Genomic DNA, 129,772 nt, shown 5'->3' on the forward strand with positions numbered 1-129,772 from the left:
GATTATAGTGAATTCCCAAGGGGTCGCTTGGGGAGTGGACGTAGGTGCTAAGGAGAGCACCGAACCACTATATATTGTTGTGTTTGTGTTGTGCTTGTGTTTACATTTATTCTTGCATTATCTTCCATCTTTGTTCTAGTTTAACTCATTCAAATAATCTAAGAAAGCAACCACCGCACTTAATTAAGAAAGCTTTTAAAACACCAAAATTGAGAAGAAACCAATTCACCCCCCCCTCTTGGATTGTCACCTTGGGCAACAAGATTATTTGGGTTTCCATTAGTATACCTGATGCCGTAATCCGTAGTTTCCTGAATAAATCTGAGAACTCTCTTAGCTGCCCCCAAATGGTGTTTTCTTGGACCATGCATGAATCTGGAAATCTTAAATGAGTTTTTGGTAGGGATGAAGATAAACCATATAATATCTTGATCTATTTTTATATCCAAATCTATCCGAATATGGATAGAAATTTGAACATCCGCTATATTTGTAAAAAAAATGGATATGGATATAGAGAGATAATTATTCAATTAGTATCTAAATATCTATTTTTATTTAAAACTCTATTTAATTTTATGTAGTATTTATATTTTTTAAAAATATATATATAACAAAACTATTAACTTCATGTACCATCGACTTAGTAATATCTTTGATTTTATGGTCATCAAGTTTAATTATCAAACTTATATTTGTATTTATTTTTATACATTCAATATTTGATTTGTATCTGTATCTATTTAAAATAAATATGGATGTGAATTTTTGCATCCGACTAATATCCATATCTGTATCAATATTCGACAAATAAAACATATATGAATATGAATATACTCCGATTTTAGTTGTCATTTTAAATTTGATATAATGTAAATATGTGAAGATTCTTTGATGGTAATTTGGCAACGATGGACATGTGCATGTGATTAATAGCACCGCAGGTGGGGTCAAGTGGGTGAAATGATTCTTATCATTTGTACTTGAATTTCTTTGCCTATGTTTATAGACGCCACCATACAAATCTGTATGTATATAATGTAATAATATCAAAATTAACTGATTTAAATATGGAAGTTATATCTACAATATGCCAGCTTTTAAACTATCTACATAGTTTATAGGCAACATCCATCGAAACAACACCAAAAGCAATGGCCAACTCTAAATGTTTGTATATTCCAAATTATAAATGTTAAATCAATAGATGCCAAGTTTAATCAAAGTCACCTTTTCTTGTGAAACATAAATCTATTATGAATCAAATAATACATAATTGAAAATAATATAGCAATTTGAGCGAGATCGAAATAACTTTTGACTGCTACTTTCTATTTGTTGACACTATATATTAAAGGAGATTAACATAAATAAATTTAACTTATGATATATACATGGAGGCATATCATTCGAAGAGATACAATGCACATAGTGTAGAGATAAATCCTCAAGCCTACGCAGAGCATCCATAATCTACAAATTTTTTTTGTAAAAAAGGTTTAGTACTATCCAAAATAAACAAGATAAGAGTTCAAAACAAATATGATATTGTTGGGGTTTTCTATTGTGTTCATAAGGACTACATGCCAATAGTAACCAACCAACCCTATCCTTTAAATAGGCAAGCCCATCTGAATGCAAATCAAGCTGAATATATAGAAAAGAGAAGATAATTATTAACTATTTGGCTGCAGCTAGGTCTAACTAACTTTACTTCTAGCCAAGTTTGTAAAGAACACTCATCTATCTTTGGTGACCCAATTTATTTAGAATGACCATGGTCTTTGAAAAGTAAAATTCAATAAAAATGCAAACTTTCTTAGCTGATCACCTCCAACTTTGCTCTCTCTTTAGACCTCAATCTCAACCAAATCTCAAGCTCTTTAAACACCTTTCAACAACAAAAATAGGTTGAAACTCCAACAAAAGAAAGAACCAGATGTTATTGTTCCTGGTCATGGATACTTGTAGCATAGAGAAAAACTAGAGAGATGGTGATACCACTAGAAATGACATCACTGGAGTGGTGAAGAAAGCTCTGATGATGCAGATTCCTCCTCCAAAATGAGAGCCCTAGTAGTGGTGTAGCTCCAACGATTTGTAGTAATAGGGTAATGGTGTCAGACAAGAGATCAACTGTTGGAAAAAGAGTGTCGAGATTTACGGTGGCAAAGGTGGAGAGAAGAAAAGGAGGTAGAGAACGAGAAGAGGAGGGTATACATGGTCAGATATCCTATATCCTTCTTTTTAGGGCAAGCTATTTCTTTTTTTATTTTTTAATCGAAGCTAAAAAAGAATTGGAAAAAAAATGGGAGGGAGTAAAAAATTTGTTTAAGATAACATTGGATAAATGTCAGTTTATTAGATGTCATTAAAATACTAATGTTCTAAGTTTTTTTCCTAAATGTTATAACAATTTGGTTTTAGGCGATGCTTTGAAATTGTCCCTATATTGAAAGTCGTTATATCTATATCTTGATAGGTTTTGTATAAATGTCAATAAAGATAATTATAGGTGTTTCTTACACCACCAAAAAATCAAATATTAGGATACTAATAAGAAATTGATTGTGATATTTGTTTACATCTTTTTTCGTAATATACTATAATGTCTAATTACATCTTCTTCCATATTGTGACATTAGGGAATTGAGGTCCCTCCTCTAGACGAACATCCATTTCATGTTTAATCCCTACTAACTAAGAATTTTATACATGGTCCTAGGTTTTGATGTCCATTTAATATTAACTCTTAGCTTGTGTGGAAGTATCTAGAAATCATGTATAGAACAAGCTTAACTTTAGTACAAAAACAAAACTAATTGTGGAGGGGCACTTACTCTAAAATCCTAATTTTGCAATCATAAAATGATACTAAAAAATACTAGATGTTCATTTTTCATATTTAATTACATCGCCTTTCCTATTGTGCTGAGATAATTAATTAAATCTTCTTTCCTAATATGTCATGGTTTTTGCTTTCTTTCCTAATATATTTAATATTTAATTGTAATTTCTTCTCTAATCTAGTTGATTCTTCAAAATCTAATTGATTCTCTTGAGATGTACGAGACTTACTTTACGTTGTCATAAAATATCCTTTAAATATACAAAAAAAAGGTACATTTATCTAGACTAGATTGCTTCAAAGTATGAAAGTTTCCAGCTAAGGTAGAAATCCTTGAACTCAAGAAAAGAAAATTAGGACCTTAGAATGCATATGCTATAGTTGTAGGGAAGGCTTTACTTGCAACATCAACTAGTTAGTAATCAACGAGTTCTAAGTAATCAACTTAGATGTTAATGAGATTTTTGTAAATGCTATCAAAGAAGTGTAGATGTTACCCTTTTTGAGAAAATATTTCTTTTCCGAAGTACAATAGTTAACACTATCTCTTTTGAATCATCAACCTTTGATAACCCTAGCATCTCTAACATCAAAGTGGTAGGTGAATCAAGAAAAGGGAAATATCCTAAAAATGTCAAGAAATATAGTAATCTTAAGAGAAGCATACAAAGGGTAGAAAGGAGAAAGGGTTAGGTGGAAGTTCTTCTTTCCTTATTAGGCATGATCCTTCCATGAAGAGCTATAGTGTTTGATTTTTAATCTCTTCCTAGTAATAAGGATTGACATTTTTCTCTCCTTTGTGGCAAGGATAGAAAGAGATAAAATACGTAAACAATAAGTGAGGTGGTTGCAAAACTGAGAATTGGATGAGAAATTTTTTTGAAAAAGACCAAATAGGCTGAACAACAATTAAGAGAAAGCTTGGGAAAGCCTCTGTTATGCACACAACTGGAGATATCAATCGGTTAATTTGTGTTCCTAAAATTTATATTGAGAGAAATATGGTTAGGCTACTAGACCCAACCCATTGATATCTTTATGAGTGGCTCTTTTGCATATCATTCATATAGTATGGTACTATATAATTATCAATGCAAACATTCTTCATTCTCATGTGCCCAATCGTACACTATCGTGTGAATGTATGAAGGGTGTGAGGTTTACTTACATATATGGCCATAAAACTTTTCATGTTCATCTATTTCAATTCCTTATTATGGCTCTACATTTTTTACTCTACATGTGACACTACAATAACTACTCTATAGCCAAAAAAAATATACATATGTGTTTAGCTTGCCACCAATGGCGAGCACTATGATGGAGATGTTGTGCCCTCTGTGTGATACATGCCCGTAGTATCCATGTATGGATGAATGCGATGAATGGTATCATGTGTGCGGGCCTTGCTTGACCTTCTATGCATGGTTCTTCTTATTATTCATGACGAGCCAAACTATTTCTAAAACTATACTCCATCAATTCAGTTCTTACTATAAGTGAGAGAAAGAAGTGAATGTATGCCTTCTAAAAGTAACAACTATGCCTTTTTGTTTAGAAAGAGGCAATGAATAAATGCATCTTCAATTAAAAATTAAGAAATCTTTATAAATAAAATTGAAAACAAACCATATTTTATTCTATAGTAATTTACAAGAAAATAACTAAATATCCATACTTCAAGGCTAGATTAACCATGATGACATATGTTAATCAGCTACTCTTCTTATATAAGCGATCTATTGAAATAAGGGTGCTCAATCAAGTGGATAGGGCTTTTCCTAAAGAATGAAGAGTCTCATTCATGAATATGAAAAGTTCCTTCTACCACTCTATTTTCAGTGCCCATTCTTCAACCTCGAGCATCAATGGGTAGGTAATGGCCTTCATGTACCACCTAATTATCTCTCATTTGTGTTTTCACCCCCTGGCATTCTTCTCCATTATCCTACTGGGCTTAACTTTAAGTTTCCACTGTTGAGTGGCAACATCTAGGTACTATCTTGTTCTTGCAGAACTATCTCTCGGGTCTCTTTTATCTCGTTCAAAAAAAATATTGTATTTTTAGAAGATTGTAATTCTTGGGAGACGAGGTCCTAGACCTTTCCCCCTTACTCCACTAGAAAGGGAAAAAAAATGAGACCAATGAATGTCCATATGCAAATTGATTCACTCATTTGCAACAAGCCAATTAATTATTTACAACAAATGCTGAAGATTATCAAGGTATATAGTCATTTTGAAATGAGGTTTCATCATTTTGTTGAACCTAAAAGTGATTGCTAACAATCAAGTGCCTAATCAACATTAGCAACATTGAGATCTTTAGAATGCAGGGGGCAGCAAAATTTTAGATTAAATCTAGGTACCTCCAAGACAATTTGCTTAATATTCACATTCAAAGCTTCTACCTTGCTATATTGTCACCAATATACGTGCTCTCGGGATGCCTTGATTCTTTGAGCCTATTTTCCTAGGATTTTACAATGCTTGTTGGCAACCCCCTAACTAAGAAGGTTATTAAATTATGTTTAATGCGGATGGCTCTACTAGAGTGTGAGGGAAGTTTCTAATCTAAGATGACAATGGATGCATTTTGATTGTGGGAGCTTGCATAGGTAACCAATACTCATTGTTTATGGTCAAGTTTCATATTGCTTGAGAGAGGTGCCACTTTAATGATACTATATAATTTCTCTATGAAAAACATCCCTTGGATCACAACCTCTCTCACTAAGAAGATTTACAATACATTACTCATGGACATAAAGTTGGTCATACTATCCTATATCTTAATTTAAGTAACCTTTCTCATGGAGATCATCTCTTGGATTATGCATCTTGACCACTGGAGCTTGCACTGTTAAGTAATGCTCAATGTTGTTGATTGAGTTATGTTCTACTTGCGAGGGATGCCATGTTTTCTGGAACATGCATGATGCTACACGAATTTGGCTAGAAAGAGATATTATAAATTTTGAGGATGATAATGTTATTTTGATGATTAACACAACCATTGAGGCCATATCAAATTAGAAATGCAAATTAACTTGATACATCATTGATAAATGGCACACCCTCGATACACTCATGATACATTAGGATTATATGGTCAAAACCACTCTCAAGATTGATAAACGACACAAAATTTGTAATAGAGAATGGTAGAAAGCTCAAGAATTCATTTTGACAAAGTTTCACGTTAAAAATACTTAAAAGGTCAATTCGGTAATTTCAACTGTTAAGGGTATGAAACTTTATTGTGCCATGCATCATAATTTGCTTGGAATATCATATTGTTGTGTCAATGTGCATAACTAACCTTGAAAGTGCAGAAAAACATGGTTCGAGTTGACTCCGATACGTTTGGCACGCCTTTGGAACACTTGGCACAAAGTAAGAGTCGATCCTAGAAGAGATGGAGTCGATCCCGGCACATCAAGAAACATTCTGGCACATTCTAGAACTTATGGCACGGATGAACAGTACTTGGGTCGACCCAAGTGAAAGTTGAGTCGACCCCATTCTCAAGCCTCAAGAAAATAAGTCTCTGGAATCCCTGAGAGGGTCGACCCTAACTGAATTTGAGTAGACCCAACCTTGAGTCGACCCAACCTTGAGTCGATTCAAAAATAGTTGAGTCGACCCAAGTGAAGGAAGGCTGAAATACAAGGTTCTGTATTTTCTGAGAGGGCCGACCCAAGAAAAGCTTGAGCTGACCCAAGTCTGATGAACAGTGGTTTGGGTCGACCCAAGAAAAGTTTGGGTCGACCTAAGCACGGGCAGAAGCATAACGGCTAGTTGTGCAGAAGTGGTTTTTGGACTCCCAACAGCTATAAACGGCTAGTTTCTTCAATTCAATGGTCAGGAAGGATTATTTGGAGGTTGGAGAAGTATTTAAGAGGGAGTATTCATCAGAGGAAGCAAGCTTTGGAAAAGACATCAAGTGCATTCAAGAGAGAACCCTAGCAAGGCAAGCTTCATTCAATTGCTTCATTCAAAGAGCCAAAAGGAAGTGGTTGAGCAGATTCCAAGAGACATTAAGAGCTCTACCAACCCTTGAAGAGTGAAGCAATCTTGATAAAGAAGAGAAGAGCCTTATTAAAGTGATAACTATATTCTAAACTCTTCTTTGTAGCTCATAATTATTTTCTTTGCTCATTTAGGAGCTTTAGTTTCTTGTTCTTTATTCTTGTTGTAAGGTTTGTTGGTAAGCCCGTAAAACCAACATTGTAGGTTGTTGGTAAGCCTGTAAAACCAACGTAGGTTGTTGGTAAGCCCGTAAAACCAACGTAGGTTGTTGGTAAGCCCGTAAAACCAACGTAGGTTGTTGGTAAGCCCGTAAAACCAACGTAGGTTGTTGGTAAGCCCGTAAAACCAACGTAGGTTGTTGGTAAGCCCGTAAAACCAACATAGGTTGTTAGTAAGCCCGTAAAACCAACGTAGGTTGTTGGTCAGCCCGTAAAACCAACGTAGGTTGTTGGTGAACCCGTAAAACCAATTGTGAAGGTTCGTTGGTGAGCCCGTAAAACCAACATAGGTTTTTGGTGATCCCGAAAAACCAAAGTGTAAAGGTTTTTGGATTGTGAGTCCAAAAAACAATACAACTGTAATCCGCGGGATTATAGTGAATTCCCAAGGGGTCGCTTGGGGAGTGGACGTAGGTGCTTAGGAAAGCACCGAACCACTATATTTCTTATGTGTTTGCATTGTGTTTTGTCTTACTTTACTACAATTACTTACTCATCAATTAACTCGATTAAAGAATCAAAAAGTTAGAAAAACCAATTCACCCCCCCTCTTGGCTTGTCACCTTGGGCAACAAGTGATATCAGAGCAGGTGCTCTATAATTCCTTGCCTTTTTGATTTTGACCTAACCGTCAAAGAGCCAAAGATCATGACAACTCAAATAGATAGTTTCCTAGGAGAGGGACAGTTAATTGATCGACCTTCACTATTTAATGGCATAAACTACACACATTGGAAAGCACGTGTTGGTGGAAAAATGGACCACCCCATAAATGTAATTATAACACCCAAATCCATCAGTAAGCTCGAGCTCATCCTAAGTGATCAGGCTCTTCCGCTCTCGAGCTCATCCTAAGTGATCGGGCTCTTCCGCTCTCGAGCTCATCCTAAGTGATCGGGCTCTTCCGCTCTCGAGCTCATCCTAAGTGATCGGGCTCTTCCGCTCTCGAGCTCATAGACCAGAGAGCCGAGACCAGAGAGCCGAGACCAGAAGGCCGAGACCAGAGAGCCGAGACCAGAGAGCCGAGACCAGAAGGCCGAGACCAGAGGGCCGAGACCAGAGGGCCGAGACCAGAAGGCCGAGACCGGAGAGCCGAGACCAGAGAGCCGAGACCAGAGAGCCGAGACCAGAAGGCCGAGACCAGAAGGCCGAGCACAGCAGGCCGAGCCCATGCCTTAGCCAAATATCCAATTTCCACCTAACCCTCTAAGGGACCTGACAACTCCACTATAACCTGCCACTATCTCCAAGCCATCAAGGCATAAGATCTTCGCAGGTATTCGGCACGACCTGCCATTAATGCACGAGACTCTCTCAAGTCTCCGATGCACTCAGTCATTTAATGAACACGGCCCAAGACGATCTCCGGATCACTGAACCATCAGAACGTATGGCTCTCCCTGACCGCCGGTTCATTCGGCAATAAATGCACTTACCATCCACGGACCCCAGGCCCACCACAGCCGGCGGTTCAACCACTCCAACAGGTCCGATCGACCGTGACAACTCCCTGATTCCGGTCTGATCCGGTCCCGTTCTCCACTACGCCATTAATGGGCTAAATCGTGCCCAATTATCACAGAACATGACAAACCTCCTGTCACCTCCCAGGTAACCAAATCCTTTTATAAAAGGAAGCCTGGGGGGAAGAGGACTGGGAGGGGACCCTCGAGACTGGACTCTCGAGACTGGACTCTGAGAAACCCCTAACAAAAACTCCCCGGACTGAACCCTCCGGGATGGGGTGGGAGGAAGCACAGACACAATTGATGACATCATCCCTTTCATCTTCTTGATCTTATCCAAATATCCTCTGTGTCTTCTCCACAGACTCTCCTCCCCGCTCTCTCCACATACTTGCCCCCTCTGACTTAGGCATTGGAGGGCCGGCGCCGGGGAGCCCGGCCACCGGCTTTTTTGCAGGACAGGACAGGACTGGACGCACCACCCCTCTTCGGACGCTCCCACGCCCCACGGTGGAGGACGCAGCCGGCCGGCGCACCGCCGTCCGACCCCTGTAGCAGTGGAGCTCCTCCTTCTCCGGCTTCGCGGCGGCCCCCGGGTCCAATTTCCAGCAACAGTTGGCGCTAGAGGAAGGGCCCGAGTTCGCTGCCATGAAGCTAAGAAGCAAAGGGGCTTCCAACGTCTCTCGACGTCCTCCACTTAGTCCTGGACACTCTGTCCAGAACTCGCCACCTCCGGCTGAGTCAACCCCTCAAGTTCGGCCGGAGCAGTTTCATGCCCTGGTGCAACAGGTGCAGGCCTTGGCTACCGCTGTCCAAGGCTTGCAACCTAGGGGCGCCCCGACGGTACCGCCCCCTCCGGCCCCAGTTCAACCGGAGCCTCCTACAAGCGGACTTTCCTTTCGAGGTCAGGACTCTCGAGTCCAGGCCTTCCTCTGGAGAGAACACCCAGCTAGAGGCCCTGGTGGCTGGCCCCAACCCTCAGAGGTCGAGTCAGTTCTAGGGCAACTTGCACCAGAACGGACCGCTGCAGCGATCCCCCAGAATGATGAACTCGACAAGAAGGTCGAGGAGCTGGAGCGCCAGATCCAGGCACTCCATGGAAGGAAACCGGGACGTGATGGTGACTTTGAGTTCACCACAAAGTCCCCCTTCTCCCAGCAAATTGATGACGAACCAGTCCCGCCGCGGTTCAAGATGCCCCAGGTGGAGCCTTACAACGGCAGGGCCGACCCCCTCGACCACCTGGAGAGTTATCGGGTCTTAATGGCCCTACAAGGAGCCTCGGAGGCCATGATGTGCAAAGCCTTTCCAGCAACGCTCCGAGGACCGGCCCGGCTTTGGTTCACCGGGCTGAAGCCGAGTACTGTCTCCTCCTTTGAGCAGCTCGGCAGGCAGTTTGCCAGTAATTTTGCCGCTAGCCAGCCCCAGCGGCGGACGTCGGACTCCCTCCTTGACATCAAACAAAAGGAGGGAGAGTCCTTCAAGGAGTACTTGGATCGGTTTACTGCCGCAACATGGGAAGTCCGGGAGCTGGACCAGTCAATCGCCATGTCGGCACTAAAGACTGGAGCCCGGTCTTACAGGTTCCTCTTCTCTATCGAGAAGAACTTCCCTGCGGACCTCACCGAAATGTTGGCTCGAGCTCGCAAGTACGCCAAGGCTGAGGAAGCCATGGCCTCTCGGCGGGAGGAAGCCGAACAACCTGCCAAGATGCAGAAGAAGCACCAGGAGCACTCCCAACCAAGTAGCAGATTCCCCTGGCATGAGAAAGAGCCTCCTTGGCCCAAGAGCCTAGCTCGCCCGGGGTCTCCCCTCCAAAAATTTCAGACGTACACTCCTCTCACATCCACCCGAGCAGAAATCCTCATGGAGATTGAGGGTCGGGGCTACCTCCGACCTCCATTGAGAATGCGTCCGACAGAGTCGCGGAAGCACTCAAAAAAGTACTGCCGCTTCCACCGAGATCGCGGCCATGATACGGAGGATTGCTACGAGCTTCGTGATGAGATCAAGGCACTTGTCCGCCGAGGTCGGTTGAGTTATTTTGTCCGTGATCATGCCTACAGGAGAGAGCCCGAGGAACAAAATCCAGTGCCGCATAAGGAGCAGAATGACAACTGACCTCTCACGGGCATCATCAATACCATCAGAGGGCGGGCAACTAGAGGCACCAGAAGCTCCGAGCTCGGAAAAAAGAGCTTCCTCAAAGCATCCGTGCACTGTGAAAGTCACATCTCCTTTTCTGATGAAGACCAAAAGGGTGTTGAGCCCTCTTTATGACGATGTTGTAGCTATTTCCCTCATCATTGCAAGGCTTTAAAAAAAGGATTTTAGTACATAATGAAAGCTCGGCTGATGCCTTATTTTGTATGCCTTCCAAAGGATGAGCGCTCCTCTAGCTAGATTCATAGGAGATTCTACCCCAAGAAAGTACTATGAAGCTAAATCCTTTCATGGTCCAGAAGGCTGCCAAGCTCCGAAGGCCGCCGAGCTCAGAAAGCCGAGCACCAAAGGCCGCCGAGCTCAGAAGGCTGCCAAGCTCCGAAGCCCGAGCTCAGAAGCCCGAATGCAGAACACCTCCCCCAGAAAATCGAGCCAAAGAAAGCTAGTGCCAAGCTAAGTCCTAAGGGACTTCGAAGCTCGGAAGCCATCAAAATATCTCCAAAAGGTACAGGACGCCACTTTGGCTTCAAATAATTTCAATATTTTATCTATTTCCAGGTCGGAGAATCCAAAAAACGACCAAACGTCGCCCCGAATAGGGCGCACGATCGCTAAACGGACGAAGTCTGTCTCCTGTATGCGTCTCCAATGATGCTCTGGCTAAGCTCGGGACGCCGATTCGACGCCATTCGACGCCATTCGACGACACTTCGACGCCATTCGACGCCATTCGACGACATCCAACGCCATTCGACGCCATTCGACGACACTTCGACGCCATTCGACGCCATTCGACGCCATTCGACGACACTTCGACGCCATTCGACGCCTTTCAACGCCATTCGACGCCTTTCAACGCCATTCGACGCCTCCTACGACAACACGCCCCGATCTGAGTGGGGGCACCCTGCTGAGTCGACCGCAACCCAAAGAAGGCCGCTGAGTCGACCTGAAGTACTTAACTCCAACTGCATGAGAGGTACCCATTTACTTAATGTTTCTACATTAATGTCTCTACATTGTCTATCCTATTCTTGGATTTCTCTGCCGACGTCCCCAAAGAACGGAGTCCGAGCAGAGAAGCATCTTCAGTCGCCTCGGCGCAAGGACGCACACGGTACAAGGTACCCATTCATTTAATGTCTTTACATTCTCATTTATCTTTACTTGGATTCTTCTCTGCCGACGTCCCCAAAGAACGGACTCCGAGCAGAAAAAGCATCTTCAGTCGTCTTGGTGTAAGAACGCTCACAGCACCAGGACGATCGATGACTGAACTACTTCCTTCGCCCGAGCCAAAAAGCAGCTCGGACTCGGAAGTCGGGGGGTAGTGTTGGTGGAAAAATGGACCACCCCATAAATGTAATTATAACACCCAAATCCATCAGTAAGCTCGAGCTCATCCTAAGTGATCGGGCTCTTCCGCTCTCGAGCTCATCCTAAGTGATCGGGCTCTTCCGCTCTCGAGCTCATCCTAAGTGATCGGGCTCTTCCGCTCTCGAGCTCATCCTAAGTGATCGGGCTCTTCCGCTCTCGAGCTCATAGACCAGAGAGCCGAGACCAGAGAGCCGAGACCAGAAGGCCGAGACTAGAGAGCCGAGACCAGAGAGCCGAGATCAGAAGGCCGAGACCAGAAGGCCGAGACCAGAGGGCCGAGACCAGAAGGCCGAGACCAGAGGGCCGAGACCAGAAGGCCGAGACCAGAGGGCCGAGACCAGAAGGCCGAGACCAGAGAGCCGAGACCAGAAGGCCGAGACCAGAGAGCCGAGACCAGAAGGCCGAGACCAGAAGGCCGAGCACAGCAGGCCGAGCACAGCAGGCCGAGCCCATGCCTTAGCCAAATATCCAATTTCCACCTAACCCTCTAAGGGACCTGACAACTCCACTATAACCTGCCACTCTCTCCAAGCCATCAAGGCATAAGATCTTCGCAGGTATTCGGCACGACCTGCCATTAATGCACGAGACTCTCTCAAGTCTCCGATGCACTCAGTCATTTAATGAACACGGCCCAAGACGATCTCCGGATCACTGAACCATCAGAACGTATGGCTCTCCCTGACCGCCGGTTCATTCGGCAATAAATGCACTTACCATCCATGGACCCCAGGCCCACCACAGCCGGCGGTTCAACCACTCCAACAGGTCCGATCGACCGTGACAACTCCCTAATTCCGGTCTGATCCGGTCTCGTTCTCCACTACGCCATTAATGGGCTAAATCGTGCCCAATTATCACAGAACAGGACAAACCTCCTGTCACCTCCCAGGTAACCAAATCCTTTTATAAAAGGAAGCCTGGGGGGAAGAGGACTGGGAGGGGACCCTCGAGACTGGACTCTCGAGACTGGACTCTGAGAAACCCCTAACAAAAACTCCCCGGACTGAACCCTCCGGGACGGGGTGGGAGGAAGCACAGACACAATTGATGACATCATCCCTTTCATCTTCTTGATCTTATCCAAATATCCTCTGTGTCTTCTCCACAGACTCTCCTCCCCGCTCTCTCCACATACTTGCCCCCTCTGACTTAGGCATCGGAGGGCCGGCGCCGGGGAGCCCGGCCACCGGCTTTTTTGCAGGACAGGACAGGACTGGACGCACCACCCCTCTTCGGACGCTCCCACGCCCCACGGTGGAGGACGCAGCCGGCCGGCGCACCGCCGTCCGCCCCCTGTAGCAGCGGAGCTCCTCCTTCTCCGGCTTCGCGGCGGCCCCCGGGTCCAATTTCCAGCAACAGCACGCATGCGCATTTTCATTCAAGCACATGACTATGATTTATGGAGTATCATAGTCAACGGGCTACACACAAACACTAATCATGATAAGAAAATGGCTCAGCAAAATGCAAAACCCATGAATATTCTATATTGTGCATTAGATAATAGTGAACTTAATAGTATATCTTTTTGCATAACTGCTAAGGAAATCTGGAATATGCTTGAAGGTAAATATGAATGCACTAACATTTTTAGTGAATCTGAAACTAGCTCTGAAGAAGAAGAGCAGCAAACTGAAATTAAAAATCCTTGCTTTATGGCACACGAAGATAAGGTATGTATTGGAACACAAAGTGATTTCTCATTCCAAGATAAAGTACATGCTGAAACTCAATCTGATTTTACATTTGATGAACTTCATGATGCTTTTTCTGATCTATACTTAGAATATAAGAAGCTTAGTTTAAAGAATAAAAAGCTAAATCAGAAAAATCTATCTCTTCCTGAAAGCTATGATATAATTCAGAAAAATAATAAATTGCTTTCAGAAGACAATGAAAGGTTAACTAAAGAAGTTAACAAATTTAAACCTATAGTTGAAAAATTTACTATCAGCTCTGAAAAGCTGAACTTAATGATAAATAATCAAAGAGCTGAATTTGAAAAGGATGGATTAGGATATCAATCTTGGTACACACAAAAATCCCTTAATGACATGTGTGTTAAATCCTCCACTATCTATCCTAAAACAGATTCTAATTTATCTGATGAACCTAATAGGCAAAAACAGAAAATTGTAAGTTTATCTACTACTCATGTTAAATCTATGTTTGTTAAATTTAACAAGATGATGCAGAAATTCACTCCTTGTAATCCTAAAATCTGCAAGCCTATGGACAAAATAGCTATTAAGAAAATATGGGTTCCAAAAGAAACAATAATAGCTAACCTACAAGGACCCAAAAGAGCTTGGGTTCCTAAGTTGAAAATCTGAATATTTTCTGTAAGTGTGTCTAGCACTCAAGGCTCCAACAAAAGATGTTAATTTAGACATTGGGTGCTCTAGACATATATTAAAGAATGAAACTTAAAATATACTTAAGAAAAGTAATTAAAATGAAAAGAATAATGAAATTAGTAATCCTTGCATCTCATCATTCTCTTTGCCTTAGTATCTGATTAAAATATGAATTGCACGTATTAATCAATTTTGTGATATAGGTAATATTTTTAAAAATATAATCAAATCACTTCATTTTATAGTATGCTTTACTTACTGTTGGATAAGTTGCTAAATGATTAATCAATTTATTAAGAATAACTCTATGAATTCTCTATATGCTTGATTGAGAGTTTTTATCCATGGCATTATCTTCTATTAATTATAAACATAAGAATGTCTACTTGGTATATTTTTAAATATATGCATTAAAAATACCAAGATTAAAGAGACTAGTTCTGGCATATAAAATCAACTCATACTAGTATGGACTTAATCTTAAAAGACCTTGCCATTGGTTCACTTAGATTATTTTTTGCAAGGTCAAAGTTTGCTATGTATGTCATCTAGAAAAACAAACTAGAATTATTTCTAAATCTGAAAATATTGTTTTTACCTTTTAACCTTTGAAAATTCTTCATAAGAACTTATTTGGATCTCTAGGATTATGAACCTAGGAGATAAGCTTTTTGATGTTGTAATTATGGATAATTTCTCGAAGCTAACATTGGTTTGGTTCTTGGCACTTAAATTGAAATATTTTCTGCATTAGCACAAACTTACAAAAGGTTTCAAATGAAAAAAAAAGGTTTGCAAATTGTGAAAGTATCACGGCACAGTTTTGAAAACCAATTTGTCAATAAGGTTTGCACAGAAAAATGGTATTGAATACAATTATTTTTGCACCAAGAACACTATTGCATATAGGGGTTATAAAAATATAAAAATAGAACCTTTGTTGTGTAAGGACAATGCTTTGTGATAGCAGTTGATTAATACTATCATCACAGCTTGTCATATTATAAGGTTTCTATTAAATCTATTGTTGGTGGAAAAATGGACCACCCCATAAATGTAATTATAACACCCAAATCCATCAGTAAGCTCGAGCTCATCCTAAGTGATCGGGCTCTTCCGCTCTCGAGCTCATCCTAAGTGATCGGGCTCTTCCGCTCTCGAGCTCATCCTAAGTGATCGGGCTCTTCCGCTCTCGAGCTCATCCTAAGTGATCGGGCTCTTCCGCTCTCGAGCTCGTCCTAAGTGATCGGGCTCTTCCGCTCTCGAGCTCGTCCTAAGTGATCGGGCTCTTCCGCTCTCGAGCTCATAGACCAGAGAGCCGAGACCAGAGAGCCGAGACCAGAAGGCCGAGACTAGAGAGCCGAGACCAGAGAGCCGAGACCAGAAGGCCGAGACCAGAGGGCCGAGACCAGAAGGCCGAGACCAGAGAGCCGAGACCAGAGAGCCGAGACCAGAAGGCCGAGACCAGAAGGCCGAGCACAGCAGGCCGAGCCCATGCCTTAGCCAAATATCCAATTTCCACCTAACCCTCTAAGGGACCTGACAACTCCACTATAACCTGCCACTATCTCCAAGCCATCAAGGCATAAGATCTTCGCAGGTATTCGGCACGACCTGCCATTAATGCACGAGACTCTCTCAAGTCTCCGATGCACTCAGTCATTTAATGAACACGGCCCAAGACGATCTCCGGATCACTGAACCATCAGAACGTATGGCTCTCCCTGACCGCCGGTTCATTCGGCAATAAATGCACTTACCATCCACGGACCCCAGGCCCACCACAGCCGGCGGTTCAACCACTCCAACAGGTCCGATCGACCGTGACAACTCCCTGATTCCGGTCTGATCCGGTCCCGTTCTCCACTACGCCATTAATGGGCTAAATCGTGCCCAATTATCACAGAACAGGACAAACCTCCTGTCACCTCCCAGGTAACCAAATCCTTTTATAAAAGGAAGCCTGGGGGGAAGAGGACTGGGAGGGGACCCTCGAGACTGGACTCTCGAGACTGGACTCTGAGAAACCCCTAACAAAAACTCCCCGGACTGAACCCTCCGGGACGGGGTGGGAGGAAGCACAGACACAATTGATGACATCATCCCTTTCATCTTCTTGATCTTATCCAAATATCCTCTGTGTCTTCTCCACAGACTCTCCTCCCCGCTCTCTCCACATACTTGCCCCCTCTGACTTAGGCATCGGAGGGCCGGCGCCGGGGAGCCCGGCCACCGGCTTTTTTGCAGGACAGGACAGGACTGGACGCACCACCCCTCTTCGGACGCTCCCACGCCCCACGGTGGAGGACGCAGCCGGCCGGCGCACCGCCGTCCGCCCCCTGTAGCAGTGGAGCTCCTCCTTCTCCGGCTTCGCGGCGGCCCCCGGGTCCAATTTCCAGCAACAGTTGGCGCTAGAGGAAGGGCCCGAGTTCGCTGCCATGAAGCTAAGAAGCAAAGGGGCTTCCAACGCCTCTCGACGTCCTCCACTTAGTCCTGGACACTCTGTCCAGAACTCGCCACCTCCGGCCGAGTCAACCCTCGAGTTCGGCCGGAGCAGTTTCATGCCCTGGTGCAACAGGTGCAGGCCTTGGCTACCGCTGTCCAAGGCTTGCAACCTAGGGGCGCCCCGACGGTACCGCCCCCTCCGGCCCCAGTTCAACCGGAGCCTCCTACAAGCGGACTTCCCTTTCGAGGTCAGGACTCTCAAGTCCAGGCCTCCCTCTGGAGAGAACACCCAGCTAGAGGCCCTGGTGGCTGGCCCCAACCCTCAGAGGTCGAGTCAGTTCTAGGGCAACTTGCACCAGAACGGACCGCTGCAGCGATCCTCCAGAATGATGAACTCGACAAGAAGGTCGAGGAGCTGGAGCGTCAGATCCAGGCACTCCATGGAAGGAAACCGGGACGTGATGGTGACTTTGAGTTCACCACAAAGTCCCCCTTATCCCAGCAAATTGATGACGAACCAGTCCCGCCGCGGTTCAAGATGCCCCAGGTGGAGCCTTACAACGGCAGGGCCGACCCCCTCGACCACCTGGAGAGTTATCGGGTCTTAATGGCCCTACAAGGAGCCTCGGAGGCCATGATGTGCAAAGCCTTTCCAGCAACGCTCCGAGGACCGGCCCGGCTTTGGTTCACCGGGCTGAAGCCGAGTACTGTCTCCTTCTTTGAGCAGCTCGGCAGGCAGTTTGCCAGTAATTTTGCCGCTAGCCAGCCCCAGCGGCGGACGTCGGACTCCCTCCTTGACATCAAACAAAAGGAGGGAGAGTCCTTCAAGGAGTACTTGGATCGGTTTACTGCCGCAACATGGGAAGTCCGGGAGCTGGACCAGTCAATCGCCATGTCGGCACTAAAGACTGGAGCCCGGTCTTACAGGTTCCTCTTCTCTATCGAGAAGAACTTCCCTGCGGACCTCACCGAAATGTTGGCTCGAGCTCGCAAGTACGCCAAGGCTGAGGAAGCCATGGCCTCTCGGCGGGAGGAAGCCGAACAACCTGCCAAGATGCAGAAGAAGCACCAGGAGCACTCCCAACCAAGTAGCAGATTCCCCTGGCATGAGAAAGAGCCTCCTTGGCCCAAGAGCCTAGCTCGCCCGGGGTCTCCCCTCCAAAAATTTCAGACGTACACTCCTCTCACATCCACCCGAGCAGAAATCCTCATGGAGATTGAGGGTCGGGGCTACCTCCGACCTCCATTGAGAATGCGTCCGACAGAGTCGCGGAAGCAGTCGAAAAAGTACTGCCGCTTCCACCGAGATCGCGGCCATGATACGGAGGATTGCTACGAGCTTCGTGATGAGATCGAGGCACTTGTCCGCCGAGGTCGGTTGAGTTATTTTGTCCGTGATCATGCCTACAGGAGAGAGCCCGAGGAACAAAATCCAGTGCCGCATAAGGAGCAGAATGACAACTGACCTCTCACGGGCATCATCAATACCATCAGAGGGCGGGCAACTAGAGGCACCAGAAGCTCCGAGCTCGGAAAAAAGAGCTTCCTCAAAGCATCCGTGCACTGTGAAAGTCACATCTCCTTTTCTGATGAAGACCAAAAGGGTGTTGAGCCCTCTTTATGACGATGCTGTAGCTATTTCCCTCATCATTGCAAGGCTTTAAAAAAAGGATTTTAGTACATAATGAAAGCTCGGCTGATGCCTTATTTTGTATGCCTTCCAAAGGATGAACGCTCCTCTGGCTAGATTCATAGGAGATTCTACCCCAAGAAAGTACTATGAAGCTAAATCCTTTCATGGTCCAGAAGGCTGCCGAGCTCCGAAGGCCGCCGAGCTCAGAAAGCCGAGCACCAAAGGCCGCCGAGCTCAGAAGGCTGCCAAGCTCCGAAGCCCGAGCTCAGAAGCCCGAATGCAGAACACCTCCCCCAGAAAATCGAGCCAAAGAAAGCTAGTGCCAAGCTAAGTCCTAAGGGACTTTGAAGCTCGGAAGCCATCAAAATATCTCCAAAAGGTACAGGACGCCACTTTGGCTTCAAATAATTTCAATATTTTATCTATTTCCAGGTCGGAGAATCCAAAAAACGACCAAACGTCGCCCCGAATAGGGCGCATGATCGCTAAACGGACGAAGTCCGTCTCCTGTATGCGTCTCCAATGATGCTCTGGCTAAGCTCGGGACGCCAATTCGACGCCATTCGACGCCATTCGACGACATCCAACGCCATTCGACGACACTTCGACGCCATTCGACGCCACTTCGACGCCACTTCGACGCCATTCGACGCCTTTCAACACCATTCGACGCCTTTCAACGCCATTCGACGCCTCCTACGACAACACGCCCCGATCTGAGTGGGGGCACCCTGCTGAGTCGACCACAACCCAAAGAAGGCCGCTGAGTCGACCTGAAGCACTTAACTCCAACTGCATGAGAGGTACCCATTTACTTAATGTTTCTACATTAATGTCTCTACATTGTCTATCCTATTCTTGGATTTCTCTGCCGACGTCCCCAAAGAACGAAGTCCGAGCAGAGAAGCATCTTCAGTCGCCTCGGCGCAAGGACGCACACGGTACAAGGTACCCATTCATTTAATGTCTTTACATTCTCATTTATCTTTACTTGGATTCTTCTCCGCCGACGTCCCCAAAGAACGGACTCCGAGCAGAAAAAGCGTCTTCAGTCGTCTTGGTGTAAGAACGCTCACAGCACCAGGACGATCGATGACTGAACTACTTCCTTCGCCCGAGCCAAAAAGCAGCTCGGACTCGGAAGTCGGGGGGTAGTGTTGGTGGAAAAATGGACCACCCCATAAATGTAATTATAACACCCAAATCCATCAGTAAGCTCGAGCTCATCCTAAGTGATCGGGCTCTTCCGCTCTCGAGCTCATCCTAAGTGATCGGGCTCTTCCGCTCTCGAGCTCATCCTAAGTGATCGAGCTCTTCCGCTCTCGAGCTTATCCTAAGTGATCGGGCACTTCCGCTCTCGAGCTCATCCTAAGTGATCGGGCTCTTCCGCTCTCGAGCTCATCCTAAGTGATCGGGCTCTTCCGCTCTCGAGCTCATAGACCAGAGAGCCGAGACCAAAGAGCCGAGACCAGAGAGCCGAGACCAGAAGGCGAGACCAGAGAGCCGAGACCAGAGAGCCGAGACCAGAAGGCCGAGACCAGAGGGCCGAGACCAGAAGGCCGAGACCAGAGAGCCGAGACCAGAAGGCCGAGACCAGAAGGCCGGGACCAGAAGGCCGAGCACAGCAGGCCGAGCCCATGCCTTAGCCAAATATCCAATTTCCACCTAACCCTCTAAGGGACCTGACAACTCCACTATAACCTGCCACTATCTCCAAGCCATCAAGGCATAAGATCTTCGCAGGTATTCGGCACGACCTGCCATTAATGCACGAGACTCTCTCAAGTCTCCGATGCACTCAGTCATTTAATGAACACGGCCCAAGACGATCTCCGGATCACTGAACCATCAGAACGTATGGCTCTCCCTGACCGCCGGTTCATTCGGCAATAAATGCACTTACCATCCACGGACCCCAGGCCCACCACAGCCGGCGGTTCAACCACTCCAACAGGTCCGATCGACCGTGACAACTCCCTGATTCCGGTCTGATCCGGTCCCGTTCTCCACTACGCTATTAATGGGCTAAATCGTGCCCAATTATCACAGAACAGGACAAACCTCCTGTCACCTCCCAGGTAACCAAATCCTTTTATAAAAGGAAGCCTGGAGGGAAGAGGACTGGGAGGGGACCCTCGAGACTGGACTCTCGAGACTGGACTCTGAGAAACCCCTAACAAAAACTCCCCGGACTGAACCCTCCGGGACGGGGTGGGAGGAAGCACAGACACAATTGATGACATCATCCCTTTCATCTTCTTGATCTTATCCAAATATCCTCTGTGTCTTTTCCACAGACTCTCCTCCCCGCTCTCTCCACATACTTGCCCCCTCTGACTTAGGCATCGGAGGGCCGGCGCCGGGGAGCCCGGCCACCGGCTTTTTTGCAGGACAGGACAGGACTGGACGCACCACCCCTCTTCGGACGCTCCCACGCCCCACGGTGGAGGACGCAGCCGGCCGGCGCACCGCCGTCCGCCCCTGTAGCAGCGGAGCTCCTCCTTCTCCGGCTTCGCGGCAGCCCCCGGGTCCAATTTCCAGCAACATCTATTTTTAAAGAAAACCCCATGTGAACTCATGAAAAACTGAAAATCAAATGGTGCATACCTTCATGCTTTTCAGTTATACATATTATGTTCTCAAGAATGAAATATATGGCAAATCTGATAAAACAAGTGTTTCTTTGGATATTACTCTTTAAGCAATGCATATAGAATATTCAATGAAAAGATACTAGTTGTAGAAATATCAATTTATATTATTCTTATTAAAACTAGATCTTTTATTGAGAGTATAGTTTATCATTTTGATTCTATGTAACAATCTGAATTTTGGTAGAAACAATTGTTTAAGATAATTTGATTAAAACTTAGCTAGCATGTCTCATTCATAATTATCTTAAGCAAATAGAATCTAAGCTAAATTGATTCTGAAAACAAAAAAATTGATTTGATCTTGATGAATCTTCCTATTGCCTCACATGCTTGTCCTTGAACCATTTTGGTTCATGAAACTATCTCTTTAGTTCAAGTGATATGTGCTTACTTATATTTAGGCAATCTCTTGAGTAAAGTGGCTCAATATTCAATTATTGTCATATCTTATGTTGAGTCATCTAGTTAAGAAATATATTGTATGAATGTTTTGTATCTTGAAGAAACTAATGATTTTTCTTCAAGAAAGAAAAGGATTTTGTTAATAATGCAGGATCCTTGAGCAAGAAAATGAGAGATGTCAACTTGAAGGACACCTTCATGTAAGATATAATAAACATTCACATGCAAACAAAAAAGGGGACATTTTTCAGCCAAAAGTTTACACATAAGAAATCTAGTAGGTATTTGACTTGAAGAATGCAGAATGATCGATAATTTTAAATACCTCTCTCATAAATTAGCTGAGCAAAGTCAATAACTTAAATCTTATTGTGGCATGATTAAAGTATTTAATTATTAATTTCTTGATATCATGTCTCTATATGTATTGATTGACTTATGCTTTTAGAAATTGTTTCATGATCTGTCCAAACTAAAATATATCTTTGCCTATATCATAACCATGAAATACACAAGTTTATGCTTAAAATTTTGACTTAAAATAACTTGTGAGAAGCTATGAATGCTTGAGCATAATTAGATTATTTTTCTTATTCTACTCTTTCATATAAATTACTTGAAATAATAAAAAGAAAGAGAGATAAAGAAAAGAAAATGAACATTATTTAAGAAAAGTATAAGCTAAGTAAAAGCAAATACTCCAATTTTAAGGAAAGGCAAAACAAAGATAATATATTCGGCATATTTGTGAGACTTGTGTGAGCATTCTTTTGGAAAAGATAAAATCAGTGCTAAATTGTATTTAAATAGGAGGAACTTTATATTGAAAAGAATTGATTTTAATCCTTGACATGCTTGCTCTTAATATTTTAATATATGATGTTATGACTTAATGCATATTATGTTTTGCATGTGACATGATGTTTTGAATTATGTGTTTTCAATATTCAAATAACAAAGATCTTTTCTAAATATAATTTGTAATGCTTCATGCCTAGATAATTTGATTGAAATATGTTGTTATCAACAACAAAATCATTTTATTTTAGTGAATATATTCTGAAAATAAAAGAAAATAATAATCTAAATTTGTAAATTAGGTAGAATGAATTATTTCTGAGTTATCCTTTATCTTGCCTAACATTGGTACATAATAAATTGCTCCAATTTGTACCAAAATTCAATATTAACTACAAAGATTCTGAATGTGCTCTGATGCGCTTGAAATATGTATTTTCAATCTTAATAACTTAAGATGAGCTACAATATAGAAGATACATATCTTAAATTATAAATTTTGAAAGCCTCCTTGAAAACTCTTATGAAATTCATAATATGGCCTAGTGAAAAAGTTTAAACTCCATATAAAATGCTTATATCTTTACATTTTTGTAATTTTTATTATATGCTTCAAAGATTGCATCATGCTGGAGAATAATTTACTATGATTCTTAGATAAAAACTACAGCTTAAGAAAAATAGAATTAATTTTGATACCTTGGTTGTTTGCTCCGATACGCATCTGAAACATATCATTTTTTATCTTATAAGTGTACTGAAATTGGTCTAAGTGATGTGTTTTTCAATGATCTTGATTGCAAACAAATGGTTCTAAACATATGATGTTATTTTGATATTAAAAAGATTTATGGTGCTTCATATATACATTGCTGAAAAACTATGACTAAGAAATTAATATTTTAAATATACACTCCTGCATAATTAAATGCTTCTGTCATTAAAAATAAAAGCTATTTTTAAGAAGAGAGTTAATGATCCTAAAGCTTAAAATATTTCAACTCACTTCAATAATTCTTATAGGAAAGAAAATGTAATTACTTTTGAAAGAAATTTGAGCTTCAAAAGAATTATTTTCTGATTAATATTTCCATACATATTCAAAAAAAATAAGAGAAAATATAATTTATTCTTGAAAGATTAAAAAGAGTGATTGCTATAAATTTTGAAAAATTCTGGATCACTCTACATTCTTGATATTATAGAAGAACAAAAAAAAAAGAGTTTGAAAGAAAATGCATCTTTTGAGGGGGAGCTTTAAATACTCAATCTCTTTATTGAAAATTATCTTCAAACTCTAAACTCTCAAATGGAATGATTAATTAAGGGGGAGAAAGAAAATTTCAGAGGGAGAGATCATATAGAACTTAATCGTATAAATTCGCATCTAAAGATGAGACAAAGAATACTAAATATAAAGTGGTATTAAACTTTGTGCTTCATTGAATATCTTTTGAAAGTTGGATTTCCATCTATATTCATCGGTAAATCATTTATTTTCTAAAAATTAATTGAAAAGGATTCTATCTTTCTTAGTATCGAAAATTTATCTTGGAATCTACTTATGAGTTCTTATTGGGTTGCACCTTAGTGTTTCAATCCTAAACCAATTCATTTTAATTGATTTTGATGCTATGATCTTTAAAGGAGTAAAATAAAGTCTTTAAAAGAGCTCTAAAAGAACTTTCAAAGTCTTGAATTTTATGTATCCTATATTGCATAAATTCATGTTTGGTATCTATGCCCTAATACTTTTATATCATGAAAGAACTTTGAAGTTATTAAGAATTAAGGATTCAACATAATCTTATATTTTTCGAGTATATAAGTTTTGATCTTTATCTGCTCTTATACTATACTCTGAAAATTAATTAGATTGCTCTCATGTTGCTATATACTTAATATATTAAAAAAAAAAGGGTGTTGGATTTTCATTCGTGCTTTCTTTGAATATTATTCTTGATACTCTTTGAAATAACTTGAAAAAGATTCCATCTATACTTGATTTGAAAACTATCTTTGGAATCTACATTTAGAGATCACTTCTGGCTCACATCTTAAATGTCTCATTCTTAAAGCCAAACTTTTCATTCTTGATTTTGATGATATATATTACTCCTGAAATTGTTTCAGGTTTAATGTTTTTTTTTTGAAAGAAAGGTAAAAGAACTTTAAAAGAATGTTAAAATCATCAAATTTGATGTGATCTCATCATAATTTTGAAACTACTTTAATTGTCTCTGATCTATACTCATTATCTTGCCCTGACATTATTGCCTTGAGTTACGTGATTCATATGCTTGCAATAATTTGACATCCATTGAATGAAATATTGCCTTGTGCTTAATGTTTCATTATTTTGCATTCTTTTTGATATTGTCAAAAAAAAAGAAATATCTGTGTATATAGTCATAATGCTTTATGTTTTGAATTGAATATAAATCAGCTTAGATTGAAATATGTTGATTATATTAAAGCTGATTAACTCTAAAGCATTATCATGAAGTATGTTCTTAAAGTATCTCCCAGACTTTGTATTTGCTCTTTGTGGTAGTTTGTATTTCTTCTCTAAAACATAGTGCTTTTGGCATAGACAATGTTTCTCTTGAGTTATGATCTTTGTGATTGTCATTACAATGCTATCCATTTCATTGTTATTCATTCTTTTTGATGATAACAAAAAGGGGAAGAAAATATAAGGAAGAAACTAGAAGCAAATTCTATAAGAAAAACAGTATAAGGGAGAAAATATAATAGGGGAGAAAATTTAAAAGGTATATATTATATACTTAAGGGGGAGACATGTGAAAAAAAAAGAAAATCTAAATTCTGGCACATAATCATAGAGATTTTTCTTGTCTCGATACATGACCTGAAACTCTTGCTTTGACACAAACTTTTGAAAATTTTGTCTTAATGAAATACAAGAGCAAGGGGGAGCAAAGCTAAAACTCATTTGGCATCCATTTGGATAGGAGAGGGGGAGCTCTTGGTTCATTTATACAAACTCTAAATAAGACTACTTTGAAACTCTTGAACCAAAAGTACTTTATAAATGTTAAATCTAACTTTTCATATGAATGCCAATTTGCTTACACTCAATGTTTTGTAATCATCAAAAAGGGGGAGATTGAGGATGATAATGTTATTTTGATGATTAACACAACCATTGAGGCCATATCAAATTAGAAATGCAAATTAACTTGATACATCATTGATAAATGGCACACCCTCGATACACTCATGATACATTAGGATTATATGGTCAAAACCACTCTCAAGATTGATAAACGATATAAAATTTGTAATAGAGAATGGTAGAAAGCTCAAGAATTCATTTTGACAAAGTTTCACGTTAAAAATACATAAAAGGGCAATTCGGTAATTTCAACTGTTAAGGGTATGAAACTTTATTGTGCCATGCATCATAATTTGCTTGGAATATCATATTGTTGTTTCAATGTGCATAACTAACCTTCAAAGTGCAGAAAAACATGGTTAGAGTCGACTCCAATTAGTTTGGAGTCGACCCCGATACGTTTGGCACGCCTTTGGAACACTTGGCACAAAGTAGGAGTCGACCCTAGAAGAGGTGGAGTCGATCCCGGCACATCAAGAAACATTCTGGCACATTCTAGCACTTAAGTTGAGTCGACTCAAGTGAAGGAAGGCTGAAATACAAGGTTCTATATTTTCTGAGAGGGCCGACCCAAGAAAAGCTTGAGCTGACCCAAGTCTGATGAACAGTGGTTTGGGTCGACCCAAGAAAAGTTTGGGTCGACCCAAGCACGGGCAGAAGCATAACGGCTAGTTGTGCAGAAGTGGTTTTTGGACTCCCAACGGCTATAAACGGCTAGTTTCTTCAATCCAACGGTCAGGAAGGATTATTTGGAGGTTGGAAAAGTATTTAAGAGGGAGTATTCATCAGAGGAAGCAAGCTTTGGAAAAGACATCAAGTGCATTCAAGAGAGAACCCTAGCAAAGCAAGCTTCATTCAATTGCTTCATTCAAAGAGCCAAAAGGAAGTGGTTGATCAGATTCCAAGAGACATTAAGAGCTCCACCAACCCTTGAAGAGCGAAGCAATCTTGACAAAGAAGAGAAGAGCCTTATTAAAGCGATAACTATATTCTAAACTCTTCTTTGTAGCTCATAATTGTTTTATTTGCTTATTTAGGAGCTTTAGTTCCTTGTTCTTTATTCTTGTTGTAAGGTTTGTTGGTAAGCCCGTAAAACCAACATTGTAGGTTGTTGGTAAGCCCGTAAAACCAACGTAGGTTGTTGGTAAGCCCGTAAAACCAACATAGGTTGTTGGTAAGCCCGTAAAACCAACGTAGGTTGTTGGTAAGCCCGTAAAACCAACGTAGGTTGTTGGTGAACCCGTAAAACCAATTGTGAAGGTTCGTTGGTGAGCCCGTAAAACCAACATAGGTTTTTGGTGATTCCGAAAAACCAAAGTGTAAAGGTTTTTGGATTGTGAGCCCGAAAAACAATCCAACTGTAATCCGCGGGATTATAGTGAATTCCCAAGGGGTCGCTTGGGGAGTGGACGTAGGTGCTTAGGAAAGCACCGAACCACTATATTTCTTGTGTGTTTGCATTGTGTTTTGTCATACTTTACTACAATTACTTACTCATCAATTAACTCGATTAAGATATCAAAAAGATGGAAAAATCAATTCACCCCCCCTCTTGGCTTGTCACCTTGGGCAACAAATTTCTTGGATCAGTGCCACTCTTGACAATAGGATATACAATACCTTCCCATGGACATCGAGTCAAATGTACAATCTTGTATCTCATTTTGAGTTGGCCATTATTATAGAGAGGGCAACCAACTAGCCGACTGGCTAGCTCACAGAAATATTAAGTATGTAAAGTATTAATTATGTCAATTTTTTCTAATGCACTTATGAAAAATGAAATATTTAATAATTTTGGAGGGCTATAGATACACCGGTCCTACCAAACTTTTAGCATTGCAACTTCAAGAAAATCCAATAGCTTTATGTCATTATGTAACTTTGTTGCATTGTTTAATATTGTCATAAAATAGCATCAATATGAACTATTGGAGAATTTTTCAAGATGTAAATCAAAATCTTGTTAATAAAATTAGGAAGTCCAACAATACTTATAATAATTGAAACTTTGAGTTACCAAAGCAAACCAACCAACATAATGTAACCTCCATTGTGTTGACAAATAAACCAATTATAAATGTGAGTCTCCTCCACACATTAGATATTAATTCTCTCTTTTATGTCTATATTGGTCATCTCATTGAGAGTTTCAAGTCTATATTAATTAGTAAAAGAAGAAAATTACCCTCTTGTCATTTTTTTTATATACCGTAAAAAGGCAGCTTTGACACCAATGGTCTTCCTTATCTTTATTAAAGCTACGTAGTAGAAGGGACTATTCACCTCCTTTGTGATGGAAGATGGTATGTGGGTTTTAGTTTCTTTTCATGATAACAATCAGATCTTTCTCTCACCATCACAAACAAAAAGAAGAGTGGAATTTAAAAAGAAAATTCAAAATTTCATTCTTGTACTAATTCATGCATTATTGTAAGAGTTATTACATAAAAATTTCCATGCCTTAGGTGCTGAAAGTAATTCAAGCCTGAGATAGTTGTATTACAGATAGGCCCTCATTGAATAAAATTATAACGTGTAAGGATCATGTAGTAAATTTTAACTAATTTTAGCAATCCAACTGTTTGAAATAGTTCTAATTGATTTTTCTAAGTTTAAATGTTATAAAAGTCTAATTAAAGTAAATGCTCATAAAGCTTTTTTTTGGCTAAGGCAAATGATTCAAATATGTCTAGTATGAATGCATCCAAAATGACCAGAAAGCAAAATGTCATAGAGAGGGAGAGGAATAGTTCCATGATCAGTTCATAAGCTCCACCAGAGTGGCCTGCCATGTAGCTTGCAACTCAATCAACTGTCCTGTTCGTCTTACAGTAGATATGAGTGGTAACAAAAAGTAACGCAACCTCTTGTCAACTTTCAAATGTCCTGCAGGAGCAGATGACCACCTGTCGTGCTAGGTTGCCTCTAAATCTACCCAATCATGGTAGTTAAGTCACCTTCAAGGTGAAGGAGTTCAACTCTCAGAATAAATCTCGCATAGCTAATCCCCTCCTAAGCCTTTCTTAGCTCAGCACCATGGAATAGGTATCATAATGTGATAGTCGTATGCAGCCACAAGTTTGGAGTTAAGGCCCCTAATCACAAAATCTACACCATTGGTGCCATCACCATCTGTCACACTATCATCAAAGTTTATCTTGAGAAAGCTTGAGGGTGAGGCTCCAATGCAATGAAGACCATCCGGGTTGCTGCAGAAACTATAGAAGAGTCCCAATTGTCCCAAGCTATTAAGGGCTATTTGATAGAAGAAAACTGAGTAACCTCTGCTGCCTGAAGACCGACCCTCTCCAAAATCAACCTCGGTGGCTGATGATAACCCTCGAAGATTCGAGAAATCCTAGGTAGCTATATGTGGTAGACAATGTATGCAATTCTCATACGTTGCGGTTTGAAGGAGAGCCTGCACAAGGATCCCCTCAACTACTTAATAAAGATCTCAATTGGTGTCGTAGGCAAATCACAAACCAAAAAAAAAGTGTGGTGTCGGCCTCTACACCTAAATTGCCCTCGTATAATAGAAGAGAGAATGTGCTACATACTTCTCCTCATTAGAGCAGCCATAACACACCGGAGAAATCTACAACCCTCGTCTGCTTAGAACCCCCCCAGTTGGGAGATGCCCCCAAGTGATTAAGCGTTTTAACAGTATTAGTTTTGGTTATTCTTTAATTAAAATCACATGAGTTGGTATCTTGGGCGCATGGTTCACAAGACTAGTAAGAGTGGAAAATGCGAACATAAATAAAAGAAGAAAGCTAAAAGGAAAGTAGATAAGATGGTATTTGGCCCACAACTATGTCGTTAGAGTTAAGTACAATAGGTTATTCATGCGAAAACAAAGGGGCAGACAAAGTGATGATATCTCTCCTAGGAACTCATAGTAATAATCTAGAGACTTCTCTACGAGAAGAGTGGGCTTCTAATTTTGTTTGCATCTTTTGGCACTAGAGATAAAGGCCAAAAGAAGGCTATTGGAAAATTTCTTTTAATAAGAAAAAGGTTTGAAATTGCTCGAAGGATAAATACAGCTCCAAAAAGTAGATTCTATTGTAGATGTGGTGGATATATAGTGATAGATGGTTTTCTTTGAAGTTTGATATAAAGGATGATCGCTTAATGAGATAAAACTGTAAAATAGAGATAGAGTGATTGGTGTCCTCTGGTTAAGAATGGTTTAGATGGGTGTGACAACAAGTCGATATGAGTTGTTCTAAGCTGGAACAATAACACATGCAATCTTGATTCATGACAGCCACCTCTAACTTATTATGGCGTCCAATTTAGGTTTTTTGATCCATAATTATCCAAGAGTCGACGCTTGTGACTTTACCCTCGCGATCAGATCATAAACTATGATACTTAGTGTCCAACATTTTCCTCTCTTTTCTACTCTTCTACTAATAATGAGTTTTCTCTTATCATCATCACCCACATAGTTTGTGGGTCGAATCCGGAAGGTTTTTGGGGAGCAGTTGGCAGAGTCGATCTTGGCTCTACAGGCCCCTGATTGAGAGGAGGTTGATAGGTTAGTGTGGATGCCATTAGGACGGACGCGGGTACGTGCTCGGGATCTTATTACCTTGTACAGTAGTGGCTCAGCTCGGCAGATGAAAGGAGGATGGATTTGGAGGATGCGGGTTCACCTCCGGGTGGCGCTTTTTATCTGGAAGGTGGCATGGGGTTGCTTACTGACCAGAAGTTTAATAGCTCGGCGAGGAGTGCAGGTCACCTAGTGCTGTGGGGTGTGTATGGATGTGGAGAAGACTATTGATCATGTCCTTATGCAGTGCCCTAGGGCGAGCGAGATATGGAGCAGATCACGGGTTCCCTTGCCCCAGTCGATTCAGGACTTGATCCACAGGTTGAGGATGTCTACACAGAGCCCCAGACTCTGGGGGGAGGGGATTGCCAGTGCGTACTTAGTTTGTCATATTTGGTTGGATAGGAATGCTGCATATTTGAGGGCAGGAGGGCGTCTCCGAGGTTGGTAGTGGATAGAGCTACATTGCAGGCGGGGGAGGTCACCGCAGCCACCGAGTTGTTTTCCAGTGAGATGGCCAAGGACATCTGGGGTACTCTTTCCGCTGGTTCAGCGCCCAGGTTCGCCTATATTTCTTGCATGCCCCCACCCCTTGGTCATCTCAAAGTGAACTTTGATGCCAGCATGTCGTTGGACAGTGAATATGGGGGTGTGGGTTTTGTGATTAGAGACTCTCTTGGCAGGTTGGTAGCTGCAGGAGGTCGGCGGACGCCTGGTCTCACTGTTGTCGGGGCAGAGTTTCAGGCGGCATGGGAGGGGCTGTCTTATGCGAGGAGGATTCTCGGTGCCAAGCGGGTGTTCCTCGAGGGGGACTCTTCTGTGGTGATTAACTGGATACGTGGTTTGGATAGGTATGGAGATGGTCACCCTCTCATCAGAGCATCTCGCAGATTGGTTCGGGAGATGGGTGATCTCCAGGTAGCACATATTTTTCGGAACGCGATTCGAGCAGCAGACTGGGTCGCTTCCTTCGTCGCCCGACATTTTGGGGAGGTCCTCTGGACTTCCATAGGCGATATTCCCTATTCCTTATACTCTTTACTTTCTGTTGAGCTGGCAGGTTGTACTCACGTTAGAGCTTTTAAGTTACCGTTTTTCATCAAAAAAAAACCACATAAATTCTCATCTCTTTTTGTTCTTTTATTTACCATACTAACTCTAAATCTAACTTCTTCGCATAGCATATTATCAATTAAAAGACTAACTACCCTTGAAAACCTTACATCTTAGTCATAAAAACCCAACCCATGTCTCCTTGATCTAAATCAAACTCTAACCTCATTATTCAAGTTCAGTCAAAGCTTTGATCATACTTGATTTATCAAAATATAGGGTAGAATTCAACACATAACCCAAACCCAAAAATTTCTTAACTTTTGCTCAACCAAAATAAATTTAGGATGGCTTAGGATAGTTTGTGTCATCTAGGCATCATTGATGGTTGACTATTCAAAAAATATATTCAAGGTATTTGATAGCTATGCAGTCTATAAGTATAATTTGTAACTAATCTAACTTAACTAGAAGAACTTAAAATTAACACTTATGTGTTGTACATGGATCCAAATGAAGTCCCCACCTCCAATTAGTCAACTATGGATCTCGTAAATTTATGTGATAAATAATGACTACTAGGTGATGGTGATCAACATCATTTTCTCTATAGGTGACTAGGTTAGAAAGAAAGGAACAAAAAGCAAAGGAACTAGGATTTATAACTTTAGATTAAGAGTGCCAAAATCCTATTTGACTAAAATCTCTCTCTCTCACTCTCTCTCGGCAAGAATGAAAAGAGAAGAGATATGTTGGCAATATGAGAAGTTGTCAATGGAATGACAACAAAATGAGATGATATCATCAATGGAGTCAAGTGGGCCGAACGTAGATTGAAAAATAGTGTGCAAAATCTTTGTTGGGAGTTCTTATACTTATGTGCATAAGTGGACGATGCCAATGGATTGATCTCTCCATCTAAAATTTATATTGCTATAGGTTAAATAATTTGGTCAAATTTATTCAACTAATATTTTGCCGAGACCTACTCCATTAAGATCTTTATGAGCAGCCCTTACGTAGGATATTCATGCTCTAATGTGGCATGTATCATTGAAAGTGCCCACTCTCTTTACTCCCATATGATTAATCATGTTCTACCACATTAGGATGCAAGCCTTTCTCTCGTAGCTATAGAGATTCATTTTAATTTTAAATTAAACTAAAACTTCCAAGTGCCATTTTTGTGATCAAGTCTTTGGATTGCTCTATGTCCATATTTCATGTGATTATAATTACTCTCATATTAGTAAATTAGAGTTGGACATATCTGATGTACATATAGATTAATAGATATTTAGGATTTAATGAACTCCACAAGAAATTTGAAGAGCAACTATAAATGGAGAGAGCATGCAAAGTCACTCTAAGGGTTGGAAATCTTTGTAAAAGTGGACATATGTTTAGGGGACTTAACCATTTCTATCAAAATATTAGATACTAGTAAATTAGACTTAGACAAATGCAATTCACGTGAGAGACCTTTTGCAATTGGTTCGAAAAGGTTACTTGGAGTTGCTCTTGCGATTCAAAATATTTGTAAAAGCGGAGCTATGCTTGTTGAGATACACCCCGTGCGATGCGACGATTGCAGTGGAATTTTGCACGGAACGTCGTTCATCGCATGAACGCGCTACGGATCATAGAGTTCAAAATTTTTTCAGGATCCAAATCTAGAAGACCTTTGAACTCATGAGGGAGGAAAGATTAGGATCTGAAGAAAGTTGATTAAATATCATATAAAATGAAACAAAAATCAGAAACAAAGATTTGAAAATCCCATTGTCGAATTTTATGCGGGTGAAAAGACACATCAGCCTGATGATCTTTGTAGGTTCCTGTTTGAGCCACACAAGTGTCCGGCCTCTATAGGTATCCACAGGAGGACTTAATCATCCGAGATCAGATCTTACCGGAGTGCTAGCTCCTTGTAAAGACCTCTTCTGACTGTCAAGGAGATTGGAAGAAAATCAGCAACATACCTTCTTGAAGAAGAACTCTTTCTTCTTCAACCTTGCTTACGATGGAGGAGGAGGAAGGAGGAAGCTTTGCACGTGGATCTTCCTTGCCTTGCTACCATGGAAGAAGAGGAAGAAGAGCCCCTCTTGCTGCTGTGGAGAAGGAGGAAGGATGCTTGGGCGTTGGAGAGGAAAGAACTCCTTCTTTCCTTGCTGCCGTGTGGTCTCTCTTCCCTTTCTTTTCTTCTCACGCTTCCAACTTCTTGGAAGAGGAAGAAGAGAGCCCCTTTGTTGCCGTGGAGGAAGAGGAAATACTCCTCTTGCTGCCGTGGGAAGGAAGAAGAGAGGAAGGAAGAGGAGGCGTGATGAAGAGACTCCAATGAATGCCTATCACACGCCCCAATGCAACCTTTTTATAGATGGTGGCCTATGGTTTATTATGACAAGAGATAAACTCTTCATAACCCCCCACCCTTGGATCAGTGCCAAGTGTCCATGGCGTCATGATGAGAGGATTAGAATCCTCTTAGGGGGCACCTCAAATAAATGCATGACATGTGTCCTTGGATCTAGAGATTAGAGCCTGATCACATTGGGCTTGGACCTCTTTCATGGCGCCTAGGTTGGGTCCTAATCATATTAGGACTTATTCCTAGATTATGAGCCCAATTCCTAATCACATTAGGACTTAGGCTAACTCCTAATCATATTAGGAGAATTAGATGGGCCCCCATGCATCCTACAATGCCATGGGGACTTTAGAGTTTGCATGGTATGAATACGACTTAATGCATTTTCATCCTACGATGACATCTGGACTTTAAAATCTACATAGTGTAAACACGACTTAAGGCATATACCCTGATCTAATTAGGATTGAACCAATCATGAGCCCAACTCAATTTGGGTCGAACCTAATTTGATTTGGCTCATCAAATCAGCCCAATTGCAATCAATTCCATTTAATTCTTCTTCCATTAACTCACTAACACTTAGTGGGTTAATTCAATCACTAATCATATTGGTAATTGACATCAACTGTGATTCTAAATCACAATTATAATAGTCTGACTAATCAAATCCTCTATGTGTGTAACCCTATAGGTTCTATTCTGTCTGGTAGTGAGACATATTGAGATTTCCATCTCAATATCACTGAAACTCCTTTCAGTGAATTGAAACAATTTTAGTTCTACTCTTAAGGTTTACTGATTACCAAGTAAATGCCTTTGAGTCTCATAATCCACTAGTGACACCTAGCAGTATTGGTGGCAACCCAGCAGAATGGAATGTCTGAACCTCTAGGTGCAGTTAGCGTATGATACAGTCCCTCTATCATGGATCCCGATATGATGGAGGTTATGGATATCTCATCAAACCTCATCGTCCATCATATGTCAATTTTATTTGACTTCCAGTTCAAGATATGAAAAACTCTTTTTCCAAAATACCTGGTCAGAAATTATCGAACTCAGTTTTATAAATCACATAGGTTCACTCCTAATCTATCAAGGTCGATAGATCCTATCTAGTCAAAGGACCAGTCAAAGGACCAATCATAGGTCGATATAAAGCATCGCAAGTCAAAGGACCAGTCATACAACTGCAGCAACCTCATAGTGAATAGCTGAGGTATCGCAAGTCAAAGGACCAGTCATACAACTGTAGCATAAGTAGTCACTGACGAGTGGATAGACATCCATGTGACTACTTTCTTTGGTCACGCTCAGTGCACTTGTTCTCTAACAAGTACTTACATAATTACTCCAGTGTCTCTACATTGTGGACTCGAGACTCATCCATCTGACTAAGTGATCTATGTACTAATCTCAGCAGATCGATTACCGTCCCTCGTGATGGATCCATCGATCAGGAGCATTTAGAAATTAATCCCTAATGACACATGCCTCAAATTCTCAACTCGTTGAGAATATGTGTCATCATCTTATTAATTTCTTGGACGATTCATGGATATATACAAACATGAATGAATAACAAATTGCCCAATCTTATTAATCAATAAGAGTCAAATTACAAATTTATGCCCCAAATTACAAATATGCGTCGGCGATATTGGCTTCTAGGACATACTTCTAACAATGCTTAGGGTAGAGTTACACACCCATGTATAGGGTTGGAAGTGGGCTGGGCCGGGCCAGGCTATATCTCTAGCTGAACCCAGCCTGAATATTTTTTCGGGATTCAAACTAGGCTTAGGCTCAAAATTTTTTGGATAATCCAGGCTCGAGCCCATTTAAGCCAAAAATAGGTCCGATCCAAACTCAATTGAAGTTTAATATTTCATAATATTGCTTCATAAGAAAATGAGCTAGTTAAAAATTAAGCTCTCTCCTATATTATAAGTAAATGATATATGATACATTATTCTCAGCTAAATCTATTTTAATTTGATCTTTACTTCTTCATTATTCTCTCCAAATAACAACATAAAAAAAACAAATTTGAGTTTTGTTTCGGGCCTTGTTTGGGCTTGAGCTCGGGCTCGGGCTTGGCCCAGGCAGGCCAATGACGTCCCTAAGGCTAGCCCAAAAAATAAAATGGCTCTATATTTAAGCCAAAATCTAGTTTAAATTCTTTCGGACCTAGCCCGAAGCCCGGCTCGAGCCTATTTTCAACCCTACCAATGTGTTACTACAATAAGAGTAAATACTGGTAGAACTAGAATCAAGCATGCATAATACACATAAAAGACCATCGATCATTAATTTATACTTCATGTAGTCTGTGAGAAATATAATGATTCAGAAATATGTTGGCGGATTACTAGAATTTGCTGTTAAGATTCGAAATAGGTGAACTTCAAATCCATTCCTTTGTCTGACCACTATTTTATTTAGCCCTTAAATAGTTTGCATTTTACATAGTTAGGCCAATATTTTGCAAATAATTACCCTTGTTTCGCTCATAATTGACCTACCCTTATACATTGTCACATTTATTCTATATAGTTTTTTATGCAAATGTGTATAAGGTTAGGAACTCAATACAAAATATGAGTCTAAATCAAAAGGTGAGGATAAAATTTTCGGTCAATAAAAATTAAACATAAATTAGTTGTCAATCCAAAAAGCAAACCTTAGTTATCCCATGAAAATATTTGTAAAAGTGGAGCTGTGCCTAGGTGGAGACATGCTCCGTTTATAATAGTAGATAATAATATTCTTTCTTATAGTAGAGAGCATATATTAGTAGAGATAGTAGAGGTATATTAGATATATGCTCCATTTATTGAATTCTTATTTTAGGCATAAAAATAAGAGATATTAATTAAAAATTCTAACCAGACTAATATGTCATAACCATACTTTTCACGTGCATTAGATGTGCCAAATTCTGTTATGGTTTAAATGACATAGTTTACGGGTTAGTTAGTCGGTCGACCCGGTCCGAGTGATCACGTTTTGAACCATGGGTTCAAAACCATGCGCTCCACCGTTCTCCTCTTCTTTCTTATCTTTATATGCTTCTTGTCTTGCCGTCCCTTCTCCTCCAGCTCGTGCGTCCGCTTACTAACTCTGGAAATAGATCGAACCGAGTCGGAGACTCAAAACCGGTTCAGACCAACCGGATTGAAAGCAGACCGAGCGTAAACCGACCAATACAACTCGTCAGATTCCGGTCCTTTGACGTCCCTGCCGACCCACATTCAGACAGACCCCCGTAACGGACCCCCCGCTACCCGTCAGATTGCGATCCAACCGTCTGAAACCAACTTTCCCAATATGGCGTTCCCTCGGACGCATCGACTTCCCAATCTTATTACACGTGGCCCCACCTGAACTACCCAACTTCTCTCCACCCGATCTTCATCGCACGGTTAGATGTGGAATGTGTTTTAACTTATCTTGTTCCTAGAGAGCACCATACGTCGCCTTCCGGCCAAGTATTTAAACCGGACTCGTCCGGTTCGAGAGAGCTCGTGTTTTATTACCACAACCCTCGGAGAAAGAGAGGAGAGAGAGTGAGGGGGGTTCTGGTCACCGTCTTTGTCTATTTATTATTTATTTTATTATTTCCGGAATCCTGCGAGAAAAACGAAAAAACCGAGAAAAATGGGAGAAAAACCGGAATCTTAGGCGGAGATCGTCTTCGATTCGTCGGCGGAGGACAACGCAGGAGATCGAGGTCGGGGAGCAGGCGGCGGAGGAGAGGGAGAAGCGGCAGCGGCGATGGTGGTGTAGATGAAACCCTAGGGAGAGTGAAGGAGGGGAGGACGGCGAAGGATGAGATCTTCTTTCTTGTGAATGGAAACCGTAGGCCGGAACGGCAGCGGCCTCCTGACCGGATCCGCGGGCACCTCGCGAGACGATCCACCGGCGGCATTGGGCTTCGGCGCTTGCCTTCTCCGGCGGCTGACGGGATCCCCTCCGCCACGGGATCGGTGGTTTGTAGGGTTTTAATCGGTTCTTTTTTCCTTTTCTGTTTGATTTTTGTGGGGTGGGTTCTGGGAGGGAGGGGATGGGGATATCCGACGGCGGAGAGGGAGGAGGGATCGGCGTGGACTGCTCGGTGGGGACCATCGTCTGGGTGCGGCGGAGGAACGGCTCGTGGTGGCCGGGGAGGATACTCGGCCCGGATGAGCTGTCGGCGTCTCATCTTATGTCGCCGAGATCAGGGACGCCGGTCAAGCTCCTCGGAAGGGAGGACGCAAGCGTGTGAGATTCTCTTTGCCTTTTTTGGGTTTTTCTGAGTTCTTTTGGATTTTCCGAGATTTTCCGATGCGTGCTGGGATTTGAATATCTGAAACTACGATAATCTTTAATCCGCAGTATGTTTGATTTAACACTTACTTAATCCTTTCCATCCGTATATTTTGATTTTTCTCTTGAAGTTCTGGAGAACACTTATTCTGCTATAACACAATGGGAATATTATGGCATGCATCCACAATTGCTCTTTAAATTGATGCAGGCATGCACTAATCTCGTTTCCGATTTTTTCACTTTTATGGTACAATGGGAGTTCCTTCTTTCATGTATAATAAGCAGAGCTTATATTTGATTTTTAAAACTTTTAAAAATAAAAAACATAACTGCTAACGTGGTCTTCTAATCACACTCAATAATAGGTGATTCTCAAGTCTGCCCGAACAATCTAGCCTCTTGATTAGTTTGGTGCTTATTTGATAGCTTTATAGATACCAGCAAATGGCTGCATGCTGAAGTCCTGCATCCAGATATTGTATGTTGGGAAAGCTAACATAGAGTGAATTTCAGAATTGAATTGTCCGATCATTTCTTCCCAATGGCAGTGATCAGACATAATTTGGTATAAGTGTTTAACTGTAGTTAAATGAATAAGAACATGTTATGAAAATATGGGAACTGAAACTTTGGTTCAGATTGGAAATCTACCTGAAACTCCATGCATGGTTTTCATGGTAGATGGAACTATAAAGAGTCTAGCTTTTAGCAGGGAATGAGACACCACTAAAATCAGCCAGGTACTATTTGATATGCTGTCCAGATTTATTTTCTTTATTATTAAATTGAGTCCATAGGTGGATATACATTGCAGAAGCCATACAAATTTTTTGAAATGCAAACCTCAGTAGAATATTTAAGTCCTAGGGTATGAGTACCAATTATGACAGCACATATAACAGTTGGTTATCATATTTCTTATGGTGTCTGTTGGCTTTTGATCAGCGTGGCCTACAATGCTATATGAGATCTAGACCTGGAAACTATTTTTGCCTCTGATCTGTGTCACATGTAATATTATTGATCTCGACCAGACTTTTCAATTCAACTTGAAATGGAAATTGTGTACATTCTGTTCAGCTTGATAGTTAAATCTTTCAAAGCAAAACCATGCAAATTACTTTTATTAGGAGGATATCAGGATCTCAACCAATAGAGTGGCAAGGAAAAAAAGGGATTATTGGGTCTCCTTCATCCACATATTTTTTAAGTTTATTAAATTAATTACTAAATTAAGGTTGTTGTGAAATCCTAGCTTAATATTTAACATTACTTGTATGTTCCTGTCATTGTTTAGAAGACTGCAGGTGGGAGATGGGTGGGTAGGGGATTGTTTAGTGCCTAGGTGTTAGATTGGCACCCAAAGTTCAAGGTGGTCCTGTGCATTAAAAAATACAAAAAAAAAAATGAAATATGAGGAGATCCCTTAAAATTTGGAAGATAATACCCACTAAAAGTTGTCATATACTAGTGATAAATCTGAAGGTAGGACAATACCCAAAGCATTAAAAGAATTAAACTGAATATTATAATGAACTAGGAGATGATATGATATCATGATAACTCAAGGATGGGACAATAGATGAGAATAGCATTAAAGGTATGAAAAGAATATAAGCTAATAGATGAACTAATGAGATTATCAACTATACCCATTTGTTTCCTAATCTTCATAGTTGGCCCAACTGCAGGGTAGCTGCTGCTCTCTATGATAGCCCCACTGCTATTGTTAAGTAGCTCCCTCTCTCTCTCTCTCACTCACTCTTGTGGGTGGGGGTGGGGAGGGGGCAGGGTAGGAGTTGGGTCAGGGGGCTGAACATTATGTCGAGTTTGGCAGGCAGGTCATGATGAGCTAATAATAGCCATTGTTCAATTTCAAGATATATTTGATGTTTTCTTGGACAGACTAACACTAGTTAGTTTAAATTTTGGGTTGACCTGTAATGATTATGAATGAGACTGCTAAGATCTGAATTTGATTCAATGAAGGTAATAAATTCAATTTTACAAGAGGTTTGAGTTCTTAATGATTTTTAGGCAATTATATTTTTTGAGACAGCATATACTGCCACTCTAGTACTTTGTACAAACATTATGGGGTAATTTGATAGCAGGCAATCAATCTAAGTGCACCTCATGTCAGTTTTGTGGTAGCCTTGTGTTTTCAGATGTCATGTGCATTACAAGATTCGAATTGTAAAGTTACCTGAGATGCTGCTTATTTTTTTGTATTTTTGTTTGCTTGTTGAGTTTTCTTTGGTTATATTCTTGCCCTACATTTGTGATCATGTTATATATAGATGGAATTACCTTATCTTATGATGCCAACATCATTGTCACAGTGTTTAAAGTTTGCTCTTCGGACTAAGGTGATACTGGCCTTAACCTGAGCACCTATAAGTTGGATTATTTTGTGGCTGGATTTCTGAATACCTGTACCTTCATTAATAGTTTGTTATCTTTCTTATCTGTTAGCTAATGGTATCTTGATAACTCATGATGTTAACAATAAGGACATCTTTATTGACTGATTGCATTATGGATGCTTTTTGGTTGGTTAAATCTTTAATTGGTGTAGGGGAGATGGTTTGGTAGTGTTAGGCAGGTTCATGCCCTTTTGATGGATTTGTTTATGTAATTTCAATTTTTAGGGGTCTTTGATTTAACAGCTGTATTGCTGATTGACCATGTGGGCACAACCATCTTGATTGTGATTGTAGAATGATGTTGGAGCACATGATTGCCTGATAGGAATCTTCCATTGCATTTCTTTGGGAAGAACTAAATGGTGTTTAAAAATGGTATAGCTTGCAGGCCTGGTTAACATATCTGATAACAAAGTGTTTTAGGTGGAGCTTTAGTGTGTGTGTGTGTTTTTTTTTTTTTTTGGGGGGGGGGGGGGGGGGAGCTGGTTGTTAAGTCTATTTTTGTATCTTTTAGGGGTGCTAGTTGGCATATCTCTAGTTGTGCTATTAAGTAATTAAGGTAAAGATTTCAGGGAATAGCTGGTGGTGAAGTTTTTCTATGCATTACTAGGGGCTCCAGGTAAATTATGACTTTCTGTTTTTAGTTAGATATGGCTTTGCATGACCAGGGAAATATTCAACAATCTAGGTTCATTTGGAAGTAATTGTACACAAATTAAGCCGGAGTAATATTCAAGCTTGCTTCATCCCGTAATGTTATTATGATTTTCAGCAGTTAGGTATTAACTGGTTCCAGCTCTACAACATTCAGCTTGTTAGGATTGCATTCACCATATGAACAATTGCTACATTATGCATATGTTGAAGACATTTCAATTACCACCTAGGGTCTTTCTGACATTGGTTTAAATCTCTTTCTGGTCTCCTTTGCTTAAGCTTTCTTCTTTCATCTGCTTTTGTCTACTTCCTTATTTTGACTTGTGTAATTCAGCTCGAGAATATCATTTCAAGCAACAGCTGAATCTATTTCAAAAGAAAAAAGAAATTTGAACTGCCTTTTTTATTTATAATGGAATTGACATCAAGATGATAATATTTATATGTGACGCAGCTAAGATATTTAAGTGCCATCATTCTCATTTTTAGCTTCCATTCTTGCGATGAAAACGAATTTTGGTTGAATGTAGTAGTTTTCAAATATCTGAGCATATATCACTGAATTTTATTGTCTTCTCATTCCTGCGTGCATTTGTGGATGTAGCTTCTGCTTCTTAGAGCCATGTGATTCTTGGCAGCTCATTTCTTTGTTATCAATTTCTGTTTATATCATGAAGTTTTTATCTATGCGGCAGCATTGTTGACCAATGAGTATCCAAATATTGCCATATTTTTTTATTTAAATGTCGGAAACAATTTCTTTAAGCAGAAACCTCTATGAGAAATATATTCAACATCTGAATTATTCTTCATGCTGCCATCCTTTTTGCAGGGACTGGTACAACTTAGAGAAATCCAAACGTGTCAAGGCATTTCGATGTGGTGAGTTTGATGCTTGTATTGAGAGGGCCGAAGCTGCACAGGGCATTCCTATCAAGAAAAGGGAGAAATATGCACGCCGAGAAGATGCTATCCTTCATGCTCTAGAGCTTGAGAAGAAGCAGCAGAAGTCAGGGGTTGCCTCGAACAGTATGGCGAATAAACCTTCAGCTATTATGAAAAAAGAATTTGAGAACTTATCTTCAGAATTGTGCATGAGAAATGATGAGCCTCGAGTACATGGTAAATATACAAGCCACAAGCCTCAGATGCTTTCAAGAAGAGCAGGTTTGTCCCATGAAGAAGATAATATTGGAAATCCCATGTATTTAGACAAGGGAAAAAATAGTAACCAATTTGTGTTTGAAGAGGATATTCCTGAAAATGTTCCTAGGATGAGAGGTTTGCAGGATTTTGGCCTTCGAATAGCTCCATCAAAGAGAAAGCTGTCTCAGTCTGTTGACAATCACATGGATATTTCTAATGCTGGGCATACAGTGGGAGTTGCCAGTCATGGTGGTAGCAGCAAAAATTCCTTCCCCAATAAAAAGAAAAGATCACAGGGGGGTATGGTTGAGGAGTCGCTTGTTAAAAAACGTGATAGGCGTCGACCACTTAATCAGGTTTTGCAGAGTAGTCCAAAATTAACCGCTCCTCATTCTTTTCAGCCTGATCATGATAGTGGTGTTGTTTTATTGCACGGAGAAAAGGACCATATGGCTAGTATATGTCGGGCAAGAAGGAGCAGATGCATCTATCTACCTGCTGATTCAAATGACTCTCTTGATCATGGTGGATATCCTTCTGAACAAACACCAGCAACACTGTTTGGAAGGGACAACTGCCTTGAGCACCCTGCTACTTCAACAGATGAATATACATCTTCTGAGCTGATGGAAGTAGACGACTCTGATTTTTCTGGAAAGGCATACCTTGAAACTGATGTTGAAGAGGAGGCTGATCTGTTAGAAGGTACTGGCATGATTTTTGCTTTTCATTATGTTAACAGATTTTTTTTCATCATAGCAAGTTAACATCTTATTTTTAAAGTAGTAGCACCTTGCTTTTCTGATAGTTTTTGTTTCCCATTCTCTGTTGTGGCTGGATTTTTGTGGTATTTAAGCCTGTAACATAACAATCTTAATGTTTGCTGTAGGAAAAAAAAAGCTTCTGCTATCGTACTAATCGTAGTGTGCCCCCCTCAGTTGGAAAGCCAAACATGTAGAATTTGGTGCAACGTGCAGTCTTAAGATGGCTCTTCATGTTGCTCATTTACTGCTGTAAGAATTGATTGAAATAAAATGATTAGGCAGGATTGATTTAGCGCCCCTACATTAATTAAGAAACAAAACATGCACAATTTGATGGCAGATGCACCTTCAGGATGGTTTTGTTTGTTGCTCATGTAATTCTATGAGAGTTGATATATATGATCAGGAAGGATACATTAACATGATTAAGCAAGAAATATAGCTGATTGTTGAGAAAATTATTTTTTTTAAAAATGGCGTTTTGACTCATCTTTTAGCTTCAGTTGACTTAGTTGGGCAATTGGAATTGAAAATAGTTTGTCATTGTCTTGTTGTGAAAGAAAAACATGCTCGTTTGTTTTGATTCCTTCCATTAGCTTACTCAAGAAGTCCAAACATTGTAAAGTTTGATAATCACAGAGCTTCAAATTTGGTTTTAGTAACTTTTGAATTGTGTTGCAAGAAGTCTCTGGGATGACAGGGAAAAAATTCTCTGTGAAATTGTTGAGACTATTTTGTCTGTTGTGTATTCTTGGAGTATAGTTATGGTTTTGGAACATAGTTTTTTCAGGCATTGCAAACAGAGGATGTTTTTTTTTTAAAAAAAACAGCTTTATCAGCCTTACAAGTAATGATACTTTAGCAACTCAATCACATTTATGCATGCAACTTATAAAATTTTTAAATGTTAAATAGCGGACAACCCTTGCTTGTATCTTGCCTGCTTGTGTGCTTTTTGAAAAGGAAATAAGGACAACTAAAATGGAGGGTTTAAAAACTTTAAATCACTTAGCTTAGGAGATGAACCAAATGCTTCACTAGCCCATCAACTTTTTATTTTTCTAAAAGTTCCTTTTTTAATGACATACGTTTAGGTGGGAACCATATAGAAGATGAGATGTGCATATGGGTTTCAGTCAACCTATGGAATATCACTCTAGAGGTCCAGGTGGCTGTCGTGGTGTGAGAGGGAGAGGGTGGGGGGAGAGGCCTTTGAAACAATATAAGATGGTTATATATACTCTGGATTTCATTCTTTTGATATTCTCATGTAACATTGGTTGTTTTTTTCTGAATTTTTAGAAGTATTTTCCGGGAAAAACTGCTTAACGTAGTGCAAGAATTACTAAAGCTGCTGAAATCAAAATTATATTTTACGATCTATTAATCCCTTTAGTTTTGCAATCTGTAATACTGGAGTTTCGCAGAGCCTTTGTGGTGCATTAATTTCAATTCTGTATTGTATCTTATTATTGTAAATAATTTCCTTTCTGCATTTAATTGTCTTCAGCAGACACCGACTCTTGTTACATTGTTGATGGTCTGAAAATTCCATTATATGCCTCTTGAGTTCCCCCTACGCTATTTGATCTTGAAACTGTTTTTATCATGTGAGTTACATGTTTTATATTGGTTTTGTTTGCAGATACTACAGTGTCAGGAGCGAAAGGCTGTGAGCCCTCTGCATATCAAGTTTCTGAAAAATTCACAAATGTGGACGATAATGAGGTGGCCCTTTCTAGTTTACATCCTCAGGAGCACACTGCAGATGTTTCTGCTGAGATAGGAGTCTCCAAATGGCATATGAAAAGGAAACGCAACATTCGTAATATAGCAAAGCGCAGTGGTTCTGTAAGAGGGACAACATATGAAAACAAGGGAAGGGAAGCTTCTAGCCAGAGGACTTCAGTACGCGACTTCTACCATAAAAGGGAGTTTAACTATGCTCGTGATGAAGTTGATTTGATTGGTAAGGATGTGGGTGGTGCAGAATTGACTGGGTATGGTAATCGAAGATATTCCTCTGTTCTGAAAGCAGCCAGAGATCGTGGGAGAAGTCACATTAGCTTCAAAGATTCTGACAATGATTCTCATATGATTTCCCCATCAGTCTGGAAATCTGGAGGCCCATATCATGTGGCTCGTAGGGCATACCAGGAAGATTCTGACGAGTGTTATGAGACAGTTTATGGTGCTCGTCTCAGTGACAGGACGAGGCCTATGCTGTTTGATGTGGATTTGAAGGTTCAAGCAAGTTATCAAGGTGAGCATGTTCCTCTGGTTTCTCTGATGAGCAGATTGAATGGCAAAGCAATTATAGGACACCCTGTTCAAATTGAAATACTCAAAGATGGTTCCACTGATCCACTTGTTTCTAGAAATGTTTTTGGTCTGGATGAAAATACAGCATGCCCACCTGTCTGGAGGACTGCAAGAAGAACTGCCATGCAACGAGTTCCTCGTTCTAACCCATCAGCCTTGGATGGTGAAGATGCTGGTGGTCTTCAATATAGAGACAGAGAAAGCAAACCTCCACTTAAGAAATATTCTGGTCATTTCAATCAACAGGCCAAGTTGGTGAAGAAGAGTATCTCTCAGGCCCGCCAGCCGGCATTAGGGAAGTCCCAGAAGAAGAGTTCTAGAAGAGCACCTCCATCTAGTCAGAAAACTAGAACTCTATCTTCTATTGGAACTGAATCGAAGTTCAGTGGTGAGAACAGGGGTGCAAAACCTGTTCCGGGTATTAGTATTTTGGGTGATTTGATTAAACCAGAGGGGACAGTGCCTCTGGTCACATGTGTCCCTGTGAAGGTGGCCTTTAGTAGAATTCGTGAAGCAGTAGGGAGGTCATCTTTGGCTGATCGTGTATGGGTGGCCAGTCCAGCTGTGAAGGATTAGTCTAGTTGTAGATGGCAATTTTGGCCACCCTTTGCTTGCAAAGCCTCATGTACAATTAAAAGTTTACATATCAAATTTTCAGTAAAAACATTTATCATTAGGTAGGTGATGCAAGTCTCTCCAAAGCTTAATCCGGTGATTCTGTTTCACCAATGCCTTGCAACTGAACCTGATAGGCTGGTGTACAATGTATCATGGCAATCATATGTTTCTATTCTGATGGAGATGGCGACTTGTGTAGTTGGTCTATCATGGCAGGGTGCTCCAAAGTACAGCATGTGTTGCTGATCTGGTATTTCGACCTTTGGGTTGGCTGACTTGAATCTCTGTAAAGTGCTAACTGCACATTTAGCATATTAGCTGGTTCTGCCTTTTGATATACATATATACCTGATAGATACCAGTTTAACTTATTGCCATTGTCTAGCTGCTTCAAGTGTGTACTGGGGTCATCATTGAAGAAATGGGCCGAATGTTAGCTATTTGCATTTGTTACCCTGTCGAAGAATCTTCTTTTCTGCATAAGAGGGACTGTTGGAAAATCTTGTACTTCTGCTTCAGGTTCGTCCTCGTGTACATAAACTTTGTTCTGTTTGTTTGTTTGTTATATGATAATAAGATGATCACATTAACTCTCTTTCCTTTTTTTAATAAAAAAAATTGAAAGGTACAAAATAATGCACAAGGCTTGATGGCAGTGCAGGAGCACCTTGAGTAGGCAATGTAATTAAATTTTGCACTGTTTGGATTTTTTTTTTTTTGTTATTGTAACTTCATTATATTTGTGTTGGATGTTGGTCTCACAGCAATGACCGTCAGGCAAGGCAATGGAACTTGCATTCCAAGCTGGTGGTATTGTCACAAGGAATCTCAGCTAACTTGGCTGCAGCCATGCAGGCAACGTGAGAAGATGAGTCATGATATTGGTTATTGATAATCTTATTTATTTACACTGCTGAAAAATTTGAGGATACCCTGGTCTATTGGTCGCACAGTTGCAGGTGGCCGGAGTAGTAAAATTCTAAGATCAACTTTTAGAAAGGCTGATACATTGCATTGCTTTAGATCTCACTCAGAGATACTAAGTATTTTGTACATGTTCTGCTGATAGGGCACCTATCAGAGGTCCAAACTGACAAAGAACATACTCTTATCATGACTATAATTTTGGGTCAGAATGATGCATGCTCTAGCTTGTCAATATTCGGCAGAATCATGTTTGAATTCAGAAAGGAACAGAAGAGCAAACCAGGGGACTTCTTGTTTTCTGAGTAGAACAAATCATAATCACCCCCTCGTCCTCCATTAAATCCTGATATGCATGCCTTAGATTTGCTCTGAACTATCTAGGAGATCAGTTCTTTTCTGAGTAGAAAGCTCCTTAAAGCTTCACATGGTGTATTATCTCCATCTTCTCCACCATCACCACCTTCAGAGAGGGAAGAACTTAGGCAGTCTTTGGCAAAGAGATGAGGAGACTCACGCATCCCAGAGTCAGCCAGGGAGCAAGCAAGCAGGAAGAGATCAAACATGGGCAATCTTTGGCAAACGACATCATCTTTCTGATCTTCTAACGTCCAATCTCTACCATCAGGTTTTCTGATGTCCAACTAAAATTCGGATGGCTGCAGCGTTTCAAAATCAAAACTCAAACATATAAATTTGTGGGCCGTTCGTTGCTCATAGATTGTTCCATCGAATGTCATATGTAAAGACTTCAGAGATTGGACCTCTCTGGTCGCTACTCACTTGGGATGCTATAAGGTCGGGTCAGGATCCGAGTTTCCTTAAAGCTAGGCCCATACATGTTGGGATTTTGGGTCTACTTTCCGTCATTAAATGATCTCGGATGGAGTCCTGGTTTAAGTAGACAAATATGCGTCGAGCTTGGGTCGGGTGGAGATCGGGCCTAGATACCATCCAGTATCAAATAATATACTTTGGGAGTTAATTAAGCTAAAATTATTCATGATTTGAGAAGTTTATCAATAAAAATCTAATACAAGCACTTGATGATTAATTCTGTGACAGTGTTTGACTAAAACTTGAAAAATATACTTTACTTAAAATTAAGTATAAACATCCAAATATATCTCAACTTGTTATTACTTTTTATTTTGCATATCACTTTTAGGTTATAGAATAAAATTTATATCAATAGTTTTGATAAAATCAATATTATTTGTATGTAAATATGTATCTATTTATGGATGTACATACATAAAACATCGGGTAATTATGCGAGTTCAAGGTCAGGTCGGGTCTAAAAATGTCAAACCCAAATCTGATGGATGGTTTCAATGGGTCAGGCTTTAGGACCCATACTCAAACTTGTTGTTTGTCGGGTCTGGCTCTAGTGATTGAGGTCGGGTCGGTTTTCATCTAGTACTATGTTTGTGAGTTGGAGTCATAGTTCTACCCTGTATTTGTACTGGCTAGAGAGGATCCGAATCCAAATGATCCAGGGGAAAGTTGGCTCTTAGGCCACCCAATTTAAAGGAAATGAAGGGAAGTTGCAACATCTGCCAATTTTTTTTGTTTTTCTTTTTTCCTTCTAAATTGTCCGAGGAGAAATTAGAGAAACAAGATGGGAAGTTCGACCGTTAGAAATAGTCGGCCTTCCCTTATTTAAAAATCTCTGCTCTCCTCACTACTTTCAGTTCACTAGCCGTTGCAATCTCTCTCTCTCTCTCTCTCTCTCTCTCTCTCTCTCTCTCTCTCGCCTTCCATGGATTCAGCTCCTTCGATCAGCCCGTCCTCTGATGAGCGGTTCTGGAGCAAGCTCGGCGACAGGGTGGATTCCATGCTGGAGGAACGAAAGCCAAAACAAGGGATCAAGTTCTCCTCCATTGCCGTATGATCTCCCCAATCATCCCTTCGCTACTTTCCTATTTCCAGTCTCAGAAAATAAATTTCAGGTTTTTGTTCTTTTTCCTTGTAAATTTTCAGTGCGGGGTGGAATCAGAGCGAGGGAGGAGGCTCAGGGAAGACTCGTTGCTTCTGATCAGAGGATTGGACTCCATTGATTCGTCTGTGTCCCAGCTATCGAAAACTTGGAGCGTAGCCCAGCAGGTAAATCTATGAGCTAAGTATCCAGGGGTGTTTCTTCTTTTCACTTTGAAACCAGGTTTTGTAATGTTTTGAGTGGACTGAATTATGCTTTGTTTAGGACCTGGTACCTCATATCTCATCATCTTTAACCTACTGAATTGGGGTACCATCAGTGCTACAAGTGATTTGGGCTTTTAGAGCAGTTCGGGTAGGTCTTGGTATTTTTTTTCTGAGAGGATTATTTGACCTTATGAGTGGAATAAATTTCCATATAGATATGATCTTGCATATTTAGGTTTTAATGGTTTGAGTGGACAGAATTATGCTTTGTTTAGGGCCTGGTACCTCATATCTCATCATCTTTAACCTACTGAATTGGGGTACCATCAGTGCTACAAGTGATTTGGGCATTTAGAGCAGTTTGGGTAGGTCTTCGTAATTTTTTTTTTCTGAGAGTATTATTTGACCTTATGAGTGGGATAGATATGATCTTGCATCATGTAGCAAGAGCAGCTCCCATTCCGACCTTTGCTACTGCTATCGGGTATGCACTTCTAAATTAAGCAGTTGATGCCCTGATCGTTTTTCATTTTGTTGCTGCCACAGATTTTAGATTCATCTTGAAGTCTTCAGGCTGATTCTGGTATTATCTGGTGGCACTACTATGATAGGGCTTAAAACTCCAATCTATTTCTTTGAACGAGAAGCTATTATTGATAATTTAAAGTTCAAAATCACTAAGACTTTGGAATTATGAGTCTGATAGGCACACCAAACCGCAGCATGAGCTAAGATCTTCCATATTGGAGTTCTTTATGTCTGAAATATGAAGTTTTATACTTCCATCATATGCTCATTCAGGCTTTTTTTTATTTCCAATAAGCAGAAAAAAAATTGATACAAGTTGTTGCTACACAGAGCCACACAGTGATACACATGACAGTATGTCTACATCCACTGACAACAAAATATGAGCACTTGCAATAGTAGTGGTTGAGTTGTTCTTCTTGTTTTGAAAAGGAAAGGGATAGTCTCGGCTGCACGATAGTGGTTCCTTCTTGCAAAAGGAACTAGCTGATCTGTTCAAATTGTTACCAATTTTGCTCATGAAATTCCACTTCTCCCCTTTGATGTGGAGAAGCTAAATCTCTCTGTTGGGGTCAATTCCTTAATAAGAACGATAAGCATGCAATTGGTCGTTAGCTTCTACTCAAGGGAGACATTTTGCCATGCTGCTTTTGCCAGTTTGATAGTGAAATATGTGGGCTTCTTTTCTAAGCAGTACTGCAATATTACCATGTTCTTGATAACAGGGTGTAGGTGACTTAGCTAGAACTCCACCAACAAAAGTTTTACAAAGAGAAAGCCACAGAGTAGAAGAGGAGGAGCCAAAAGCAAAGAGGCACTGTGGTTCCATTGAGCTTCCAAACAAGAATGAGTTGATTGGCTCTGATACTCATGAGGCTATTAGTTCTGATGAATCTTCTGACAAGATTGCAGTGGAGGGTTCTGATGAACTTCCTGACAAGGGAGACAAGCAGGCCTCTTCAAATGTTATGAAAAGCAAGAAGCTGGAGAAGGCCAAAGATGTCGCTTATAGAACTTCTACAACTCTTTTCTATTTTATGTCTGATTTGCCTTGAGAACGATATCGTTTTCTTTTATTTTTCTCATCTGTTTCCATGTTTTGATTTTTGCAGCTTGCAATGTCCTTGACAACAAAAGCAGCTACTGTCGCAAAGGAATTGAAAACAATAAAATCAGTATTATCATTTATGCAAGAACGATGTAGTATACCGGAAGAGGAAAATAGGAGACTTCGAGAAGGATTTGAGAAAGGTGTTGGACCAGAAGAAGATGACCTCCTGGTACTCCTTTTTGATCACTTCTCTTGCTTCCTGTATAACATAATTAAAAACTACCTCACACTCTACACTCCCTTGAACTTTCTCAGAAGTATTAAATGCTCGTGGAAAAACTCCATGAAATATTTCGAGGTTGTGCAGTATTTTACAAGTCTGATAAGATACAATCATACAGATCCAACAAAATGACCCTGCCCCACTTCTTTGCATTTCTGGCATGAGTCCTCTCATTTTTCATTCTATAGGAGGAGTACTTTCGTTTCCCTTCCTGTTCCTTTTTGAAACAGGAGTTGACTCCTCAGAATTGGCATGTAACTTCATCAAAAGTGCTTGATATGGGTGTCGGAAGAATAGACGAGAAGTCGGAAGCCTCATCTACCTAACAATGGACAGACCTTACATAGCCAATGCTCTTGTGAACTAGTCAGGCTTTCGTGCAGAAAGCAAGTGAAGAAGCTCATTCTCTTTCTGTTTCTGCTTCCGTGCAATCCTGAGACTCTAATTATTTGAATTCCGAACTGTCATGTCAAGATGGTACAAATAAATGTTTCATATTTGTGTTTCACCTCATATGAGAGAGAAGTGGAAGAAAGATAACCTTTAAAGATTTTACGAAAGGAAATAAATATTAGAAGTGTTCCAGCACAGATTGAACTGAGAATTACAAGCCCTACAATGTGGATTTCCCTCATTTTTTTCTTCTTTGCAAGGAAAAAAAAATCCTTCCTCTTTCCTATTTGCATAGTTATAGATGTATAGAGACCGTAACACCACAAGGCAACCTATATTTATATGGGGTCAAGATAAAAGAAAGGAAATAAATATTAGAAGTGTTCCAGCACAGATTGAACTGAGAATTGTAGGCCCTACAATGTGGATTTCCCTCATTTTTTTCTTCTTTGCAAGGAAAAAAAAAATCCTTCCTCTTTCCTGTTTGCATAGTTATAGATGTATAGAGACCGTAACACCACAGGGCAACCGATATTTATATGGGGTCAAGATAAAAGAAAGCTTCTCCTGAAGAAAATAGCATCAAATTTTTGGGTCAGGATTACTATAGAAGCTCTTCAAGAGAGGAGATGCTTTGTTACGAATTAATATGACAAGTACAAAGGAACTTGAAGAACACTTCCCTTATTGATTTTCTCAAACTGTATATTTACCTTGTTGCTTTTCTTATATAGTGGTGGAAAGATGAAGCGCCATAGCTAGGAAAGGGGAGTGAATTGGTTCTTGGAAATCCTTTGAGTGGGAAGTTCTGTTTTATATAATGGAGTACGAAAAAGTGACTATTTTCATTGATTAGTATAAGGTTTGAGGAGATTGCTTTACCGGATAATTATCAATGTAATAACATATCAGACAATTGTTAAACCTAGGAAGGCATTTAAAGATAATATGGTGTTGCCTTTGAGAGTAGATAATTATCAAATAGGCAATCTGATCCACTGTAGTTTATCTAGCATCTCACGGCTGGTTTTTTGCAGTCAGGAATTTCTATGGCTCCTTTTTTTTTTTTTGTAAGAAATGGCGTTTCTTTCCTTTCCTGATGTGGTAGTGTAAGCTTTAAAGTAATATTCTATTCAAACTCTGTTTTGACAGATTTTATAGCGTATTTTCCAGAATAATGTGGAAGAAGAACTACTTATAAGTTGATCACGGGTGGGCTCAAGTTCAACTTTATTTTGGTGGTGGACCTGAATGTATCTCTAGCATATGTGTTCCTTATCTTCTGAATATGAAAGTAACTCTTCAAGTTTTGCTTTCATGATAGTCTAATTAGAAAACCTTGACTTCTTGAAAGTCATATTGATTCAAGGATATCGACAGGAATGGATGCAAATTCTTATGTTTGGAGAAACTGATGAAAGAATCATGAAAACTTATTGGAAATTAATATGGTTATGAGACAAGTCAATAGTATCAATTTTTTTAGTCATAAAAAGTTTCTTTCATTTTGATGTCTCATGAAAGTAGAAATATCATGCAAACATAATCAAGTCTAATAGGATTGGCAATGCAATAGTATAACTAACTATAATTTAAGATGACTTCTTTGCAAAATACTATGATAGTCAGATAGAGAGAGTTCAAGATGCACTTCCATTAAAGAAAGTGATGAAGGACCTTATCTTTTGTTTTGAAAAGTTTCCTTATCAGAATTAAGCTACTTATGCTGCATAAAGTGTAGAAGTTTTGACAAATAGCTTTTTATGCTCTTCTTTGTATCATGCACCATGAGTCATGACAATTAAAGTCTATCACCTCCTTGACAAGTATCAGGCAACTGCAACGATGCTTAGCTTTGTGTTGAAGGTTTGGAGTTAGTTGGAAATGATATTTGCTGAACAAAGTCATAATCAATTTGAAAGTTATCATGATTTTGTAAGTCTTAAAAGTTAACAAGATTTTGAATGTTCGAAAGTTTGAGGCATTTATAAAGTAGTATGAAACTATTTTCCTAATTGTTTTCCCATTATTAAATGTAAACTTTTTTAAGTGAATTTTTTTTGAAAATACTAATGGAAAAGCTAGTTAGCTTGATTTTCAGGTGGAGAATATTTAATTTGCTTTATTGTGAAATATGTTAGCCTTTGTCGAACAATGGAGAGAACCCAAAAACATCTTCTAAAAGTGTGTGGACTGACTTCAATCTTTATTTGAGGGAAAAGATAACAATGGAGCCACACAACCCATATGTTTCATAGCAACAACTTTATATGAATCTCATCATAGTTCTTGGAAAAGTATACTAAGATCAAGTCCTTAACATGGATATTCATCAATGACTTGATGCCTAGTTTTTTCCTTTCTTGTTGTATTTTTTATTTCACTTACCGTCTTCTATTTTACATTATTTTTTTTTATTTAGTTTATTTTTGGAGGGCACCCACAACCTTACTTATAAGATATGCAAGATTTCTTTTCTCTTGATTGGAACTAGACTTCTCTCCTAGAGGTTACCATTCTTTCTCCACTTGGGACGAGGCCTAGGTTCAAACACTGGGAAGTTTTTCCCAAAAGTTTGGCCAATGTATTTTTAATTGGTAGTGCTTCAAAATTTATTCTAAAAGATATTTGTTATTTGTTAGATTTTGTCTAAGAATAAGGAATATTAAAGATGTCTTACAAAAAAAGGTGCACCTAATTCTCTTCTTAATTTGAAAGAAAGATCTTTTATGAGACATTTATATAGGCAAAAAAATGTTATGGATGAGGCTATGAATGTTTTAAGAATGCATAGATAATATTATATATATAGGAATCTGAAGGTTAGCTTCAATACATGATGGGGAACAAAACTAAATTTTATGCAGGGAGCCCTTCAACTTTGAGGATTTATATCAATTTGGTACAAATTCCATTATGGTCCTAAGTGTAGTAAGATTAAATTGTTCCCATCAACTTTTAAAGGCTTGCATTGATTTCCTAGACAATTTTGAAGTTTTGTATTAATACAATGATTAAGATTATTCGTTTCCTCCTATGGGTTAAGAACTTTTCCTTTTTCTCTTGAAAAAGTAAGGCTTTGTTTTATTTTGTCAAAGAATGGAATAAAAGGTCTATGCATAACAAAAGTGCTGGCCATCTTCATATGGAGAAAACTTTAAGGTTATTCGTTTCGTCCCATGGGTTTAGAACTTTTCCTTTTTCTCTTGAAAAATTAAGGCTTTCTTTTATTTTGTCAAGGAATGGAATGAATGGTATATGCATAACAAGGGTGCAGGCCATCTTCTTATGGAGAAAACTTTCCATGGGCTCACACATAAACCACAAGACCTTTAATATAACAGCTAATTGACTATAGCATTGTAAACCTTGGAGAAGTGTAATGCTGCAAATTATCTTTAAGCAGGAGACCTATTTTTTCGGAAGAAAAAGAAAAACTTACCCAACATGTACCCTTAATACCTGGATTTAGATTGCTTGTTTCTTAATTGCCTCTTTTAGATTGAGAAATATCACAATCATGCCTATGATAGTCAGGCTGGCATGGTATGCCTGTCATGCTATATCAAGTGCACACTTAGAATGCACTTGCAAAAAAAAATATAGAAATCTATAACCAAGATTTGCAAGTAGCTTTATAAGATACCATACCTTATTCTTATTTTTTAAAAAACTTGAAAATGTTGCAACTAATCTATGAAATCTAGCGTAGATATCTTTACTGATTGCAGTAACAAATATAGTGTAGATATTAACAAGACAATAGAGTTCCTATTTGTAATAAAAGACTGCCTCAATTATGTACATATGCAACATGTTTTAGTTTTGTGGAAATGCTGTTAAATTATGAGCAGCTCATATATAGGCAGTGTTGTTATGTACCTTAGGGTACCATGATTTATTTAAATCCCTTGATCAACATAACATGTTGATTTTTGATCATTATCTTGTCCAATATATAAATCAGGATTTTAAAACCTTTTAACAATGGAACAATAAGTTCATCCGGCAAAGAGTTTTTGAGTCATTTAGAATGGGAAAAATTTCAAGTTACTACTATATAGCTTAAAATGGAGAAGCAGGGTAAGAGCCCATACTCTACATGCTGGCCTCAATTGATATGTATCATCAATAAGCATGATTCTGGGCTAGAACAGATGATATAGAAGTATGCACCATTGTACGCTTGTACGTTGCTAATAATGCGGCATCATAATAGGTGCTACTGGGAGGGTACGGTATGTATGAGCACATCTATACTTGTTTAAATCTTCGTCTTGTAATAGCACTAGGTCTTATAAACTCCTATAGGAAAGAATATCTAGGCTTGTCCAGGATTTGTAATTCAGTGTTCTTTCATATGTTCCTTTGACATCATTGCCACTTGCTCATGCATCAAGGGCCACATCCTTTAGTGTTGCTAGCTTTTCCAAAAGCTTTTCTACAATTCCTAGCCAAGTCAATTTTTTTAGCTATTTCTTAACCTTGTAACACAAATAAGAATCATTGTTTCATCTGTTCATCCTCAGATTTTTTTGCACATGCTACTTATAACCTTCATTTGATGCATTATGTTTGCTTTACATATCAGAATTATCATGACTATAAACATATGTGCTTTAACCCTTTCTATTGCATAACATTATAATCATATACTTTCCAGTTTCCACTTTAATTGCTGAAGCAAGAAAGTAGTATGTTAACCCCCACTTGTTCACCTTCCAATGGTAAATCCATCACATTCTTAAGGTCATGAAGCCATTTCTTTTGAGGCCTCATGATTATATGTTACAATTTCTCGAGCCATTTGTTCCACAGGTCACTAACCTTCATCTAGTGCTTATCCTAGATAGTGATTTTTGATGCTTTGACTCCATTTAGTGGTTTTCTCAATTAGATTTTTCATTTATAAATTTTAACCATAGGGAGGAGCTAATAAGATTTTGTCCAATGGTTGGCACCCCTCTCCTAAAGCCTTGCCCTTGGGAGAAGTCTAGGATTCAAACCCTAGTGTGACTCATACCACCATATTGCTCTAAGAAAAGAGAATTGACATTTGGAAGCTAAAAGCACTCTTAGCATTCCTAATTAGTTACTAAACAAACTTGCTTTGTGGAGCCAAAAGAAAAAATATTGATGTTTATAGCTTTAACAAGGAAGCGTTTCAACATTGGCTTGAAATGATATGCTGTCTATGAAGTTAATGAAATTTTTCTTAGCTACCTTATCAATTTTGGCCTAACAATTAGGTCAAAAAGCTGTACTTTTTGCTGCACTTGTTACTCTTGCATGTTGTAAATCGTTATCAACATATTCATTGAAGAATTAAAAACATCCATTACACTAGAATTAATTATGCTTCTAAAATGCTTTCTTTAATTTATATATGTATTTAACTATTTACTTCAAGTAGAATTTGAATATAAATAATTAGATTGTTCTAAAGCTTTTGGAAACCAATGATGACAGCAAGCACGACCAAGCATTTCATGGAAATAATGGAAGAACTACTCAGTTAAACGCGTGGGCGAACACCTCATAACATTTGAAAATGGAAGTTCCTCCAAATGGAAGTGTGGTGCAACACGTAGGCTATAGATTTGTTTCCTATATCAAGGATGAAATTAATGAGGAAAAAAAATTATTTGGAAACTAACTTATCATAAACTATAATGTCTCGTTTGCTATATAAAGGATCGAAACAGGGAGCGAGGAGGTCCATTTGAAAATTAAGTCTTTTGGTAACTATAATTAATAAACTTTGACACACTATCGGCTTTGAAAATTATTATTTATGAGATTCGTGTTCATAGAATGTCACTATAGTTTTATGCTCCTCCTTTATCCGGTCTCGTGACCTCCTATGTACAAAACATAGGCAGAGTTGGAAATGTCGAGATGAATGTGCGATTGATTACAAGAAAAAATATAATAAGAAATGGAAGCTATTTGTAAAAGGGTAGTGGTAGCACCAATTGATGGCAAATTAAGAGGACAACTTGGATGGTTTGGACATATCCAACATAGGTTGAGGGATGCACCAGTACGAAGAAATGATTTATACATGTAGAAGGAAAGAGGGTAGAGTTAGACCAAAAAGCATGTAGGATGAAGTAGTAAGGAAGGACCATCTTTGAAAAAATATGGCCCTAAACCAAGCAGAATGGAGAAGGGTTCATGTAGCCAACCCTAACTAGTTTAGGATTAAGGATTATGGCCTATTTGGCATTGTTTTTATTTCTTACTTTATATTGTTACAAAAACTGTGGCAGAAAACATATTTGGTGCTATTGTTTTTATTTTCAATTTTTTCAAAAGTGACTTTCATTATTTCTAGAAAAAATGAAAGTAAGAGATCCTTACTTTCAATATTTTCAAAAATAAGAAAGTAATAACTTTTACAACCACCTCCAACATCGTCGCCATTACCTCCGCTATCACCATGGTCGTTGCCTCCACCTCCACTACCATCCCTACTAAAGGCTGCCCGTTTAACAAGCCCACCTTGCCATCATCATTGGCTCCACCACATCGCTGGTACTCTGCCACCACCATTGCTGTTGCTATCACACAACCATTGTCATCTTCACCGCCTCCACCATCGCTTCCATGATGCCACCACTATCATCATTGTCACCTTCGACACACTGCCACCATTGTCATCATTGCCACCTTTATCGTACCACCATTGCCTTTGCGACAAGCATCGCTTGTGTCTCCATTATTTCCATCCTACTACCACCACCTCTACCACCATCATTATGTTTATATTTTTAAAGATGAGTAACTACACCAAACATGTCTATATTTTTAAAAAATTTAGAAAAAATAAAATAAAATATTTATTTTTTTAGTTTTGAAAATAGAAGAAAATGAAAGTGATGCCAAATGATACTTGTCTATATCATTTGTTTTTTTACCGGTTATTAAGGGGCTTCAATCACCTGGTCATAGATATATCAAGGATGAAATTAAGGAGCATAAAAAGTTTATCTAGGAATTGATGTGGGCGACCAAAGTACATCTTGGTGTTACTACAAGCTTTTGAAAATCTTTAGGCACAAAAACTTCTCGGTACTCACATCTCCTCAAATCTTCCTTCCACGTGCCAATGACATCTTTATTTATCACTATGTGCTTAATGAATATAACTCCTACAACTTCTCTAATGTATTGACATTCACTTGAATTGTCATGGAAAATCACTCAACTTCAATTTGCTGATGCTTTAGTTTACCAAAAAAAACACACAGAGAGAAAGAAAAAGCATGTTGTCATATTATCCATTATTTATTGCTTGTGGTGTAGTACTTAAAATAAATCTTTGAGCATAATACAACCCATGATGAGCATTAATTTGACAGGTACCAAATTTTGGGGACTTGATTTCCTTGTCAAGTCTTATTTTGGAAATATTTTTGCATCTACGTTAAGCACGTAACTTGGAATGGCTCATATGCCATGATTAAACATGAAGTAGTATTAATTGGGCCATCTGACTCATCTCCTTCATCATATAGGTGCGACTTCAATTGGAGGCCCTGTTGGCTAAGAAGTCCAGATTGGCAAATGAGAATGCTAACCCGATGAGAGAGAACCAGTGCCTTCATCAGCTTGTGGAGTATCACCAACTGACATCTCAAGACCTATCAGCATCTTACGAGCAAGTCATACATGGAATGTGCTTGGACTTTTCATCTCCATTGGAAAAAATGCAGAGTGAGTTAGGTGATGACAATGATTATGGTGGTAATGAAGCTCCTTGTATTCCGACTGATAAACTGGGATTCTTCTCTTCTACTGATGAAAACCACAAAAATCTACAGGAATAGGTACAAATTCTTCTGTTTGGAAATGTCTATTTTTTATGATCTATGGAGGCTATCCCACAATGTTTTAGATACATGTCTATGAAGCCTATATGAAAAGTACTTACTTCATCAAGACCCGTGAAAATTTTGTGATTGCATGTTTGGGGAATTTTGAAAAGGAAGAAAACTTCTGATCATTGAAGAAATATGTCAATCAAAAGATAAATTTATCATTTGTCTGATGGAATCACCTAGGCTACCCCAACAATCTTTTAAATGCAGTTAAATAGAAATGGATCAAGGGCTAATTAGTCTGTGTATGCTTAATTAAATCTTGGGAAATTTTGAAAAGGAAGAAAACTTCTGATCATTGAAGAAACATGTCAATCAAAAGATAAATTTATCATTTGTCTGATGGAATCACCTAGGCTACCCCAACAATCTTTTAAATGCAGTTAAATAGAAATGGATCAAGGGCTAATTAGTCTGTGTATGCTTGATTAAACCTTGATTAAGGGCAGTCAGAGTTTCTAAAATGTACATTACTATAAATAGGTTGTCTTTATTTGTAGTTGCTTCCATATTTCATTATTGAAAAGTATTGATGCATCAAATCTATAAAGTTCAATTCTTTTCTAAGACTTGTGAAGAATTTATGGTTGTGTGCAAGGTTCACCGTCTTGATACCGGATCTCATACTGGTGCTACACTAGATAGCGTCGGAATGGTACGGTACAAATTTTTTTTGGCGTACCGAGTGTCTGTACGCCATCCATTCTAGGCACCAATATCGAATCGGCGGTACAGTATGGTATGCTCCGTACCATCCGGTTTGGGCCAATATGACATACCATTGTTGCGTGTCTGGAGAAATTTTGAAAAGAAATTTTTTTTTAGGATCATTATAGATATGTGTTAAGCAGAACGCAAACTTACCTGATCATTGGTGGAATCACCTAGGCTATCCCATATATTTAAAATGCAGTTGAACAGAAATAGATCAAGGGCCAGCCAATTTGAGTATGCTTGATTGAACCTTGATTAAAGGCAGTTGCCGTAACTACGATTGAAATATTGTGATTTAGATAGGGTTTTTCTAAAGAGAATCTTTAAGAAATATTACAAGCTTCAAATTATGTGGATTTTATTTAGGAAATTATCAGAAGAAAATTTGAAACATCAATAAATCCCACCAAAGAAAAAATTTCATTAAATAAACATATCACGATTACAAAGTTAATGTGCTTGACTTTGAATTGTTAAATCTTTTACCAAAAATGTAGTGTTTAGTGTGTAGTCGAACCAAGGTCGGTCGAACCCGTACCAGGATCGATACTGGTCAGCGGCCGGTATGGGTCAGTATCGGTTCGATATCATACCATGTGTTGGTTCTGTATCGGCACACCCATTTTTTTTTGTAGTTTTCAAAAAAATTTAATTGGTAATCACTCTTTTTGAAGTTTCTCAATGATATTAAGTCTAATTTGATATTTTTTTGATATTTTTTTAATAATTTTTGATGTTTCTATGATCCTGGTTTAACGTAAATGATGCATCTTATTATTTTAAAATGATACAAATTCTAAAATCATTAGTGAGGTGTTACATGCTATAAGGAACAACATAAAATATCGTTAAATTAAGTAGTGACGTAAAAATTAAAAAATAATACAATCAATTACATACATTTAAAGTATACCGATATCTAAGATCGGATCGAGTGGCTATGCCTCTTGTAGATATTCAGATCATCAGGATAGTCAGGAGGTACATCAGCCTACCCTTCTAACCAAGACTACAATGTTGCTTGGTTAGAAGGGTGGGCTGATGTGCCTCGTAACTATGCTAATGATCCAAATATCTACGAGAGGCATAGCTACTCGATCCAATTTTAGATATCGGTATGTTTGTTCTACTTTAAATGCATGTAATTGATTATATGATTTTATAATTTTTATGTCAGTACTTGATTTGAGGATATTTTATGTTGTTCTTTGTAACATGCAACATCTAAGTAATAATTTTATGATTTGACTACAATGCTGCTTGGTTAGAAGGGTGGGCTGATGTGCTTTGTAACTATGCTGATGATCCAGATATCTACGAGAGGCAATAGCTACTCGATCCGATTTTAGATATCGGTATGTTTGTTCTACTTTAAATGCATATAATTGATTATATTATTTTATAATTTTTATGTCAGTACTTGATTTGAGGATATTTTATGTTGTTCTTTGTAACATGCAACATCTCGGTAATAATTTTATGATTTATATAATTTTAAAACAATAAGATGCATCATTTATGTTAAATCGGGATCATAGAACATCATAAAACATCAAAAATACCAAAAAAAATCAAAACAAACATCAAATTAAACTTAAAATCATTGAAAAAGTTCAAAATGAGTGATTACCAATTAAAAATTCTTGAAACATCCAAACAAAATTGGCGTGTCGGTACAGAACTGGCACGCCCTACCCATATCGACACACAGTACAGTACCGACTCATACTGGCCACTGACCGGTACAGGTCCTGGTTCCGGTTTGGTGGACCTTGATCACCATGACTTTGAAAAAACTTTCAACACATAAAGAATAAGCTAGCTTATAGTTCTCAAGTTAAAATTTTTTCTTTTTCTGCAATATCTTACAAATATTGGAAGATCATTTTTTACTTGCCAAAAATAAAGATTCTTTTAAAGAAAAAATATGAAAGATAAAAGTAGTGAGTCGTTAGAATATCAAATCATGAGACATCCGATTGCTTTATAAAGTAGATTTGAACACTTAGTTGATTATAGAAATATATATTAAGTATGAAGATAAATGTATGTATTATGTGTTTCATGTTCCATTATAGATAATATGAATGAAATACATCATATTAAAGCATATACTGTTCTTGCAATCATATAAATATTCTGGCCTACTTCTTGATCCACAAAAAGTCAATGGTGATCAGTAATTTAAAAATGATTGTTCCTATGCTTGATGAGCATTGCTTATAGATATGTTGTCAAGCAATCCAAACTAAATGTATAATAAATACATATGTCTAATATCTGTTCACCCATTCCAGGATAAGAAAATATCTTGATGACCATGCGAGCACTATCATCTTGGACAAGATTAGTTTGCAAGTTTGCATGTGGTGGTTCAGTACTTTTTCTGCTCTTTGGTTGTCAGAACTTCCAACTTAAGCCATCTCATCATGATCACTTTTATGCTACATAATGTATGCCAAGAGAGTGTGCCATTTGTCTCAATGTAGCTATAGGGGGCTGGTGGTTTGGTGCCATGTCAAACTTCATCATTTAGAAATTACAGAACCACAAGCCAGAGAATAAAGCAGATATGCAGACCACATTCGATAAAGAAGCTGACCTCTGACTTTCAGTTGTTGGTGTGAATGTTGATAGGCAGGAAGCATTTGGGCACAACAACAACAACAACATTCAAGTGTAAATGTTGTTATACAAGAGACATTTGGGAAACAATAGTAGCAGTAACACGGTATCAAAGAACCCAAGTAACAAAAGCACAAGATATTTCTACAAAAAAAAAGCATAAGATAAGATATTATTACTTAACTATTGCTTTCTACATGGAATGATCTTGTAGTCTTGAGCAGAACAGACCACAGTATAATGTGGATTAGGGTGGGGGTGGGAGCAGAGCAGGACATGAGCAGGGAAGGAACTAGATAGGACTTTTGTTTCTTGTTCAAATTAAAGAATATAGATATATCTCATGTATCAGCTTGATGCAAATAGGCAGAAGTTGGAAAACAACTGAGTCCCTAATATTTATACTGAAGTTAGTAGGTTAGCTCAAAAAAGTATAACTTTATAAGGCACAGAGAAAAGGAAGAGGATTTTCCAAGAGGAATACTAACCTAGCAAGTAGAGGTCAAAATGACTGGCCGTGTGTATACAGGGGTTGTTGCAGTAATTAGGCTTCTAATTGCAAACACGAAGCGGCAAACTTTGTTTATGAGTAATATCGATAGAATTTATTAATTCCCATTAGATTATACAATGTATCACCAGTCAAACAGAAGTCAGTGATCAAATGCAGTAAGCATTTGATAGTAGTTTCATAGTGGACAATGATCACTTGGCTTTGATATTGTTTTTAAGCATAATTAAGCTTAACAAGATTTCTTAGAAAGGTTTTACCCTCAGTTCAGATGATGATTCTCTTTGCAGAAAAAGTAAAAAAATGGGATCAACCTAAGGTGACATAGAGAGAAGTTAAACCATTTAATAACTGTGTTGAATCTGCAATGAAGTTCTGAGAATATTCAAATTAGCTAATGGAAACTACTAGTTGATTTTTCATATCAATGGCCATCAGGTAAGTAGAGACACATCATTTCAGAGTATTATTTGCATGATCCCATCTGAATATCATCATAATTCTCAAGTCTGTTTGACATGCATTTAAACACATGCACACATAATGGACAACAAATATTATCACCATTGCTGCATATATACAGAGCTCTTTGGCCAAAACTGCCCCCCACATAAGTTTTAAGGGGGGGGGGGGAATTTTATTTGTTAGGTTTATCATCATTACATCTCTAGAATTAAGTTTTTTTAAAAATTATTATCCAAAGACTCTTTGGCTGATCTCTTAGAGGGCTTCAATTTTGTCTGCCATGGTATCAAGTTGTCAATCTTATAACAGAAGCTCCTGTTGAACACCAGCTTAAGTAGCAAGCCTGTCAAACAACTTGGCCTGTGGGTGTGGTGAAAGAATCTCCGCCTGATGGACAAACTGAACATCATGTACGAATGGTTTATCTGATCTGCTTGGAGGAGATCCACAATAACATGGAGGTGGGCATCCTGTGCTTGTAGATTCTTTTCCTGCATCATTCTGTGGCAAATCACATCATACTTCCTCCTTTAGTCATGTACCTCACTGAAACCTATGCTTTACCATCAAATTTCATGGTGGCAGTTCCATTATACTGCTTCAGGCTTCATGTAATATAGTCATCCATAACAAAATTCTGTGTTAATTATGCCATCTAAGTTTGACTTGTTGCTCCATGTGAAAACAATTTCGATACTTACAAGAGCAGAACTGCTGACCTTTCAGGTAATGGAAGATGTAATCTGAAATTTATTCTGCCATGTCCCAAATATTGATTTTTCTTTGTTAATCTGGGCTTCAATTTTAAGAGATAGACGGGCAATCTGATGCTAGTGAGCTTTCTATTATATTTCCTTCAGGTTTCAGATGGGCATGGGAAGGAACTGTCATGAATTATCCTTACATGTCTTGAGTTATATGGTTTCCTGTAAATGATTCACAGATTCATTTACACCAAAAAATAGAGATGGTTAAACTAAAATAATTTTGAAAAGGAATTATATTTCTGATCCTTTCACCATTGACATTATTGGGGGGGAATATTGGACACCTCAATCTCGAGCCAAACCTACCCTTTTTACCTCGGTCCTAAGCTGAGGAGAACAACCTTAACCCCAGCTGAGCAGCTGACTAACCGAAGTGAACTACCTCAGCCCCGGCCGAGGAGCCATCAGCCAAAGAAAACAATCAGCACATGCCAATAAGGACTAACAATCCCAACAACCGACAACTTTGGTAGCTCATAGTCGTGGTAATGTCATGGCCAATGCTCCTCTAGCGTTGCCCACCATCCACACGGACTGGCACCCACGCCTCGATCGTACTACCGACCGTTATCTGACCATCATTGCACGCCACATCAGGCTAGATAACTATAAAATGGGCTTCCTTATATAAAGAGGCGGCCTGGGGACCTCAGGTACGCATGCATTACTCACAAAGACCATACTTTACTGAAATTCTCTTCCTTTTTATGTTGTTGCCTTGTTATTCTGACTTAGGCATCAAAAGGTCCCTTGCTTGAAACTCTCCGCAAGCAGACTTTTTGCAGGCCACATTCGAAGGACCAACCACCCCCCCTCCCCCGCGCGCACCTTGGCTACTCATCTTCAGTCGACCTCAGGGTCGTCCAAGTTGCACTCCGACCTTAGCTCGAATCTAGCAGCAACAGCTTGGCACTAGAGGAAGGATACCCAGCCCCAGCGACATCGACATCCATCGAAAGGAGAAACAACCAGCATGAAGTCACGAGGAAAAATGTTGGGGGCGGAGGAGCTGTACAATATCCTATGGGCATACCACATGTCACATTGGATTCCCATCGTAGAGACGCCCTTCAACATCGCCTTCAGAATGGAGGCAGTGATCTCACTGGAGATCGTGCTTCCATCACTCAGTGTAGAGAGCTTCAATGATCTGATGAACTCAGATCAGCTCTGGGTTAATCTCGATCTGTTGGAAGAAACCAAAGAACAAGCTTAGTCTGCCTGGTGACGTACCAGAGAAAAACAGCCTAGTACTACAACTCTAAGACTAAAGGCAAACTCTTCTGACCTAGCGACCTCGTCTTAAGGAAGACCGAAGCATCATAGCTAGAGAAACTTGAAAAGCTGAGCTTGAACTGGGAAGGCCCGTACTGGATGACTAAAGTAGTGCAACCAAGGACATATAGGCTGGAGCAGCTCGACGATGCTCCAATCCCATAGACGTGAAACTGCGACAACTTGTACATCTACTATCAGTGAGATCCATTGTATTCTGGGCTTATCTTTAATAAAAAAATCTTTATGTTATTTCTCTGTATTTAGATCAGACAATTATGACAAGCGAACTCGACTTGGAACAACCCAGAGACACTTAGGCCTCAATAAGGGAGACAACCCGGGGACACCTAGGCCTCCTTAAATCGAGCCCCCTCGAGATTTCTTTGGTAACCAACCCTAAAGATGCCTCCGGAAGCATACTCTGGAGATAAATGGAAGCGCCGACCTCTTGAATATTGAATTTACTCGGATTTTCTCTAGTAACCAACTCAAAGATGCCTCCGAGAGTATACTCTAGAGATGAATGGAGGCGCCAACCTCCTGAAGACCAAGCCTATTTGGATTTTCTTTGGCAGCCAACCCTAGAGATGTCTTCGAAAGCATACTCCAGAGATGAATGGAGGCGCCAACCTCCTGAAGACTGAGCCCACATAGATTTTCTTTGGTAGCCAACCCCAGAGATGCCTTCAGGAACATACTTCAGAAATGAACGGAGGTGCCAACTTTCTTAAATCGAGCCCCCTCGAGATTTCTGTGGTAGCTAATCCCAGAGATGCCTTCAGGAGTATACTCCAGAGATGAACGGAGGCGCCAACCTCCTGAAGGCCGAGCCTACTAAGATTTTCTCTAGTAGCTAACCTTAAAAATTCCTCCGAAAGTGTACTTTAGAGATGAACAGAGGCGCCGACCTCCTGAAGCTCGAGCCCACTCGGATTTTCTTTGATAGCCAATCCTAGCGATACCTTTGGGAGCATACTCTGAAGATAAATGGAAGTGCCGGCCTCCTGAAGACCGAGCCTACTCGGATTTTCTCTAGTAGCCAATCCTAAAGATGCCATCGAAAGCATACTCTGGAGATAAGCAGGGGCACCGACCTCTTGAAGACCGAGCCCACTTGAATTTTCTCTAGCAGCCAATCCTAGATATGCCTCCAGAAGCATACTTCGAAGATGAAAGAAGGTGTCGACCTCCTAAAGGCTGAGCCTTCTTGGATTCCTTTAGGTCCATAGACCAGAGATGCCTCTGTGACCTTAGTCTGGAGATGAAAAAGACCGAGCTCACTCAAAACTCCTCAGGAGGCCAAATTCTGAAAAGATTGACCGAGGAGCCCAAGATAAGCTAAAGCTCCACAAGAAGAAAAACCTGACGTGATGACCCAAGCTCAAATCGAAAAGTGGTTGAACACAAGAAAAGGTTGAAGTCAGGTACTTTGGAAATTCCTTTACTTTTATTAACTTTCGATGTATACATCAACCTCGGTAGAATTCGAGCAAAAAGAGCTATAAGAGAAGGTTGAAGCTTATAGCGGCGACTTGAACTCGGACAAAGAAAAAACAACATAGACAAAAATTGAAGCCAGGTACTTTGGAAATTCTTCGTTCTCGTTAAAGTCGTGAATTTTTACATTGACCTCAGTAGAGGCCAAACAAAATGAGAATTATCAAGCTCAGCCAACCTGAGTTAAAAAGAGAAAACTAACAAAAAGGGCAAAAAAGGTGGGGCTTCATCCTCCGCCTTCGCCATCACCGTCGTCACCAGCCAAGGCATCCACTTTTCTTCGGTTGAGAAGAAGAGCTCCCAATCTAGTCCTGCAAGATGTGGATCTTTGTGAAGATCCTCATCGATAAGGCCGTTGCTCGGGGGTTTGGGTCCTCGAACACCATCCGCGACATTAAGACGAAGATCCAAGACAAGGAGGGCATCCCCCGAGATCGGCTCCTACGACCTCCTTAGGGCTAGGCGAAGATCCAAGACAAGAAGGGCATTCCCTCGGATCAGCTCCAGCGGCCTCCTTAGGGCCTTCGCTGTTGCTGCCACCACTGTAGAACTCGCCGCCTCTACTAACGTTGAGGTCATCGCCTCCGCCATCAGCGCCACCCCTGCTGTTGCCGTCGTCGTTGAGGCCAGAGAAGCCTATCTTCGAGAAGAGCCGCTGAGCTTGAGCTCAACATACCTTGAAGCCTTTTCCGAATGCGTCGGCTACATTCTCCAAGGTCTCCTCTCGAAACTACTCTGAGGCATGGTACTCCTTGACCGCCTTCGTTACCCTCGCCTCGGCACAAATGGCCTCCTCCCTAGCCTTGGTAGCCTTCCGCTCGGCCTGAACCAACTTCTCAAAAAGCTCTGCGACTTTCTTCTCAACAATATGGTAGGCTTCCCTGACAGTGGACAATTGCCTCTCTATGATCATGGCCTGGGTATGTGCGGCCAAAGCAAGGGTTTCTGCTGACTCAACTTTGACTTTGATTGCCTTTGCCCTCAATTCGGCCTGTGCTCCTCGACCGCCTTCACCCTTAGTTCAGTTTCTCGAGCCCGCTCGGCAGCCTCCGCCCCCGCCTCGGCCAGACATGTGTGCTCCTCGGTGGTCTCCGCCCTCACCTTGTACTTCAAGATGCTCCTCGAGAATATCTTAATCCTCTCATGCATGCAGTCGATTTCAAGGGCGTGCTAAAAAGAAGGAGGAGGATTAGTTTTCGAGGAAAGCGACTTAACGAAGATCTATGAAACTTACCCAAGGACCATGGTGAAGACCCCATCGAAGAACTCGGTGGGGTCAAGGGAGCGCATGAACTCCCTGTTAGCTAGAAGCTACATGGCTCGAACAAACTCCGTCGCTACTTCGGCAGACTCTAGAACCAAGTCAGACTCTTCGATCGCCCATTTTAGGAAACAAGTCCCGGAGATGTGGAACAAGGTTGAGGGGTCCTCCTTAGTTGGAGTAGACGGACCCAGATCCAATCGAGCGAAGGCGTGAATCTTGGGAAATGGTTGGCGGGGAGGCATGGTGGTAGGATAGGATTGGGTGAGGATGACCCCCTCCGAAGAGACTGACCTAATTGGATGAACAACCTCGACCTCAGGGTCGAGCTCTATGATCTCCCCCTGAGGTACGGGCACCTCGGGAGGAACTTTAGGCCCTAAGGTTTCGACAGTGGTCTTGACAGCAGCTTTGGTAGTAGGAGTCGAGGAGGACTCCCTCCTCGACTTTTTTTTTTTGAGAGGCCTCACCGTCAGCGGCCACAGCCAACTTCTTCTTCACCTTTCTTCTCTCATGAATCAGCACAAAATTAGTCTTCTTGGCGGCAAGAGCTGCAAAAACAAAGACAAAGTTAGCCCGTGACACCGAGGTAAAGAGATAGGAAAAATCTAGGAGACGCTTACCCTAGGTGTCGGCCAGGCTCAGACCGGCCTTAATCAGAGCCTCCTCGAACAACAAATTCTATAGGGTAGGGATCTCAGATCAAGATTCTAGAAGCTTGTCCAAGGTCCTTTGATTGTCATCAAACAACCTCGGAGGTTGATTCAGATCTCTTCGAGGCCCCTCCCTACGGTATCAAACCCCATGGTTGCTCGAAGCGAACAAAGAAAAACCTTCATTTCTATCTATGGATGGAATAGAGAGTACCTCAGAGCAGCTGGTAATCTTTTCGAAGAGAAAAATACCACCAGTTGCTATCCTGAGGATGCCTCTTCAAGGTGAAGCACCATCAAAAAAGGACACCAAGGCTCAAATGTTTCGAAGGAGACAAAGAGAAAGAAAACTAACTAAGACCCGTTAGGAGTTCGACACCAGTTGGGTCAGGATAAGATAGTAAGACCCCATTAATTGCACAAAGAAGGGGTGGAGAGAATGTCTTAGCCCGACCTGTAGAGTCTTCTCATTCAAGCCAAGCCAAGAAGGGTGCGGGTTGGTCACCTGGTCACTGGAACTAGCGAGCTCAAGGGTGAACTCGGGAGACACAAAATGCTAAGCTTAGATGAGGTCAATTTCCCCCCGAGTAAGGATGGATACCTCATATTCCAGGCCCGACCGGACAGACTTAGCCTCACCCAAAGGCGACAGCTGCGAGCCTTGAGAAGAGCAGTTAGATGACCAACTCTCTTTCGAGGCATTGGCCTCAACCTTGCTCATGGTGGCCAAAGAAAGACGAAGGAAAATATCAAGAAAAAGAACGAGGAGACGAAGAAGAAGAAGACAGAAAAAGGGTTGAGCAACCAAAGATTGAAGACCTACCAGAAATGGAGAAGCACGGAGGATGCCGGAGACGAAGGACTTCGTCGGAGCACCACCTAGGGGCCTAGACACTCAAACACTTGGATGGAGGAGCAAATGGAGAAAGGAGTAGAGACCGAAGGTTGGGAACACCTTTATATAGGGGCGCAGACGGCCCCTATCGAAACACTGATCCGGCTACCCAAGCAAATCGAGCCATGTGTCAACATAGGACATGACAGGGGCGATCCGCCGGATCACTGCATTAATAGCATCTCAAAGTCACCCCACAACGATGACGTCTCGAAATGGTCTAGATTCGTTGATGCTTTGAAAAGATAGATCAGCGCATTTATTGCCCATGATAAATGTCTCGTCCTCCATCAAAATGGCGACTTGACTTCTGTCATCCGAACTGAGATGCGACTTGACAGAAGTGGGAGGTAAGTGTTAGGAGAAATATTGGACATCTTGATCTCGGGCCATACCTACCCCTTTATCTCGGATGTAAGCTGCAGAGAACAACCTCGACCCCAGCCGAGTAGCCGACTAACCGAAGTGAGCTACCTCAGCCCCGGCCGAAGAGCCATCAGCCAAAGATTATAATTAGCACGTGTCAAAAAGGACTGACAATCCCAACAATCGACAACTCTGGCAGCCCACAATTATGGCAGTGCCATGGCATGTGCCCCTCCAATGCTGTCTGCCACCTAGTGGACTGGCACCCACTCCTCAACTGTTACTTGGCCATCATTGCATGCCATGTTAGGCCAGGTAACGAGAAGATAGGCCCCCTATATAAAAGGGCAGTCCGGAAGACCTCAGATATGCATATAATATTACTCACAAAGATTACACTCGGCTGAAATTCTCATCCTTCTACGTTGTTGCCTCGTTATTGTGACTTAGGCATCGGAGGGTCTTCCGCTGAAAACTCTTCGGCAAGCGGATTTTTTGCAGGCCACATCCGAAGGAGATCCACCCCCTGCACCTTGACCAGCCTATTTAGCTCGTCTCTAGATGACCTTAGGGTTGTCTGAGCTGCACTCCGACCTCAGTCCAGATTCGGCGGCAACATACATTATTTTGTTGCTACTTGCGACATGCCTTTAGCTACTCATGAAATTGGTGAAGGCTCCACATGAGTCCTCATAGATTTAGATTGACATGTTTTGCGGTGTTTGCTTAGGATTTCTAACATAATGTACAACATGATTGTGTTTGATGTAAGATGCTTTGAATTGTGAACTTTGACCAAAGCATGTTTTGTTACTCATCGTCACATATGTTGTTATAACAAAATATAGCATGTTACGATGCTTTACCATCACTTTGTTAAGTCCACAAAGCAATGGAAAGACCGAAACCAACCTTTGACGACCATTTTGTCAAGGAAAATCAAGGTTCAAGTTCTAACCTTGCTTGATATCATTGCCAAAACAGCATTGCTCCTTCCATGGTTGGAATGGCTGGATGAAGGAAATAATGAAAAAACAAATTAAGTTGCATATGTCAAAAGGCAACCATTATAAATCCATTCTAACGTGTATATGTGAATATTTGTTTATGTATATGTATTATATTATATAGTCCAAATTCCAAAAAACTCATTTATCATAAAGCTCCATGTTTATGCTGGGAGAGTCCGTTCAGGCGTATATTTAATCCCACATCGATTATGTACGACATAGATTTTGGGTACTTATACAAGGCGAAAGAATCCGAATAATAAATTTCAACTAGTTTTTTTTAGTGAGATCTTAGTCGTGACAAATAGTATCAGAGAGCACCCAATCAATAATCTATGTGGACTAAGGGACATTGCAGCACAAGCTTATTGAACCTAACCACGGACCGATCATAATGCTTGTGATTAGATTTAAATAAATTTAAACCCTTAGCCTAATGAGGATGCCGGAGCTTAAACGGGGAAAGTATGTGAGGATCCGTATGGGCGTATATTTAGTCTCACGTCGACTATATACTAGGTAGCTCTTAGAAACTTATGCCGGGCCAAAGAACCCAAATAATATATTTTTAGTCTTTTTAGATGAGATTCTGGATTGCGACGTATGCCGACTCTCCAATCTTATTACATGCATCGCTCATGTCATTCTCTAGTATACATATATAAAGACTGAGCTAAATACATTTGTAGATATTGTAAGATGCTGGTATTTACATACATGTGTGCATACATGTCTCAAAGAATGTATACACCAAGACATACATGGCTGCATTCAAAAAGAATGTTACTAACTTGCCATGCCAAATTCGAATTTCCAACCATAGAAAGAGAGAGAGAGAGAGAGCCGGAAATGCAGGCCTGCGAGGCTTCGGGAATGCCGGGAGCTCGGCCTCGCCATCCCCGAGCCTAGCCTTCCTCAGCCATGACTGGCCGGCAAGATTGTGTTGCACCAAAACTCGGTCCATCTTCTCCCATTTTTTCCTTCCCTCCATCTCAAGCAAGAAACAAAACAAGCGGAAGCTAGTTTGGCATTTCCAATAGCTTCTTCAACTCACCACGGTTTCAAGTTCCACTCGTTATCCCGTGAACAGCGAGGATGGTAGTGACATATGAACTATCTTAAACTATTTTAAAAAAAATAAAGAGAAAAGATATTAGCCACACAAATATGGATTAAAATAATCTTAGAAATGATTTGTAGAGGAGTGCGAACGTGGCCTTCTCTCCTAGTCCTTGGGGAAGAGAGGAATGGAGAAAACGTCCTCTCTCCCTCCGGTCTCTCAGTTATCTGTGGAGGGAGAAATCTTGGAGAAAGTTTCTCGCCCTTTCTCCAATCCCTCGATGTGCCATATCAATCCTTTCTCACACTCTGGTCCAAAAAAATAGTACAATAATACTATAATATATAGCAATAACTATTATTGTTTTATTATTATCATTGGGAGCAAAACTCTTGGTATAATTGAAAAACGGAGGTTGACGTTGGAATTTACAAAGATGATATTGAAATGCAATATCTACCCATTTAATATTATTAGTGAATGTGTACATGCAAATGCGCATCCAGCCAATAATCAATAGTATGCGATTTTAATTGAGAGATTCCATAGTGTCCAATCAAACATATATTTTTTTCTTAAAAAAATAGCTCATCTTTTTCTTATCATTTAATATTTTCTTTTAATAGATTTTTTATTATGTTAAATAGAACTTCTGTCGAATGTAGAGTTAGATGATGATTGCAATGGTAAAGAAATATATTGCTGAAAAATAATGACATGCTATCTTCATTCTTTGTTTCTTTAGATGCTTGGTGCAAATTCACAATGTTGTCTTTCATATCTTTGTATACCCAAAGCATTAAGATAAGAATTGGTTCATGGATCTCATATTGATATTAGAAAGTTGAAAAAAAAAAAGAGTTAGTTTCTTGATCCGTTCAGATGGCCCTAAATCTGAAGCAAATCCAAAAAAAAATCTCACTTTCAAACATAAATGAAAGTCAAAAGTGGGATTCCAACTAAGAAATTAGGATGCAAAATTTAACCATTTGATCTGTTTAATTTGATTCAGATCATTACAAATCAACTTAGATTATCAGTTTAATAAAATGGTTTGGTTCAGTTTTAAATTTTTGATTGGTCTATCTCGTATCACCGGTCTGATTGCCGTGTTACCTAGTAACTAGATCGTATCGGGTATCGGATGACAATTTTGTTAAAAGATCCGCTTACCCGCTCCCGAAATAGCCCTACCGTCTTGGCCCCTGGTTCCAAAGGTTCGGCGGCGCTCGAGTTCCAGTTGCCGTAGCTGGAGGCGGAGCGGGAGGAGCGAGAAGAGTCGCCGTGGGGATGACCGGGAGCGCGTTCAATGCGTTCAAGGCGCGGGTGCCGATCGAGTGGAGCCCGCGGCTGTACATCACGCTGGTGCGCGGTCTCCCGGGAACCCGCCGCCTCCACCGCCGCACCCTCGAAGCCATGCGCCTCCGCCGCTGCAACCGCACCGTCATCCACCGCACCACCCCCTCCCTCCTCGGTATGCTCAACCAGGTGCTCTCTTTCTCTCTCTTCTTTCCCTTTCAAAAAATTTTTTGTTCCTCCTCATCTTCTTTCCCTTTCAAAAAATAAAACGATTTCAAGTTGCTAATTGCGACCGTGTTGTGGTGGTTCAGGTGAAGAGGTTGGTTGCGGTGGAGACCGAGGAGATGTACAATGCCCGGAAGGAGCAGGAGGCGGAGCACCGATCTCTCCGCCCTCCCATCGTCGTCAGTCATCCGCCCCCTGCTGCCGATCAGTCATGATGGTAAGTGAGTGGTATTCACACGGCATCTTTCCTTCCCGTTATTTAGAGTCTGTTCTTACTTATGCTCATCTTTTTGTGCTTTATGATTTTTTTTTTTTAAATTTTTATAGAACCATTCTTAGTATTCTCTGGTTTTATTTTAATTGTGCGTGTAGTCGGTTCGTGTCATGCGCTTCATTGTAGGAAAAATTGTTGCAAAATATATTCTAATATAGGAATAGCTTGCAATTAATAAAGTGCACAATGCTTTGCTGTTTCTTGGTACATTTCTTGCCAATCGTGTTCTCTGGAAATAGGATGCATGCTGCATCAAGAGCATCAAGTTATAGCAGCTTGATACAACATGATGATCTAGTCTCATGTCTTGGTGTGCCTAAGAATGCATGCAGGCAGGACGAATCAAGAGGTTTTCTTTCTAGAGCTGGGCTATCAAGAGGTTTTCTTTCTAGTGCATTATTATTATTATTTTTCTGCTGGTTGACAATCATTGATAATGGTAGCTGCAAAAATTGTTTGTTTTTTGCTTATGTATCAAGCATGTTATGTTGTACCGTATCGAATTGGACGGTACTGAACGTAACATACCGATTCGGTACCGGTGGCATACCGAGTAGTGGTATGCCAAAAAAATTGCATACCGTACTGTACCGACACTATACTAGTGTGGCACCAGTACGGGGTCCGGTATCGAGACGGCGAACTTCGGTATCGAGAGAAAGGAGAAGTTAGATATCTATAAGAAATTAAAAATACTTCTTGATGTACTTATTCTAATTTTGTTGAATAAATCTTGGGTATTATAATCCACCTTGCTTGAAGAACAAAGCTGAGATTTGGCGTTTGCAGAAAGTGCGCTATTTATCTTCAAAAGGAGGTTTTTTTGATATTTGTGATGGATTTGATAGTACTCTTTTCTCCTCTTCTATTTCCTTTCTTCTTCCTACTTATTAGTTTCTCTTTTCTTGCTTTTGCATAAAGTAGCAATATCGTGTCATATTCTTGCAATTTCTGCACCAATCTAACAAACTTCTGATTCTGTTAAATCAAAAGGTTGTAGAACCTTGTAGTGGAAGATTAAGTTTGCATGCTGAATGGCAAAAGAAAGTTGAACACAATGTTTAAAATATTGCATGAGAAGTCGTAGGCTGGGGTGATACACTAGTATTCGATGCTTACTCAGGGCCAGACAATTAGAAAACTAGATTGTGCTAGTGCATGCCATCAGTCATATGCCGGGATGATAACAATGTAAATAAGTGCATGCTATTGTGTTCCAGTCTGGCATACACCAGTACAGACCCATGTGGACAGTCATGCAGTGCAGAAGCAAATACCTTTGTACCATGGCCCTACTTCTCCGGTAGGTACATACATTAGGTATGGACCTGCATTAAGTGATACTTCTAAGGATGCTTGAAGAATGGTTGCTTCTTAGTCGGATTTTTGCACAGGTGGATGAGAGGTTTGCAAGAATGAATGAAATCATTGAACAATAAAATCATGCTGATATCGAAGATACTCTTCCCTCATCTTCTAGAATGTTAATTTGGATTCAATTTCAAGACGTGTGGGCATTATACAGCAAAAAACATGGTGAGGAAAGCAATCCCCTGCAAATATGTTGAGGTGGGCCTATGGGTGTTGACTGGTGGATTTTGGTCAAATTAGTTTTCTAGGAGTCTGATCTTGTAAAATCTATATGATTTGATCCATATCCAATAAGGATTGAAGGATATGAACTTTACCATGGACCTGCATCCAGAAGTGAGTGAATTTAGCATGAGACACTTATATGTTCATTATTGATACATTTTTAATCTATTATACTAAATATATGGTGGTGCATATAACAAATGTAAATAAATCTTATACTTTCTTCCTCTATTCCTTAGCTTGGAAGAGTTGCCTGTACGTGTATTCATAATTTTTCCTGAGAGTTAGGTACCATGATTGGTGCATAACATGTAGATCCCATTTCCGTAAATATACATTGACTCCTAATCATAATGTAGTCTTTGTATCATAATTCGGTCTTGGTTCCCAAGATCAACAAAACCAATATATAAATGGTGACATGGAGAGAGAGAAACTATGTTTATTTCTTAACATTCTCTAGAAGCTAGTAACTCTTGATTGTCATTACTAGTTCAGATCGTCTTTTGGGTGTACTTGTCCTAGGGCCAAAAGATATAATATTCTTTTGCACAAAGAGGTTGCATAAATAGGAATGCTTGGTTGTTATTAGAGTTGTTGGCATACGGAATTACAATGAAACAGGCCTTGAATTCAAGGTGTAGCCTGGATTACATTGAATGACTTTTTATAGTTCCTTTGGTTACATAAAATGGAAAACTCAGGTCAGCATATATGCTAAAAAAGTTTGGGAATCGGCAGCTAGGTAGAAAAACCCAGAGCATGAGGTAGCTCCTATGCTGAGGCACAAGGATGGTGTTGAAGAGCATGCATCAGATGCTCCAGTTGCTTGTAAGTATGAAGCATGAAGAAACATATTATAAAGAAAATTATTTCAAGACCACATGCTCATCAAAAAAATTTTATGTTTCCCCTACAAAAGCAGTTACATAAGATTCCACATGAATTTAAGAGGAACATTTGAGTAATTCTCTATGGTATTATAACCATGGAAAGAAACCAATGACATTTCTATAACTTGACCAAGATTGCTCTTACAGAATATGCTGATCATGACAGGTTGGATAGATTAAGGGAAGATGAAGATGACAGCACTTATATCAACATAGATGGAGGAAAAGTTCAAAATTTCATTCTTCGAACATGTGACATACTGAGGATTACTATGTTACAATTATAATGAAACTTATTGATTGAATTCAGTATTTTTTTTAACAAAGACATTGGGTTTGCATTTAAATGTATGAGGCACATTTGATCCAGACCTGATCTTCTCCTTGGTGGAAAAACAAACATGAAATATAAACCAAATAATGTTAATATTGTATCTTAATATGCATTTAATTATCAGGATACTTGAGGACAACACTTGAGCACAACACGTGTCCTCAAGCCATGTCCACAATAAATATGCCCTATCCTTGTGCTTATTTTGGTGGATGCTGTCATGTCTTACACTTGAGGACATTTGGATGCTTGGCACCCATGCCAAATGTCTAGGTAACACTGGTACCATCTTTCCTTTGAAACTGCAGCTCAGCTGCAACTTCTGATGAACCTTGAGGTAGAAGTCATATTTCAATCTAAGTATACTGTATCCTCTGAGATACAATCATGGAAACAGTTAATTCCTATCATTTTGCATTATCTAAGTTTTCTTTTCCTTATACACCTAAGTGCATCTGCTTTTAATTATTTATTATGACCTCTGCTTCTCTCGTGCCTCCATTCAATTCAACCTACTTCAAGAATCAGAACAAACATCATGGATCCATCTTGCTAAATAACATGCCAAAGGGTGAAATAAGGATATTCCTTCTCCAGACCTTTTTTTTTGAGTTTGCAAACAAGTTTTTCCAAACTTATTATCTCAAGTAACTTTTAAACCTTGGTGCCAAATCTATTAATATACATACACGAAAGGCTTCATATCTGACCAGAGGTGGACGTGAAGTCTTTCATGTAGCACTCATAGACTCAGTCTCACATGTGGCTGCTAGCCCTTTCCCACCCTTCCTCTCATGCCTCCTTTCGTTGTAGAAACCTGCATATTTGATAAGTACATCCACTTGTTTCACAGTATACTCTCATTTCTCTAAAGAAATATAAAAGTGGCCATGTCTTAGTGCTTAGCACTACCTTGACCAGTCGCCTACATGGTCTGCTTTTTAGAACCTTGGACATGCTCAAGACTCGAGAGTTAAAACTGTGTTAAAAGCATGGTATGCTGTACCGACCTGAACCGAGCGGTACAGAGGGTACTATACCGTACCAATTCAGTACCAATACTGGCATGTCGGTACGCCAAAAAAATTTCGTATCGTACCGTACCAATATTATGCTAATGTGGCACTGGTACGGGATCCGGGACCGAGACGGCGAACCTTGGTTAAAAGGACTAAAAAGAGAAGACCTAGAATAAAATGGATGGAAGTTCTGAGAAGGATGCAGAACAACTGGAAGTAACACTAGAAGTTGTCTTTAACAAGAACAATGGGCAAATAAGAATTCAAAAAACCAACACCCAGTTGTGACATGTTAGGTGACTAGTTTATGGTGATATGATGAATGTTGAAGTTGTGGAACATCATTATCCAACTGGATTAACAGGTTATGATAATTAGTCACAATGGCTTTCAATGATACTGCTAGGTATTGTGAATTCTTCGTGAAAGCTTTTACTCACTAATTTTGAAGCTGATGCACCCTTGTGAAAAAAATCATCTATTGGAAATCTCATGATTGTTTGAATTTTATATTTATAAACTTGATTGCTTCGAATTTTATTTTTTATATAAATTTGATCGATATGAAAGAGGGCAGAGGTAAGCTCAGTACATTGGTCAGTAGGTGCTCATTGGTATTCTTGAACTCAACGACCTCAGCTTTTGATTAGAAGAAGTCTTGAGCATCCAGTACATGACTATAGGAATACAATAAAATGCAGTGGCCAGCTTATGAAGCAGGCCACACAGCAAGGAAATGGCTTTCGATCGATCTTTTCCTATGCCCTTTGAAGTGGAATTTCTACGTAAAAGCTTATCATGCATCTCCGAAGTATTGATTTTTCATTGAACAATCAAGAAGGCATACATGTCTGCTAGTTGTTCAAGTTTATTTTGGCAATTCCTTCTAGTTTTATCTGCGATTTTTTTGTTAGTTGAGTTAGTAATATTGAAGGCTATTGTTTCTTTCCTGTGGATGATCTCATTGATAAATTTTCTTTTCAAAGAACTGATTTATAAAGGATTTTCTTCTAAATAATTTCTTGTTAAATTTTTTCTATGGCTTTGGTCATTTATGCAGGCCATCTGAAGGCATATGGATTTAGGTTGGCTGTATAATTGCCACCTAGTCTCTGGATACGTAAATCAACATAATCAGCTGTCAGTGGATAGACTGTTGTTTTCTTTCATGCAAAGCTACTTTATAATCAGTATTCAGATAATATTATTGTACTCGTATGCTTATCAATTTCATATGTAGCAAATTTCATTGTGATTTTTCTTATATAAATATGTACAGTAAACTTGTCTTGTTAACATCAACTCTTGGAAACCTTCACACTGCCCAGTCATATGTGCTTCTGCTGACAAGGCCATTTGATACATTGAGGTCATGGGTTCCAATTGATCTTTACCTTTTGAATATAAAATGGCAGTGTATGAGTTCTTAAATGGGTGACTTGAGCAAAGCAGTACGATAGCAAATGCATCAGGATCCTGATATATCATATAAAACATGCATACTGTCTCTTTTCTTATACGCTTCGAATGTGTGGTGAGCGGTACATGAGGAATTTCATTCATCTCATTGATGCTATGCTGAATAGAACTAGTGGAGGACATGAAGGCCAACGAAATAAAATTGTTTTATATTAGACAATTCTGTATAAGTGTTTATATTTATACAAATGTTCTGGATATTCTAGTTATGTACCAGTCAAGTTTCTGTCAGATATCAGTTGAAATGTATTGACTGATTCCTTCGCTGGTTGCAGAACATTTAAATTGTTCCAGATTTCTGAGGTGCATTCGTAATCACAAATTTGGTATTTGGAAACAATTTAGCTAGAGGTGATGATCCGGAATTTGGAGAATCTGGCAAAAACATCAAAAATTCGAGTATGAATGAGCAAAAATTAGAAAACTGAAACAATATAATTTCTAAAATATATGTAAATTTATTTATATAATATTGGCGAAATAGGGGGATGCAGAAATAATAAATGATAGTACAAAACATCACTCCCAGCAACAATATATGGTACCATTCATTTGTAATATAAATTTTTTAATTGGTCATGAATAACTCATGAACAATTTATTAAAATTGTTTATAATTTGAGAATAACTGAATAGTTCTGGATTGATTCATTTTGGAGAATAATTCGGAGAATTATTCTGTCAAGAGAAAATTTAGAATAATTTGAGAATTTATCATTAGCTCAGACAATATTGTAACTGTGGATGCATCCCCTGGTATCTCCCAATCGGGTGCACTATGGGGGCAGAGATTTTAATTCTATCATGTGGGATAATTACATGCAACCAAATAGGTGTATTATTGTTACAAATGCCTCTCTCCTTCTAAAGCAAAAATGGTTTTGTTCAACTCCAAAAGCAGATTTTTTTTTTTCTTTTTCCTTTTTTCTAGGAAACTGCTGAGGTTACCAAAGTTCCAAATTGTTCAGGTCGCTGCATGCCAAAAATTGGCATAATGCACAAAAAAGGTGTGAAATTATTAATGTTTTGAATCTCTGTCGTTGACTCTGCAGGCCAACACTGGGATTTACAAGTTTGGATTTCAGGTAGTTCAGCTGTTCGGATGTGATCTTTATTCTACAAGATCGTGATCAGAATCCATTCTGATTATTGGATTAATATTAGAATTTGTGTTCTTCCACTGTTATTTTCCATTGGAGTTTGTGGCAACTGGCAAAGTTCACTGTGAATTTGATATGCCATACTGCTATTGCATATTTTCAGGAGAAGCTGGCCTCGACATCGACAATGTCTGTGTTAAGCAACCGCAGGCAATGCATTTATTTATCAATGCATTAAGAATTATTGGCATATAATCTAATTGGCTTTTATGAAGGGTGACATGCTATGACTGGAGATATGACTGTCTATCAATTTAGAATATGGAGTCATATACTGTTCCGAAAATGAGGAGAAAAAAGTATTTTTCATTACAGCAACCTGAAAATTTTACTGGTCTAAGCAAAGATAGTATGAAGTGAACACTCATGGCCATGGTGGATGGTGCTTGGCTAGAAAAGAATGATACACAAAAGCACTTGGCTGTGGGCTAATATTCAGTGAGGTACTTTGGAAAAGAGTTGCCTGCTAATTCTGAAGTGCTACAGGATTTCAAATTACATGCAGCTGGAAAAGGAACATGGACATGCATGCTTGGCTATGTTGTTAGACTCTGTGCACTTATGATGTATATTTTGTTTGCAAAATAAGAGGTAGCCTTCTTGGGTGGCATGCTGGAGTTTCCCATGGGCACTGTGCTCCTAGAGATTGTTTCTTTAGAGACTAGTTGTGTCGTTAAAAGGTGGCAGTAGCAAGATGCAGAGTACCCATGAGCTTGAAATCTTGGTATTTACAAGAATACTCAACAATTTTTCTTAGGTTTTTGGTTATCAACGAATGCTTTGAAGTTGAAACTTGAGAAGTAGGTTCGCAGTAGCAAGATGCAGAGTACCCATGAGCTCGAAATCTTGGTATTTACAAGAATTGCTCCCCAGTCCTCTTAGTTTTTTTGGTTATCAGTGAATAGTGCTTTGAAGCTGAAACTTGAGAAGTAAGTTTGCTCGTGATTCGAACTCTCCAAGGAGGAGATAAGGGATGGACAAGTTTTTTTTTTCTTTTTTTACCTAATGAGGGATGAAGAAGGTTTCGTGCTTGAATATATTTTTTTTAACTCCTCTAATTATGATTAACCACAGTTAATTTTTAAAGAAGCAACATTGAAAGAAAAAATAAGTGAATTTTTATTTGGCTAGCCTATGGCTGACTTGGTAGATTTAATCTAACTAATAATTTTGCCTGCACAACAAAATATATATATATATATATATATATATATATATATATATATATATATATATATATATATATAAAATATAGTTCAGTTGACAAAGAAACTGATTATTAACTAACTATGACCTTAGCAAGAAATCAATAGAGCGTGGCAAAGAATAAACGGGAGATGCAAAGAACCATTTCCACCAAAATGGAAGAATTCACACATGGTAAGCTGTTTTTTTTTATTTTTTTTGGATCAAAATATCTAAAGTCGTTGGTGATAATGATTAAGATGATACGATGATGTCATCTCACTTGTTTCCAATATCTTTGCTCCCACAAAATAAAAAAATCGGTAGAGAGAGAGAGAGAGAGAGAGAGGAGGAAAAAAGGAATGGCAGCCCCTATCTCGCTCAACGGCACGATCCTCCACAAGAACCCCTCGACGCCGACCGCCGCCGCCGCCGCCGCCGCCATCTCCGCCAGGCACGCGCCGCACCACCGCACGACGCTCCAGTCGCGGCGGAGGAGAAGGTGTTGGGGGGCGGCAACGACTCTCCCACTCCTCCGCCTCCGCGCCACCGCGCCGCCCCCGCCGGAGGCCGGGTCGCGGGCCGACGACTCCTCGGCCCCGTTCGAGATGTCCGTCGAGAGCGCCCTCAAGCTCCTCGGCGTCTCCGAGGGCGCCTCCTTCGACGACATCCTCCGCGCCAAGAACGCCGTCCTCGCCTCCTGCAAGGACGACCAGGAGGCCGTCGCCCAGGTCGGTCCCCCCTTCATCTCTTCTCTTCTATATCCTTTTCGATCTTTGGGCTCTTTTTGGTCTACACATGTGATCTGATTTGAATTCGGTTCGGGTTTTGAGACTCATGGGTTCGGAAAATAGTAATCTTGGTGATGAATCGATGATAGATGATAACGTGATGCAAAGCTTTCTGTGTTTTCTTTATTTACCCTTTTGGGTGTTAGGGTTCTTTTGGAAGTAACATATGGTCGAAATTTCGGTTGCTGGGTCTCACGGAGGGATGATTGAGGCGATTTTAATACTTACTGGCGATGATTTTTTTTTTTTTTTTGAATATCTCATGTATTACCTCTTAAAAGCAGGGATTTTGGGAATCTTTGGCATTGAGTAGTGGTCTAGTGTAGAACATGGCTGCTGAAAATTGGAAATTCATGTGTCAATCATTAGGATTTGTTCATTGTATTTTCGAGGTTTATATGATCATCCAATTTTAGTTGTTTAGGAGGATACAGTGTCTTTTCTCCTGTAGTTTTTCTTGAACCTTTAAAGGATCCAATTTTTTAATGAAAATTTCTCTTTCTCTGTTTTAGAAAAGTGAACATTGGAGACTTTTAAGAATATCAAAGCCGGTATGAAATCGTGATATTTGATCGTTCATGACGACATGTTTTCCTCATGTTTAATTCTTTTATTGGAACTTTACCATGGAGTCGAACCTGTATCAGCCTCCCCATTAAGGCCCTACATTTTTATAGTAGTTCTTTCTTATGATTTATGAAATTGTCATCCTTTATGGAACCCTTCATTAGGATATTCATCTTCAAGTACATATATAAAAAGGCATTGTTCACAGATGTTGACAGTTTTTTTATGCTAGTTGTGCATTACCTCTCTTCTTTTATGTGTCCTATCTGTCTAAAGTCACCTTATTAACCACACTCCTCCGTGAATCTTGCATTGTGCATTCTCTATAAGTGTGTCTTTGTTTTATTGGACCTTCATACAAGGCATGTTCACACCTTTAGGTGACTTAGATTGCACTTTATCCCCTCCATTGACAAATCTGCTTTTGATCTGAGCTGAAAATCCAATTTTGGTTGCTTGTAAACTGTTGAGATTTATGATATTGCATGTTTAAACTTAATTTCATTTCTTTCGAATCATTGCCTCCCAAGCTGTTAGGTGTTTCCCTCTAGGTTATATTCTCCTAAGCTGTTAGGTGTTTCCCTCTAGGTTATACCTCCAAAGAATAATGTCGCTGCAACCATTTACTTGGTGTCTTCGTATCTTGATGATGCTAGGACCAACAGGGCTAGGGATCTGGCTATGCAAGGTCAGAGTAAGCATGCGGAAGCAAAGGGGTTTCACTAATTAGAGGTTGCAGAAGCATAGGATCAAGGATTCCTATGGGATGCTCAATACTACAAGGATAACTCTAGTAGGATGCAAACACAGCCTCTCCTATCTCGGAAGGGAAAAGAAATTTTCTAATGAGAAGAAATAAAATGATATTATCTTTTGGAAGGAAAAAATAAAGAAAATAACCAAAAAAAATAATAATGATAAGCTCACTCACAATCTACGGCTCAATTAGCACTTTCCAAAAAGGGAATTGCATCTTAAGTACCAAGATTGTCTGTTCAGGCTGGTCTGTCTTCATTCGTGATAAGATTCTTCCTATTGACCTAAAAGGGGTGGTCTACGAGCTGCTGCTCAATCTATTAGTTATGAAATACCATTAACTCTATGTGTGTTATTCTGACCAACACTCCACTTTTTGCTCTGTCCATGGAGCGTATGAATTTCCTGGAATGTAGATAGACCAAAAAAAGGAATTCCGGGAATTTTTGTAGTTCCTATGATGTACTTGGAGCTTATCGGCAGAAACGAATCAGTTAACTAAAAGGTTAATCTAGAAGCAGAAAGCAAAGAAGATAAGCTAATGTAGAAGGCAATGGCTAAACAAAATAACAAGGATAACTAGTTGGACTCTTACTGACCAAATCTTTTGATCCAACTAGAGTCGCATCAGTCTTCACTGAGCTTCTCGTGTATCCACCAACATTGAATTGGCTTCACGTAGGGCCTTTTGGTGTTGCACCGGAAGAAGAAGAGCCTTCGAGTCACATGAAGGTTGTAATGGAGTTGCACCATAGCGAGGCGAAGTCACACCACCAAGAAAAAATTTCAATGCAATTCAATATGATGCAAAAGAGGAGGTTACTTAATGTATTTATTAGTGATCTAGGTTCCCTTATATTGACTAGAACTTGTGAGAGCCTCTGGAATTCAACCATGACTTGAAGAACAACTTAATTAAGGCTTCTAAAAGCAAATTCCACGCTTAAGATGCTTCTAGATGCTAAAAACCATCCGACAATGACCTAAATGCGTCTGGATATGATTGGAACACACACTAATTGCCATATGAGTACTCCCAAATTGACTCGGACTCAAAAATCCAACTAATGACAAGTTTTTTCCATCCAAACTATTTCGATGGTGGGTTTCCTACCATCTCGATTCACAGCCTTCAGACTGCCCGAATGGAGCTTCCTTATTTTGCCTATAACTTTCTCATCCAACCTCCGATTAAGGTGATGCAAGTTGTATTGGAGAACTTTTCATGCTAAAATTCTTTCCATGCTATTTGTGGTGAATTTTTGAAGTTGCTGCTACCTACAATGCATCCTAACACTAAAAACATTTAAGTGCCTCCATGCACTCATGCTTAGCCATCAATTTAAGGTAGGGTTGGCTATGATGTTTGATGCTGCTTCTTTGACCTTTGCATGAGTCTTTGAGGCAGGATATTTTTGGTCTTCATCACTTGAAGCATCTGATTTCTTTTACTTTATTTGCTTAAAAAATTTCTCTTTTAGATCTTTTGTCTTAAGTGTCTTTATGCTTCATCTGTTCTTAAGTCTTTTCCATATTTTCTCCCACCCTTGCTGCTCCTGCACCTCTTTTGATTCTTCCTCCTTATTACTTCAGGATTGCTCCCTATGAACACGCTCTTCCTCTTGAGTCTCCTGTTCAAAAATGCATATTTGGACTTTCTACTGCTCCATTTGATGCAATCCTCTTGGTTTCCCATCCTATATCACCTAGATATTGCTTCAATAAAAAAACAGACTACCATTTGTGCATTGATATTGCCGAATTTTGTGTTAGACTTCCTAGTGATCTTTTCATATAGATTTATAAGTAGTCCTCACTTTGTCTTCATGCTATATTAGTAGCAAGGATAGTTGTGTCAATACTAGGCACCTAGCGGTTGTCCAGTAGCATAGTTCGATATGCCCCTATGCTGTTCTATGTTAGGTCCTTACCGACACAGCAGAGAGGGCGGGAGAGAGAGAGAACAGAAGAGAGGAAAGGATAGAGAGGGAGGGAGGGAGAGATGAAGGGATGGAGAAGGCCAGCGGAGTGCAGCCTAACACGACAGAGAGGGTGGGAGAGAGGGAGAATGGAAGAAAGAAAGAGAGAGAGAGGGGAGGGAGGGAGAGGGAGAGGGAGAGGGAGGAAGGGAGAGAGAGGGACAGAGGGTGGCGGACGGCCGACAGATGCTGGCGGAGGATCGAGGAGGGGCGCATAGGGGTAGAGAAGGGGCTCCGCCCTCCAGCTTTTTTGTTTTGTTCGAAATAGGAGTTCTGAAAGGAGGACCTTTTTTATTTTGAATTATTTAAGTAAAGTCAGCAACCTTCTTACTATTTTTACTTAATTTTTTAAAAATAAAAAAATATTTTGAAAATATTAAGTAAAGTCGGCAAGGGGTGCCAACTTTGTTTAAATTCTTCAACATTAAAAAGTGGCCCCCTCTGGGATTCTTGTTTCGAATGAAACAGAAAAACTGAAGGATAGAGCCCCTCTTCTACCCCTCCGTACCCCTCCTAGGCCCTCCACCAACCTCCATCGGCTGTCCACCACGCTCCCTCTCCCTCTCCCTCCCCCCCTCTCTCTTCCTCTCTTTCCTTCTCTCTCTCTCTCTCTCTCTTTTGTTGGTTTCTCGACTTGAAGGCCAGAACTGTTCCAATCCACTGCCATTACGGCTCAGTACGCCATTACGGCGGATATAAAGTTGGCATACGAAACAACAATTTTTATCGATTATGGACACGAGCCCTATCATAAGTATAAAGTGACCGTAGCATAAATATTTGTGAGTAATATTTTAAATTATGATATGGCTAAATGGCAGAGGGATGATTTATAAATTTATTTTTGGAATCATGTTTATGAAATATGAATGATTTATGCATGCATATTTGGCTTTATAACTTGTTTTAATATACTGTACTACGAAATGCTTTATTTTGTAATATCTATTACTTTTCTTAAATGATGCATTGAAATGAAAAAACTTATGTTTGAGCTAGTAAGGTAGAGTAAGATTTACTTATTGAGCTGTGTCGCTCATATATCTCTATTTTTATTTTTCTTTCTCGAGATGAATATGGTCGATAGGAATGAAGGATGGTCCAGGCTTAGAGTTCGCGCTAGTAAGCTTGACGATTTTGTAGAAGAATTTTAGTATTTTAAATTGACTATGAATTTGTAGTTAATAATTTTTTAAATATTGAGAATTATGGGTTTGGTATTTGTGTTTGGATTTAGACGCTCTAAATCAGTATTGGTTGTATTTAATGGATAATGAAATTGGTCTTTTTATTTATTATATTTTGTTTGATATGAATTTGGAAGTTAAATGAAATGTTTGGCTTCGTGTTATCGTGGGTTGTACCCCTCGGTAGCATGGCCATATTGTCCCGAATTTGGGGTGTGACATGATCAGATGACCCTTTACCGAGGTATTAGAAATATCTCATATTGTATTTTTATATATATTATATGCATGTGTTATATTTACATGTGAGGATCCAAGCCCCTTGTAATGAAATAAAAATGATATATTGCTCAGGCCCCATCATAGTGGATATCATTTATCAACATCCTTTATAACCTTGCTTGTCAAGTTCCAAATTTCAAGTATTGTATCACCTACATATCAAGCAATGTAGATGAGAAACAGAAGCTTTAATCTCTGGATCACTCTGAAAATTCTTACATGAAGCCAAGGGGAGTGCTTCTAGCATGTTATTCAGAAAACTGTGGAAGGATTCACATTTTCTCAAAAATCGTTTATGAGGTATGACCTGTATAAGTATTTATATGATGCAAAGGCCGTATGATTGGCATAGAAGTATAAATTCCACAACTCAAGGAATGCAAAGGATACCCAGAATCCATGTTTACTACACTGTCTTATGTGCTCCGTGTAATTTATGGTGGTTAACCACAGCAATTTTGCCCTTTTATTTAATTCAGACCCAGGTATCTTTAGAAAATTTTTTGGAGAGAACTCTATCCATCTTGATTTTGATGCTTGTGTTGTGTTCATTGAATGTATTAACTGTCTATATGATGGCCATCTAAGAAATGTGCTGTGAAATTCGGTCATTTTGTCCAAAATTTCTGTTTTATTTTTTAACCGATTAAACAATCAGTTCACAAACTCTTCGTATATGATATTTAGGTATCCTTGTGGGACAGCCTTTATGATATTTAGGTATCCTTATGTGACTGCCTTTATTTAGGTATCCTTATGATTTTTTAGATTTTGACATCCGAAATCAGTGAGAAAGGAGATGGGTAAAGAAAAGATTATATTTTATTTTCAGTTTTTGTATTTGTCGGAGCATAATAGTGGGAATTACGATGCATCATTTTGATTGTATTCTTCATTTCTTTTTGTGTAGTTCCTTTTTATTTTTCCTTGAATGACGGTTGTATGTTGTCTCTGGCATGGTATGCTGAACCGACCGGTTCAGCTCGTACCGTACCGGTTCGGTACAGCGGCAGAAAATGGTTTCGGCCACTACCGAGCGGTAAAAAGGGCATACCGGTGCGAACCGTCTAGTGCCGCTTTGTACCGGTTCGCACCGGTACGCCTTCGGGTAAATTCCACTCTGTGGCTATTTTTTTTTAATGCCACAGAGCGCTGCGCACGCTGTTGGCGGTTTGGTAGCGGTTTGACCAGTACCGAACCGGTCCGGTAGGCGACCGGTATGCGGCTCTCGGTCGCCTACCGGTACCGGCTCGGCATACCTTGGTCTCTCGGTCGCCTACCGGTACCGGCTCGGCATACCTTGGTCTCTGGTACAATTTATGCCAACATTAAGGTAGAACTTGGCATCTGTACCAATTTAAATGCTGAACATCATGAATTAAATTTTGATTGCAGATTTGGCTATGCGTTCGTTCCCTGACTTGCCTCTCCTAAGATCCAACCCACCTTTCCATCAAATTTTCTTAGAAGTTGTCTATCTTTTTGTTTGGCACTTTTGTTTGTTATTTATGCTTTATAGAGATGAATGAGGTTCGCTATTTCTGAACCTTCTTACCTCTTTGTCAGGCTCTTCAAAAATCTAGGGGAACCTTTTAACATTATCCCTTGACTATGTGAAGTCGAATGATGTAACTTATATGCTAGGTTTCCTTCCCATTAGTGTTTCACGCAAGCCCCTTTGCTCCCATAATTACATAGACTAGGAATCTCATCAATTTCAGTAACGTTTGCCGTCTTGGTACCGGATCTCGTACCAGTGCCACACTGGCACAGTGTCGGTACGGTATGCTATAAGATTTTTTTGGCGTACGAGTTATCGGTACGCCACCCGTACTGGATATCGGTACCAAACTGATACAATATGATACACCCCGTACCACTTGGTTCGGGCCGGTACGGTGTACCATGCATTTCAAAGCCTTGATGTTAGGTTGAAAGCCTATCATGAAGAATGCTCAAACTTTGATGGACCATATCCTGATCTGTAAAGCCGAAACATATATCTTATTTTGGATAAAAGTTGTTGGTATATAATGTAAAATTTCTTTAGAATTGTGTTCCATGGCTTTCCTATGCCAGTTGTTCTTATGCAGTCATCTCTGAAACCATGTTGATTTTTCTGTTTCAGGTTGAGGCTGCATATGACATGTTGCTCATGCAGAGTTTATCACAACGCAGGGCTGGGAAGGTTGTAAATAATAGGATCCTGTATGCTGATGTTAAACCTGTTAGGAGTGCAGGAGCAGGTGCAATGCCAAAATGGCTACAGACAACAGTCAAGAATGTTCCTGTTTCGGTTGAAGCTCCATCTACTGGCAATTTGGGTGTACAGGCTGGGGTTTATGGAGCCTTGATGGTTTTCACATTTGTTAATGGTACCTCCACATCTTCAGCTGGGACATATACTGGGGCCGATGTTCCTGGGATAATTTTGGCTACAAGCTTTGGAGCTTCATTGTACTTTTTGACCAAGAAGAGCATTAGCCTAGGTAAGGAGCTTGGCAGTTTATGTTTTCCTGTTTATTTCAGCTAAATAACACATAAATTTGCATATATGATTCATGTTGTAAATATGTGGATATCATGCTTCAATATTAATATAAATTAACTGCTATGCTGCAAAACAGATCAGAAAAAACATGTGCATTGAATCATATGAGTATGTGAAATTTTTCATGCAGCTACCAAGCAGCTTACATTTGATCCACCATTTCAGTAGCTAAGAAGAGAGCAACCTATCGATAATCAAAGTGTTTGTGAATTTGTTATTTTCAAAATAATTGACATCAACAATAGTGGGATGAAATTTGGACTAGTTCAGTAAACATAAGATTAACGAATTTGGACTAGTCATATGAGTATGTGAAAATTTTCATGCAGCTACTAAGCAGCTTACATTTGATCCACCATTTCAGTAGCTAATAAAAGAGAAACCTATCGATAGTCAAAGTGTTTGTGAATTTTTTATTTTCAAGATAATTGACATAACAATAGTGGGATGAAATTTGGACTAGTTCAGTAAACAGAAGATTAACGAATTTATTAGTCCACATGGTCAACAAGTTTTAAGAGTTTGTCATAGGAATCAAGTGAACCATAACCAGCAAATATTTTCCAACTATTTCCATAGGGTTACATATCCTGATTTGCGATTAGTTTCGACTAATAGCCACAACCTCAGTTATTTCTAGATTTTCCAAAGCTTTTTTCATGACCATCATTAGAAAAATGCTGGGTTGCTTAGTTACATATATCAATGACAAGATCTCATGATCTTGAGTTATCTTATTAAAAAAACTTCTGGTAGTCGTGGCATTAAATCTATATTTGAAAGAGAGTGCTAGTATAAGGTAACTACAAGATCTAATTTGTCAATATTTTCTACTTGTTTATTTAAAATGTTTCATATCTTATTGCTTTTATTCTGGACTTTAGAATGCTGAGTACATCGGCAGATAACCTTGTATTCTATGATGACATATGCTGAGCTCCAGTCGATACATAAGATTGCGGGAAGGGGTACTGGTTGCAAGCCTGTTAAAGGCTTACTGCTTGCTACCTGCTATTTTCTCCTAATCAAAAATATGAGATGCCATGATTGTATCATTACTCTCTTCTCAAAAAAAAAAAAAGATTGCATCATTATGCTACATTCTTTTTGAAGCTGCTTATGCACAATTTTGCTTCTCCTCATGTGTGAATGAATTGTTTGGACCTTCTTTCACAGGAAAAGCAACAATAATTGCTGTGGGGGGCCTTGCTGTGGGTGCAGTGGTGGGATCAGTGGTCGAGAAATGGTTGCAGGTGGATATAGTGCCCTTTTTTGGCATCCATTCACCTGCAGTGATTGTAAGTGAATTTATTCTATTCTCACAGTTATTGGTGTCACTTTATCTGAGATAGGTTAAAAAGATCCTGTACCTGGTCCTATTTATTAACTAATGTCAATTGTCCTACTTATGCTTCAGCAAAATCCATGGTGACTTAAAATGTATTTAATATGTGAAGCAAATTGTATAGTGGTCACGGTTACACATTGTATACTGTCTTTTAAGTTGGGCATTGATTGTAACTTACAAATTTCATTCATCTATACCAGTTTTGGTTTTATGGATCAAATCTTGATCCATGATAGTTTGAGAACTTACTTGAAGCAGCTCCTGCAAAGGTAATCGAGGGAGGGAGAGTGGCTGACCATGAAATTTGAAATGATGGATATTAATAGCATTAGCTTTAGCTCGTGGGGATTATATTTCTTTTCTGGAACCAGAATTAGAGAATTGTTGTCAATGATTTGTCAATCAAGTATAATATATTTGGCCTGAATCTTTTTGATATCATGTACCAGAACCACTGAATTAAGTTTATTTTATTTTCATTTTTGAAATGGAGTAGAGCTAAGATGCGCTAAATGACCATCGTTGCAACCAGCCCCCACCCGGCGTGCGTGCATGTGCGTATGCGTGAGTTTTGTGTGTGTGTGTGTGTGTGTGTGTGTGTGTGTGTGTGTGTGTGTGTGAGTAAGAGAGAGAGAGAGAGAGAGAGAGAGAGTAAAAAAGCGATATTTTACATATCCAAATTTTGCAATATTTATTCAGATATTTTGCTGGAGATGCTACATGGATGCAGAGGCGGCCCAAAACATTTGGGGGCCTAAGGCGAACTCACTAGAGGAGGCTTTTTTTTTTTTTAAATGATGAAAAAATTTTAATAAGTGTAAAATACTTTAAAATTTTATTTAAAAATAACTCGTCTAGCTTTTTGAGATGTAAAATTACTAATCAAATTTTTATACTCAAGATCCATTAAAATACTATTTTCAATTGATAATATAGCTAATCTTTTTAATCTTTCTTGTGACATAGTTGACCACAAATAAAATTTTATCAACTTTAATTTTAAAAAACTTCTTTCAGCAGAAGCAACTGTTACAGGTATTGTTAACAATATTCTGTAAGCAATGCATGCATTTGGAAAAGAATATGTTTGTTTTATAAAACTTAAAGTATCAATAGGGGTACTAGTTTCTGTTCGTAAAACTTCTTTTAAAACTTTTAACTCTGAAAACAAATCATGACCATCAATATCAGAATATTCACCATGCTTTAAAAAGATTTCAAGATTAAGACAACACTTTTTCAAATCATCTTCATTCAAAGATTTTAACTTTCTAAAATTAAACAAAAAATCAAAAATATTTTTCTATATGGTAAATTGTTCAAACCTATTTTGAATTGAAGAAATAGCTTGATCTACTATATATAAAAAGTAATCAATTTTAAAAGATTCTTTAGCTGATCTTTCTGTCTCATCAACACTATTTTCATCAAAATATTTTTTTCTACGGATCACACGTTTTTCACGAAATGTGTGTTCTATTTTCATTTCATTTGTAATTTCTTTAGATAAATTCAAAGCGTTCATGAATCCATTTTTCCTATAACTTTTCAAATAAGAAAGAAGGCATTTTAATTGATCTATAGCAACATCAATATGCATGTCTTCAGATTGCAAAATCTTACTAATTGAGTTAATAGCAAACAATATATTATACCAAATATTCATGCCTAATAAGACTTCAAAATTCTCAGTCTCATATGTAGCTAAGCATGTGGCTTCACTCTTTATTTTAGGAACTTCATTAGTTTCTGCTAATTGAACTAAAGTATCTCTTATTTTAGGAGTTTAGTTTTTAATTACTTTGACACTTTCAATACGACTTTTCCAACGTATCTTGTGACAAGGGTTTAAGAGTTAATATGGATATATTATTTTGTAAAATTTTCCATCGTTTTGTAGAAGAAGAAAATAAGCTATAAATTTGTTGTATCACTCCAAAAAAAGATATAGTCTCAGAACATGAGTTAGCAGTATCACATAATACTAAATTCAAGTTATGACATCCACATGGTGTGTAAAACGCTCTAGAATTTATATTTAATAATCTTCTTTATACACCTTGATGTTTTCCTTTCATATTAAACCCATTGTCATACTCTTGTCTTCTTATATCATTAATTTCAAGTTTATGTTTTTCTATTATATTTATAAGTTCATTAAAAAAGCCTTTTCCAAAGGTATCATCTAATTCTAAAAATTCTAAAAAATATTCTTGTACTTTTACTGGACTTGTTGAAGTATCTACACATCTTAAAATTAAGGTCATTTGTTCCTGATGGCTTATATCAGGAGTGTAATCAAGTATTACAGAAAAATATTTTGCTTCTTTAATCTTTTTAATTATTATAGCTTTAATTTTAGATGCTAATATTTGAATCAATTCATTTTGAATATTATCACCTAAATAATGATTGTGAATTTCACCATGTTGAATGCGTCAAACATATTCTTGCATTACTGGATCAAATTCTGCAATTATTTCAATAAGACTTAAAAAATTTTCATTATTGCTTTGATAGATCTTTTTGTTCTTTTCTCGAAATGCTAAATTATTTTTTGAAAGATTTTTCACGATAGCAATAATTCTCAATAGAACTTTTTTCCAATGATCCTTCTCTTGGTTTATTTGTTCTTGGAGACTTTTATCAATTGTCTTATTTTTTAGCAATCTCACTTGTAAATCAATCCACCTATTCATGCTAGTGATATGTTCATTAGTTATTTCATGACTTTTGAGCTTGATACCTAGATTTTTTCAATCTCTAGTTCCTTCATTGACTAATTGACTCGTGCTAGGTTTTGAATCAAATAATTTACAATAAAAACAATATATCCTATCCAAATCCTTCGAATACACTAACCATCTTCTATCATATTTTTCACCATTAGGTAATTTACGAATGTAATGTATCATAGAGAAGTGTATATTGTTTTCTTCCTTAGGAAAATGAAGATCATAATCTCTAATCGGACCTTTTTCTACTATTAAATCTCTCAACTTTGTATCAATATTTTTCCATTGACCAGGATCATATAAATTTGTAGGAATAGAAATAGTTTCATAATCTTTTTTCTTGTTTATCCTATCTCTATCTGATTCTTCATTGTGCTCTTCACTAGATATTGTTTCAGTAGATGTTTGAATACTACTATGAATTTGGTTGTCAATCTCATTTTGTTTCATTCTTTTTATGTCATTTTCTAACTCTATTTCAGATGCATGCTCTGTTGTTAATTCCTGAGTTGAATTTGATATGGTTTTTTTCTTGTTTGTGACAACAAATCTATCTAGAGCTCCTTTTTGAGATTAAATGAGTTTATCGATTTTTCTTTTCTTTTTGAGTTTTTCATACCCACATTCATATTTTCTATTAGACATTTTAATCTAAAAATAATATTATCAAACAAAGCAATTAAAAAAACACCACAAACAAATTAAATTATAAAAAAGTTAAAAATGATAAAATTTGATTGTGTCAAAAAAAAACGAACTCAAGTTCCGACAAGTAGTGTCGAACTTGACGGGGAGAAGAGGTTGAATAGTGCCGAACTTGACGGCGAGAAGAGGCTGAACCGCTGAAGTCACAACCAACCTACAACTAGACTAAAAAAAATCAATTGTAGTGTCTCTAACTTGACTAAATCAAAATCAATTGGACCAAAAAATTAATCAGTTGGCCATATATTTCCTTGGTTTTTTCCATTATTGTATAACATTAAATGCAATAACCCAATAGCAACAACTCAGAGAAAAACTGATGGCATATGAAAGAAATTCTCTTCATATACAACTACTCGGTGCTCACATAACTATTAGATAATAAAATAACAAATACTATGTAACTCCATGTGAAATAGTAATTACTACGTAACTCCATGTGAAATAGTAATTACTATGTAACTCCATGTGAAATAGTAATTAGTGATTAGTCAATAGATACGCTCACCACTGCAGCACTGCCTGGGAATTGAGATTTGGGATGTTAACGGAGGATGGTGGACTTTGAAGCGGAGCTGTTGCCCAAGGAGACAACCCAAGAGGGGGGGGGGGGTGAATTGGGTTTTAATTAATTATTGATCAATTAAAAATAAGGTGAGTGATTAACTAAATATATTGCAAGTGAATTAGTTAGATCACTAGATGCACTGAGTGAAGAGAGTGAAAGAGACAAGGTGCAATACAAACACAGAAAGATTTATAGTGGTTCGGAGCCAACTTTTGCTCCTAAGTCCACTCCCCAAGCCGCACTTGGGAGTTCACTATAATCCCTAGGATTACAGCCGGTTGTTTTACAAGCTCACAACCCAACTTGTTGTTTTCACGAGGTCACAACGAACTCGGTCGGTTTTGACAGGCTCACCGACTAGAACCACTCGATTGTTTTTCCGGGTTCACAATCAAACCCAGTTGGTTTTTTCCAGTTCACCAACCACAACCTTACACCGTTGGTTTTATTTTTGGCTCACCAACAAACCTTACAATCCTTGATTCAATCCCCTGATTGAATCAAGTATTCAAAAAGAAGAGTTTATAGTTCACAAGAAAGCTTCCAAAAAAGCAAGTGTGAGACAATATAAACAAAGTTGAGTTAGAAGCCCTCAAACAGATTTTAGATGAGGAAGTGGGGGCTTCTCGATTTCTGAGTCTCCTCTTGAATGTGCCAAAGGATAGAGAACAGTAGTAGAGCCTTGAATGCGAAGGAAGCACTTTTTGGTTTGAGATGAATACACCTCTTCCTTCTTTTTCTTGGATTCACTTTACGAAAGCTCTTGGTGGTTGAAATGCTTTAATGCTCAGATAGAATAGCTCTCCTATTTTCTACTACTGTTCACTCTGGCTATTTAAGTGATTCCTTTCGAAAACTAGCCGTTAGAGAGTGATTTGGAGCTGTTTCGATCCGTCTGTACAATCTGATAATGTATCCGTTGGGATCGGAGTCGACTCGTACGATCTGGAGTCGACTCGGCTGTTACTGGAGTCGACTCGCGCTTTACTGGCGATGACTCGCCCTCTGTTCCAGATTTGAATTAAAGTGTATGCCTCGTCCTGAGATCGACTTGGACCAAACTGGAGTTTACTCGCCAACAGCTGGAGACGACTCGGGCACTTGGGGTCGGCTCGTTCTTAAGATTCCAGAAACTCAACTTTCTGTTTTTCTTCCTCGAGTCGACTCGAGTTTACTTGGAGTCGACTCGGCTGACTTGAGAGGCGACTCGATATTTTCAGAAGACGACTCGTTCTCAGAGACCGAAAAATTGATTATCTGTCTTTTGAACATTTCTACCTTGGAGTCGACTCGGACCTTACTGGAGTCGACTCGACTATCTTGGGGGTCGACTTTGGAACACTTGGAGTCGACTCATTCATAGGGTCTCCGAAAGCTGATTCTCTGCCTTTTCAGACTGCTTTCCTCTGGGAGTCGACTCGCCAAGAATTGGAGTCGACTCGGTAATAGGGTCTAAAATCCATCGTTCTGTCTTTTTGTCTGTTACCCTTTGGAGTCGACTCGGGACCATCTGGAGTCGACTTGCCAAGCATCGGAGTCGGCTCGAAACCTTTTGGAGTCGACTTGCTAACAGGGTCTAAAATTCATCGTTCTGTCTTTCTGTCTGTTCTTAGTCGGAGTCGACTCGGATAGTCCTGGAGTCGACTCGAGTTTATGCAAGAAACTTTAAGTGTCCCGGAGTCGACTCGCAAAGTTCCGGAGTCGACTTGTGATGCAGACTTTGGTTCAATTTGAGTCCAATACTTAGCAAAATAACTTTGAACCAAAGCTCGAGGCACTGAAACAGAAATTCACATATATTTGCCTGAAACACTAAATTGAATTCATTAGAACAACATAAGATATACTCAAAATGCTTTGTACTCATCAAAATCAATTAGGGAATACTCAATTACTCCACAGGAGTCGACGTGGCCGGCACCGCGGAGCGGTGGAGCCCTGAGGTCGGAGGAGCCGAGGACGGCGAGGAGGAGAGCTGAAGAGGAGATTTGGACTCCGGAGCAGGGGCGACCCAAGGGCTAGAGAGGAGATCCGGCCGGCGGCTCGCCACTCGCCGGGTTCTTGCCTTCTTGGAGCCGGAGGAGGAGGACGATGGCCTTTAGAAGTTTAGAGGCTAGAGCGGAGCCGAGGAGCCGGAGCCCGGAGGTCGAAGGCTGGAGGTCGGAGGAGCCAAGGACTGCGAGTAGAGCTGGAGAGGAGATCCGAATTCCAGAGTCCGAAGCAGGGGCGGTCGACCCTCAAGCTGTCGACGGTCGAACCTGCCGGCTGTCGGCAGAGAAGGGAACTAGGGAAGGGTCGAAGAACTGAAGTGAAGAAGCACTGGGGGGAGAGAAGAACGGAAGGTTCAGCCGTTTAGCAAAAAAAAAAAAAAAAGCACCGGCAGAGAAGGAGGGAGGAAATGCTCATTGCTGTCTCAGCTACGTAGGCTTGTAGCCATGCCCGTCGCCCAGGCCGTAGCCTATCTCAGTTGTCTGTCGTCGGGGAGATGGGGACACATTGTAGCGGCATAGCCGTCGCTCGTCACCCTGCTAGCTTTCGGATGTGAAAGCTTAAAGCTATGCAGGCAAAAAAAAAAAAAAAGACTCTTCACGAGTCCACGGGCAGAGCGGGGCCTTCCATGAGCTGGGGGGTAGTCGCCTAAGGCTCGAGCCGGCCTTGGCTCACTAGTCAAGTTTCACAAAGAATGCAAAACAACTTCCTAGTCTACAACTTTGTAAGCACACAAAGCATACCAAAAGACAATCAAACTAGATTCCTTAAATGACAATCAACTACAAGTAAGTAAATAAGAATTTGTACCTCAAAATAAAACATTGAAATTCTAAATTACAACCAGAAATATAATTTGCAAGCTGTGCTCCTGCATCTTTCTTCCATGCTCGAAAAGAGCTTGACTTCAGGTTGGAATCTAGATCATGCCAAAGTAGCTCATCCATCTTCTTCAAGTCTTCACTTGAAACCCAAGCGTTTTCTGACCTTGGCTTTCCTTTTCAATGTACCAATTAGTGAGTTTGAGTTCCTGGGTGCGGAGTGATGGAGCACATGTCCGAGATACCAATTTTTTTAAATTTTTTTTTCTGGCTAGCCTTTTTGGATGAGATCCTCAATTATTTTCAATAGTATCAGAGCGGACCCAGCCTATAACCTATATGGACTAGGGGACACTGCAGCATGATTCTATTAGGGCTGATCACAGACCGATCGTGGTGTTTGTGATTAAATTTGAATAGATTTGAACCCTTAACCTGACGAGGACGTCAAGGCTTGAACGGGATGAGTATATGAAGACCCATACGGGTATATGTTTAATCCCACATCGATTATATGCTGGATAGATCCTGAGTACTTATACAGGATCAAGAAACCCAAATAATACAGGATCAATTTGACCGACCAATTTCAAGACTCAAATGATAAAAATTTGGACATGATTATTTGCATTCTAATGAGATGACATCATGTTGTAAAATTTGAAAAGTTATCCAATTAAAAAAAAAAAAGCATCTCATCATCCACTATAAAGCAAATTAAGCCCCTAAAAATTTAGCATGTGATTCAGCTTTTTACTATTGTGGATCTCAGCTTTTACTATAGTAAATCTCGCTTCTGAATCCTATTCAAATCTTAGTAATCAAAATACCTATATCAAATCTAATAATTCTCCTAAACCATTTGTACAAGGGCAGATTCCATCTACTAATATTCTGCTGCATCACTTGTCTTAAATCCTTGCTCTTAATTGCATGCTATTAATGGGACCTCCCCCATTTCCCCTTGTACCCTATTTATCCAAACTTAGAATAGTTAAAATGAAATTATATATAAATATAAGTTGCAACTTGAAGATGCATTAACTCATCAATATGGAGAGACTGACATTCCCACGTGCACATTAAATAACTACACCTGCTTTAATAATTTTAGATGGATTTATGCCATCAAGATATGCCTGCTTGTAGAGCAAAATATGATTGTCAATCAACTATGCCTGAAATATGATTGCAACTCTGCAAAGCAGAAGATTAGAAATCAAGATCAGAAAATAACAAGTTTGGCTTGCTATCATTATCAGCAATCCCTGTCATGAAGAAGACGGCCAGGTGGATTTATGGACTACCCAACAAGAAGATGGAAGTAAAAAATCATGAATTCGGTAGGACGTCCAGTTCTCAACCATACCATGATGTCAAGTTGAAAAGTCTTTCAGACATGGCCGACCATGATGCCATGGAGAGTGGTCCATAAAATTAATTTTTCAGACAAAGTTTTACTTGAGCAGTTATTTAGAATTTGGTTTGCAAAGTGCATAAATATAACTCAAGAAGAACTACAAAATTTCAGGACAGAAACAGCTGAAAATGTGAGGAAAATTTGATTGTGGCATCCAAACTGTGAAACAGCTCTGCCATCACCCAAGCTTAACACTAACAGGACTTGCTATCCATGTTCGACTTGCACAAGTTTTGTTCGTCGTTAATTTCTACTAAGGATCATCTTGTGGCTCTTTCTAATCCTTCCTCACAACTTCCATTTATCCCCTCTTTCTTGTCACTTCAGCATCGAACCAAGCCACACATTTGCTGAAACCTGCTTAAATAATTTTTTCATGGGCATGCAATTTGGGCAGTTTCTCCAATAATTCAAATGATACAGTCCCTAATTTTCCTGTCATATAATCATTTTTAACTACAAAATTCACAGTTTTATCCAACATTTACTTTGACACAATATTCTCTTTAAGGTAGATATTGCAGTCCACACGACACTACATTCCTTTATACAATTACTGATTTTAAGAAGGGAAATATTAACAACAAATTATACACGAAATAGTTAGCTGATACAGATGGCAGGCAAAACTTTTAAAAATTGTTAAACCACAAATAAACTTGTCTGTAATAAAAACAGATTCAAAACCATATTTGTTTATATGGACGTTGCAAAGAAAGCATCTACCCTCGTTTACAGGGAAAGGATCTCAATATCCCTCCTGCACAGAGGGCAAGAACCATGTCTAGTAAGCCAATTATCGATGCACGGTAAATGGAATATGTGCCGACACTCAGGCAAGCTCCTTGCTGTCTCTCCAATTTGGAAGTCCTACAAAGTAAATCCAGTCGCTTAGACGATACTAATTAATTAGGAAGCTAACACGCAATCAAATTATTGGGCATCCAAATAATTTACAAAGAGGAATTTGCAACCTGCAGGCATACCGAACAGCAGATTCTGTCACCTGAGGCATCCACATTGTTATCTGTAGTAATTTCAATCTTTGGGAGCTTGTCGACAGAATCCTTCGACATGCCCACCGGGTCTCCAGTTTCAAAGAAATCAGGAACCTCTATGTAGGGTGAGTCCAGGGCACTCATCTTCACTCAAAGAACATCCAGAATTATCCAAGATAATTTAACAGCTAGTTTATTTCAAGTGCTAGAATTCATCTCCAAATAAGTGGATACCTGACTCTGCACTGCACTTTGGACAGCTGGTCCAACCTTCTCTCGAACAAGCCTTCCACTCAAAAGACTAGAGACAATGTCCATCTGTTAAGAATCAAATTACAGTAAAATATCTAACATGGCTTTGAATCAATCTTCCTTCTATTGTGAGGCTTTAGTATGAGATAAGCAATGCTCTCTCTCAAATATAAAAAGGAGGACTTGAAAAATGTTAGACCTTGTCTGTTGCTGAATTAGAGGAGTAATGCAGCTACTTAGTTTGCAGATGGTAATAGGTTGCTCCCTACGAATGTTTGATAATTTCAGCCTTTTAGCTCTCCAAAGACTCATTTGAATGCTTTTGACTTACCAGGTATAAGATACTCCAAATCCCTGATTCATTGGAGTTCCAGAGATCAAGAGATGATTCGACAACCTCGATTGAGAAAACAGCTCCAGAAATAGCTCCAATTCCAGCCCCTCGGAATAAACCACTTTCGGTGGCTAGGCCAATCAAAGAACCTGTGACAGCCCCTATGAATGAACCAACTACACCAAAACAAAAGGAAAAACAATTATCAGCCAATGCTTTGCAAAGAATTTGTAGCAAGTCTCATTTACCTCCTCTTCTGCAAAAAGTAATTGGAAAGCAAAAACTTTTGCAAATCTAACAGGCGAAGAAAAGAGGGGGGAAAAAAACAATATTACAAACCCAGAAAATGGCAAACAAAGCAAGTTGGGAAGAAAAGGCCTTATGAAACTATAATCATGAAATCAACCAAGGAAAAAAAAAAGATCGCATGTGTATTTTTTGATCAATTGGTACGGTCATTCTGATGATTGGGTTTCAAATATGGTGTAGTTCATTTCATTATCTCATTGAAATAATTCATGAGCATTGCCCGCCCTTTATCCAAAATATCAAATCAGATCGCACAAGCAAACCGTATAACCCATAGAAAATTGGCAAACACCCACATAAGAAATCAAAACTTGATACACAGAGAGAACCAACTTTACCAAAGAAGCAGAGCTCAACTTCATCACCTTCTTCTTGCTTCAATGCCAGAGAAATTTCCAACAAGTCAACAGATAAACTAGAAACAACAAACAAAGAACCAAAAGAGACCTCTAGAACACTGCCATCTTCATAAAAAATCTCATCACAGATGGACTAACTAGCCAGACACCATTACAAAGAACAAATTGGAGGGCAGAACATCAGAGAGAGAAAAAAACCAACCTATGGCAAAAACACAGGTCGCTATGGCACAAATCACCCTTCCAAGCATCTCAGAAACAAGGGAGCTGTAGCTGCCACTTTCTCTTTCTCCACCGATCCCAGAAGAAGAAGTAAAGGAAGAAGAAGATGGTGGAGTAGAAGAAGTAAACAAATCCATGTTAAAGGGGTAGTTGAGAGGGAATTAAGCAATGGTGGAGGAATTGCAAAAGATTTATAGGAAGTGGGAGAAGGGAGAGTGCTGAGGAGAAGAGGAAGAGGAGGAGAAAAGGAGCCTTCAAGAAGAAGAGGGATACAGTAGAGGAAAGAAAAAAGGGACCAGTCGCGCAGTTATTGTAGTTTTAATGTGCCTTGGAAATCTCAGAGACTTTTAATTTTAGCTATGAGACCCTCTAACTCCGTAGAGAGCCTTTCAAGTTGTTTGGATGGCCGTCGTTTCGTATGAAGATGACTGTGGAAGAGGACAGACAGTCTGAAAGGGTGTATTCTATGTGAGACTGGTACTTGATATCAAGCAGATATACCTCAAGAAAGATTCATCTATGATGATCGATTGAATCCGGAGGGCGGATAGGTATGATGATGGTCATCCTCTTATCCGGAAGACTCACAGGATGGCTCAAATGATGGGCGACTTTCAGGTAGCACACGTGTTTAGAGAGGTAAACAGGGCAGCAGACTGAGTCGCCTCCTTTGTCGTCCGGTATTTCGGGAAGTTTCTTTGAACGTCTGCATCAGATGTTCCTCGTTCTTGTATTTCTTACTTTTCCGTGATTTGGCAGGATGTACTCACGTTAGAGTTATATGACATGAGTAGACGTTTTTATCTAAAAAAATATATATATATATTTGTAGTTGGTTCTCGGCCTCTTAGATCTTTAGTTGAGGTCAATGCATGCACCTAATTTTGCTGCTTGCTACGTTACCTACGAACCAATAGTGTGACAACTTTTTTCTTGTAATGTTTTTCTTCACAAAAAAAAAATTTCTTGCCACATAAATCAACAAAATTTATAAGTATAAACAAGTTCATTGACAAGTACAAATGTTGGACCACAATCAACCCCTACATGTGCACCCAAAGAAATATCTAAATTTTTTCCGTATTTGGCATCATCCTACCAAACAATAATAATAAGAAGAGTAAATTACACCGGTACCCTTTCAGGTTTGGAAGGCAAACATTTTAGTCCTAGTTATTTCTTCGTTGCAATGTGGTTCATCCATCCATCTATCTCTATTAGGAACCATGATCACGTGATTGTCGCCTGATAAAAAAATTGGGCCCCTATTCTTTTAATTCCCTTCCCACTGGGATTAGCAGAGTTTTTTTTTTTTTTTTTTGGGAAGAACAACAAATGACAAGCTACTATAACATAAACAGATTAGTGGCTCATATATACACTGATGATTCAGAATAATCAGAACGTAACATGGGAGGAATGGAGAAGAGAGAGGGAGGTGAAGACAATGGACATGATGACGGTGGCGTGGATTGTGACTGTGGCGTGTGAATGGTGAGGGTAGTAGAGAGGTGAAGGGGAAGCGGTTGGTAGACTTGAAGATAGGATCCATGACATCTGACGCTCCCACCGCGACGCCACCCACCTCCACAAGGAGTGCATGGAGGACCTCATCACCAGTGCCTACCCAGCCACCATGTCCTCAAGCACCTCAGCCTGGACTAGAGCAAGTCCTGCAGCTCAAACCTCCCTCCCTCCCTCCCTTCACAAACATCAGCCTTCCTTGATCATTCCCTACTGTCGTTGTTGCCTGCCACCTTGCAACCATCCCATTCTTCCTCCTCCTTGTGCTCTCCGTTGAAAAAATATTTTGTCTAAAAACTGCTATATCTTTATTTTATAAAGGTATTATAAAGAAATAATCTACAAGAATAAAATCAGAGGATTGAAAAGAGCTTGCATGAATCAAGACGTGTGATATACACTGCTCTAAGAATGTGATTTACCCTCTGCATGCAGATTTGCAACGATCTCATCCTTAAGGTACAACCCAGCTCAGTCCGATCCTCTTCTAACAAGTACTGTTGGGGAAAAAACCCCAAGTCATACCGCCACGGAGGCGCTCGGCTAGAGAGCGCCGACCGGAAAGGCGCTCGGCCAAAGAGCGCCGACCAGGAGGATGCTCGGCCAAAGAATGCCGATCAGGAGGACGCTCGACTAAAGGGCGCCGACCAGAGAGAGAGCGCCAAGAGGCGCCCAATCAAAATAACCAAGTAGAGATGCTCGGATAGGAAGAGCCGACCAGCGGACGCCGACCAGAGAAGCGCTCAACTAGAAAGCGCGGACTAGAGACAGCGCCAAATAGAGGCGCTCGGCTAGAAGGTGTTCGCCCAAAGGGCGCCGAGCAGGAGTACTCAAAGCAACCCCGCCACAGGGCGACCAGCTCGGCTCGGCACCCTTGCCGAGCCGATGCCTTAACTAATACTCCTCCCCGCCAAGCTTTCTCGAAAGGTCCGGCGGCTATACACGCGACTCTACTATAGCCTGCCACTATCTCCAAGCCATCAAGGCATAAGATCTCTGCAGGTATTCGGCACGACCTGCCATTAATGCACGAGACTCCCTCAAGTCTCCGATGCCCCCAGTCATTTAATGAGCACGGCCCAAGACGATCTCCGGATCACTGAACCATCAGAGCGTATGGCTCTCTCTAACCGCCGGTTCATTCGGTAATAAATGCACTTACCATCCACGGACCCCAGGCCCACCACAGCCGGCGGTTCAACCACTCCAACAGGTCCGATCGACCGTGACAACTCCCTGATTCCGGTCTGATTCGGTCCCGTTCTCCACTACGCCATTAATGGGCCAAATCGTGCCCAATTATTACAAAAGAGGACAAACCTCCTGTCACCTCCCAGGTAACAAAAATCCTTCTATAAAAGAAAACCTGGGGGGAAAAGGATGCAGGCCCCCCGGACAGAACCTTCCTGGACCGGGTGAAAAGAAGCAAACAGCACAGACACAATGGAGGATATCACCCTCTTCATCTTCTTCATCTTATCCAAATATTCCTGCTGTCTTCTCCATATACTCTCTTCCTTGCTCTCTACACATATCTGCCCCCCTCTGACTTAAGCATCGGAGGGCCGGCGCCGGGGAGCCCGGCCACCGGCTTTTTGCATGACTTACACCCCTCCAGGAGGACGTCACCAGTCGGCGCGCCGCCGACCACCGTCCCTGCAGCGAAGCTCCTCCTTCCCCGGCTTCGCGGTAGCCCCCGGGTCCAATTTCCAGCAACAGTTGGCGCTAGAGGAAGGGCCCGAGTTCGCTGCCATGAAGCTAAGAAGCAAAGGGGCTTCCAACGCCTCTCGACGTCCTCCACCCACTCCTGAGCATTCCGTCCGGAACTCACCACCTTCGGCCGAGTCAACCCCTCAAGTTCGGCCGGAGCAGTTTGATGCCCTGGTGCAGCAAGTGCAAGCCTTGGCTACCGCTGTCCAAAGCTTGCAACCCAGGGGCATCCCAACGGCACCGCCTCCTCCGGCTCCAGTCCAACCGGAGCCTCCTGCAAGCGGACTTCCCCTTCGAGGTCAGGACTCTCAAGTCCAGGCCTCCCTCTGGAGAGAGCACCCCGTCAGAGGCCATGGAGGCTGGCCACAACCTTCAGAAGCTGAGTCGGTTCCAGGGCAACCCGCACCCGAGCGAACCGCTGCAGCAATCCTCCAGAACGATGAACTCGACAGGAAGGTCGAGAAGCTGGAGCACCAAATCCAGGTGATGAGAGCACAAAAGTGCGACCTACATGTTACTAAAATGAGTGTTATTGTTAACCGATAATAATAAATTCACTAGATTAATATTATATTTGGATTTAACATAGATTAGTATAAATTAGAGATAAAATGCACATTGAGTACAAATTTGAATTCAAATCGGGTCCGAGTCGGGTTCGGGTCCGAATCGGATCCATTTCTTTTGAGCCTTTGGAAAATAATTTTGGACAAATCTAAATTTGCCATAAGGTGCTGGGTAACCCATGACTTGAAAGATGACCCGTCCGTCTACAAGCCAAATTCCATATCACACTATTCTTTTTTATCTAATTGGACGGAACTTGATATCTCCTAGACCTTCCTCCAAATCCAATTCCATTGCAGGCACATGACCCATTTCCTCTTCTCCCGTCGCTGCCAGCTCTTCCGTGATGCTAGCAGGGGTCCCGCAGCGTGTCGCCACCGTGTCTCTAGCCGTCTGCGACCAAATCCCCGCACCGCAGGCCACCTACCAAAGAAGGAAGTTCTCACCGTGCCACCCACCGCGTGCCAGCAGCGCGTCCGCATCTTCAACGGCATCATCCCGCGCGTCTCCTTCCTCCCGACGATCACGCTCTCAGCTCTTCCGTGATCCCAGCCGTGGCATCCGTCCCATCCCTTCCGCCCGTTTCAAGTGCAGCCCGGATCCGCGTCCCCACCTCCCGGAATCCCATCGTCCACGGATCACGCTTCATCATCAGCTCCACCGTGCCAGCAACGCCCGAAATCCCAGCATCCGAAGAAGGAAGCCCCAGCCGTGATCCAATCTCCGGCGATCCCGCACCGCGTCTGCACCGCGTCTTCACCGCGTCTGCACCGCGTCTTCACCGCGTCTCCACCACATGCCAGCAACGCCTGCGTTCTTCACGCGCTGCAAGCATCCCGTCCGCCCACTGCATCTCCTCCCTTTCGATTTCAAGCCGAGATCACAGCATCCCGTGATCCCCGCGTCCGACTGCAAGCATCCCGTGATCGACTCCTACCCGCGTCCTCACCGCGTCTGCCATCTCCCTTCCGCATCAAGCGCCCGTCCGCGGCTATAAAAGGAGAAGGAGGAAGAGAAGAAGGGTGTGCTCGGTGGAGGCTAAGAACCAGGGAGAAGGGAGGCCATCGGCTTGGGAGAGAAGAGAGAAAGAAAAGAACAGGGGATGCTCTGTTCTTTTGGGAAGAAGAAAGAAAAAAAAAGGGAAAATTAGTATTTTATGTTCCACCGTGAGAGAGAGAGAGAGGGAGAAGAGAAGTAATTTGTTTTTATTTTTTCTTTCTTTATTTGATTTGCAAAATAGAAGGAGTATTAGGCCTCTAATCTCCATTTTTATTTGTAATCAGCTTTCCGTTTTATGAAATCCATCAATTTTCTTTCATGCAATCCCTGTTCTAGATTCAAATTAATTTCTATTTTTTTTTCTTTTATGCAATCTTTTAATTTTTCTTTGATGCAATATATTTAATTTTCTTTTATGAAATTTATGTTTCAGGCTTCAATCTTCTTAGTGTCGTCTATTTTAATTTATGCCAAAGCTCTTTATTTTGATTAATTAAATAAATGCTTTTCGAATCTAAGTACTTGTCTTTTAGTTAATTTCAATTAGAAAACATTCAACATCCTCAAAATAATGTTTTCCTTTTATCATTCAAAAATCGATTTCAAATCCGAGTGAACGTTCTAATTTTTAAGCAACTCCAATCGCCTCCCTGTGGATTGACCTCTTACAACCACTATTCTTCGAGTAGAACAGGTAAGAGTAAATTAAATTTAACTTTTGTTCGTCGGTTCTAACAACGATCTGTCTAGCATATTTTTAGGTGGACAGGAAAGGACGAACAGAATTTTGGCGCCGTTGCCGGGGAGGCAAATCGAGAAGCAAGAACGATCACGAAGATCAAATTAGATTATGGATGCCCGGAGTGAACGCACTCCGGTAGTAAGTTTTTATTTTTATTAATTTTTCTTATTTTGATTATTTTAGTTAGTAATTTCGTAGTTATTAAATTCTGAAATTTGAAATTCGTAGTTAAAGTTTTCTAAAAAAGAAAGTAAAAAAAAAATTTAAAAAAAAAATTCAAGAATTCAAAAATTTAAATTCAAAATTTGAATTCTGTGATTCGAAATTTGAAATTTAAATTTAAAAAAAAAAGTAAAAAAAAATAATTAAATTCAAAAAAAATATTATTTTTGCTAGTAATTGATAGGGTGCAATCCTCCGAGGTGATCATACCTCTATTGGGACTCCTCATGGAATAATCTTCAGAGATTATTCAACGGGCATTCGGAGATTGACTGACGCATAAGGATTAGTTTTAGTTTACATTCAAGTTATTCCTATATTAAAAATTAAAAAAAACAACATAAAATTAAAATTAAAAATTAAGAAAAATAAAAAAAAATAAAAAAAAAATTGCTTGCTCATTTAATCAGTACAACCTAATGACATTGCATAAACTTTAAAAAAAAATATTGATTATTTGCTGCATTTAGTATTAAGCATTTGCATAAAGTAATTAAGGGCAAAACCCATTAAAAAGATAAGGTCGGGAAGTCATTACCTGTCCTTAGCCCAAAAATCACCACCTTGCATACTTATCCTAAGCCAAATTAAATTAAAATCAAATTAGACGTCGGCCTTAGGGTTTTCGAGCTCAATTAGGCTCTTGGAAAGAAGCGGCTGAAAGCCACTCCAGTGAGGATTTAGTAATTGGTGATGTCTAGGAAAGTTTTACAATAGTGAGAACTGTTACGGGTATTGTGGTATCGGTGTATCCCTTCTGGCACCACTGCACACCCCGGGACTTTCCTGGTCACTGGTTACTGGATCACTTAACTGGTAAGCTCAAGCTTAATCTGAAAGGGAGATTAGGAGTTGTCTAATCTAGAGAGAATTTCAGGAACTTTTTTAACCTGATAAGTCTCTATGCAACTAGATTTAAGAACCTACTAAACCTCACTTAGCTCTAAGACTAATAGGGTCAAATTGTTGTGTGGTGTTGATTGTGGTCATCTTGGTCTAGCCCTTCTTCTTATCTTTTAGGATTTCGTTTAAAAAAAAAATTGAGTCTAATTAAGTTGTGGAAAATGTATGCATGGTAGAAGGTCATTAAGGGATAAGTTAACCCCATTTGATCCTGAGATTGACAGAACTTTTCATCATAACCTACGAACTGTAAACCAACCGTCGATCTCTACAATGGGTGAACATATTAGAACCCTGAATGAATTATTCGCACCCGCATCTGCTAGTCCCCCTACTTGCATAGTATTACCAATCAATAATGCAGCCCAATTCGAGATTCGGGCTGCAACAATAAACATGTTACCCAAGTTTCATGGGTTCGAGAGTGAACAACCCTACATTCATCTGAACAAATTTTTGACAATCTGTCAAACGTTTAGAAACCAAAACTTAGATGAAGAGGGTATTAAATTAAGGTTGTTTCCCATGACTTTAGAGGATCGTGCTGCTGCATGGCTGTATTCCCTTGCTCCAAATTCCATCACATCATGGGAACAACTATCTAAGAAGTTCATGGCTAAGTTCTATCCTATGGTAAAGACTGAAAAAATTAAGGATGCCATAAGAACTTTTAGAGGCAAATCTGAGGAGGAATTTTCCCAACTTTGAGAAAGATTCCATGACTTGTTGGTCAAATGCCCACACCATGGGCTTGATAAGGCTGATCTGGTCCACTTCTTTTATAAAGGACTACCTCCAGCACATAGAAACATGATTGAGTCCATGCACAAGGGTAGGTTCATGAACCAAACCCCGGATCAAGCCTATGAATTTCTTGTTGACTTAGCCGAGAATGCCCAAAATTGGAGTAGCTATGGTGAGGAAGTAAATAGAGATGAGTTCGGGTCTAGAAAACCGGGTAATTATGAAATGAAAGCAGACCCAGAACTCAAAAATGTCATGTCCAATCTGGTGACTGGAATGAACAACTTAAGCAAAAAGTTTGATGCTTTCACTGTTTCCACTAGTCCGAGTTCATATAAAGAGTTAAATCCAATCATGAAAGTGGATCACGAGTCACATAGTTTATGTATCTTATGTAATAGTTCTGAGCATCTAGTGGAGTGTTGTCCTAGTTTACCCAACATTAAGGCTGAGCAGGCAAATGCTCTTAACTCATATAGTGCCTTCAAGAAGCCCACTCCCAATTCATTCAGCCCAGTCTACCACCCTGATAATAGGTTCCACCCAAATTTTTCATACAAGCAAAATGAACCTATTCAGCATCAAGGAGGTCCACCAGGTTTTCAGAAGAATTTTCCTAGGATAGGTCCATCACAAATAAACCAATCATTGGCTCCACCTATTCCTACTTATAGTGCCCCTATCCCTCAGCAAACTACATCATTAGAAGCCATGATGGCTAACATGATGAAGCAGCAACAAGACTTCATCCAACAGCAACAACAGACCAACATAGCTCAAACCCAGACTAATCAATTCCATGCGCAAGCGATTGCAAAACTTGAGGTTAGTCTGAGCCAAATAGCTAACTCTCTAGGGGATAGGAAGAGAGGTGAATTGCCCAGTCAGCCAGTACCTAACCCTAGTAGACAACAGAATCAAGGGCCGAGAGGCCAGTTTCAGATTGATTCTAATGGAAACCCTACCCATGAAGTCCAGGCAATTACCACTTTACGGTCTGGCAAGCAAGTGGACAACAAAGTCCAACTTCCTGTGCAAGAAAAAGAAGAAAAGCATGAACCAAATCCCACCCAGAAAAAGGCACAAGAACAGGGAACACAAGGAATAGAGGAGAAACCAATAGAAACTTACACACCTAAGGCTCCCTTTCCTAGTAGACTACAAGACTCAAAGAAAAAATCTCAGTACGATGAAATCATGGAAGTCTTTAAAAATGTTCAAATAAATTTATCCTTCCTAGATGCCATCAGACAGATTCCCTCCTATACAAAATTCTTAAAAGACCTAACCACGGTGAAAAGGAAAACCAGCATTCCTAGGCAAGCTGTGATGGCGGCACAAGCCTCATCTCTTATTCAACAACAGATTGCCCCAAAATACAAGGACCCTGGTTGCCCCACTGTTGAAATTAAAATAGGAGAAACCATCATTCGGAGAGCCCTATTAGACCTAGGAGCAAGTGTGAACCTATTACCCTATTCTGTCTACACCGAACTAGGTTTGGGGGAATTAAAGTCCACAAATATTACCTTGTCATTAGCAGATAGGACTGTGAAGTATTCCAAAGGAATTGTGGAGGATGTGATTGTAAAAGTTAATGAATTCTACTACCCTGTGGATTTTGTAGTCCTTGAAACTGAACCAGTAAAAAATCCAGAAAGTCACATCCCGGTGATCCTAGGTAGACCATTTTTGGCCACTTCAAATGCTGTGATTAGTTGCCGAAATGGAATAATGACTCTAGCCTTTGGGAACATGACTGTCCAGCTCAATGTTTTTCATAGTAGTAGTCAGTCAACTGAGATGGACGATTTGGAAGAAATTCACATGATTGAGAATATAATTAGCAGTTCTTTTGAAGAGTCGAGTTATTCTGACCCATTAGAAAGATGTTTGGCTAATTTTGGTCAAGATTGTGAGTCAAGTCAAGAGGTTAATGCATTGTTAGATTCCATTCCTATGATGGATACTAGCAGATGGGCCACCAAGTTTGAATCATTGCCTATTTCGAAATCTCAGCTAGTGTCATCCAATGTCAAACCTCCACAACTAGAACTCAAAGACCTTTCCGAAAACTTGAAGTATGCATTTCTTGGGGAAAACAAGACCTTACCTGTTATAGTTGCATCGAATCTAACTAAAGAACAGGAAGAGAAGTTGTTAAGTGTCCTTCGGAAGAATCAGGAAGCTATCGGTTGGTCTATAGCTGATATTAAGGGGATTAGTCCTTCTGTGGTCCAACATAAAATCCATCTAGAAGAAGATGCAAAAATTTCTAGAGAACCACAAAGGCGACTTAATCCAATCATGAAGGACGTAGTTCGAGCTGAGGTCATCAAGCTGTTAGATGCAGGGATTATATATCCTATTTCTGATAGTCAGTGGGTAAGCCCAGTTCAAGTCGTACCTAAAAAGTCTGGCATCACTGTGGTGAAAAATGATCACAATGAGTTAGTCCCTACTCGAGTCCAAACGGGATGGCGAGTATGCATCGACTATAGGAAGCTTAACGCCATGACTAGGAAAGACCACTTCCCACTACCCTTCATTGATCAAATGTTAGAACGTCTAGCTGGCCACTCTCATTACTGTTTTCTTGATGGTTATTCTGGATATAACCAAGTACCAATTGCACGTGAGGATCAAGAGAAAACCACATTCACCTGTCCTTATGGTACTTTTGCCTATCGTCGCATGCCTTTTGGGTTATGTAATGCACCGGCTACATTCCAGCGGTGTATGATGAGTATTTTCTCCGACATGGTGGAGAAATTTTTAGAAGTTTTTATGGATGACTTTTCTGTATTTGGATCTAACTTTAATGAATGTTTGCATCACTTGACCCTTGTTGTAGAACGATGTAAAGAGAAAAATTTAGTTCTTAACTGGAAAAAATGTCATTTTATGGTCCAATCAGGTATTGTTTTGGGACACATTGTGTCACAAAGAGGAATTGAGGTGGATAAGGCCAAAGTAGAATTAATTGCTAAATTGCCACATCCTAAGACTGTTAGGGAAGTCAGATCCTTTTTAGGGCATGCGGGTTTTTACCGCCGCTTTATCAAGGATTTCAGTAAATTGTCGAAACCCTTATGCGATTTGTTGGCGAAAGATGCTACTTTTAATTTTTCGCCAATTTGTATAACTGTTTTCGAAAGACTAAAGTCTGAACTAACCTCAGCACCCATCATAAGGTCCCCTGATTGGAGTTTGCCATTTGAAATCATGTGTGACGCATCCGATTATGCAATAGGTGCCGTCCTAGGTCAGCGAGTGGGGAAGCTGCCCCATGTGATTCACTATGCGAGCAAAACTCTGAATGATGCCCAACTTAACTATTCTACCACTGAAAAAGAGTTGTTGGCTGTTGTCTTTGCTCTAGACAAATTTCATCCCTATCTTATAGGATCCAAGGTCCTTATTTATTCTGATCATGCCGCCCTTAAGTACCTTCTCACAAAGAAGGATGCTAAGGCGAGGCTCATTCGTTGGATCCTATTGCTCCAGGAATTTGATCTCGAAATTCGAGATAAAAAGGGGTCTGAAAATGTAGTAGCTGACCACTTGTCCAGACTGATTGTTGAGTCATCTGCGGAATCCTTACCTGTATCCGAAACTTTTCCGGATGAACAACTAATGATGATTTCCCACACCAATGTTCCATGGTATGCTGACATAGTCAACTACCTTGTTACTGAACAAATGCCCAGCTCTTGGACCAAACAGGAACAATTTCGCTTCCTAGCTCGTGTGAAGTGGTATTTTTGGGATGAACCATACTTGTTCAAATACTGTCCTGATCAAATCATTAGACGATGCATCCCCGAACACGATCAAAGGAATGTCCTTTTCTTTTGTCATGACCATGCTTGTGGTGGTCATTTTAGTGGGAAGAAAACTGCTGCAAAAGTTTTGCAGTGCGGATTTTATTGGCCCACACTTTTTCGAGATGCGCATGACTATTGTAAATCTTGCGATCGATGTCAACGATTAGGAAAACTTTCGAGAAAGAATGAGATGCCCCTGAACCCTATCTTAATTATAGAAATTTTCGATGTTTGGGGTATTGATTTTATGGGTCCTTTTCCTATGTCGTTTGGGCATCAGTACATTCTTGTGGCAGTTGACTATGTATCAAAATGGATTGAGGCTATCGCATGTAAGACCAATGATCACAAAGTGGTGATCAAGTTCCTTAAAGAATCTATCTTTGCTCGTTTTGGCACCCCTCATGCTATCATTAGTGATGGCGGAAAACATTTTTGTAATAAAATCTTTAAAGCCCTTATGAGAAAGTACAACATTAATCATAAGGTCAGTACACCATATCATCCACAAACAAGTGGACAAGTCGAAATTTCCAATCGGGAGATCAAGACCATCCTTGAAAAAACTGTTCATACATCTCGGAAGGATTGGTCTCTTAGGCTAACAGATGCACTGTGGGCATATCGGACGGCTTACAAAACACCAATTGGAATGTCTCCATATAGAACTGTCTATGGCAAGGCCTGCCATTTACCTGTTGAGTTAGAGCACAAGGCCTATTGGGCTATTAAACATTTAAATTTCGATCTTGACAAAGCAGGAGAACATAGGAAGCTTCAACTCGATGAGCTTGAAGAAATTAGAAACGATGCTTACGAGTGTGCCAAAAAGTACAAAGATCGCATGAAGATCATGCATGATAAAATGATCATTCGTAAGGAATTTCACCAAGGACAAAAAGTCCTTCTATATGATTCTCGATTACATCTATTCCCTGGAAAACTTAAATCTCGCTGGACTGGCCCATACACAGTAGAGAAAGTGCACCCGCATGGTGCAGTAGTAATATGCAATACCAAGGATGGTAGGTCCTTTCAAGTCAATGGACATCGTTTAAAACCATACCTTGAGTATCTGAGTCCAGAAGTTGAGGAGACATTTCTGACCGACCCTGTTTATCATGAATGAATTATAATTGTCTGGCTGAAGACATAAAACTTAGCGCTCTTGGGAGGCAACCCAACATGTAAATATTCTCAAAAAAAAAAAAATGCAGGTTTGGGGGTATTTTGCCCCAATTTACCCGCCCATATCAGGTACCTTCGCCTCTGTCCTCTTACTGCTTTAAATTTTCTTTAACATTGAGGACAATGTTAGATTTAGGTATGGGGGTGAGAATATTTTTGATTTTTCTTCAAAAAAAAAAGAAAAAGGGAGAGAATATTTTTGATTTTTTTTTATGCAATTAAAAAAAAATTAATAAAATAAAAATTATTAAAATTTCAAAAAAATAATAAAAAAAAGGGGATTTCAAATTTTTAACTCAAACTCTAATCTTTTTGGCTGTACAAACTAGGAATTGCTCTGACAATAGCTTTGAGTTAAGAAATATGATAGCAGTTCTAGCTTAAGTTTTCATCCCACCTATCTTCTGCTAACATGATACAAGATGAGTTAGCACCTACACGTAAGCACATGAATAGTGGGGTATGTAAACTTACGACTAATATGAATACTTTTAATTTTTGGGATAATTTAGAGTTATATGTGTCATGAACACCCTAGCCTAACCAAAAAAAAAAGAAGACAAAATAAAATAAAATAATGAGTTTAATTTAAGTCTTCTCACTGAGTAACCGGGCCTCCTGCCTGGCAAGCAGCGAGTGTTCGCGTAAAAAGGTGAGGATGATTGAGAGTAAACTCTGAGTAACTAATTTGGCCTTGAAGCCTAGTTAACCTGAGTTATTAAGCCTGTTAGGGTGTCTCTACACCTAGTGCCCTGAGCCATCTGGATCGGGAGTCATTGGCCTAACACTCGCTATATGGGTTAGCTAGAAAGCTTAATAAGGCTAGATATTGCACAAGTCATTCTTCTTAGCACTCAGTCTGAAAAAAACATGATGAAAAAAAAAATGAATAAATAAATCCGGGGTGTTCATTACCATTTAACTCTAGAAAGTCTTGAAAACTAAAGTAATCATGTTGGAAGTAAAGTAAAAGCCACTCATTTATATGATACTATCTTGCACCTCACTACATTCTTGACTTGTTAGCAGATAGATGGGGTGTAATGAAATTTGAGTTAGAGTCTATTTAAATATGATAACAACAAGTCTCTATTGTCCTTGCAATTCTAGTTTCATACAGTAATACTTGTTCAAATTTCGAGTTAAAATTTGGAAATCCCTGACTCATGAAGTTTGTGGGTAACTTCACTGCAAACCCTCACGAGACAACACTCGTCCCCTAGGATAACCTAGGGGTTTAACGGCTTGTTGCACATGCTAAGTGCAATCATAATGCTCTACGAAAGTGAGTATTTATCTTAGTATATTTATATAATAAATAACACTTTTGCTCTCTCATTTTATCATTTTCGCACTGAATTGCTAGAGACTAGCAATAAGCTACTTGGGGGGTGTGATGAGAGCACAAAAGTGCGACCTACATGTTACTAAAATGAGTGTTATTGTTAACCGATAATAATAAATTCACTAGATTAATATTATATTTGGATTTAACATAGATTAGTATAAATTAGAGATAAAATGCACATTGAGTATAAATTTGAATTCAAATCGGGTCCGAGTCGGGTTCGGGTCCGAATCGGATCCATTTCTTTTGAGCCTTTGGAAAATAATTTTGGACAAATCTAAATTTGCCATAAGGTGCTGGGTAACCCATGACTTGAAAGATGACCCGTCCGTCTACAAGCCAAATTCCATATCACACTATTCTTTTTTATCTAATTGGACAGAACTTGATATCTCCCAGACCTTCCTCCAAATCCAATTCCATTGCAGGCACATGACCCATTTCCTCTTCTCCCGTCGCTGCCAGCTCTTCCGTGATGCTAGCAGGGGTCCCGCAGCGTGTCGCCACCGTGTCTCTAGCCGTCTGCGACCAAATCCCCGCACCGCAGGCCACCTACCAAAGAAGGAAGTTCTCACCGTGCCACCCACCGCGTGCCAGCAGCGCGTCCGCATCTTCAACGGCATCATCCCGCGCGTCTCCTTCCTCCCGACGATCACGCTCTCAGCTCTTCCGTGATCCCAGCCGTGGCATCCGTCCCATCCCTTCCGCCCGTTTCAAGTGCAGCCCGGATCCGCGTCCCCACCTCCCGGAATCCCATCGTCCACGGATCACGCTTCATCATCAGCTCCACCGTGCCAGCAACGCCCGAAATCCCAGCATCCGAAGAAGGAAGCCCCAGCCGTGATCCAATCTCCGGCGATCCCGCACCGCGTCTGCACCGCGTCTTCACCGCGTCTGCACCGCGTCTTCACCGCGTCTCCACCACATGCCAGCAACGCCTGCGTTCTTCACGCGCTGCAAGCATCCCGTCCGCCCACTGCATCTCCTCCCTTTCGATTTCAAGCCGAGATCACAGCATCCCGTGATCCCCGCGTCCGACTGCAAGCATCCCGTGATCGACTCCTACCCGCGTCCTCACCGCGTCTGCCATCTCTCTTCCGCATCAAGCGCCCGTCCGCGGCTATAAAAGGAGAAGGAGGAAGAGAAGAAGGGTGTGCTCGGTGGAGGCTAAGAACCAGGGAGAAGGGAGGCCATCGGCTTGGGAGAGAAGAGAGAAAGAAAAGAACAGGGGATGCTCTGTTCTTTTGGGAAGAAGAAAGAAAAAAAAAAAGGGGAAATTAGTATTTTATGTTCCACCGTGAGAGAGAGAGAGAGGGAGAAGAGAAGTAATTTGTTTTTATTTTTTCTTTCTTTATTTGATTTGCAAAATAGAAGGAGTATTAGGCCTCTAATCTCCATTTTTATTTGTAATCAGTTTTTCGTTTTATGAAATCCATCAATTTTCTTTCATGCAATCCCTGTTCTAGATTCAAATTAATTTCTATTTTTTTTCTTTTATGCAATCTTTTAATTTTTCTTTGATGCAATATATTTAATTTTCTTTTATGAAATTTATGTTTCAGGCTTCAATCTTCTTAGTGTCGTCTATTTTAATTTATGCCAAAGCTCTTTATTTTGATTAATTAAATAAATGCTTTTCGAATCTAAGTACTTGTCTTTTAGTTAATTTCAATTAGAAAACATTCAACATCCTCAAAATAATGTTTTCCTTTTATCATTCAAAAATCGATTTCAAATCCGAGTGAACGTTCTAATTTTTAAGCAACTCCAATCGCCTCCCTGTGGATCGACCTCTTACAACCACTATTCTTCGAGTAGAACAGGTAAGAGTAAATTAAATTTAACTTTTGTTCGTCGGTTCTAACAACGATTTGTCTAGCATATTTTTAGGTGGACAGGAAAGGACGAACACCAGGCACTCCATGGCAGGAAATCGGGGCGCGATGGCGACTTTGAGTTTACTACGAAGTCGCCCTTCTCCCCGGAGATTGAAGATGAACCGGTTCCGTTACAGTTCAAGATGCCCCAGGTGGAGCCCTACAACGGCAAGGCCGATCCCCTTGACCACCTGGAGAGTTACCGGGTCTTAATGGCCCTACAAGGAGCCTCGGAGGCCATGATGTGCAAAGCTTTTCCGGCGACACTCCGAGGACCAGCCCGGCTTTGGTTCACCGGGCTGAAGCCGAGTACTGTCTCTTCCTTTGAGCAGCTCGGCAGACAATTTGCTGGCAACTTTGCCGCCAGCCAGCCCCAGCGGCGGACATCCGACTCCCTCCTTGATATCAAACAAACGGAGGGAGAATCCTTCAAGGAGACTTGGACCGGTTCACCGCCGCAACATGGGAGGTCCGGGAGCTTGACCAGTCAATCGCCATGTCGGCATTAAAGACTGGAGCCCGGTCCTACAGATTCCTCTTCTCGATCGAGAAGAATTTTTCCACGGACCTCACCGAAATGTTCGCTCGGGTGCAGAAGTATGCCAAGGCAGAAGAGGCCGTGGCAGTTAGGCGGGGTGGGACCGAGCAGAACCCCAAGAAAAGACGCCGCGAGGAGCGCGGCCGGCCCAGAAGCCCGTCTCCGCGACGAGCTAAGAATCCGCCCCGCCCGAAGAGTCCACCCCGGTTGAGAGGACCGCCGCAGCAGAGGTCACCACTCCGCCCGAGGTTCCCACTGCAGGCCCGTGCACCTGAAGGGAGGTATGAAAAGTATACTCCCCTCAATGCTCCTCGGGCTGAAATCCTCATGGAGATTGAGAGTCGGGATTGCATTCGGCTCCCACCTCCGCAGCAGAGGTCACCACTCCGCCCGAGGTTCCCACTGCAGGCCCGTGCACCTGAAGGGAGGTATGAAAAGTATACTCCCCTCAATGCTCCTCGGGCTGAAATCCTCATGGAGATTGAGAGTCGGGATTGCATCCGGCTCCCACCTCCGAAGCCAGACACCAGAATCCGGCGTGATATCCGGAAGTATTGCCGTTTCCACCGGGATCACGGCCATGATACCGAGGATTGTTATCAGCTCCGAAATGAGATCGAAGCACTCATTCGCCGAGGGGCGCTCGATCGGTTTGTGCAAGGCCGGCGTGAAGGGAAGAAGCCAGCCGAAGGAGCAGCACAGCCTGAAGGTTCAAATGCCAACAGGCCCATCGCCGGCGTCATCAACACTATCCGAGGCGGGACCTCGGCTGAGGAAGCCTCAGGGGAAGAAGCCTCCTCAAAGCGCCCGCGCACCTCTGAAGCCATCTCCTTCTCAGATGATGATCTAGAGGGAGTCGAAACTCCCCATGATGATGCCGTGGTCATCTCCATGATCATAAATAAATTTGATGTAAAACGCATCCTGGTTGATAATGGAAGCTCGGCGAATGTTTTGTATTTTGGTGCTTATTGTAAAATGGGGATGACAAAAGAACAGCTGCGGAGGATGAATGCTCCGTTAATTGGATTTACTGGAGATTCAGTCCCAGTAGAGGGCGAGATCGACCTTCTGGTCACAGCCGGGCTCGCCCCTCGTGAAAGTACCGTGGGTATGAGCTTCCTTGTAATACGCCTGCCCTCGGTTTACAATGCCATCCTCGAAAGACCAGGACTCAACGCCCTCCGAGCAGTGGTCTCAACTCACCACCTGCTGATGCGATTTCCTACCAGCCAGGGAGTCGGTGAAGTCCGAGGGGACCAAATGGTGGCAAGGCGATGCTACCTAGCGACCCACGAGGCAAGACGACCAGCCGAGGTGCCTGCCCCAACGACTGACCAGCCCTCAACTGAAGTTATGGAGGCACGGGTCAACCCCCAGAAAGAGCGGGTGGAGCCTGGTGAGTTGTTAATTCAAGTTCCCTTACGAGAGAACTTTCCTGAGCTAACCGTGCAGGTCGGCTCTGGCCTTGGCGAACACGAGAGGAGTCGCCTCGTCAACTTCCTACGGGACAATATGGATGTCTTCGCATGGTCGCCTGCAGACATGCCGGGGATAGATCCGGAGGTCATGGTCCACCGGCTTCAGGTGAAGCCGACCTGCAAGCCCGTGCGACAAAAGAAACGAGGCGCCGCCCCTGAACGACAACGAGCAGCAGCCGAGGAGGTCGGCAAGCTCCTTGAAGCCGGCTTCATCCGGGAGATATCCTACCCGGAATGGCTCGCCAATGTGGTCCTCGTCAAGAAAGCTAGCGGGAAGTGGCGTATGTGCGTGGACTACACCGACCTGAATAAAGCCTGCCCGAAGGACAGCTTTCCACTTCCCAGCATCGACCAACTCGTGGACTCCACCTCGGGTCACGAGCTGCTGGCCTTCATGGACGCCTTTTCCGGATACAACCAGATCTGCATGGCGCCAGAAGATGAGGAAAAGACAGCCTTCATCACCGACGGGGGAACCTACTGCTACAAAGTGATGCCGTTCGGTCTAAAAAATGCCGGGGCAACTTATCAAAGGCTGGTCAGTTGGATCTTCAAAGACCAAATAGGCCGAAACATGGAGGTCTACGTGGATGACATGCTGGTGAAAAGCAAGGCGGCGCAAGACCACATAGCCGACCTCAATGAAGCATTCTCCACACTCCGAAAGTACCAGATGAAGCTCAACCCAGCTAAGTGTGCATTCGGGGTCACCTCCGGCAAATTTCTCGGCTTCATCATTACACAACGAGGAATTGAGGCCAATCCAGAGAAGATCCGAGCCCTCCAAGGGATGACGCCTCCCAGGACGGTCAAGGAGGTACAGCGGCTCACGGGCCGAGTGGCAGCCCTCGGGAGATTTATCTCCCGCTCGGCCGAGCGCTGCCTTCCATTCTTTGCAGCCCTCAAGAAGCCGAAGAACTTTTTGTGGTCGGATGAGTGCCAGCAATCTTTCGAAGAGCTTAAGCACCTGCTGGCTTCCCCTCCCCTGCTCACGAAGCCTCAACAGGGTGAGCTCCTCTACTTGTATCTAGCTGTCTCCCCTGTAGCAGTAAGCTCGGTCCTGGTCCGAGAGGAGGGAAAACTCCAGAAACCAGTGTATTACACCAGCCGGGTCTTAAGGGACGCTGAGACCCGATACTCCAAGCTTGAGAAGACCGCCTATGCTTTGGTCATCTCGGCTCGGAGGCTCCGACCCTACTTCCAAGCTCATACAGTGGCTGTGCTGACTGACCAGTCGGTCAAGCAGATCCTGCAGAGATCAGATCATGCGGGTCGGATCACTAAATGGGCCATTGAGCTCGGGGAATTCGACATCGAGTACCGGCCCAGACCGGCGATCAAAGCACAAGCACTCGCAGACTTTATAGTCGAGTGCACCATACCGGATGAGGTCAAGCCTGAACCTGAGCCACCGCTGGAGCAGACCCCGAGTTTGACATGGACTCTACATGTCGATGGCTCTTCAAACTCGGGGGGTAGCGGAGCAGGATTTATTCTCACCAGCCCGGAGGGGGTGGTCGCCGAGCAGGCCCTGCACCTCGAGTTTCCTGCTTCCAATAACATGGCGGAGTATGAAGCGCTCGTCGCCGGGCTTAAGCTAGCCAAAGAGCTAGGAGTGAAGGACTTGAGGGCCTTCAGTGATTCTCAGCTCGTCGTCAACCAAATTGTGGGCGACTTCGAAGCCAGAGACCCGACCATGCAGAAGTATCTGCAGAAGGTACGGGATCTCGCCTCGATCTTGGACTCTTTCCACATTCAACATATTGCCAGGTCGGAGAATCTTAGGGCCGACCAGCTATCAAAGCTGGCGTCCTCTCGCATGAGCGAGCTTCCCAAAGAGGCAGTACTGGAATATCTCCAAAAGCCCAGCACAGACGAGCCCGAGCAGACCCTCTGCACCGAGCTCGAGCCAAGCTGGATGGATGAACTCATCAGCTATCTGCAAGACGAAACCCTCCCCGCTGATGAACGAGAGGCTCGCCGAATCAAGCGCCTCGCCACCCGGTACATACTATACGAGGGAAAGCTCTATCGGAGATCCTTCACCTCTCCCCTCCTCAGATGCCTTCGCCCAACGGAAGCTAATTATGCCCTGCGCGAAGTCCACGAAGGGATTTGTGGAAACCATCTGGGAGGGCGAGCATTGGCCCATAAAATTCTGCGCCAAGGATATTATTGGCCGACACTCTAGAAGGATGCTATGGATTTCGTCCAAAGATGTGACCGGTGCCAAAGGAACGCCAATGTTCAGCGCCGGCCCTCGGCTCCTTTGACTTCTATCAGCTCCCCTTAGCCTTTTGCCCAGTAGGAAATTGACATCCTCGGGCCATTTCCACTGGCCACCGGGCAAAGGAAGTTCCTGGTCGTCTCCATCAACTATTTCACAAAGTGGGTGGAAGCTGAGCCCCTCGTCCGGATCACCGAGCAGAAGATGCGGGATTTCGTCTGGAAGTCCATTATCTGCAGATTCGGGCTTCCCCGCATCCTTATCTCTGACAACGGTCGCCAGTTCGACAACATCCACTTCAGGGAGTTCTGCTCCGAGCTTGGCATTGACCATCGCTTCACCTCGGTCGCGCACCCTCAGACGAACGGAGAAACCGAAGTAACAAATCGTACTATCTTGCAGGGTCTCAAAGCCAGGCTCGACAAATCCAAAGGACAATGGGTCGAAGACCTATACAATGTCCTGTGGGCTTACTGGACTACGTTCCGCGTCCCCACCGGCGAGACTCCCTTCAACCTAATATATGGGACGGAGGCCGTCATTCCACTAGAGATTGGGCTCCCCTCTCCAAGAGTCGAGCACCACGATGCCAGCTCCAACTCTTCGCAGCTCAGAGGCAACCTCGACCTGATCGAGGAAACAAGGGAGGTCGCCCGAGTGCGTATGGCGAGGTACCAGCAAAAGACAGCTCAGTACTACAACGCCAGGGTCGAAGTCAAATCTTTCAGACCAGAGGACCTTGTCCTCAGAAGAGCTGAAGCCTCCCGACCAACTGAGCAAGGGAAGCTGGCCCCGAGTTGGGAAGGACCATACCGAGTCACGCGCATTCGCCGACCCGGAACTTATCAATTGGAGTCTCTAGATGGGACTCCCATTCCGCGGAGCTGGAGCTCTGAAAATCTCCGCGTGTACCACCAGTAGAACCCTAAGGGGTTCCCCATTATTCAACCATTGAATTTCATTCTATGAATTTCATTTCACAATAAACTGATGGTTTGCGAACTTATTCCGAGCTCACCAATTTTCCTGATTATCTCATGGCATCAGGTTTATTCTTCTTCCCTGACCACGGTTGGGATGCCCCGATGCCTCGGGATGATGGAGTACCTGCGTGGACTCCCTGAAGATGTCCGTGAGTTCGTGGTGCGCTCTCCATCACCCAACGAGCTCGGCTCGTGCTCCATCGACTATGAGTAGCGGTCCTCTCTGACCGGACGAGCTCGGCTCGTGCTCCATCGACTATGAGTAGCGGTCCTCTCTGACCGGACGAGCTCGGCTCGTGCTCCTACCCCGACCTCGGCCGGGATGCCTCGAGACGTCGAGATGCCCCGGTTTATCGGGATGCCCCGAGACGTCGGGATGCCCCGGTTACCGGGAAGCTCGAGACGTCGAGATATGAGTAGCGGTCCTCTCTGACCGGACGAGCTCGGCTCGTGCTCCATCGACTATGAGTGGCGGTCCTCTCTGACCGGACAAGCTCGGCTCGTGCTCCATCGACTATGAGTAGCGGTCCTCTCTGACCGGACGAGCTCGGCTCGTGCTCCATCGACTATGAGTAGCGGTCCTCTCTGACCGGACGAGCTCGGCTCGTGCTCCTACCCCGACCTCGGCCGGGATGCCTCGAGACGTCGAGATGCCCCGGTTTATCGGGATGCCCCGAGACGTCGGGATGCCCCGGTTACTGGAAAGCTCGAGACGTCGAGATATGAGTAGCGGTCCTCTCTGACCGGACGAGCTCGGCTCGTGCTCCATCGACTATGAGTAGCGGTCCTCTCTGACCGGACGAGCTCGGCTCGTGCTCCATCGACTATGAGTAGCGGTCCTCTCTGACCGGACAAGCTCGGCTCGTGCTTCTACCCCGACCTCGGCCGGGATGCCTCGAGACGTCGAGATGCCCCGGTTTATCGGGATGCCCCGGTTACCGGGAAGCTCGAGACGTCGAGATATGAGTAGCGGTCCTCTCTGACCGGACGAGCTCGGCTCGTGCTCCACCGACTATGAGTAGCGGTCCTCTCTGACTGGACGAGCTCGGCTCGTGCTCCACCGACTATGAGTAGCGGTCCTCTCTGACCAGACGAGCTCGGCTCGTGCTCCATCGACTATGAGTAGCGGTCCTCTCTGACCGGACGAGCTCGGCTCGTGCTCCTACCCCGACGTCGGCCGGGATGCCTCGAGACGTCGAGATACCCCATTTTATCGGGATGCCCCGATGCATTGGGATGCGGTCTTCATTGACCAAGACGAGCTCGGCTCGCTGTCCGCCGGCTCCAGCCGACGAGCTCGGCTCGTTCTCCATCGCCGGATTTCTCTGCCTATGTCCTCGAAGAACGGACCCCGAGCAGAGAAGCATCTTCAGTCGCCTCGGCGCAAGGACGCACACGGTACAAGGTACCTATTTACTTAATGTTTCTACATTAATGTCTCTATTGTCTATTCTATTCTTGGATCTCTGCCGACGTCCCCAAAGAACGGAGTCCGAGCAGAGAAGCGTCTTCAGTCGCCTCGGCGCAAGGACGCATACGGTACAAGATACCCATTTATTTAATATTTTTACATTTATCTTATCCATTCTTGGATCTCTGCCGACGTCCCCGAAGAACGGAGTCCGAGCAGAGAAGCGTCTTCAGTCGCCTCGGCGCAAGGACGCATACGGTACAAGGTACCCATTTATTTAATATTTTTACATTTATCTTATCCATTCTTGGATCTCTGCCGACGTCCCCGAAGAACGGAGTCCGAGCAGAGAAGCGTCTTCAGTCGCCTCGGCGCAAGGACGCATACGGTACAAGGTACCCATTTATTTAATATTTTTACATTTATCTTATCCATTCTTGGATCTCTGCCGACGTCCCCAAAGAACGGAGTCCGAGCAGAGAAGCGTCTTCAGTCGCCTCGACGCAAGGACGCACACGGTACAAGGTACCCATTCATTTAATGTTTCTACATATGTTTTGGATTTCTCTGCCGACGTCCTCAAAAAGTAGACTCTGAGCAGAATGTTTTAGTCGCCTCGGCGTGAAAACACACGACACCAGCACAATTATACTAAGCCCGGTGAATCCCCGTCACGAGCTGACGAGTATTCAACCCGTTCATCGGAAAAGAATCTGACCCGCCCCGGCAATGTGGGGCTCGGACCCAAAGTTTAAGTCCCAGTGACCGCTTTAGAGCTTGGTCGAAATCTGGGCTAGGCTCGGAAGGACTCTCCGAGCCCAAATCCTTTGAGCACAAGCGTTGCTTTACCGCTGGTCGAAGGGCCGAGTAATGGAGCTCGGCAAGCCGAACCTAAACCCAAACCCTGTGGCGGGCGAAATTAAAGGCCATAGAGCCCATCTCCTTGGAGCCTAAAATGGATCCGAGCAGGAAAACTTGGGACTATAACAGAATAGTTTCCAAAAATATGTATTCATTTCAAAAAGGCCCGTAGGCTAAGTACAAAATTCGGGTTCGGCCCTTACAAGTACGGGAGGCCATCCCGACTTTACAAAATAAAACAAAATTACACTCTAAGGCCCGAGCCCGACCACTTCGGCTTCGGCAGTGTCGGGAGTGGCGGGCTCAGCAGTCAGGACCTCCTCGGCCTCGGCAGCGATGGAGTAGCCTCGAGGGCGGCTTCGGTCGCCTCGGCCTCCGGAGCATCCGCCTCCGCATCCGGCCTTTCGACCCCTGCTCCCGGTTGGAGCAAGTTCACATCAAAATCCGGGAGGAGCCGCCGCAATTGATTGCGGAAATCCCGGAAGCCTTGGATCAGCCCATTCACGCCCTCCTCTTCCAGAAGGTCGCGGAACTCCTCCGACTCGCGAAAGAGCGCCACCGCGCTCTGAGCTTGCTCCCGAGCCTCGAGCTCCCGAGCCTCGTGGTAGGTGGCCTTCTTCTCGAGGGTTTTTATTTCCCGCTCGAGCTCCGAATGTCGGAGGCGGGCATTCCCCACCTCCTGCTCGCGGGAGGCCAGCGCCTGCTCGACTTCGGCCAATCGAGCCTCAGCAGCGCGCAGCTCGGACCTCGCCAATGCATGCGCGCCCTTTTCCTCATCGAGCTCGGCGGTAAGGGCTCGAATCCTTCCCTCGGATGCTCCGACCTTTTCTTGGAGCACCTGTCGTTCGGCCTCAAAGGCCTGGTACTTCGCTTCGGAGGCCTGGTACTTCACCTCGGCAGCCGTGTACCTCGTCTGGGCCTCGTCATACCCGCGCTGGCACCTCCGGGCCTTCTCCCGGTATTCTTGTACTAGGTGCATCAGCATCTCCGTCTCGTGCAAATGCTGTAAAAGAGACGAAAAGAAAAACATAAGGCGCCACTAGTAGAAAATCTATACAGATTACACAGGTGGAGAATTTTACTTATCCGGACGGCGTTGCAGCGGGTAAAGTCCATGAAAGCATTATAGCTCATGGACTGCATCATGGCCCGGTCGGCTGGGAGCAGCGCGACCCGGAATATCTCAAGCGCTACTCGAGGGTTTTCGAGGGCTGAATCACCCTCGAGCACCGACCAGGTGGGTGCAAGGGGCACCTGTTCCACCGAGCCCGATGGGCCCGGGGGGCCAGCATCGGCTGGCCTAAGCGGAGCCGACCCCGAGGCTCCCTGACTGCTCCCCGGCTCGGAGCTAGGGGGCTGGGGTCGCACAAGCGGCCGATCTGACCGCCGCACAACTATGGCGGGGCGTGCAAGCACGGGACCCGCAGAACTCCTCCCCTGGTCGGCAACTGAAGCGTCCTGCCGACCAGAAATCTGCGTCAAGGGCGCCGGGCATGGGGGCGCCATCGAGGCTCTGGAGCCCGAGCCCCCGGAATCCGCGCCCTCCCTCCGACCAGCATCGGGGTGCGCGGGCTGAGAAGGACCCGCCTCGGAGTGAGCGGGGCGAGAAGGACCCGCCTCGGAGTGAGCGGGGCGAGAAGGACCCGTCTCGGAGTGAGCGGGGAGGACCCGCCTCGGCCACTGCTGCCGCCGGAGGCGCCGGGGTCGCCGAGACCTTCTGCTTCTTCCTCGGCTCGGTGGGCTCGCCCGAGAGCTCGGCTGCCCTCTTTTGGAAGCGAGCGTAGAGGACTTCGCTTTTCGTCACCATCTTTGCGATATCTGCAAAGGCAAAAAGGATTAGAACATTAGAACAGTAAGGAAATAAATACACCTTGAAATTACTCTTACCATGGGGACGCGCCGAGCTCAAGCCCACGTTTACCAAAGCGTCCTCACATATGAGGCCGTTCAGTAAGATGCCGTCCCCGAAGCTGCGGATGGCGTCGAGGATCCCCTGCTCACGTGGAGAAAGTCTGGGGGGTTTGTTGATGGACTTGAGCTGAGCCGGTCCCCACCGTGGGTCAAACCCCCAGGACTGTGCAGAACCAAGGAAGAAGAATTTCTCCTTCCAGCCATGAATGGATGAGGGGGCACCATGAAAAAGTGGCCGACCCACCCGAAGGGCGATATACAGCCACTCTCCGTCTCCCGAATTCGACTTAAAAATAAAAAGTCGCCGGAAGACGTTGACAGAAGTCGGAATCCCCTGCAGTAAACACAGGGATAGAAAACCGACCACCGTCCTCCAGGCGTTCGGAGTGAGTTGCGCCAGAACCAACTGGCACACCGTTAGCAACTCATTCACGAAGCCGTGAAGAGGAAATCGGAGGCCGGCCCAGAGCGATTCCAGATGCACTCCGATCTGGCCTACCGGAGGATCGGTTATCCGGTCCCTCCGCCTGGCGGGCTCCAAACGGAACCCGTGAAGAGGGAAGAACCACTCTTCGGTCATCTCGACCTCCAGGACGCTCATGGTGGACTCAACTTCGCTAGGGAGAGAACCCATTGCAAGCGAGAAAAAGAAATCAAAAAGAAGAGGGACCTGAGGGAAACGCCGGAGAGAAGGAACTTCGGACTGAGAGAGGCTAAGAGGAAGAAAGCTAGAAGCAGAAGGCAATAGAAAGAGGACAGAGGGTCAGGGGAGAGTTTAAATAGACCTCCCCAATGACCCGGATCAGCGAGAAAAATGCTGTATCCTGTTTAGATGGCGACGCGTGTCGGTCCAAAAGACAGAACGACGCATTTAATTAGGGCTAGCGCTTCGGACGCCGAAGCGCCCCATCGGATCGTGCGGCCCCATCATGAGCCCACGACGAGAGGACGCTTCGCAAAAAGTGTCCCAATAATGAGACTCTTCGAGAAAAGAGAGACGCCGCCTATTAAAGGCACCTCAAAGCGCTCGATAATTCAAAACGCGCAACAAATTAAAATTTTCGGAATCCGTAATGCCCCAACTAAAGCTACTTCCCACGCTCCAGCTGGTAGCCAACTGGAACTCGGAAGTCGGGGGGTAGTATTGGGGGAAAAACCCCAAGTCATACCGCCACGGAGGCGCTCGGCTAGAGAGCGCCGACCGGAAAGGCGCTCGGCCAAAGAGCGCCGACCAGGAGGATGCTCGGCCAAAGAATGCCAACCAGGAGGACGCTCGACTAAAGGGCGCCGACCAGAGAGAGAGCGCCAAGAGGCGCCCAATCAAAATAACCAAGTAGAGATGCTCGGATAGGAAGAGCCGACCAGCGGACGCCGACCAGATAAGCGCTCAACTAGAAAGCGCTGACTAGAGACAGCGCCAAATAGAGGCGCTCGGCTAGAAGGTGTTCGCCCAAAGGGCGCCGACCAGAAGTACTCGAAGCAACCCCGCCACAGGGCGCCCCTCTGGGCGACCAGCTCGGCTCGGCACCCTTGCCGAGCCGATGCCTTAACTAATACTCCTCCCCGCCAAGCTTTCTCGAAAGGTCCGGCGGCTATACACGCGACTCTACTATAGCCTGCCACTATCTCCAAGCCATCAAGGCATAAAATCTCTGCAGGTATTCGGCACGACCTGCCATTAATGCATGAGACTCCCTCAAGTCTCCGATGCCCCCAGTCATTTAATGAGCACGGCCCAAGACGATCTCCGGATCACTGAACCATCAGAGCGTATGGCTCTCCCTGACCGCCGGTTCATTCGGTAATAAATGCACTTACCATCCACGGACCCCAGGCCCACCACAGCCGGCGGTTCAACCACTCCAACAGGTCCGATCGACCGTGACAACTCCCTGATTCCGGTCCGATTCGGTCCTGTTCTCCACTACGCCATTAATGGGCCAAATCGTGCCCAATTATTACAAAAGAGGACAAACCTCCTGTCACCTCCCAGGTAACAAAAATTCTTCTATAAAAGAAAACCTGGGGGGAAAAGGATGCAGGCCCCCCGGACAGAACCTTCCTGGACCGGGTGAAAAGAAGCAAACAGCACAGACACAATGGAGGATATCACCCTCTTCATCTTCTTCATCTTATCCAAATATTTCTGCTGTCTTCTCCATATACTCTCTTCCTTGCTCTCTACACATATCTGCCCCCCTCTGACTTAAGCATCGGAGGGCCGGCGCCGGGGAGCCCGGCCACCGGTTTTTTGCAGGACTTACACCCCTCCAGGAGGACGTCACCAGTCGGCGCGCCGCCGACCACCGTCCCTGCAGCGAAGCTCCTCCTTCCCCGGCTTCGCGGTAGCCCCCGGGTCCAATTTCCAGCAACAAGTACGATTGCTGGAAAAGCTTGACCTGCCGACTCCTTAAGTTACCTAATGAAAAAGAAAAACTTGAAAGAGGTTTGGAAGAAGAGAAAAAGAAAAAGAAGAGAAGAATTCTCTCTTTCGTCTTAGGAAGCAGAGAAGTAGTAATTTGGATTGAGTTTTCCAAAATACTGGACCTAAAGCCTATTTATAAACTCTGTCCAGTGACCGATACATTGCGGCATTTCCGAAGATACGATATTTCAAAAATATCGTATTCCTACGGAAACTGAAACCAACGTTCTTTTCAAAAGAGTCGCAACTCTTTTAAACCTCTGAAAAAAGGATAAAAGTTTTAAAGTTTTAAAATATCTAAAATTTAGAAGATGAAGTTGGTATATTTATTTTTTAAAATTAATTTTTTTTGAAAAGTTAAAATTCCAACAAACCCAAAAAAGATTTAAATGTAGAAAAATTATATAAAAAAATTAGGCAACGTAGGTGAGGTGTCCCATGGACTTGAACCTCACGTAGTGTTAATTGTTTCTATCTAAAGGAACTATAGTACATTAAACCTTGAACTAAGTCTTTTGACTCAGACTTCTACTTATCACACACACAGTACAGATCAATTGGGTCTTTATGC

At 41.4% G+C, this 129,772-nt stretch overlaps 5 protein-coding genes across 7 annotated transcripts; 4 read left to right on the forward strand and 1 right to left on the reverse strand.

The window, feature by feature from the left end:
- Positions 1-37,045: 37,045 nt before the first annotated feature.
- Positions 37,046-46,362, forward strand: LOC103703817 (Tudor/PWWP/MBT superfamily protein). The gene is made up of 3 exons (XM_008786821.6): positions 37,046-37,786; positions 41,750-42,768; positions 44,473-46,362. Exons 1-3 carry the CDS (start codon positions 37,590-37,592, stop codon positions 45,723-45,725), a joined length of 2,469 nt encoding a protein of 822 aa, XP_008785043.4. The 5' UTR covers positions 37,046-37,589; the 3' UTR covers positions 45,726-46,362.
- Positions 46,363-46,493: 131 nt separating this feature from the next.
- On the forward strand, positions 46,494-64,045 carry LOC148703063 (uncharacterized). Of its 3 annotated transcripts, none has more exons than XM_089923798.1 (6): positions 46,494-48,579; positions 48,675-48,797; positions 50,090-50,365; positions 50,477-50,644; positions 58,612-58,923; positions 63,581-64,045. In XM_089923798.1, exons 1-5 carry the CDS (start codon positions 48,454-48,456, stop codon positions 58,921-58,923), a joined length of 1,005 nt encoding a protein of 334 aa, XP_089779924.1. In that variant the 5' UTR covers positions 46,494-48,453; the 3' UTR covers positions 63,581-64,045. The 3 variants fall into 3 exon arrangements, with proteins under 3 accessions (XP_089779924.1, XP_089779925.1, XP_089779923.1); XM_089923799.1 differs by having other exon boundaries at positions 63,599-64,045; XM_089923797.1 differs by having other exon boundaries at positions 63,619-64,045.
- A 9,228-nt stretch (positions 64,046-73,273) lies between these two features.
- On the forward strand, positions 73,274-79,147 carry LOC120103772 (uncharacterized). Its single transcript, XM_039126847.3, has 3 exons — positions 73,274-73,564; positions 73,687-73,817; positions 78,777-79,147. Exons 1-2 carry the CDS (start codon positions 73,367-73,369, stop codon positions 73,813-73,815), a joined length of 327 nt encoding a protein of 108 aa, XP_038982775.1. The 5' UTR covers positions 73,274-73,366; the 3' UTR covers positions 73,816-73,817; positions 78,777-79,147.
- A 2,703-nt stretch (positions 79,148-81,850) lies between these two features.
- LOC103703819 (protein CHAPERONE-LIKE PROTEIN OF POR1, chloroplastic-like) lies at positions 81,851-91,221 on the forward strand. Its single transcript, XM_008786825.6, has 3 exons — positions 81,851-82,271; positions 89,231-89,591; positions 90,830-91,221. Exons 1-3 carry the CDS (start codon positions 81,903-81,905, stop codon positions 91,003-91,005), a joined length of 906 nt encoding a protein of 301 aa, XP_008785047.2. The 5' UTR covers positions 81,851-81,902; the 3' UTR covers positions 91,006-91,221.
- Positions 91,222-99,722: 8,501 nt separating this feature from the next.
- LOC120110897 (NEP1-interacting protein 1) lies at positions 99,723-102,018 on the reverse strand. Its single transcript, XM_039126846.3, has 5 exons — positions 101,694-102,018; positions 100,821-100,999; positions 100,472-100,555; positions 100,214-100,381; positions 99,723-100,109 (listed from the first exon to the last, which is right to left on the reverse strand). Exons 1-5 carry the CDS (start codon positions 101,848-101,850, stop codon positions 99,972-99,974), a joined length of 726 nt encoding a protein of 241 aa, XP_038982774.2. The 5' UTR covers positions 101,851-102,018; the 3' UTR covers positions 99,723-99,971.
- Between the last annotated feature and the right edge of the window lie 27,754 nt (positions 102,019-129,772).

The sequence above is a fragment of the Phoenix dactylifera genome, chromosome 6 (genome assembly GCF_051530095.1).
Source record: "Phoenix dactylifera cultivar Ajwa chromosome 6, Ajwa_hap1_PhDact_Kaust_v1.1, whole genome shotgun sequence".
In the NCBI taxonomy this organism is placed as follows: Eukaryota; Viridiplantae; Streptophyta; class Magnoliopsida; order Arecales; family Arecaceae; genus Phoenix; species Phoenix dactylifera.

What these genes read in the sequence shown, in the direction of transcription:
- LOC103703817 (XM_008786821.6), top strand. Translation starts at nt 37,590, where the DNA reads ATGGGGATATCCGACGGCGGAGAGGGAGGAGGGATCGGCGTGGACTGC. An exon ending in GGAAGGGAGGACGCAAGCGT is followed by an intron (nt 37,787 to 41,749) that starts GTGAGATTCTCT and finishes TCCTTTTTGCAG; the next exon opens with GGACTGGTACAACTTAGAGA. An exon ending in GGAGGCTGATCTGTTAGAAG is followed by an intron (nt 42,769 to 44,472) that starts GTACTGGCATGA and finishes TTTTGTTTGCAG; the next exon opens with ATACTACAGTGTCAGGAGCG.
- LOC103703819 (XM_008786825.6), top strand. Translation starts at nt 81,903, where the DNA reads ATGGCAGCCCCTATCTCGCTCAACGGCACGATCCTCCACAAGAACCCC. An exon ending in ACCAGGAGGCCGTCGCCCAG is followed by an intron (nt 82,272 to 89,230) that starts GTCGGTCCCCCC and finishes TTTCTGTTTCAG; the next exon opens with GTTGAGGCTGCATATGACAT. An exon ending in CAAGAAGAGCATTAGCCTAG is followed by an intron (nt 89,592 to 90,829) that starts GTAAGGAGCTTG and finishes CTTCTTTCACAG; the next exon opens with GAAAAGCAACAATAATTGCT.
- LOC148703063 (XM_089923798.1), top strand. Translation starts at nt 48,454, where the DNA reads ATGGATTCAGCTCCTTCGATCAGCCCGTCCTCTGATGAGCGGTTCTGG. An exon ending in TCAAGTTCTCCTCCATTGCC is followed by an intron (nt 48,580 to 48,674) that starts GTATGATCTCCC and finishes GTAAATTTTCAG; the next exon opens with TGCGGGGTGGAATCAGAGCG. An exon ending in AGCTGGAGAAGGCCAAAGAT is followed by an intron (nt 50,366 to 50,476) that starts GTCGCTTATAGA and finishes TGATTTTTGCAG; the next exon opens with CTTGCAATGTCCTTGACAAC.
- LOC120103772 (XM_039126847.3), top strand. Translation starts at nt 73,367, where the DNA reads ATGACCGGGAGCGCGTTCAATGCGTTCAAGGCGCGGGTGCCGATCGAG. An exon ending in TCCTCGGTATGCTCAACCAG is followed by an intron (nt 73,565 to 73,686) that starts GTGCTCTCTTTC and finishes GTGGTGGTTCAG; the next exon opens with GTGAAGAGGTTGGTTGCGGT.
- LOC120110897 (XM_039126846.3), bottom strand. Translation starts at nt 101,850, where the DNA reads ATGGATTTGTTTACTTCTTCTACTCCACCATCTTCTTCTTCCTTTACT. An exon ending in GACCTGTGTTTTTGCCATAG is followed by an intron (nt 101,000 to 101,693) that starts GTTGGTTTTTTT and finishes GTTTTGGTGTAG; the next exon opens with TTGGTTCATTCATAGGGGCT. An exon ending in GCTGTTCGGTATGCCTGCAG is followed by an intron (nt 100,110 to 100,213) that starts GTTGCAAATTCC and finishes TTTACTTTGTAG; the next exon opens with GACTTCCAAATTGGAGAGAC.